The 127,041-nt window shown below is 45.4% G+C and overlaps 1 protein-coding gene across 1 annotated transcript; it reads right to left on the bottom strand.

Moving 5' to 3' along the window:
- Positions 1–36,936: 36,936 nt before the first annotated feature.
- LOC142663005 (uncharacterized) lies at positions 36,937–113,272 on the bottom strand. The gene is given in 24 exon segments (XM_075841299.1): positions 36,937–37,258; positions 37,260–38,178; positions 40,570–40,684; positions 40,925–41,022; positions 42,446–42,569; positions 50,584–50,739; positions 50,856–50,950; positions 57,248–57,369; positions 58,350–58,443; positions 58,703–58,785; positions 62,252–62,268; positions 63,225–63,314; positions 65,467–65,541; positions 66,494–66,719; positions 69,548–69,609; positions 70,962–71,117; positions 82,896–82,947; positions 83,196–84,630; positions 94,216–94,330; positions 94,597–94,694; positions 97,057–97,180; positions 111,237–111,392; positions 111,465–111,568; positions 113,223–113,272. Coding segments are annotated over 23 exon segments (4,812 nt in total). The 5' UTR covers positions 111,543–111,568; positions 113,223–113,272.
- Positions 113,273–127,041: the final 13,769 nt, after the last annotated feature.

The raw sequence follows: 127,041 nt of genomic DNA on the forward strand, positions 1-127,041 counted from the left end.
GTGAGCTCGTCTCTCCTAGTGTGTCGCGAGCGGGGGGGCTTAGACATGATGACGTGGATTTGTACGAGGACAGGTTGGAGATTTTTTTTTGCGGCTGTCAAAAAATGATCAAGTGGGCAGGGGTAAACGCATAGTATTGTTTGCTATCCCGACGGTGGCGGTTTGCCCGGTGCGTTGTATGGGAAAGTTCAGGCATTATAGCGGCGCGTCGGATGTCCCTTTGCTACGCCATGAGGATGGTACTTTTCTTTCCAGATTCCAGTTTGGCGCAGTTTTTAAAAAATGTTTGGCGGCGGCAGGGGTTAGGCCAGACGGCTATGCGTCACATTCCTTCTGCATTGGTGCGGCAACTGAGGCGTCTCGCTGGGGTTTGGATGAGGCAGGAGTCTGACGCATAGGGAGATGGGAATCTAATAGGTTTAGGTCATATGTTCGGCCTCATTTGTTGTAATTAATGTCTTGTCAAAATTATATTTGATGTGGTGGCGGTGGGTTATGATGAGTTGTTTAAATGGAGTGTGTGCTTATGGACGTGCGTGTATGTTTCTTTTCATTTCAGATCCCCTCCCGTGCCTAATTTGGATACTGGGGCACTCGTTCGTTCATTGCGGTGCTCTGAGGGCGGATGTTCACCCTGACGGCCGTCAACTTAGAATCCCACGTGTCGACGGATTCCGAGGTTTGTTATGGAGTGGGGTCTTGTCCGAGTTCCAATGGTATTCCCAGTTAGACCGGGTTCCTGAGATCCTGGCCTTACATGTTGGCGGGAATGATCTGGGCGTCCGCCCTTTCCCGCGAACTGGTTCTGGATATTCGGCATGATTTGCTTTGTTTGTGGGTGTTCCACCCAGGCCTGGTCGTGGTTTGAATGGACATTGTTCCCAGGAAGCATTGGCGTTTGGCGCGGTCTGTTGACCGGATTAACAAGGCTTGTATCAAGGTCAACCGGGCGGTTTCTGCTTTTGTAGCCGGGAATGGGGGTGTTTGCGTTCGCCACAGGGATTTGGAGTCTGGTACGGTTAGTTATTGGAGGGGTGACGGGGTGCACCTCAACAAGGTTGGTATGGATCTGTGGAGTCTGGCACTTGTATGCATGGCATGTTAGTATTGGGAGGTGTTCTGAGTTTGGTTGTCTCTTGTTTCCCTCATGGTATGTTGTCATCTGTACCCGACTGCTATTTCTCTTGATATATGATCCGCTTTATTCTTATTGTACTTACTATTGTAATACCATGTATCGTTATGTAATAATAAAGATGTATATTTTTTACTATCCATGGTAGTTATCTTCATATTCTATTGGGATGTCATGTCCCCTGCACTTTTGCGCCTTGTAGGTTGTTTCTGAGTCATATTGGGGATTCTCCTTTTTGCTTTACCCTGTTTTGAGGTTCGTTGTAGGTTTACTATCACTGTCCATATATGGAAAGTGATGTCAGTTGCTTCCCCAGAGTTCCGGAGCAGAGCCTAAACTAGTGCTCCTCTCTGGGACACCGGCTGTGGGGTTGCCCCTGACATCACATTCCGGTCAAGGAGGATCCCCTGACGTCACTGTGTATGAACAGTGACATTAGGGGCTCCTCCAGCAGAGGAATCTCTGGCCAAAGCGTCGGCAACGCTCTGGCTGGGGATTCCACTCCTAGAGGGAGCCCCAATGGAGCTGTCTACTGGGGGTGTGTGTGGGATTATCTACAGAGTGCACAGTGGCAGCATCTACAGAGGGCCCTGTGGCATTATCTACAGAGGGCACTGTGACAGCATCTACAGAGGGCCCTGTGGCATTATCTACAGCGGGCACTGTGGCATTATCTACAGAGGGCACTGTGGCATTATCTACAGAGGGCACTGGCATTATCTACAGAGGGCGCTGTGGCATTATCTACAGAGGGCGCTGTGGCATTATCTACAGAGGGCACTGTGGCATTATCTACAGAGGGCACTGTGGCATTATCTACAGAGGGCGCTGTGGCAGTATCTACAGAGGGCGCTGTGGCAGTATCTACAGAGGGCGCTGTGACATTATCTACAGAGGGCGCTGTGGCATTATCTACAGAGGGCGCTGTGGCATTATCTACAGAGAGCGCTGTAGCATTATCTACAGAGGGCGCTGTGGCATTATCTACAGAGGGCGCAGTGGCAGTATCTATAGAGGGCTCTGTGGCACGACCTAAAAAGGGGCTGCCTAATTTTGACATTTGTGTGTCTGCCAAACGCTGCCAACTGAGCTACCGGACTGCATTTAGCGACACTTAAACTGTAAAACTGGAATGTTGAAATAAGCACGTGGAGAATTCTCGCAAATTTCCCGTAAATTTAAACCTAGCGGTATTATTATAGTAATGTAGTATTATTATTATAGTAATATAGTGAATATGTAAAGGATCTGCCAGACACAGCTTCTGTGTCGACGCCGGTTAATCAGTCTGCATCTGTGCCTAGGTCTGATAGAGTGACTCGATCTGCTACCACTCAGGCTGGTAGGCTGAGGAGTGGGAGAACCTATCACAGCCTGGCCAGACGGTTCTAGCTCCCGCCCTCGGTCTATTTATACCTTCATTTGCTGCTTGTCTTTGCCTGTGATTCTCTATTGTTTCCTGGCTCTGCTGTTCCTGCTATTACTATTGACCTCTGCTTCATATCGACCCTGGCTTCACTGACTACGCTCGTTCTCTGCATTTGGTACCTCGTACACTCCTGGTTTGATTCGGCTCGTTCACTACTCTTGTTGCTACGGTGTTGCCGTGAGCAACTGCCCCATTTCCCCTTAGCTTCTGTGTACCCTTGTCTGTTTGTCTGTCGTACACATATTGAGCGTAGGGACGATCGCCCAGTTGTACACCGTCGCCTAGGACGGGCCATGCAAGTAGGCAGGGACTGAGTGGCGGGTAGATTAGGGCTCACCTGTCTGTCTCCCTACCCCGACATTACATAATCAGAGGCCAATATACCTTTTCTACCCGGGTTCCTACACAGCTATGGACCCCCTTGAGACCCTGGCTCAGCAAATGCAGGGTCTCTCCCTACAGGTCCAAGCCTTGGCCCAGAGGTGCGACCAGCGTGGTGCTAACCAGGTTGTGCCCTCCACCTCACCTCTTGAACCCTACCTCAATTTGCCTGATCGGTTCTCAGGGAACCGGAAGACTTTTTTTCTCCTTTCGGGAGAGTTGTAGGCTCTATTTCCGTCTAAGGCCCCACGCCTCAGGTTCTGAGAGCCAGTGAGTGGGTATAATTATGTCCTGGCTCCAGGACGGCCCCCAAGAATGGGCCTGCACCTTGGCTCCTGACGCCCCTGAACCTTCCTCTGTTGACTTTTTTTTTTTCTGCTCTCAGGCTCCTCTATGACGAGACTGACAAGACTGCCTTTGCCGAGAGTCAGCTGGTGACCTTACGTCAGGGTAAGAGACCTGTTGAGGAGTACTGTTCTGACTTTAGGAAGTGGTGTGTAGCTTCTCGGTGGAATGACCCTGCCTTGAGGTGCCAGTTTAGATTGGGTCTGTCGAACGCCCTGAAAGACCTATTAGTTAGCTATCCCTCTTCTGACTCTCTAGATCAGGTTATGGCTTTAGCAGTACTTCTTGACCAACGTCTCAGGGAACGACGACTTGAACGTTTTTGTGCCTTCTCCTCTGGCTCCCCCATGATGGCTCCTGAGGTTCTGTTGCTTCGTTCTTCCACGGAAAACTTGGATGAACCAATGCAACTCGGGGCCTCCGCGTCTCCCCAACAACGTAGAGTGCTCCACAGGAAGAATGGTCTCTGCTTCTACTGTGGGGATGACAATCATCAAGTGAACAACTGTCCTAGGCGTAAGAATAAGCAGCTGGAAAACTTCCATGCCTAAGTGACCATCGGGGAGGTCGCTTGGGCGCACATGTATTTCCCGTAAATATGAAACCTAATAAGATCTTGCTTCCCTTTCAGGTCACCTACCCTTTTAAGGGTAGGTCTGCCACCGGCAGTGCCTTTGTGGATTCAAACTAATGGCCAAGCTGAGAGGACTAATCTGTCCCTAGAACAATATTTAAGGTGTTTTATTTCTGACTGTCAATATGATTGGGTCTCTTTCATTCCCCTCGCCGAATTTTCCCTTAATAACCGGGTCAGTAACTCGTCAGGGGTCTCCCCTTGGAGAGGATACGGGCCTGAGGAGAGGACTTGGGTACCCGCCCGGGATGTTCACGCTGGGGTATTGCTCAGGAGGTTCCATCTTCGGTTCCCCAATAAGCCAGGTCCACCTAGGAAGGGTCCAGTGGCCCCTCATAAAAGGGGGGTACTGTAAAGGATCTGCCAGACACAGCTTCTGTGTCGAGGCCCGTGGTTAATCAGTCTGCATCTGTGCCTAGGTCTGATAGTGACTCGATCTGCTACCACTCAGGCTGGTAGGCTGAGGAGTGGGAGAACCTATCACAGCCTGGCCAGACGGTTCTAGCTCCCGCCCTCGGTCTATTTATACCTTCATTTGCTGCTTGTCTTTGCCTGTGATTCTCTCTTGTTTCCTGGCTCTGCTGTTCCTGCTATTACTATTGACCTCTGCTTGATATCGACCCTGGCTTTACTGACTACGCTCCTGCTCTGCGATTGGTACCTCGTACACTCCTGGTTTGACTCGGCTCGTTCACTACTCTTGTTGCTACGGTGTTGCCGTGAGCAACTGCCCCATTTCCCTTAGCTTCTGTGTACCCTTGTCTGTTTGTCTGTCATGCACATATTGAGCATAGGGACCGTCGCCCAGTTGTACGCCGTCGCCTAGGAAGGGCCGTGCAAGTAGGCAGGGACTGAGTGGCGGGTAGATTAGGGCTCACCTCTCTGTCTCCCTACCCCTACATTACAGAATAGTAGTTCAAATAACTAATTAATTAACATTAATTTTGTAATGTATCAAATTTTAAAGTAATGCGGCCCGTCAACTTCACATTTTTTCTATATGTGGCCCACTTACCCAGCCAAGTTTGAGACCCCTGGTATACAGTATAGAGATGTGTGTGTGTGTGTGTGTGTTTGTGTAGTGTAGAGCAGTGCATGTAGTACATAGTGTAGAGATGTGTGTGTGTGTATAGTATATGGTGTAGAGATGTATGTGTGTAAATAGTGTAGATATGTATGTGTGTATATAGTGTAGAGATGTGTGTGTGTGTGTATATAGTATACAGTTCAGAGCTCTGTGTATATAGTATACGGTGCAGAACTGTGTGTGTGTATATAGCATACAGTGCAGAGCTGTGTGCGTGTGTGTGTGTATATAGTATACAGTGCAGAGCTGTGTGTGTGTGTGTGTGTGTATATAGTATACAGTGCAGATCTGTGTGTGTGTGTGTGTGTGTGTGTGTGTGTGTGTGTGTGTGTAATTCATAGCAAACTGTATTCACACAGCCCCCTGTAGATTGCTCCACACACGGCCCCCCTGTAGATAACGACACACACAGCCCCTTGTAGAAATCTCCACACACAGTCCCCCTGTAGATAGCTCCACACACAGCCCCATGTAGATAGCTCCACTGTAGATAGCTCCACACACAGCCCCCTGTAGATAGCTCCACACACAGCCCCCTGTAGATTGCTCCACACACAGCCCCCTGTAGATTGCTCCACACACAGCCCCCTGTAGATAGCTTCACACACAGCCCGCCTGTAGATAGCGCCACTGTAGATAGCTCCACACACAGCCCCCCTATAAATAGCTCCACATACAGCCCCCCTGTAGATAGCTCCACACACAGCCCCCTGTAGATAGCTCCACACACAACCCCCCTGTAAATTGCTCCACACACAGCCCCCTGTAGATTGCTCCACACACAGCCCCCTGTAGATTGCTCCACACACAGCCCCCTGTAGATTGCGCAACACACAGCCCCCTGTAGCTAGTGCAACACACAGCCCCTGTAGATTGCTCCACACACAGCCCCCCTGTAGATAACGACACATACAGCCCCTTGTAGAAATCTCCACACACAGTCCCCCTGTAGATAGCTCCACACACAGCCCCCTGTAGATAGCTCCACTGTAGATAGCTCCACACACAGCCCCCTGTAGATAGCTCCACACACAGCCCCCTGTAGATATCTTCACACACAGCCCGCCTGTAGATAACTCCACTGTAGATAGCTCCACACACAGCCCCCCTGTAGATAGCTCCACACACAACCCCCCTGTAAATTGCTCCACACACAGCCCCCTGTAGATTGCGCAACACACAGCCCCCTGTAGATTGCGCAACACACAGCCCCCTGTAGATTGCGCAACACACAGCCCCCTGTAGATTGCGCAACACACAGCCCCCTGTAGATTGCGCAACACAGCCCCCTGTAGATAGCGCAACACACAGCCCCCTGTAGATAGCGCAACACACAGCCCCCTGTAGCTAGTGCAACACACAGCCCCATGTATCTAGTGCAACACACAGCCCCCTGTAGATAGCGCCACACACAGTCCCCCTGTAGATAGCTCCACACACAGCCCCCTGTAGATAGCGCAACACACAGCCCCCTGTAGATAGCGCAACACACAGCCCGCCTGTAGATAGCTCCACTGTAGATAGCTCCACACACAGCTCCCCTGTAGATAGCTCCACACACAGCCCCCTATAAATAGCTCCACACACAGCCCCCCTGTAGATAGCTCCACACAAAGCCCCCCTGTAGATAGCTCCACACACAACCCCCCCTGTAAATTGCTCCACACACAGCCCCCTGTAGATTGCTCCACACACAGCCCCCTGTAGATTGCTCCACACACAGCCCCCTGTAGATTGCGCAACATACAGCCCCCTGTAGCTAGTGCAACACACAGCCCCCTGTAGATTGCTCCACACACAGCCCCCCTGTAGATAACAACACATACAGCCCCTTGTAGAAATCTCCACACACAGTCCCCCTGTAGATAGCTCCACACACACAGCCCCCTGTAGATAGCTCCACTGTAGATAGCTCCACACACAGCCCCCTGTAGATATCTTCACACACAGCCCACCTGTAGATAGCTCCACTGTAGATAGCTCCACACACAGCCCCCCTGTAGATAGCTCCACACACAACCCCCCCTGTAAATTGCTCCACACACAGCCCCCTGTAGATTGCTCCACACACAACCCCCTGTAGATTGCGCAACACACAGCCCCCTGTAGCTAGTACAACACACAGCCCCCTGTAGATTGCTCCACACACAGCCCCCCTGTAGATAACGACACATACAGCCCCTTGTAGAAATCTCCACACAGTCCTCCTGTAGATAGCTCCACACACAGCCCCCTGTAGATAGCTCCACTTTAGATAGCTCCACACACAGCCCCCTGTAGATAGCTCCACACACAGCCCCCTGTAGATAGCGCAACACACAGCCCCCTGTAGATAGCTCCACACACAGCCCCCTGTAGATTGCTCCACACACAGCCCCCCTGTAGATAACAACACATACAGCCCCTTGTAGAAATCTCCACACACAGTCCCCCTGTAGATAGCTCCACACACACAGCCCCCTGTAGATAGTTCCACTGTAGATAGCTCCGCACACAGCCCCCTGTAGATATCTTCACACACAGCCCACCTGTAGATAGCTCCACTGTAGATAGCTCCACACACAGCCCCCCTGTAGATAGCTCCACACACAACCCCCCCTGTAAATTGCTCCACACACAGCCCCCTGTAGATTGCTCCACACACAACCCCCTGTAGATTACGCAACACACAGCCCCCTGTAGCTAGTACAACACACAGCCCCCTGTAGATTGCTCCACACACAGCCCCCCTGTAGATAACGACACATACAGCCCCTTGTAGAAATCTCCACACAGTCCTCCTGTAGATAGCTCCACACACAGCCCCCTGTAGATAGCTCCACTGTAGATAGCTCCACACACAGCCCCCTGTAGATAGCGCAACACACAGCCCCCTATAGATAGCGCAACACACAGCCCCCTGTAGATAGCTCCACACACAGCCCCCTTGTAGATTGCTCCACACACAGCCCCCCTGTAGATTGCTCCACACACAGCCCTCCTGTAGATAGCTCCACACACAGCCCCCTGTAGATTGCTCCACACACAACCCCCCCTGTAAATTGCTCCACACACAGCCCCCTGTAGATTGCGCAACACACAGCACCCTGTAGATTGCACAACACACAGCCCCCTGTAGATTGCGCAACACACAGCGCCCTGTAGATAGCTCCACACACAACCCCCCCTGTAAATTGCTCCACACACAGCCCCCTGGAGATTGCTCCACACACAGCCCCCTGTAGATTGCTCCACACACAACCCCCTGTAGATTGCGCAACACACAGCCCCCTGTAGCTAGTACAACACACAGCCCCCTGTAGATTGCTCCACACACAGCCCCCCTGTAGATAACGACACATACAGCCCCTTGTAGAAATCTCCACACAGTCCTCCTGTAGATAGCTCCACACACAACCCCCTGTAGATAGCTCCACTGTAGATAGCTCCACACACAGCCCCCTGTAGATAGCTCCACACACAGCCCCCTGTAGATAGCGCAACACACAGCCCCCTGTAGATAGCTCCACACACAGCCCCCTGTAGATTGCTCCACACACAGCCCCCCTGTAGATAACAACACATACAGCCCCTTGTAGAAATCTCCACACACAGTCCCCCTGTAGATAGCTCCACACACACAGCCGCCTGTAGATAGCTACACTGAAGAACGCTCCACACACAGCCCCCTGTAGATATCTTCACACACAGCCCACCTGTAGATAGCTCCACTGTAGATAGCTCCACACACAGCCCCCCTGTAGATAGCTCCACACACAACCCCCCCTGTAAATTGCTCCACACACAGCCCCCTGTAGATTGCTCCACACACAACCCCCTGTAGATTGCGCAACACACAGCCCCCTGTAGCTAGTACAACACACAGCCCCCTGTAGATTGCTCCACACACAGCCCCCCTGTAGATAACGACACATACAGCCCCTTGTAGAAATCTCCACACAGTCCTCTTGTAGATAGCTCCACACACAGCCCCCTGTAGATAGCTCCACTGTAGATAGCTCCACACACAGCCCCCTGTAGATAGCTCCACATACAGCCCCCTGTAGATAGCTCCACACACAGCCCCCTGTAGATAGCTCCACACACAGCCCCCTGTAGATAGCTCCACACACAGCCCCCTGTAGATAGCGGAACACACAGCCCCCTGTAGATAGCTCCACACACAGCCCCCTGTAGATAGCGCAACACACAGCCCCCTATAGATAGCGCAACACACAGCCCCCTGTAGATAGCTCCACACACAGCCCCCTTGTAGATTGCTCCACACACAGCCCCCCTGTAGATTGCTCCACACACAGCCCTCCTGTAGATAGCTCCACACACAGCCCCACTGTAGATAGCTCCACACACAACCCCCCCTGTAAATTGCTCCACACACAGCCCCCTGTAGATTGCGCAACACACAGCACCCTGTAGATTGCGCAACACACAGCCCCCTGTAGATTGCGCAACACACAGCCCCCTGTAGATTGCGCAACACACAGCCCCCTGTAGATAGCGCAACACACAGCCCCCTGTAGATAGCGCAACCCTCAGCCCCCTGTAGCTAGTGCAACACACAGCCCCCTGTAGCTAGTGCAACACACAGCCCCCTGTAGATAGCGCCACACACAGCCCCCCTGTAGATAGCGCCACACACAGCCCCCCTGTAGATAGCTCCACACACAGCCCCCTGTAGATAGCGCAACACACAGCCCCCCTGTAGATAGCTTCACACACAGCCTGCCTGTAGATAGCTCCACTGTAGATAGCTCCACACACAGCCCCCCTGTAGATAGCTCCAAACACGGCCCCCCTATAAATAGCTCCACACACAGCCCCCCTGTAGATAGCTCCACACACAGCCCCCCTGTAGATAGCTCCACACACAACCCCCCCTGTAAATTGCTCCACACACAGCCCCCTGTAGATTGCTCCACACACAACCCCCTGTAGATTGCGCAGCACACAGCCCCCTGTAGCTAGTACAACACACAGCCCCCTGTAGATTGCGCAACACACAGCCCCCCTGTAGATAACGACACATACAGCCCCTTGTAGAAATCTCCACACAGTCCTCCTGTAGATAGCTCCACACACAGCCCCATGTAGATAGCTCCACTGTAGATAGCTCCACACACAGCCCCCTGTAGATAGCTCCACACACAACCCCCTGTAGATAGCGCAACACACAGCCCCCTGTAGATAGCTCCACACACAGCCCCCTGTAGATAGCGCAACACACAGCCCCCTGTAGATAGCTCCACACACAGCCCCCTGTAGATAGCGCAACACACAGCCCCCTATAGATAGCGCAACACACAGCCCCCTGTAGATAGCTCCACACACAGCCCCCTTGTAGATTGCTCCACACACAGCCCCCCTGTAGATTGCTCCACACACAGCCCTCCTGTAGATAGCTCCACACACAGCCCCCTGTAGATTGCTCCACACACAACCCCCCCTGTAAATTGCTCCACACACAGCCCCCTGTAGATTGCGCAACACACAGCACCCTGTAGATTGCGCAACACACAGCCCCCTGTAGATTGCGCAACACACAGCCCCCTGTAGATAGCGCAACACACAGCCCCCTGTAGCTAGAGCAACACACAGCCCCCTGTAGCTAGTGCAACACACAGCCCCCTGTAGATAGCACCACACACAGCCCCCCTGTAGATAGCTCCACACACAGCCCCCTGTAGATAGCGCAACACACAGCCCCCCTGTAGATAGCTTCACACACAGCCCGCCTGTAGATAGCTCCACTGTAGATAGCTCCACACACAGCCCCCCTGTAGATAGCTCCACACACGGCCCCCCTATAAATAGCTCCACACACAGCCCCCCTGTAGATAGCTCCACACACAGCCCCCCTGTAGATAGCTCCACACACAACCCCCCCTGTAAATTGCTCCACACTCAGCCCCCTGTAGATTGCTCCACACACAACCCCCTGTAGATTGCGCAACACACAGCCCCCTGTAGCTAGTACAACACACAGCCCCCTGTAGATTGCTCCACACACAGCCCCCCTGTAGATAACGACACATACAGCCCCTTGTAGAAATCTCCACACAGTCCTCTTGTAGATAGCTCCACACACAGCCCCCTGTAGATAGCTCCACTCTAGATAGCTCTACACACAGCCCCCTGTAGATAGCTCCACATACAGCCCCCTGTAGATAGCTCCACACACAGCCCCCTGTAGATAGCTCCACACACAGCCCCCTGTAGATAGCGCAGCACACAGCCCCCTGTAGATAGCTCCACACACAGCCCCCTGTAGATAGCGCAACACACAGCCCCCTGTAGATAGCGCAACACACAGCCCCCTGTAGATAGCTCCACACACAGCCTCCTTGTAGATTGCTCCACACACAGCCCCCCTGTAGATTGCTCCACACACAGCCCTCCTGTAGATAGCTCCACACACAGCCCCACTGTAGATAGCTCCACACACAACCCCCCCTGTAAATTGCTCCACACACAGCCCCCTGTAGATTGCGCAACACACAGCACCCTGTAGATTGCGCAACACACAGCCCCCTGTAGATTGTGCAACACACAGCCCCCTGTAGATTGCGCAACACACAGCCCCCTGTAGATAGCGCAACACACAGCCCCCTGTAGATAGCGCAACACACAGCCCCCTGTAGCTAGTGCAACACACAGCCCCCTGTAGCTAGTGCAACACACAGCCCCCTGTAGATAGCGCCACACACAGCCCCCCTGTAGATAGCGCCACACACAGCCCCCCTGTAGATAGCTCCACACACAGCCCCCTGTAGATAGCGCAACACACAGCCCCCCTGTAGATAGCTTCACACACAGCCTGCCTGTAGATAGCTCCACTGTAGATAGCTCCACACACAGCCCCCCTGTAGATAGCTCCACACACGGCCCCCCTATAAATAGCTCCACACACAGCCCCCCTGTAGATAGCTCCACACACAGCCCCCCTATAGATAGCTCCACACACAACCCCCCCTGTAAATTGCTCCACACACAGCCCCCTGTAGATTGCTCCACACACAACCCCCTGTAGATTGCGCAACACACAGCCCCCTGTAGCTAGTACAACACACAGCCCCCTGTAGATTGCGCAACACAAAGCCCCCCTGTAGATAACGACACATACAGCCCCTTGTAGAAATCTCCACACAGTCCCCCTGTAGATAGCTCCACACACAGCCCCCTGTAGATAGCTCCACTGTAGCTAGCTCCATACACAGCCCCCTGTAGATAGCTCCACATACAGCCCCCTGTAGATAGCGCAACACACAGCCCCCTGTAGATAGCTCCACACACAGCCCCCTGTAGATAGCTCCACACACAGCCCCCTTGTAGATTTCTCCACACACAGCCCCCCTGTAGATTGCTCCACACACAGCCCCCCTGTAGATTGCTCCACACACAGCCCCCCTGTAGATTGCTCCACACACAGCCCCCCTGTAGATTGCTCCACACACATCTACAGGGGGCTGTGTCTGGAGCTATCTACAGGGGGCTGTGTCTGGAGCAATGTACAGGGGTCTGTATCTGGCGCTATATACAGGGGGGTTGTGTGTGGCGCTATCTACAGGGGTGCTGTGTGTGGCGCTATCTACAGGGGACTGTGTCTGGTGCTATGTACAGGGGGGCTGAGTCTGGCGCTATGTACAGGGGTTCTGTGAGTGGCGCTATCTACAGGGGACTGTGTCTGGTGCTATGTACAGGGGGGCTGAGTCTGGCGCTATCTACAGGGGGGCTGTGTGTGGCACAATCCACAGGTTGGCTGTGTGTGGAGCTATATACAGGGGGCTGTGTTTGGAGCTATCTACAGGGGGGCTGTATCTGGAGCTATGCACAGGGGCGCTGTGTCTGGAGCTATCTACAGGGGGGCTGTATCTGGAGCTATCTACAGGGGGGCTCTGGTGGATGATTTTTCCATTGACCGGTAGCAGAGTTACACAACTGGAGAAAAAAAAATCCCCATCATGTAGCTCTGCTACCTGTCAATTGAAAAGTCATCCACCAAAGTGTCTCTCTCTAGACTTTCATTGTTCTCAGCCTTTTGGTTTGTCCTGCAGCTGCTGCCGTGATGAGCAAATGTTATACCCAAGATAGGAAAAGTAACATAAAGACGATATAACCGGATCCATAATATCTGTGATGTCCAGACAGTCCAGAGATCCACAGTGAGAATGTGCGCTTGTTATTTGCAGAAGGATCTGGCTGTGATTTGATGTGTTTATGCGGGATATTGGGCGTGGTTAGGGGCGTGGCTTAAAAATGTCCCTCTTTTCCGAATTCAAAAGTTGGGAGTTATGCCTGTACTATATACACCCACTAAAGATATACACTGTATAATACAAACTATATAGAGTACACACCTTTATTACATATCTATAGATACAGATATATTATATACTAACATTATATACAACCCTGTACTATATATACACACACACACACACACACACTATGTATTGTATACAGTGCATATCTAGACTATATATATAAACCTATGTTATAAATCTATAGATAGAGATATATAATATACGAACATTATACTAACTAGATTCCGGTGACCCATAGGACCTTTGGTCACGTCATGATCATGTGATCAGACACACGTGTGGGAGGGGTCAGGCTGTGGAGGAGGCGTGTCATGTAATATAGTTTGCTATGAATTACACACACAGATCTGCACTGTATACTATATATACACACACACACACAGCTCTGCACTGTATACTACACACACACGCACACACACACACACACACACAGTTGTGCACCGTATACTATATACACACACACAGCTCCACACACAGCCCCCCTGTAGATAGCTCCACACACAGCCCCCCTGTAGATAGCTCCAGACACAGCCCCCCTGTAGAAAGCTCCACACACAGCTATGAATTTCATATCAATTTTAGGTATTTTTTTCACCCGCACCTTTCCATAGAGTGCGTCCTGCGCTGCGTGCTGATCCGTGATGCACATCATTGATCAGCATATTTTCTGGCGCAGGTTTTTTTTTTTCTAATACACTATACAATTTAAAATATAATAGTAGTTAGGTGTAGCTAGTTGGTAGGGAGTTAGGGTAGCATACGCCAGCGTTAGAAACGTTCATTTAGTTTTAGATCTAGATAGATATATCTAGCAACTTTTCTCTGCAGTTTTAGTAGAAATTTACCATAGTTCAGTTAGACTACAGGTTTTTTTAGTAATAGATAGCGTCAGTTACTGACAGACGTTCAGTTATTTTTTTTTTACTGACGTTCGTCCAGTAAATTTTTAGAGCCTAGTTTTACTGTAGCAAGTTAGTTGGACTATAGGTGTTTTTTTTGGTAATAGATAGTGTCAGTGACTGACAGACGTTCAGTTGTTTTTTTCTAACTGACGATCATACAGTAAATTCAAATTTATTTATTTGTTTCCTTTTCGTCTCTTCTCTTTTTAAAAAAATAAATAAAAATTCTTATCTTTTAATTTCTGTTCACTATACACGTGTATAAATACTACAAACACACCCCCCTGTGTAAAAATAAAAGTTGATTACACGTGTAAAAACACCACACAACCCCCTGTAATAAATCAAAATGTCTCAATCGTCCAGAAGCATGTATTCAGTGGAGGAGGCATACGACATCATTGCCTCTGACACTGATTCGGCCAGCGAGGGAGACGAGGAATATGCCCCACTCCTTTTAGTTTCCTCCTCTTCCTCCTCCTCCAGTGATGAGGAACCCCCCAAAGGCGATGCAGGAGAGCAGCTGAGGCAACCCCAATGATTGATCCCATGTGGACTCCACTCCCCGAAAATTATGAGCCTCAAATTCCTGATTTTATAGGCAGCTCAGGAATTCAGTTTGAGACTGAAGGCCTCACAGAAATTGACTTTTTCAAGGTCTTTTTCTCTGACGAGTTTGTTAGTTTAATGGTGGCCCAGACGAATCTGTATGCCCAACAATTTTTAACCCAAAACCCCACTTCATCATTTGTTAGGTGGACCCCAGTAGATGCAGCGGAGATGATGACATTTTGGGGCCTTGTGCTGCATATGGGACTAGTGAGGAAGCCAGAGGTTAGGCAATACTGGAGTGCGGATATTTTGTACAATGCCCCAATTTACTGCATGGCCATGACCCGGACTCGCTTTGAAGCGATTTTAAAATTCTTGCATTATAATGATAATGCACAGTGCCTGCCCCAGGACGACCCCACATTTGACCGTCTATTTAAAATCAGGCCACTCATTGATCATTTCTGCACCAAATTTTCACAAGTGTACACCCCCGATAAATATATTTCCAAAGACGAGTCCCTTGTTCACTTTAAGGGGAGGCTTAAATTCCGCCAATACCTGCCCAATAAGAGGGCAAGGTGTGGCGAAACCGGGTCAGTGGGGGTCGGTTTACGCTAAGAGAATGTGGGCGATAGATTCAGGCGACACAGATTAACAGGGGACAAGCCACAGCGGCGCGTTTATTAACAGGGACAGACACACACAGAACCAATGCATCGCTGCTTCTCCCCCCTGGGCTGGATGGGACAGGCTACCTCACTATGGGGTCTCTCCACTGTACCTTTCATCCTTTGGGGTGTCTCCAGATCCTCCTTAGTTAGATGGGACTCCAGCACTTGTCCTCTATTACTGTCCCTAGGTCAGGTACCATCTCTGAGGTAGACAGCCCCTGCCTGCAGCTCACACTGCTATCTCATCCTCTCCTGGGCTGCAACTAACTGAGAACTCATCCAGCACCACTATATCCCTCACTCACCCCTCCCTCAGGAAACAGGCCCCCTCCTTTTTCTTATTTACATTAGACACGTTCCCCTCTCAGCCTGTAACTCATTCTCCTTCAGTGTAAGATTAACCCTAGAGGGGGAGGACAGTGAAGCAGCACTGAATACAATACAATACAAATCAACTGGTTATCAAACATAACGTAATGCAGTTTGAGGGGACATATCCCCATCTAGCACCGGGCGCCATCTAAGCTATGGCACCCGGATGGCGGGTGTGCGACGGTTTGCGGCAGGCTTAACCTGTATTTGGGTATAATGCCTGTAACCGTCACCCGTTCCGCCACAGACCTCCCCCAGCTTAGATCCAGAATCAGTCCTGCTGACCCTCTGTCGGGTCAGTGATGAGATCTGGGCCCGGTGCTGTCAGTCTCCGCCCATCAGTGTCCTGCTGCCGAGAGAGTCCATCAGCATTCCCGTGGTCCCGGCCCTTTTTATGAGAGATGGTAAAGTTATAGGATTGTAAGGCCAGGCTCCACCATAGTAAACGCCCATTGTCCCCGGCGGTTCGGTTCAACCAACTGAGAGGACTGTGGTCTGTGACTATTGTGAACTCCCTCCTATAAACGTAGGGCTGGAGCTTCTTTAGAGCCCACACGACAGCCAGGCACTCCTTCTCAATGGTTGCGTATGCCCTCACTCGGTCCAGCAACTTCCGGGAGAGGTACGCGACCGGGTGTTCGTGGCCCGCCTGGTCAGTACCGCTCCCAGCCCGACGTCTGAGGCATCGGTTTGGACTATGAACCGCCGGTGGAAGTCAGGGGCAGCCAGGACAGGGGAGGTGGAGAGGGCAGTCTTAATGCTCCCGAAGGCCGCCTCACAGTCAGGGGACCAGGGCATCAGTCGACTGAACCTTTTGGACGTCAAGTCGGTCAAGGGCTTGGCCAGGGTACTATACTGTGGGATGAATTTTCGGTAGTACCCTGTGACTCCCAGAAAGGCCCTAACCTGCTTCTGGTTGGCCGGCCGGGGCCAATGGAGAATGGCCTCCACCTTGGCCGGCTCGGGGCGGATCTGTCTGCTGCCCACTCGGTGCCCCAGGTAGGCGACTTCTGCCATCCCCATCTGGCACTTGTCGGGGCGAATGGTGAGGCCGGCGTACCGGATGCGCTCCAGGATCTGCGCCACGTGCCCCAAGTGTTCCTCCCAAGTCTCGCTAAAGATAGCGATATCGTCCAGGTAGGCCTGGGCAAACTCCTGACACCCCACGAGGATCCGGTCGACCACCCTCTGGAAGGTCGCGGGGGCGTTCTTCATCCCGAACGGCATGCACGTAAATTCAAACAGGCCGAACGGGGTGATGAACGCCGAGCGCTCTTGGGCTTCCTTGGTCAGAGGAATCTGCCAGTAGCCCTTGCTGAGATCCAGAGTGGACACGAAGCGTGCCCCTCCCAGCCTATCGAGCAGCTCATCAATCCGGGGCATCGGATAGGCATCCGTAACGGTTACCTCGTTCAGCCGCAGGTAGTCTACACAGAACCTCGTGGTTTTGTCCTTCTTGGGGACCAACACAACGCCGGCGGCCCAAGGACTGTGAGATGGTACAATGACCCCCATCTCCAGCATTTCTTCTACTTCTTTTCTCATCGCGGTCAGCACTGAGGGAGCCACTCGGAACGCGGGCTGCCTCAGGGGTCGGGCTCCTCCAGTGTCGACCTCGTGAGCGACTAGGGAGTTACGTCCAGGGGACGCGGTGAACAGGGCCTCCTGGGCTGCTAACACCTCCCCCATCTCCCTACTCTGCAAGCGCGATAGCTGGACTTCAAGCTGCACATCTGCCAGCCCTGTCTGGCGTCGGGCCTCTGCCAGTAGGTCAGGGATGCGGTCCACGTCAGGGTTATCCATGGGCGGGCAGCATATCGCGACCCCTCCTACCTCCCTTATCACATAGGCCTTGAGCCAGTTTATGTGGTAGTTCCGTACCCGCTTTTCTGCTTTGTCGTGGGCTACTAGGTAGTTCGTCATCCCCTGTCGCCCCACTACAGTGTACGGTCCAGCCCAATTGGCCTGCAACTTGTTGCCTCGTACTGGCGCGAGGACCAGTACCTTCTCCCCCACCCCCAGCTCACGGGGTCGGGCGCTACGGTTGTACTCGTCCCGTTGACGGCTTCGAGCTACTTCCAATAGCTGGTGGGCCAAATCCATCAGCCGTGCTAGGCGCTCCCGCATTTGGCTCACATAGTCTACTACCGGGATCTCCGGGCTTGCAAACTTCCCTTCCCAACCTTCCCGGACTAAGTCCAAGGGTCCCCGGACCCGCCTCGCGAACAGCAACTCGAATGGGGAGTGCCCGGTAGACTCCTGCGGCACTTCTCGATAGGCAAAGAGAAGCTGCTGCAAGGAGCGGTCCCAGTCTCTCCACTCCGAGTGGACGTATCAGAGTAGCAACTGCTTGAGGGTACTGTTGAACCTTTCACACAGTCCGTTCATTTGGGGGTGGTAGGCGGTGGTTCTTAGAGAACTCACCCCGTGCCGATTCCAGAAGTCCTGCATGAGTTCTCCCTGGAATTGAGATCCCTGGTCTGTGAGTACCTCACGCGGGAACCCCACCCGGCTGAAGATGTCCATGAGTCCCTGGGCGACGTTGCTTTGGCATCTATGGAGGACAGAGCCACTGCGTCCGGGTATCTGGTAGCGAAGTCTACCAGGGTTAGGATGTAACGCTTTCCCCCTCGGCTGGGGGGATTAATGGGGCCAACCAGATCTATGGCCACCCGCTGGAAGGGCTCTCGGATGAGGGGCAGCTGCTTGAGCGGCACTTTGCGCGGGGCCCCCGCCACCCGTTGGCAGACAGGGCACAAAGCTCGGTACCGCCGCACGTCCTCAGTCAGCCCTGGCCAAAAGAAAGCCTTCAAGAGCCGGGCCCTGGTGGACCTGGTCCCAGTGTGACCCGCCGCGGGTATATCGTGGGCCAGGGCTAACAGTCGTGCACGGTAGGCTTGGGGAACAAGCAGCTGTTTGGAGGCGGTCCAGGGCGATGCGTGCTTGGTCGGGGCTTCGACCCGGTACAACAGCCCGTTGTCCCACTGGAACCCTGCCTGGGCCCCTCCACTGGGTGGTCGATCGGCCAGGCTATGGGCAGAGGACAGGGAAGGATCCGTATGCTGGGCCTCCCTAAAAGCGACCCTATCCACCTCCCCAGGTCTGTCGGGGGGTTCGTCAGGTCGGTCAGTTGTGAGGCGTCAGGGGCTTGGGTACTTACCACCGGCGGTTTGGGGGGCGGGGCTTCCGGGAGAGGAGCCTCGGTGGTTACACGGGTCGGTGGTGGAGGCCGGTAAAAGTTCTCCCGGGCTTGGCTGCGGGTCACGGCCCCAGCGAACTGACATGTGAGACCGTTCCCAAGGTCGTTCCCCAATAAGACATTGGCGGGGAGATCCGGCATGAGCCCGACTTCGACCTCCCCTTTTCCGGGGCCCCAGTCCAGGTAGACTCTGGCGCGGGGAATGGACCGCTGCTGTCCGTCCGCCAGGGCAATCCGGGCTAATCACTGGGGAAGAACCTTAGACTGGGGAACCAGGTCCGCTCTTACCAGGGTGAAGGATGCCCCTGAGTCACGGAGTCCTTGGACGGTGCGGCGTCCCAGCATCACGGGCTGTTGGTGGCCCTGCATGTTGGCAGGGACCTGGTTCGTCACGAGGCTCGCAAGCTCTACGTGGTAGACCACCTCCTCCACCTCTGGTGCATCTAGGAGGTGGTCACACTCATCGGGGTCGCCCGCCTCCGGGCAAAAGGCGACCCGGGTTGGGGTTGGTCTGGGAAAGGGCACCGTTGATTGGGCCAGGGGGCAGTCCCCTCGGATGTGCCCCGGCTGGTGGCACCCATAACACCGGCGGGAGTCCGTAGGGCCGCGGACCCTTGGAGGGATCGGGGCGGCCGTAGGCTGCGGCTGGGGTCTCATCGAAGTTGGCCGGGGTGGTTCCGCTATTTTGGTAGGGGCTCTGAGCTCTCGGCGTTTGGTCCTGGCACGGAAGGCTTCTCCACTGGGGTCGGTGGGCCAAGAACTCGTCGGCCAGGGTGGCGGTATCTTCGGGGGTGCTGGGGTGGCGGTCCGCGACCCAGGCACGAACGGGGACCTCCATCCTCGAGAGGAGTTGCTCCAAAATGACGAGGTCCTCCAGGGCCTCCCGACTGAAGGCCTTCTTCCCCTCGACCCACCTGGAGCAGCTTAAGCGGAGCTGGGCTGCCAGTTCCACATGGGTACCCTGGCCGGCGAGTGTCAAATTACGGAACCGCTATCTTTAAGTCTCTGGGGTGATCGCATACCTCTTCAGCAGGGCGTCCCGGAGGCAACCGTAGTCCCATCCGTCCTCTGGACCTAGGCTCCGGTAGACTTCAAGGGCCCTCCCTTGCAGGCTGGGCCCCACATAGCGAGCTCATTCGGTGGTGGGGATGTCATGCACCTGTAGCTGTGTCTCCAGCATGGTTAGGTGCGCATCGATATCCGTGGACGAAGGATCCAACTTGGGGAGGTCGTTGTATCGTAGTTGGGGGTCTTCGGGGCCAGGCAGGGATTGGGGTTGTTGGTTCTGGGGGTGCCACTGCACGGGCCATGGCCCCAACGATGATCAGGCGCTCAGCCTCTGAGCTTTGAGGCCCCAGAGTGGTCAGCAGATCCCCCATCCGCAGGGCCTGGGTGTCCGAGATGGCGCTACGGCCGGTTCCCTGGCGACTGGCCGGTTCTTCGGGGCAGTAGTCAACGTCACCCTCGGCCATCTCTCCCATCTCGGCTGGGTTCGCCAGGTCCCAGGCTTGGAGCTTCTTAATCTGCCGATCCTTGATGTCGCAGGACGAGAAGGCAATACGCCGGAACCGGCACAGCTCTTGGAGTGTAATTCGGAGGTAGCTGCCATAGGGGACAACCTCTGCTCCGCCGGGAGGATCCATAGAGTCAGGCTCCATGACTGGGGATTTAGGTGCCTGTGGTCCCCCTGTACTGCAGCACGTGTGGCAGTCCGCCCTTGAGGTCTGGCCGCGAAGCGCCAGATGGTACCAGGGTACCTATCCCCTGCCGCTTCCCCTAGAACGGGCTGAATCTATCCCACCGCTGCCACCAAATGTGGCGAAACCGGGTCAGTGGGGGTCGGTTTACGCCAAGAGAATGTGGGCGATAGATTCAGGCAACACAGATTAACAGGGGACAAGCCACAGCGGCGCGTTTATTAACAGGGACAGACACACACAGAACCAATGCATCGCTGCTTCTCCCCCCTGGGCTGGATGGGACAGGCTACCTCACTATGGGGTCTCTCCACTGTACCTTTCATCCTTTGGGGTGTCTCCAGATCCTCCTTAGTTATATGGGACTCCAGCACTTGTCCTCTATTACTGTCCCTAGGTCAGGTACCATCTCTGAGGTAGACAGCCCCTGCCTGCAGCTCACACTGCTATCTCATCCTCTCCTGGGCTGCAACTAACTGAGAACTCATCCAGCACCACTATATCCCTCACTCACCCCTCCCTCAGGAAACAGGCCCCCTCCTTTTTTTAATTTACATTAGACACGTACCCGCTCTCAGCCTGTGACTCATTCTCCTTCAGTGTAAGATTAACCCTAGAGGGGGAGGACAGTGAAGCAGCACTGAATACAATACAATACAAATCAACTGGTTATCAAACATAACGTAATAATAATGCAGTTTGAGGGGATATATCCCCATCAAGCACCGGGCGCCATCTAAGCTATGGCACCCGGATGGCGGGAGTGCGATGGTTTGTGGCAGGCTTAACCTGTATTTGGTTACAATGCCTGTAACCGTCACCCGTTCCGCCACACAAGGTATGGAATTAAATTGTACAAACTGTGTGAGAGTACATCTGGGTATACACACAGGTTTAGGGTTTACGAAGGGAAGGACTCTATTATTGAACCCCAAGAATGTGAGTTAGTGGGAAAATAGTGTGGGATTTAATACACCTATTGCTGGACAAGGGTTATCACCTTTACGTGGATAACTTCTATACCAACATCCCACTATTCAAGTGCCTTTCTGCCAGAAGTACTGTAGCATGCGGTACTGTGAGGAAAAATCAGAGTGGCCTCCTTATAACACTGCTTAGCCAAAGCCTCAGAAGGGGTGAGAGCAGGGAACTATGCAGCGAGAACATGCTGTTCGTCAAATATAAGGACAAAAGGGATGTCCTTATATTGACCACAATTGATGGCAATGGCAGCACCCCTGTCCCTGAACGAGGTACCACCACAGTGACCCAGAAGCCAAATTGCATCCTGGGCTACAATAAGTACATGGGCGGGGTTGATCTCTCTGATTAAGTACTGAAGCCTTATAGTGCCATGCGTAAAACAAAGGTGTGGTACAAAAAGCTGGCCGTGCACATTATACAGATGACATTGTATAATGCTTACGTACTATCCCGATGTGCAGACCGGACAGGGACATTCCTTAACTTTCAAGAGGTGGTGATCAAGGCACTTCTATTTGGGAACCAGGCAGGGGAGGGCACAAGCACATCTGCTGTTAGCGATAGTCCACGTATTATACCAGGGCAACGTTTCCCCAATGAAGTGCCCGAAATGGCAAAGAAGCGAAGGACACAAAAAAGGTGCAGAGTGTGTTCCAAAAGGGGAATTACAAAAGACACTATTTACCACTGTGAAACCTGCCCCGTAAAACCAGGCCTGTGTATCAAGGATTGCTTCAAAGAGTACCATACATCCATAAATTAGTAATTTCATGCTTCATTAACCCCTTTGTTATGCCAAAAGCAACATTGCGTCCACACACATATCCAGCTAAATCCTAGTTCCAAAAGTCAAATGGCGCTTCTGAGCCCTGTCGTGTGTCCAAACAGCCGTTTATGACCACATGTGGGGTACTGTTTTACTCGGGAGAAATTGCTTTACAAATGTTGTGGAGCTTTTTCTCCGTTAGTCCTCGTGAAATTGAGAAACAATTAGCTAAACCTACATTTTCTTTGAAAAAATTTAGATTTTCATTTTCACGGCCTACTTCCAATAATTTCTGCAAAAAACCTGTGGCGTCAAAATGCTCACTATACCCCTAGATAATTTATCAAGGGGTGTAGTTTCCAAAATAGTGCCACTTGTGGGGGGTTTCAACTGTTTTGGCACCGCAAGAGCCCTGCAAACTTGACATGGTGACTAAAATATTTTCTAATAAAAAGGAGGCCCCAAAATCTACTAGGTGCTCCTTTGCTTCTGAGGCCTGTGCTTCAGTCCATAAGCACACCAGGGCCATATTTGGGATATTTCCTAAATCTGCAGAACCTGGGCAATAAATATTGTGTTGCATTTCTCTGGTAAAACCTTCTGTGTTACAAAAAAAAAATGGATTAAAAATGAATTTCTGCAAAAAAAAATGAAATTTGTAAATTTCACCTCTACTTTGCTTTAATTCCTGTGAAACGTCTAAAGGGTTGATAAACTTTCTAAATGCTGTTTTGAATACTTTGAGGGGTGTAGTTTTTAAAATGAGGTGTCTTGTGGGGGTTTGTATTGTGAAGGACCCTCAAAACCACTTCACAACTGAACTGGCCCCTGTAAAAATCGCCTTTTGAAATTTTCTTGAAAATGTGAGAAATTGCTGCTAAAGTTCTAAGCCTTGTAACGTCCTAGAAAAATAAAAGGATGTTCAAAAAATGATGCCAATCTAAAGTAGACATATGGGGGATGTTAATTAGCAACAATGTTGTGTGGTATAACTGACTGTCTTACAAGCAGATACATTAAAATTGAGAAAATGCTAATTTTTGCAATTTTTCGCTACATTTTGGTGTTTTTCACAATGAAATACTGAACATATGGAGCAAATTTTGCCAGTAACATAAAGTCCAATGTGTCACGAGAAAACAATCTCTGAATCGCTTGGATAGGTAAAAGCATTCCGACGTTATTACCACATAAAGTGAAACATGTCAGATTTGAAAAATGAGGCTCAGTCAGGAAGGTCAAAAGTGGCCAAACGGGAAGGGGGTTAAGGGAATTGAGCTCAGTATTGGACATGCCATTGTATCTCATCTTTTTAGAATCACTTGTAACAGGAACAGTGCCACAGGATTTGCAGACGGCTGATGTTGTACCAATATTTAAGAAGGGTAGGAAAGTGAAACCGAGTAACTACTGTCCAGTAAGTCTGACATCTGTGGTATGTAAAAATTTTTAAGGTATTCTAAGAGATGAACTGCAACAGTATATAGCAGAGAAAAGTCTAATAACTGATAACCAGCATGGATTCATGAAAAACATGTGCCTAAACAAACATGCTCGGCTTCTATGAGGAGGTAAGTACAAATCTGGATGTTGGTCATGCGACTGATTATATATATATATATATATATATATATATATATATATATATATATATATTTAGACTTTGCAAAATTATTTGATACTGTTCCACACATCAGCCTTGTTCTGAATCTACAGAGGCAGAGGGACTGGGGGACCATATATGCACGTGGGTAAAGAATTGGTTAAGGGACAGAAAGAGATGTTATAAATGGAACTTACTCAAAATGGGCTAAAGTCAGCAGCAGAGACCACAAGGATCGGTGTTAGGCCCAATTCTTTTTAATCTCTTTATTAATGACCTTGTGGATGGGATTGATAGCAAGGTGTCAGTTTTTGCTGATGATACAAAACTTTTTAGGATACTTAAAACTCAGGTTAACTATAAAATATTACAGAAAGAAAGACCTAGATAAGCTGCAGGAATTATGTATACAGGAACTCCTGTCCTAAGTATTTTCTTATACACTATTATCACTACACCTTCTGACTAAGGCCTTATTCACTAGGCTGTTTACGATCCGTGATATACGGAGTGTGTTTCGGACGTATTTTCCGGACTGGCCACAGTTCAGAGAGCCGGGCTTCTAGCATCATAGTTATTATGATAGATTTTAATTTACCTTCAACCCTATTCTGCCCATTTACTTGGAGACTAAAGGAGTCTCTCATTTCTGACCACTCTATTTCCTAGTGTTTATCTGCCGTTTTATCTGAATACTTCTCAAACAACCCACCTGAAGATACTAATCCAGTATCAATTGGGCTGCCCATGAAGCATAGTACGAGATGCATTGATAGCGGAGGCATCTAGACTCAAAAGGTGCAGACTGACTTGGAGTTCAAACTAACTAAATTGGAACTTGCGAACCAAAGTCATCCGTCTAAACATCTTTAACTCAGGCGATCAGAGATGTTAAATTAAAGCTCGATTCTATCCTCACTCATAGTACTGAACAAACTTTGAGATGGTGTCACGGCCACAGGGTATGTGGACCCACTAGGCCGTAGCGGGGAGGCAGCTGACCAGGTCACAGTCTATACGAAAGTCAATGGCAGACAGTAACGCTTGGGTACCTGAAATAGTCCGGACGGTGGCTGTGGCTTCAGCACGGATGGAGGCTGGTGCGGCAGGTGGCGCCAGACGTGGCGGGCAGTATCCGATGAAGCAGAAGACACTGGACGTGGCAGAAGACACTGGACGTGGCAAACGACACTGGACGTGGCAGAAGACACTGGACGTGGCAGAAGACACTGGACGTGGCAGAAGACACTGGACGTGGCAGATGACACTACTCCAACGCAGGTAGGCACAGGAACTAGAACAATACGGAATACAGGAACGGGTAACAGGGCACGGGTAACAGCTGGAATGGGAAACACCAAGGGATCATTTGCGAGACAGACTGGGATAGACTAACAATGCTCAGGCAAGGATCAGAAGGCCTGGGGCCTTCTTATAGACCAGGAAATCAGGGCAGTTGATGATGATGACAAAATAATTTGTGTGCGCGCTGTCCCTACGGGACACAGCAGGACGTAGCGGAAGTGAGCACTGGCGTCTCCTAGGAAGGAGACAGGGACCAGCGCTCACGGATCCATGGCTGCGGGCGTTGGGAGGTGAGTAAACCCGACGGTCCGCGGCCATGGACGTTGCAGATGGGTTCAAGATTCATTTTATAGATATACGAACAAGCCTGACAAAATGTTATAAGCCAAATGTTTAAATAACAAATTCCATCGGTCCCTTACTGCTAACCCTTCTCAGATTTATGATTTATTATGTCAATATTATCAAAAGCTATACTTAACCCCTCAAACGCTCTCTCCCTCCTCTATTGATTATTTTCTAGCTCAAATTCCTATTTCCACCCGGACCTTGGAAACAGTACAAATCTTAAACGCCAATAATACTGGGATAATACTCCAACGCAGGTAGGCACAGGAACTAGAACAATACGGAATACAGGAACGGGTAACAGGGCACGGGTAACAGCTGGAATGGGAAACACCAAGGGATCATTTGCGAGACAGACTGGGATAGACTAACAACGCTCAGGCAAGGATCAGCAGGCCTGGGGCCTTCTTATAGACCAGGAAATCAGGGCAGTTGATGATGATGACGAAATAATTTGTACGCGCGCTGGCCCTTTAAGGCCGTGCGCGAGCACGCGCCCGCACCCTACGGGACACAGCAGGATGGAGCGTAAGTGAGCGCTGGCGTCTCCTAGGAAGGAGACAGGGACCAGCGCTCACGGATCCATGGCTGCGGGCGTCGGGAGGTGAGTAAACCCGACGGCCCGCGGCCATGGACGTTACAGTATCCCTCCTCTTACGGCCCCTCTTCTTGGGACCAGAGCGGGAGAGGAACTTTTTAATGAGAGCAGGAGCAATGAGGTTCTCTTCTGGCTCCCAGGACCTCTCCTCAGGACCAAACCCTCTCCAGTCCACCAAATAGAAAGTCCTTCCTCCTACCCTCTTGCAGTCCAGGATCTCCTTTACCTCGAATACATCAGAAGGGCCGCTGGGAGCAACTGTGGAACTAGAAGTCTTGCTGTAGCGGTTCAGGACCACTGGTTTCAGGAGGGACACATGGAAGGAGTTAGGGATTCTGAGGGTAGGAGGCAGCCGCAGTTTATAGGAGACAGGGTTGATTTGTAGCAGAATCTCGAAAGGACCAAGGAACCTGGGAGCGAACTTGTATGAGGGTACCCTCAAGCGAATGTTCCGAGAGGACAACCAGACTTTAGTCCCCGGAAGATACTGAGGCGGCTCTCTTCTCTTAGAATCTGCCTTTCGCTTTATGCGATCTACCACCAGCAAAATAGAGGACCGGGTCTGTTGCCAGATTTGCAGGAAGTCCCCATATGCAGAGTCAGCAGCGGGTACCTGAGATGAAGTCGACACAGGTAGAGGGAATCTGGGATGTTGACTGTACACGATGTGAAACGTAGTGGAAGTGGTGGACTCACTTGTGTGGTTGTTATATGAAAACTCGGCCCATGGAAGAAGCTGTACCCAGTTATCGTGCTGTGAAGAGATGAAGTGGCGGAGATAATTTTACATGATCTGGTTGATCCTCTCAACTTGCCCATTGGATAGGGGGTGATAGGCAGAGGAAAAGTCCAAACTCACATCCAGGAGTTTACAGAGGGCTCTCCAGAACTTAGAGGTAAACTGAACCCCCTGGTCGGAGACAATGTGAAGAGGCAAGCCATGCAAGCGAAAGATGTGCTAAATGAAGAGACTCACCAGTCGGGGAGCAGAAGGTAGGCCGGTCAGCGGGATAAAATGTGCCATCTTAGAGAACCGGTCCACCACCACCCAGATGGTGTTGCATCCTGCTGAGAGAGGAAGGTCTGTGACGAAGTCCATTGCGATGTGCTGCCAGGGGGCACTGGGTACAGGTAGAGGCTGAAGCAGGCCGGCAGGCTTGGAGTGAGTCACTTTGTTAGAGGCACACACCGTGCAAGAAGAGACAAAGTCCAGAACATCTTTAGGTAGCGTGGGCCACCAAAAGTGACGAGCAATCGGGTCTTGGGTTTTACGGACACCAGCGTGCCCAGCTAATTTAGAACTGTGTCCCCAGCGGAGAATTCTTTTTCTGTCAGCCAACCGAACAAAAGTTCTCCCCGGAGGGATATTTCTAAGCTGCAGAGGATTGGCTGTGACAACGCAGGATGGGTCTATGATAGTCTGAAGGGACTCCACCGTGTCTTCCATCTCAAATGATCTGGACAGGGCATCGGCCCTCACATTCTTGTCAGCGGGACGGTAGTGGAGCAGAAATTGAAAACGGGTGAAGAACAGCGACCACCTGGCTTGACGAGGATTCAGTCTTTGAGCGGACTGAAGGTAGATGAGGTTCTTGTGGTTGGTGAAGATCAGGATGGGGTGAGCTGCGCCTTCTAGAAGATGTCTCCACTCCTCCAGGGCCAATTTGATAGCCAGTAGCTCCCAATCTCCAATGGAATAATTGCGCTCAGCAGAAGAAAACAGTCTTGAGTAGTATCCACATACTACTGCCTTTCCTTTGGAGCTACTCTGGAACAGAAGTGCACCTGCACCAACAGAGGAAGCGTCCACTTCTAGTGAGAACTGCCGAGATACGTCAGGGTGATGGAGGATTGAAGCTGAAGTGAAGGCTTCCTTGAGGTTAATAAATGCAGACTCTGCCTCTGGAGTCCACGCCTTGGCGTTCACACCTTTCTTGGTAAGGGTAGAGATGTGAGCCGTCAGAGAAGAAAAGTTCGGAATAAACTGCCGGTAGAAATTGGCGAATCCCAGGAACCGTTGTATGGCCCTTAGGCCTTGAGGACGTGGCCATTCCAGGATGGACTTTAGTTTCTCATTGTCCATCTTAAGGCCTTGATCCGAGATGACGTAGCCCAGGAAGGGCAAAGACCTCTTTTCAAAGGTGCACTTTTCCAATTTGGCATACAAGTGATTCTCTCTTAGTCGCAGAAGAACTTGACGAACATGCCTCCGATGGGTCATCAGATCTGGGGAGAAAATTAGAATATCATCGAGATAAACGACAACGCGCATCTAGAGGAGATCTCGGAAGATATCATTAACGAACTCCTGAAATACTGCGGGAGCATTACACAGTCCGAAGGGCATCACTAGGTATTCGTAGTGCCCATCGCGGGTGTTAAATGCCGTCTTCCATTCGTCACCCCGTGCGAATCCGGATTAGATTATAGGCCCCCCCGCAGATCTAGCTTAGAAAATTTTTTGCCTCCTCGTTTGCGATCGAAGAGCTCAGAAATAAGTGGCAATGGGTATTTGTTCTTGACCGTGATCTGATTGAGACCACGGTAGTCAATGCAGGGTCGAAGAGATCCATCTCTTTTTTTAACGAAGAAGAATCCTGCCCCGGCCGGGGAGGAAGATTTTTGAATAAAACCCCTTTCCAAGTTCTCCTTGATATAGGCTGACATCGATAAAGTCTCTGGCAAGGAGAGAGGATATACTCGTCCACAGGGAAGAGAAGCATTGGGAAGCAGTTCAATGGGACAGTCATAATTCCGATGTGGAGGCAACGTCTCAGCCTCTCGTTTGCAAAAGACATCCGCAAAACTGGCATATTGAGATGGTAGGCCGGAAAGTGACTGAGGCAGAGGGGGCACAACAGGACGGACTTGTGACAGGCAATGGCTATGGCATCTGGAACCCCATTGAAGAACCTCTCCAGAATTCCAGTCAAGTGTTGGGGCGTGTAGACGGAACCATGGCAGGCCCAGTAGGATAGGATTGATAGCCTTAGGTAGTACCAGGAAGGTGATCTGTTCTGAGTGAAGGGCTCTGACCCTCGTGTCAACGGCTCTGTGATGAGCATGATCGGATCAGGCAATGGTAGACCATTCACAGAGGCAACTGCCAGGGGTCTCTCCAGACGGACTGTGGGTAGTCGAAACCGATCCACTAGATCCTGCTGGATAAAATTAGCAGCCGCTCCAGAGTCAAGATAGGCGGAGGAAGGATGTGATGTCTCTCCGGTGACGATGGCCACAGGAATCGATAATCTGGAAGAGGTTTTAACGTTTGGAGACGTTCCATCTAAAGTTGCCTCTCCAATCAACCCTAGGTACTGGAGTTTCCCGGTTTCTGTGGGCATTGGCGCACAAAATGACCCTTGAGGCCACAATACATACAAAGTCCAGAGGAGTGTCTGCGCTGCTTCTCCTGTTCAGATAACCGGACTCTGTCTACCTGCATGGGTTCTTCAGGTAGCGCACTAGGAGTGGACAATAGAGGTCTCTGGACAGAGGGTGCTGGTCTGTGGACCCGGCTCTCCTGACGAACCTCTGGAGAGCGCTCCCGGATTCTCATATCAACCCAGGTGGCTAACAGGATGAGGGCATCCAAGGTAGAAGGAAGGTCACGGGCTGCCAGTTCGTCCTTGATGTGAGAGGACAGTCCCTGCCAGAAGGTCGCCACCAGTGCCTCATTGTTCCATGCCAGCTCGGCTGCTTGGGTGCAGAAGGAGATAGCATACTGTGGAGCCTTCTTGCTTGAGGGTCAACAGAGTAGCTGCGGCAGAGGATGTTCGACCCGGCTCCTCGAACACGACACGAAAGGACTGCAGGAACAAGGCTAGGTCCGCGGATACAGGTCCTTGTTGCTCCAAGATTGGGTTCGCCCATGAGAGGGCCTTGCCAGCGAGGAGGGAGATAATGAATGCCACTTTGGCCTCCTCGGAGGGGAAGAGATGAGGCCGTAGCCTAAAATGCACCGTGCATTGATTGAGAAATCCTCTACATGCTCTGGGGTCACCGTCGTAGCGAGGAGGAAGAGGCAGAGGAACTGTGGATCCGGAACAAACAGGAGGAGCAACGGGCAGTGGCACAGCAACAGCTTCAGGAGGAAGAACCGGAGGTGGAACAGCGAGTAGATCCAGGCGGACCAGGATAGAATTCACCGCCTCAAGGAGTTGATCCTGATGTGTGCGTAGGTCCTGCATCTCTGTCTGAATCTTCTGTACTGCGGTCTTGGGCTGGCCAGCGGGTTCCATGGCCTGAGCGTACTGTCACGGACACAGGGTATGTGGACCTACTAGGCCGCTCCGCCGTAGCGGGGAGGCAGCTGACCAGGTCACAGTCTATACGAAAGTCAATGGCAGACAGTAACGCTTGGGTACCTGAAATTGTCCGGACGGTGGCTGTGGCTTCAGCACGGATGGAGGCTGGTGCGGCAGGTTGCGCCAGACGTGGCGGGCAGTATCCTTGAAGCAGAAGACACTGGACGTGGCAAACGACACTGGACGTGGCAGACGACACTAGATGTGGCAGATGACACTACTCCAACGCAGGTAGGCACAGGAACTAGAACAATACGGAATACAGGAACGGGTAACAGGGCACGGGTAACAGCTGGAACGGGAAACACTAAGGGACCATTTGCGAGACAGACTGGGATAGACTAACAATGCTCAGGCAAGGATCAGAAGGCCTGGGGCCTTCTTATAGACCAGGAAATCAGGGCAGTTGATGATGATGACAAAATAATTTGTGTGCGCGCTGTCCCTACGGGACACAGCAGGACGTAGCGGAAGTGAGCACTGGCGTCTCCTAGGAAGGAGACAGGGACCAGCGCTCACGGATCCATGGCTGCGGGCGTTGGGAGGTGAGTAAACCCGACGGTCCGCGGCCATGGACGTTGCAGATGGGTTCAAGATTCATTTTATAGATATACGAACAAGCCTGACAAAATGTTATAAGCCAAATGTTTAAATAACAAATTCCATCGGTCCCTTACTGCTAACCCTTCTCAGATTTATGATTTATTATGTCAATATTATCAAAAGCTATACTTAACCCCTCAAACGCTCTCTCCCTCCTCTATTGATTATTTTCTAGCTCAAATTCCTATTTCCACCCGGACCTTGGAAACAGTACAAATCTTAAACGCCAATAATACTTTAGAGGAGAAAAAGGAGGCTATCAAAACATTTAAAAAAAACGGTAAATCCCCTGATCCTAGTGGGCTTTCGGCCATATAAAATACTTCTACATTTACAGGCCTTCTGTAATTACGCTCTCCAAGTTCACCCACTCCCTCCTAACCTACTTTCTGCTATGCTATCCCTACACCCAATAAGGATCAAACTTTTTTTTTTTTTTTACAATAGATTTTTATTGGGTTTAATATTATATAGTAACATAGTAAGGAACAGGTATAAAACATTGAAGGTCAACAGGACCAAGAATTGCTCCACAAAGAATGCCATATTGACAATAAAATACAATAATCGAGTAATAGTCGTCAGAGGATGTGGGATACAAAATGCGTATGGTAAATGTCACAACTGGTGACACATGAAAACTATTAAAATACAGAATGCATGGCTCATACTTAAAGAATACAGCCTTCCTATATTGCAGAGCTAAGTAAATAAGCAACAAAGTGAGGAAGAAAGGAAAAAGAGGGAAGGGGAAGAGATGGAGAAAACCTAAATGGATTTCCCTTTTAGTTGTCTAGATATAGAGGTACGAGACTACTCACGTAGCCGTAGGTAGAGATAATAATTTCTGGGCATCCATGAGGCAAACGTGATCAGCAGAATATTAAGTGGAGCCAGTGGAACCCCATCTTCTCTACTGTGGCTGCATGTTTCCTCCCGAAGGTGGTCAGGTGTTCTATTCTCATGATTTCACAGATTCCAGCAAACCAGTGGGAGGGGGTTGGTGGAGTTGTAGAATTCAAAAGAGATGGTGTAAAGGATCTGCCAGGCACAGCTTCGGGGTTAACGCCCATAGATAATCAGTCTGCACCTGCTTCTGTGTCTGTGAGACTGACTCAGTCTTCCACCACTTAGGGTGGCAGGCTTAGGAGTGGGAGAACCTATCACAGCCTGGCCAGACGGAGCTAGCTCCCGCCCTCTGTCTATTTATACCTGCCTTTCCTGTTCCTCCTTTGCTTGTGATTCTTTTCGTTTGGTTTCCTGGCCCTGCTGCAGCGTCTTGTACTATTGTCCTTGCTTCATATTGACCCCGGCTTGCTGACTACTCTTCTGCTCTGCGTTTGGTACCGCGTACACTCCTGGTTTGACTCGGCTTGTTTACTTCTCTTGTTGCTCACGGTGTTGCCGTGGGCAACTGCCCCTTCTCCCCCTAGCTCTGTGTACGCTTGTCTGTTTGTCTGTCGTGCACTTATTGAGGGTAGGGACTGTCGCCCAGTTGTACCCCGTCGCCTAGGGCGGGTCGTTGCAAGTAGGCAGGGACTGAGTGGCTGGTAGATTAGGGCTCACTTGTCTGTTTCCCTATCCCTGTCATTACAGATGGTATGCAAGCTTTTACCGCATTCAAGAGATGGTCTGGAAAGTTATGGGGGATACCAATCCTCTGTGGTGGGAAGCCAACTATAGATCATGGAAAGTGATCGTTGGATCGGGCCCCCGAGCTGTACACAGTCTTTCGAATGGTGGAAGAGCGCGGTCATTTTGAATCGAAAATGGTAGGGAGGACAGAAAATTAGTAAGTTGGGATAGATGCAGAGGAGTCTAAGGTCTGGCAGGTTAGCCAGCAAGGATCCTGAAGACCAATGTAAGTCCTTCAGGAAGTGTTTAATTAAAATCTTTCTCCTCCATTCTCAGAAACGTACAAAAACTCTAAGGCTGGGTTCACACTGAGTTTTTTGACGCGGAAACCGCCCCTCAAAACTCGCCAGAAACCGACCGAAAATGCCTCCGATTGATTTCAATGAAGGAACATGCCCCGGAAAGAAGGGACATGCCCTATCTTCGGGCATTTACACCTCTAACCTCCCATTGACATCAATGGGAGGCAGAGAAAGTTTATTTTGCTGCGTTTTATGCTCACGGTGCTCAATGGCCGCGAAAAATGGCGTGCAGGCAGAGGCAAATCTGCTTCAAACTTCCAAACTGAATTTTGAGGCAGATTTTCCGCCTGCAAAAAACTCTGTGTGAACCCAGCCTAACTATTATCGTTTAATATCCCTTGTTCATATTAATAATAAAATTCTTTCTTTTTTCTTTAATTCCAGTAACATTATGACTTGTTGCGTTTATCCCAGGTCGTCAGGCCCCTGACAATGTTAGGAAATTATTATTATAGATTGAACAAACACTACAAACACCCCAATTTCCCTTCTAACTTTGGATATTGAAAAGGCCTTTGACACTCTTTACTGGCACTTCCTTAACCAAGTATTGGAAATTATAGATATGAGAGGAACTTTTCCCCATGCAGTTCATGCTTTATATAGCAATCCAACTCCCAATTCGAAACTCCTTACTACACACCCAACGGTCGGTCAGGGTCTGACTCTTGGGACCCCCACCAATCAGATGTTTTGAAGGGGACGCAGCCCCTCGTACGAGCGCTGCATCTCATTCAAAAAAGCTGATCGGCGGGGTCCCGGGAGTCGGACCGCGACCAATCAGATATTGATGGCCTATCCGGAGAATAGGCCATTAATTTTTGGGGGCTAGACAACCCCTTTAGGGCTGGTTAAGGAAGTAGAGCAAGGTGAGTAGTGTTATGGTAAAAAAAAAAATATGCAAAAGAGTTGGTCTCTCACATCTATCCACCTCAAGGGTGGAAGGACAGTATACCTGTTAAATACTCTCGTTGGGAAGCATTGCCCGGTATATTTAGGTGCTAGTACTGCTAAAAGCCATGAAACAGGGTCACGCCAGGAATGGATCTGATGTGGCACTGTTCTGTTAATCGCCCCTATAGCTCTCCAATGCAGGCCATGGCTGGGGGATTCATAGAGGAAGTAGTCATGAGTGCACTGAAGGTTGTGATGGTATGTCTGGAGCTCTGTGGTGGGCCTGTGTGGGACAGCATGTTTCCGGACAGTAAGAGGATAAAGGGTTCGGGAATTTCTGCCGACACGGGTAGAATGTGACATGGTGGCTTCAGCTGTGCAGGGAGCTAGGTTCCATTTTGGATATACAAAAAAAATGGGACATAGAATGTAATTAAAACCACAGAAAAGGCCATACTCACAGATTAGATGGTGGGTAGAATACCCGTTCCAAACAGGACGCAACCAGGTCAGAGAATGCTGTTGATGGGAAGTGCCCAGGTGTGTTTAAATAATGATAGCCACTCCCACTAACCTTGAGGGGAGTGGTGTGTTGGGCATGGAAGTAAATGTGTAATAATAATAAATAAATAATAAAGTACTGTGTATAGTGCACATGTGAGGTATAGGGGACATGACTAAGTGTAGTGTGTAGAAATCAGGGCTGTGAGTGAAACAAAAACGTGAGTGTAGTGTGTAAAACATGGAGGCATAGTGTTTGGATAGTGAGGCACAGCATATATCGCCGAATAGCAGCCTATTTATAACACCCATATTGTAAGAGAGCGGGCTGCCCTGCATGCAGTGCCAAACATCCGCACACCAGGCTATCCCAGCATCATAAGACCCGGGCGCGTCCTGAAAAAAAGTATGTACAATGTAAGTAACCATGAGAAAACATGGGGTATTAGTTGTTGTTTTGGCCAAAAAAACGCAAGCTCGCAATCCACGTCACGGATCCCCACACTTGCGAGTCCCTACCTAGAACTTTTCGTTCCAAAATCTAAGATATACAAAAAAAATGGGACATAGAATGTAATTAAAACCACAGAAAAGGCCATACTCACAGATTAGATGGTGGGTAGAATACCCGTTCCAAACAGGACGCAACCAGGTCAGAGAATGCTGTTGATGGGAAGTGCCCAGGTGTGTTTAAATAATGATAGCCACTCCCACTAACCTTGAGGGGAGTGGTGTGTTGGGCATGGAAGTAAATGTGTAATAATAATAAATAAATAATAAAGTACTGTGTATAGTGCACATGTGAGGTATAGGGGACATGACTAAGTGTAGTGTGTAGAAATCAGGGCTGTGAGTGAAACAAAAACGTGAGTGTAGTGTGTAAAACATGGGGGCATAGTGTTTGGATAGTGAGGCACAGCATATATCGCCGAATAGCAGCCTATTTATAACGCCCATATTGTAAGAGAGCGGGCTGCCCTGCATGCAGTGCCAAACATCCGCACACCAGGCTATCCCAGCATCATAAGACCCGGGCGCGTCCTGAAAAAAAGTATGTACAATGTAAGTAACCATGAGAAAACATGGGGTATTAGTTGTTGTTTTGGCCAAAAAAACGCAAGCTCGCAATCCACGTCACGGATCCCCACACTTGCGAGTCCCTACCTAGAACTTTTCGTTCCAAAATCTAAGATATACAAAAAAAATGGGACATAGAATGTAATTAAAACCACAGAAAAGGCCATACTCACAGATTAGATGGTGGGTAGAATACCCGTTCCAAACAGGACGCAACCAGGTCAGAGAATGCTGTTGATGGGAAGTGCCCAGGTGTGTTTAAATAATGATAGCCACTCCCACTAACCTTGAGGGGAGTGGTGTGTTGGGCATGGAAGTAAATGTGTAATAATAATAAATAAATAATAAAGTACTGTGTATAGTGCACATGTGAGGTATAGGGGACATGACTAAGTGTAGTGTGTAGAAATCAGGGCTGTGAGTGAAACAAAAACGTGAGTGTAGTGTGTAAAACATGGAGGCATAGTGTTTGGATAGTGAGGCACAGCATATATCGCCGAATAGCAGCCTATTTATAACGCCCATATTGTAAGAGAGCGGGCTGCCCTGCATGCAGTGCCAAACATCCGCACACCAGGCTATCCCAGCATCATAAGACCCGGGCGCGTCCTGAAAAAAAGTATGTACAATGTAAGTAACCATGAGAAAACATGGGGTATTAGTTGTTGTTTTGGCCAAAAAAACGCAAGCTCGCAATCCACGTCACGGATCCCCACACTTGCGAGTCCCTACCTAGAACTTTTCGTTCCAAAATCTAAGATATACAAAAAAAATGGGACATAGAATGTAATTAAAACCACAGAAAAGGCCATACTCACAGATTAGATGGTGGGTAGAATACCCGTTCCAAACAGGACGCAACCAGGTCAGAGAATGCTGTTGATGGGAAGTGCCCAGGTGTGTTTAAATAATGATAGCCACTCCCACTAACCTTGAGGGGAGTGGTGTGTTGGGCATGGAAGTAAATGTGTAATAATAATAAATAAATAATAAAGTACTGTGTATAGTGCACATGTGAGGTATAGGGGACATGACTAAGTGTAGTGTGTAGAAATCAGGGCTGTGAGTGAAACAAAAACGTGAGTGTAGTGTGTAAAACATGGTTTTAATTAGGTTCCATTTTGGAGCTCAGTTGGGCAATGTCCAATTCGGCGGGGGATATAACACAGACGCTGGGGTAAAACTAGTCTCTAAACTATTTTGCAAAATATGCTGTCATGATCAAAAACAAAATAAATAAAATATAATTTTAATGTTTTTTAATTTAACTGATTTCCATGCAGCACTACATCTGAGGTAAAACATTTACTACAGTCTGAAAATCAAGATGGCTTCGCTTCTTATGGTGAGCAAGAGCAGATCGATGGTTATAACATTTCCCACATTCTGAACATGAATATGGTTTCTCCCCTGTATGTATTATCTGATGTTTAACGACATCGGACTTCTGTCTAAAACATTTCCCACAATCTGGACATGAAAATGGCTTCTCCCCTGTGTGAATTCTCTGATGTTTAACAACATCTGACTTCTGTCTAAACCATTTTCCACATTCCGAGCATGAATACGGCTTCTCGCCTGTATGAGTTCTCTGATGTATAACAAGAACATGAATACGGTTTCTCCCCCGTGTGACATTTCTGATGTGCAACAAGCCTTGATTTTTGTATAAAACACTTCCCACATTCTGAACATAAAAATGGCTTCTCCCTTGTATGGATTACCTGATGTTTAAGAACAATGGACTTCTGGCTAAAACATTTCCCACAGTCTTGACATGAATATGGCTTTTCCCCTGTGTGAGTTCTCAGATGCTCAATAAGACTTGATTTCCTTGTAAAACATTTACCGCACTCAGAACATGAATATGGCTTCTCCCCTGAGTGAATTCTCAGATGTGTCACAAGGGCTGATTTCTGAGTAAAAAATGTCTTACATTCCAAACAAGAATATGGCTTTTCCCCTGTGTGGCATTTTTGATGAGTAAGAAAACTTGACTTCTGTATAAAACGCTTCCCACAATCTGGACATGGAAATGGTTTCTCCCCTGTGTGAGTTCTTTGATGTACAATGAGTTCAGATTTCTGTTGAAAACCTCTCTCACATTCTGGACATGAAAATGGCTTCTCCCCTCTGTGCTTTCTTTTTTGATGTACAATGAGATCTGATTTTTGACGAAAACTTTTCCCACATTCTGAACATGAATATGGCCTCTCATCTGTGTGAATTCTTTCGTGCATAGACAGAATAGATTTATTTTTTAAATGTTTCCCACATTCAGAACATGGAAATATTTTACCCCCTGTATCGCCTGCACTTTGTTTAACAATCTGGGATTGGCCAGATGAAGGTTCCTTGTGATAGGTGGGGTCAGTAGATAGATCTCTGCTGTGAATGACTGAGTTTATATTTGTAGTAATAAGTGTGGTGGAATGTTCGCCATGATTATCTATTGTGATATTGTGATAATTTATTTCACAATCTAGAGATGCAAAGAGATTTCCAGCAAAGAATTTGGTGGCATCATCTGTTGGAAAAAAAATATTTTTGATCTTTTGCAAAACACAATAAAGTAGATATTTTTAAAACAATCAAATGAACCTTTCATACAATAACGAAAACATGATTTAAAACAAAATGTTCAACCCATGAAGAAAAAAAAAGTTAGACATAAACCTTTTCCCTGCCCATGAAGTATGTAATACATAATGACTCTAAATGATTACCACGTATAGAATATAAGGGCTAGAGCTTTGGTTATGGTTTAATTTTAATTTCCAGAAGTTCAACTTAGCTTTTGGGGAGCAGCATTAGTTTTAAGTCGAGGAATAGGATGAAAAGTTCTAATTCTTGCCTTTTTGACTCTGTAGAAGAGCTGCAAGAAGGATCACAGTCTGTGACAGTGACGGTCATGGCTCCCCGTGTACATTTAAAAACTATAGCCCTCAAAGTAATGAAAACAGCATTTAGAAAGTTAACAGAAAAACACAACTCAATATTTATTGCCCAGATTCTGCTGCTTTTAGAAATATGCCATATGTAGCCCAAGCGTGCTACTGAAACACAAGCCTCAAAAAGAAGGGACCACCTTATTATTAGTAAGTTTACTAGGTATAGGTTTTCAGAGGCCTTGAGGGGCAAAAACACAAAAACTCCACCCAAAAAAAACCATTTTGGAAACTACTCCCTGAGGGGTACTTTTTGTACCATACAGTCATGCTTCTCCCACAACAGCTCAATAGGGTTGAGATCTGGTTAACTTCTTCTTTCCTTAATATAAGTCTTATAAAATTTGGAGCGGTTCTTTGGGTCTTTGTTCTGTTTTAGGCTGAAATGGTCTCCAATCAAGCTCCACTCAGCACTTTTTTTTATTTTCATGGTGTTCTCGCTCAGTGAGGCTCCATGCACACGACCATAAAAAATCTCCGTAATTGCAGACCGTAAGATGGTTCACCATTACGAACCCGCCTGGTTCTATTGGCCTTGGATACTTTTCCGTATCGCTACGGATAGGTGTCCGTGCCGTAGAACCGTTTCGGGAATTAAAGAGCATGTCCTACTTTTCATTTTTTATGGGCCGTGCTCCCATACTTTGCGATTAGGGGCAAGGCAGGGTGCATGACGCCTGAGTATGCATGGTCTACCACTTTGTGGATGAGCTGTAATATCACTTACAGTTGACTGGGCTACTAACTGGCTTGTGGCACAGATGCCATTCTATGACAGCGCCATATAGTGACCAGCCCATTTTGGGCATTAATAACAGAGCAAATGTTCAAGTTTTTTGCGGTATTTCAAAAGCCATAACTTGTATTTTTTTAATGGCAACATTTTGGGGTTCATATAATTTATTCTAAACTTATATTAAAAAAATTGGGGGGGGTAATAAAAAAAAACAACTCTTAAATGTCGCCATTCATTTTTGCGTCTTAAATTTACGCCGTTTACCATGTGGTATAAATAACAATAACTTTATTCTTTACGGGTTGATGCGATTACGGCGCTACCAAACTTATATAGTTTTTTTATGTTTTTCTAATTTCACACAATAAAAACTATTTCTGTAAACATTTTTCCGCCGACGTAGCTGAATAAGGGCTTATATTTTACCGGATGTCTTGTAGTTTTTATTTGTACCATTTTGGGGTAGATGCAAATTTTTGATGAACAGAAAACAGCAATTCTGCATTTTATTATTTTTTTACAGCGTTCACTGTGCGGGGTTACATAGCCTAATAATTTTATAGTTCAGCAGTTCGGATGCAGCGATACCAATTATTTGTAGCTATTTTGACTTGTTGTTTTTCATAATAAAGCATTTTGTAAGGGGAAAAAGTGGGTTTTCCATTTTTCTTTTCTTGGGATTTCTCATTTATTTATTTTTATTAAACAATTTTTTACTTATTTTTGGTCCCACTATGGGACTTTACTATGCAATCATTTGATCGGTTTTATAATACATTGCAATACTTCTGTAGCGCAGTGTATCAGTGTAAAACTGACAGGCATTCTATTAGGCCCTCTGCTGCCATAAAAAACAGCAACACCCCGCGATCAAGCCGCAGGTGTGCCGATGGGGTGACAGAAGGTGCCCCCTCCCTCTGAAACCATTCAGATGCTGTGGTCGCTATTGAAAAATCCCCCCTGTTAGTGCAGGAGACTGGCTCTCTTTAGACCGCACTACAAATGCTCTAGTCGGCATGGGACACTCATGCGGTTCTTATGTCACAGCGGCGTGAAAAGGCAGCACTGTGGCATAAGTACCCTTATTGTATGTACTGCAGCAGATACGATTATATATGTGCTTTGACTGTAAATCTTGCCTGTATAATGGTTTTATTTTCTGTATACCAGTAATTTGATGGTATCTTGGGTAGAATACATGCCTCTTTTTGAGAATTTAACAGTTATCACTCACCAGTGCGAATATCTGTCATAATTTCTTCCTCCTTACACAACTGGGTTACAGCCTCATATGTCTCTTCTTCTACTTCTGTTATAGCTTCAGATTTTATATCAGTCAGATGTGTAACCTAATACACCACATATGGAACAAAAGATGTAAAGTTAAGAAAACAGTTGGAAAAGTTCAAAAAGAAACCAAAAATTTGTCACCGCCGACTATCAGTATAACAAAATAATCAATAGCAGCATAAACTTATTTAAACCAGACAATTGGATAATAAAATCCTAAATAGAAAAATAAAATAACGTTAAAATTAATGACCGGAGATAGAACACTATCACATACAACATTTGGTATTTCCATCTACCTGATGATCCTGTGGGACATTCTGATTTTCCTCTGGATCATTCTTGGTGTACAGAGGACTGGGACATCTCCCTGGAGTTTCTTCCTTACTTGATTCATCTGTAGAAGACACACACATAGGAACTGAAAACAATGACCTACATTTATTATTCAGTTAATGACTGATTTTGTAGTGGGTTAAAAAAATCACATCTTAAATTGTGGAACATTTGGTGCCAAAATTTGTCTTCTGATTCCAAAGAAATCCAGCAAGAAAAGTGTGCGTGGTCAAACTGTAAATATACTTTTTACATAGGTTAAAAAAGGCACAAATTTGTGTCGGAAATGTACAGTATGGCTGCTCAAATTAGGCGTAATCATTTTTTTAAAAGAAAATTGCTGGTGCCCCGTTTAATTAATTGGGCATAATTCTCACCAACTACACTCTCTAATTTTAGTGTCGCAAAATACGCTATTATTCATAAATGTGGCCCATTGTCTATATGTGATCATCAGGTCATGGCATTTCTTGGTGATCCTCCAAACTACTTTTGTTCACACAGTACACTTTTTTCAGCCAAAAGCAAGGCTGACTTCAAAAGTATAAGGGTCAGTTCACAATTCGCTCCACATTGATTTCAATGGGAGGCAGAGGAGTTTTTTTTTTCAAGGTGGCGTTTGGCCACTTGCAGGGAAAAGAAGCGGCATGTTCTTTCTCGCCGCAGTATCCGCCTCGGACCTCTCATTGTACTATATGCCAGTACATTATTCTGTGTACTGATTGTTCACAGCAGTTGTATGCCCTAACAACATGAAATACGGTCAGACAGGCCTGGGGTCCTTGAATGAACCCTGCGCTGCCTGTCCATATACGGTATGTCCCTAGATCACATCACAGAGATCCCCCTTCTTTTTCCATTTGAATGCCGCGGTCAGATTTGACTGCAGCATTCCAGGGGATAATGGTGGATTTCAGAGGTTTCTCTGATCTCTACAGTTTGAGCGAGGCTGCCTTGCTGTAGCCGTGCGATCAGCATGATGTGATGCGGCCGGTGCCGCACTAATGAGCAGCAGGGACTGAAGACAGGTGAAATACAAAGCGCCCCATGTTCTCTATCATTTTATCTGTCTTCGGGGCCGGCCGCATCACATCATGCTGGTCACCAAATTCATGTATTACAATACTAAGCTGTGGGCCACTTTTGGAAGCCTGGGAGAAAAAAATGAAAATGAAAAAACAAAAAATGGCTGCAACTGTAAACGGTTGAACAATTCTTCTGGGTATAGGGAGATGCTTTGTTATAGGCAACTTGTACTACAGGGGTGGGGAATGTCTGGCCCGTGGGCTGTATAAGGCCCTCGGGATCATTTGGTCCGGCCCGACCTCACTCAGACCGCGCTGCCACCTTGTCATTCGCTACTTGGCTCCATCTCACTACACTTGGATATCTCACTACAGCTGCAAATTTGGAAAAAGCAGGTATTTGTAGTAATTTAACTAGAGATAGAAATACCCCTTTAATGACAGAGGTTTTCTGCTTACCTGGTGATACAAGAGTCAGGTGGTTCTCCATGAGGACGTCATCATACTGATCCTTGTGTCCTTCTATATACTCCCACTCCTCCATGGAGAAATAGACAGAGACATCCTGACACCTTATAGGAACCTGATACACATATCGATACAAACGCAGAAGGGAAAAGAGTCAAGCATGGAATTTTTTTTTAACCATTCGGGCTTCCGTAGTGTAAATAGCGCAGACCTGGTTATGAGGACGGCTCATAATTTTGTGGTTTCTTCCACACGACTATTTTATTAATAGCAATATAACATTGGTCTCAGAGCAAACAAAAACTATTCAACAAGAGGTCACCACTCTAGACTGCAAGATATTTCATATACAACTCCTTTGATCATTTTACCATCATTCAATTGGCCCACGGATCTGGCTGTACCTCAAATGACAAGATCAGATATTACACAGTCTCATAAGAAAATGTTAGAATGTCTATTTTCACAGAGCTGACCGCTCCCAGCACAGCGTCTTTTTGGGGACTCTCTCCATCTCTTCCAATATTCAGACACAGTGACCTCATTTTCACCGGTGCTCCTAGTGTATTTAGCTATGGTTCCCTGAAATGGTCAAACCTCCTCATAAGTCACAGGTGATTCAGCCTAAAGCTTCCAGGAATGCTACCTCAAAGGAACCATGAAAGAAAAAGAAAGATTGTGTGAATTCAGATAAAAAGGTTTATTATCCCGTTTTTTTTTTTTTATAAATACAGGACAGGTACGAATATAAAGCATATTATAGATCACAGATTACCAATTGGTTTTGCCATTACGACTTCATCAAATGGTGATTTTCATTTAATTAAAAAGGCTAGTTCCGCTTCTATCAATAGGTTAACACAATGCCACACATTTAATGCCTTACAAAACTAAATTTAAAAAACAGTATTGGAACGGCTGCCGCATGCCGAATTATCCACCTAACTTTCCAGGGTATAAAGGCATTCAGCAATCAGGTTCCTCCTAGCCTGTGTTATATTTTATTTGGATTTCCTGTGGCTGACTTTTACTTGCACCTTCGGCTATCCTTGCCTGCCACCTGCCCTGATCTCTTGCTTGTGACCCGTGATAAACCTCTGCCGCCTGCAGCGAAATCCAGGTCCCTGTATAGGGGTTAAAGGGTGAATACCTGGGTACCCTTAGACTCTGCTCCCCGATTTAGCCCCACATCAAATCCCTTTGTGAGACAGTAGGTTCACACCATCTTCTGCAGACCACGTGACAGTCTCATTATCTGCAGACCCCCATGACCATTTTCTCAAGCCATGGACCCCACTTACGTAACCGTGCCTGAAGTTTCTGACCTGTCCTAAGAATAATCTAGGCACAAGTCCACCAGGGTCAGATGAATCATATATTGTAGAATGTTTCTTCACGTTGAAATGCTTTGTTCACTCCAGCTGCAACTGTGGCACAACCACCACCACCTCGAGTTCGTGCCTCCAGTCCTGGATTGAATTTACCGTCTCCATCTCACAATGAATTGATTTCTGAATTATGCACAATCCATTTTGAGGTAATGACACATTAGTTTGCATCTGAATGGGCCAAGGTAGCCGAAATCTTGCCGCTACTCACTGGTCTGGGCATCACCTTTATGGCATAGGGACGATCCCATCATGTTTGACATCCAAGTGTTCCTTACGACTTTTAAAAGGATGTTTGAAGAACCTGTTCCGGAATCATCTGCAGCTTCATCACTACTCAAACTCCTCCAAGACACCTCTACAGTAGTACAATATTCCATCCAGTTCTGCACCCTAGCCATCGTTACAGTGGAACAATAAAGCTCTTGTTGCTATGTATTGGGAAGATCTGGCAGGCCACACTAAAGATGAACTGCCAGGTCGGGGTCTTCCCACTACATTGGACGATTTTATTTCCTTGGCTAATTGCATAGACATTTGCTTTCATGAACGGCAACGAGAAACGAACCGTGACCGTTGGCTACCCCAGCTGACACCTACTTTTCGAAAACTCCTCACATCTCCACCTCTACTCGTCTGGACAAACCGATGCAGGTGGAAATAATTCAATTCTCCGATGAGGTAAGTCTAAGAAGATGCACCAATAACGGCCCTAAAGTGCCTCCTATTGATTTCAATGGGAGGCGGGAGCGGTTTTCTCCCGCGAGAGGTAAAACCGCCTCGCGGGAGAAAGAAGGGACATGCCCTATGTTCGGGCATTTACGCCTCTGACTTCAATGGGAGGCGGAGAAAGCGTATTTCGCGGCGTTTTATGCCCACGGCGTTCAATGGCCGCTGGCAGAAAACGCTGCGAAAATCGGCGTGCAGGGAGAGGAAAATCTGCCTCAAACTTACAAATGGAAGTCCATGTGAACATAGCCTTATTGTGGTGGCAAAGCACACTTTTCTAATGACTGCCCAGTGAGACTGGGAAACTCCAATGCCATGGGCAATTGGGAGAGGCTACCCTAGGCAGTGAATCTGCCTCTCCAAAAATTATTGTACCCATCAATTTGCCCACGCTGGAGTTTGCTTCACAGTCTAAGCCTACCTGGATTCTGGTTCTACAGGTAACCTTCTCTGTCAATCCCTAGTTACTTGCTATCGGATCCCAGCGCTCCAGCTGAATAAGCCCCTTTCTATTGCGTCAGTGGATGTAAAAATGTTGCCGTTTATCAGATTAGAAACCATTTCTTAGATTACCAAGGCCATCTCCATGCAAATAGGAGCACTCCATCAGGAACTGATTTTCTTCTATGTGCTGAAAAACTCCCAAGATTTTCACCAAGCTAGATTTACAACGTGCTTACATTTCCCAGATGCATTTTGTCTGCGGCTCCGACTGAAGTTCTCAATATTCCTTGAGGAAAGACTTTTGTTCCTTTAAGTCAAAAGACAAATCCTCCATTGGGGTCATTCCTCCAAGCTCACTGGACACCCTGCTATTTGGAAAACACTACATCTAGTATATTGTCATTTCTCGTGACCTTACCTGTCCCAGGACAACAAAGACTATGTCGCAGCATGCTCCATTTGTGCGCAAATGAAAGATTCACACCAAAACGCATGCTGGATTGCTACATTCTTTGCCGGTACCTGACTCTTCCTGGACTCACATCTCTATGGATTTTATTACGGACTCAGTTACTCTGTTAACTATGACCCAGATCACAATACAGCCAGTTTCTTGAAAATGGCACAATTTATTCTGTGACTGGCCTTCCTTCTGTTAATCGTCTAGCTACTCTCTTCATCAAACAAATTTTTCGCCTGCACGGACTCCCTAAGCATATATTATCCAACAGTGGAGTGCAATTCACTTCAAGATTCTGGAGAAATTTATCAGGAATTTTGTGTCCCCTCGTCAAGACATCTGGACTAATCTCCTTCCTGTGGAATCCACATAGTCCTCACCTTTCTTGTTGGTTTATGGACAACACACAATAATTCCTCTACCAGTCTCAAAACTCTCTGAAGTTCCAGCAGCCAGTCTCTCTCATGCCCAAATTTTACACAACTGGCAGGAGGTCGAGGAGTGTATTAGTAAAGCAGTATCCTGCTTCCCGAAAAATGCAGACAAGAAGCGCAGAATTCCTCCACAATTTCACCCTGGAGACAAGGACTGGCTAATATCCAAGCACAGCCATTTGAGAACCCCCTGTTTTATGTTTGTTCCTTGCTTCTTTGGGTCCTTATGTTGTTTTGAAATGGATTAATCCTGTCTCCTACAAACATCATCTCCCCCAATCTTTAAAGTTCCCAAATTCTATTCATGTGTCTATGCTCAATTCACAAGTTCTGTATAATTTCTCATTCTCGGGCCACTTCTTGTCCAGACACTGAATACAAGGTGGGGGAATAAGCAAGGGGGTACTGAACTGGCCCCTGCCGTATACTTCCTTCTCCCCGATGTCATCTAGCTCCTGTTCGGCGCGGCGTCCCCCTTTCATTGCGGTCTAGTTGCGGCCTCCATCGTCGCCGCTCTACTCCTGCATCTTGGGAACTTTCTAGTGCGCGTGGGCGCTAAAGCTTCACCTCTAAAGGGAGAGTGTGTGCAAAATTATCGACCCAGCTTTCCAGGGTATTGAGCTTTGAGGTATTCACTCAATACCTGAGCACTTAGTTCCTCTTAGTTGGCTAGTGATATCCTACATGATATTTTATTTGTATTTCCTGTGATTGACCTTTGACTATCCTTGCCTGTCGACTGCCCTCACCACTTGCTTGTGACCCATAATGAACCTCTGCCACCTGCCTTGACCTTTGGCTCTACCAACGGTGAGAGCCCATCTATTGCCTGCCCTGACTTATGCTATACCTGACCTCACATTACATCTGCTGATTTTGTACTACGCCTGACAACATCGTCCATTTCCAAGTTACACTACTCTGAATATAGCGACTTGGGGTTCCCCAACAACGAAGGAAGTCCAGATCCCTGTATAGGGGTTAAAGGATTAATAGTTTGTGAACGCACTATGTGACAACACTCCTTTTTTATGATTTTAATAAGTCCATTAATGCAGGTTTTTAGTTTCTGACCTGTACAACCAACGTGCTGCATTCGCATTGTAGCAAGTACACTAATTTGATACTATTACAATTAATTCATTCTTTCATCGGATATTTGTATCTCCCATGAGAAATAAAATTTAAACCAGATCATTTTTCTAGATCTTACAATCCTTAAACATTTTTTATACTTTCCGTACGAAGACATATTTTAAGCAAAGTAAAATAAATATCTATAAAGATAACTATAGCAGCTATTATAACCTATGGATTAAAAATTTTACTCTTGAAAGCTCGACGGACTAAATGATTTGAAAAACCTAGTAGAGAATGTATTTTAAGAAGTAAAGCAAATTGATCAGAGGTTGCTGATTGCCGAGAAATAACATTTTCAAGGGATGGATTAATGGTAAGGAAAAGTTTGAAAAAAAACAAGCAGTGTACTTGCTACAAAGTGAATGTAGGTTGCAGTACGTTGTTCGTACAGGTCGTGAACCTAAGACTCACATTAAAGATTTTAAATTGTTTTATCCGGAGACAGGTTTTATACTGTATTTTACAGTATTTTCTATTAGTTTTGTAAGGTATTGAATATGTGTCATATTGTAAGTGTTAGGCCCCATGCACACGAACGTGCTTTTACGGCCGCAACTCCCCCGAAAATCCCCGAGAGAATTGCGGCCCCATTCATTTCTATGGGCCCATGCACACGACCGTGGTTTCCACGGTCTGTGCATGGCCCAGGAGCCTGGACCGCAGAAAGAACAGACATGTCTTATTATGGCCGTGTTCTGTGGTCCAAGCTTATAGGAAATAATGGACGCGACCATGTGCATGGCCCGCGATTTGCGGGCGTCTTGCGGGTGACACTCCGCGGCCGGCCAACCCGAAAATCACGGCCGTGCACATGGTTACGGTCGTGTGCATGAGGTCTTTACACTTGGATAGAGGTGGGGCTTCTAGCCTTTTTAATTAAAACAAATGTCACAGACAGATGACCTTTGAATAAGCACTAATGGTGAAAACCGGTTGGTCATCTGTGATATATGATATGCTTTTTCATTAGTGCCGGTCTTGTAAGTATTATAAAAAAGCGGGAGAAAACTCCTTTTTATCTCAGTCCACGAATCCTTAATTTTTTTTCCATGGACCCTTTGGGGCAGCGTTATGTGAAGCTTAAGGCCCTCTCACATGAGTTTTTAAGAAGTATTTTGACGCAGAAACCACGTAGGAAAACGCGCCAAAAAAAGGCTGAAAAGGACTCCCATTGATGTCAATGGGAGGCGGACGCTTTTTTTACCGTAATTTGAGGCAGAATTTTCTGCCTGCAAAAAACTCTGTGTGAACTCAGCCTGAGGCTGAATCACCTGGAGTGGTTGCGACTTTTGAGGAGGTTAGACCATTACAGGCATCTGTAGCTACATACAGTGAGGAGGACACCTTGTCAGAATATTGGAGGCGCAAGGGAAGAAAACAAGGGTGTCCACAAAAAGACACTGTATGAAAGTGGCCTGAGTCTGTGCTGTCAGGAGAACAAGGACTAGAAAAAGACTAAGGCTTTGTTCACATCTGCGTCGTTTAGGGGCCTTCGTTGCAGATCTGGCAGGGATTACCGGAGACAATACCACAGCATGCTGCGCTATTGTGTGCCGTAAAATCACGGACACCCCGACGGAAAGCCAAACGAAACCAATTAAAATCAATGGGTTCAATCGGCAACCGGCGGTGCAAAGGAACCGTTGGTTCCTTTATTCCCTTGGTCTGCTCTGACGGAGCAGAACAACAGAATATAACAACGCAGGTGTGAACCCGGCCTAAATCATATAAAAAGGTGGTCAGTGAAGTGACAGATTCTAAGCTTTTCTTGGCGGTGGACGGGGGTCAGCATGGGCACTCTGACATGTCTGTGGCTACAAAGCCCCAAATGATGAAAAGCTGTGATGCGATGTGTGTTCTCCCCCTTTTCTCAGCATTTTTAGCTACAATAGTTCTTCTGTGGGATCGAACCAGACTTCTAGTCTTTAATCCCCACGTGCATTAAAGAGCTTTTGGCGCCCATGACACTTTTGTTGGTTCACTCATTTTCCTACCTTGGATTACTTTTGGTAGGTACTAACCGCTGCATGCCAGGAACACCCCACAAGACCGGCCATTTGGAATATGCTCTGAGCCAGTCACCTAGCTATTGGCCCTTGTCAGAGTCGCTCATGTCCGTTCATTTTTCCAGCTTCCAACACATCACCTTCTGAGCTGTTGTGTGGGTTTGTCGGAGGACGCAGAGGATGCTGGGAATCACCAAACCCTGAAGATCAGACCCGACTCTTTCGGAGAGTTGGTTATTTGCATATTGAAACCAGGTCACGTAAGGAACTTTTATATAAAAAATTCTAATGACATTTACTAAAACATTTTTTTTTCTATTAAAGGGGCTAATATTTTTTTTAAAATAAAACAAGTACCCTATTAGTGATGATCGTTACTCTTAAGACTATGTCAAGTGTTAGATATGAATTACTGTGATGACTGATTAGGACTGTTGAAATATCCCAATCGAAAGATACATTTATTTGCATACATTCCTAGACTATTGTATGTATTTTTGGCATAAGGTCCAACTGCTTGATTCTTTACATCACTTTTGGCTTCTCTGTCTCCACACACAAGGTTATAGTCATCATCCACACACAAGGTTATAGTCATCATCCACACACAAGGTTATAGTCGTCATCCACACACAAGGTTATAGTCGTCATCCAAACACAAGGTCATAATCGTCATCCACACACAAGGTTATAGTCGTCATCCACACACAAGGTTATAGTCGTTACCCACACACAAGGTTACAGTCATCATCCACACACAATGTTATAGTCGTCATCCACACACAATGTTATAGTCGTCATCCACACACAAGGTTATAGTCGTCATCCACACACAAGGTTATAGTCGTCATCCACACACAAGGTTATAGTCGTCATCCACACACAAGGTTATAGTCATCATCCACACACAAGGTTATAGTCATCATCATCCACACACAAGGTTATAGTCATCATCATCCACACACAAGGTTATAGTCGTCATCCACACACAAGGTTATAGTCATCATCCACACACAATGTTATAGTCATCATCCACACACAAGGTTATAGTCATCATCCACACACAAGGTTATAATCATCATCCACACATAAGGTTATAGTCATCATCCACACACAAGGTTATAGTCATCATCCACACACAAGGTTACAGTCATCATCCACACACAAGGTTATAGTCATCATCATTCACACACAAGGTTATAGTCATCATCATCCACACACAAGGTTAAGTCATTATCCACACACAAGGTTATAGTCGTCATCCACACACAAGGTTACAGTCGTCATCCACACACAAAGTTATAGTCATCATCCAAAAACAAGGTTATAGTCATCATCCACACACAAGGTTGTAGTCATCATCCACACACAAGGTTATTGTCATCATCCACACACAAGGTTATAGTCGTCATCATCCACACACAAGGTTATAGTCATCATCCACACACAAGGTTATGGTCATCATCCACACACAAGGTTATAGTCATCATCCACACCCCTCCCTCCCGGTATTCCCAGCAGTCCTCACCTCTCCAGTCAGCAGCTCAGTGATCTTGTTGGTCAGGTCCAGGATCTCCTGATCTCTCTCATGTATTAGTGATTGAGGTGGAGACATCGTGATAGGAACCTGGTTCCTGCTCCGTCCTTCACCCTCTTCAGTTCTCTTCTTCACTACTATGTAATCCTGTACATGGAGAGACATTGATGTCACTTTATACATTCCCGTCACCTCTCCCGTCATGTGCTTGATGTATTAAGATACAAGTCATGACATGGGATATAATTCCCAGAATCCCTCACCTCTCCAGTCAGCAAGTAGATGATCTCTAGGCTGAGGTTTAATATTCTCTCAGTCATCCTATTTCTGTTCTTGTCCATTCTTAAGGAACAAGAAGGGAAACAAAGAGCAAGTCAAATAACCCTTGTAAGAACATCCTATATAAAGTATACTGTACCACTAACTGGAACTTATAAAGGAATACTCAAACTGGAATATACCAGATATAAATCACAAGCTGACAAGTGACTTTTTGATAACGCTCCTCATATATGACATCCTCTACAGTGCACAGATAAAAAATACAATGTATTAACACCTCTGCCATATAGTCAAAACCGTGTCATACACGGCTAATTTGGGAGTCACCATACTGATGTGTTTACCCAGACATGCCCGGATAAAATCGATTTACGTCAGGCAGTTCTACAGATATTGACTAAACCTGAAAAAGTAGCAAATTTAGTCTGAGAATGTATGGCACCTGTCAAAGGCATTCGTTTTAATGTATACGTCATGAGCTTTTCATAACGTATCCATTTAACAGATGCCATTATAGCCTATGGGTGACATATGCAGCCGTCACAGCCTCTGTTTAATATGTTAGTAATATATATAATAATTGTTATTGATGTAGGACTACCATTATATTCAACCTTGTACTTTACATACCATATATACACACCTATATTACATATCTATAGATACAGATATAAAAATACTAACATTATACCTAAGCCCTTACTAATTATACACATTGTATATAATACACACACTATAAACATGTGCACCTATATTACATATCTATAGATACAGATATATAAAATACTATCATCATATACAACCTGTACTATATATACACACGCACTATAGACATACATTGTATATAATGCACACCTATATTACATATCTATAAATACAGATATATAATCTACTATTATATAACCCTATACTATATACACACAATAAATATACACTGTATATAATACACACTATATATACACCTACATTACATATCTATAGATACTATATGATAATTATATACAACCTTGTACTATATACACACTACAGACATACACTGTATATAATACACACATATATTACATATCTATAGATAAACATATGATAAACATTTTGCACAACCCTGTACTATATACACACACCATAGATATACACTGTATATAATACACACATCATAAACTTGTGCACCTATATTACATATCTATAGATACAGATATATAATATACCATCATATAACCCTGTACTATGTATACACACTATAGATATACACTGTATAATACACACTATATACACACACCGATATTACATGTCTATAGATATACACTATACATAATACACACAACATTATATTACATGCCTATAGATACAGATATATAATATATACGAATAGTAAATATAACCCTGTACTACACACACACACACACACACATATACACTATAGATATACACTGTATATAAATATACACACACCTATGTTATATGCCATAATATAATATACTAACATAATATGCAACCCTGTACTATATATAAACAGTATATACACTGTACATAATACACACTATATATATATATATATATATATATACACACACCTATATTACATGTCTATATACTATATGATTAAATAACATTGTATACAGCCCTGTAGTATAGATACTATAGATATACACAGTATATAATATGCACTATATAAAGATTATAAAGAAATTATTATATACAACTGTTACAATGAATAAAAGTCACACTTAATCCCAATAGACTAAAGGACCTTTGGTGATGTCATGACCATGTGATCAGTCACATGTGTGGGTGGAGTCAGGCTCCATATATAGGTTTCTGTTGTATCACAATTCTAGTGTGCTAAAGACCCTGGACCCTCAGCCACTAGGATTATCCCGGTTCTATATGCGAATGCTAGAGTCTAGTGGGCTAAAGGCTGCTCATTGTATATACAAGTAACATTCTTTTTGGAAAGTGTATGAATTCAGTTACAGAGCTCAAAAAAAAGACCCCGGTCCATCAAGTTCAACCTTTCTCAATCTATTACACGTCATTCATTTCTAGATTAGTTATAACCCTCAATGCCATTCGTCTGTAAATAATCATCTCACCTTTTGTTAAACGCTGACATAGTATACTCCATTACTACCTCTTGGGGTCGGACATTCCATAGTTTGACTACTCTAACTGTAAATAATCCTTTCCTATATTGATGTCTGAAACTTCTTTCCTACACATGCAATGAATATCCCCTGGTCCTTTGTAGAGTCCTTGTAAAGAACAGCTTATGTGGTGGTTCTCTGTACTGACCACACATATACTTATACATATTAATAATATCCCCTCTAAGACGTGTTTTTTACAAGCTGAACAAGCCCAATTTTTCTAGCCTTTCATTATAAGCGACACCTCCCATCCCATTTATTAATCTCGTCGCCTGCCTTTCAACCCTCTCCTGTTCTCCTACATATGTCCTTTTTTGGAGCCCAAAACTGAATTCCATATTCAAGATGTGGACTTACAAGGAATTTATAGAGGAGGTGATATTACATTTATAGAGGAGGTGATATTACATTATAGAGGGGGTGATATTACATTATAGAGGAGGTGATATTACATTATAGAGGAGGTGATATTACATTATAGAGGAGGTGATATTACAAAAGACAAGAAGTGGGGAGGAATCCTCCAGCTCACCTGACACTAGGAGCGTGTCGTAGATAGCGCCCGGATCCTCGTGTCGGCACACGATGGAGAAATACGAAAGAAAAGCAAGTTGGGTCCAGCGCTGTGGTTGATATAAAATGGAAACAGGTTCCAAGTTTAATAGTCCTGATTAAAAGAAATCCAAGTGTTTGGAGTCCTGGTGTGAAAAAGTGGGGGGATAGTATCCTCAGAGCCATATAAAATGGAAACAGGTTCCAAGTTTAATAGTCCTGATTAAAAGAAATCCAAGTGTTTGGAGTCCTGGTGTGAAAAAGTGGGGGGATAGTATCCTCAGAGCCTACGCGTTTCGGACGGCTTCGGCGTCCTTAGACTTGGCTGTAATAGATTTTGAATTGAGCGCGCTGTCAAATATATATACACTAGATCCGGTGGGACAGCTGGGTCTTAATTGCGTTCCAAGGTTTGTTGGACCTATGGAGCGCAAACCGGAAGGAGTAATGGCTGCATCGGGGTGAAGTTGTTAACCTTGGTATCAGGTATGTATTCAAACAGTTGGAAATTGATCCCGGATATCATCATGTGTATAATAGATTGTTACTTGATGTTTAACTTATTGGATAGCAAAAGGGACTTATGCTACAATGGAGTACCTGTAATTGTATCAGTTGCTAAGTAACCGTTTGCGTTTCATGTCTCGTAATAGTGTGAGACGCACACCTGTGATTGGAGGATCAGAGTCACATGTTCAGCGCCTGGAGAGGATCGTTCGTGGACTCTACATTTGGGGTAAGTTAGTACTAAACTATCTAGAATTATTGTGTAAACTTTTCAGAATATTCATGTAGAGATTGAGAGTATGTGACTGCGTATGTTATAAAACTGATTGGCATATAAAAATTGTAAATGTGTGATTACATGTGTTGTAGAACTAGTTGTCATACACCGGGAATATATGTCAAATTAGCATTAGTGTTGCCTAGTATGTTTGAATAAGTTGGAGTACTTATAGTTATATCCATTACTAGGTAGCTGTTTGCGTTTCAAGTCTTATTGCCGTGTGAGACGCCCGTCAGCAACCAGAGGATCGGAGTCCCGTGCTCGGCATCTCGAGTGGATTGCCCACAAGCTCCGCGCTTAAGGTAAGTTGGTACGAACCTATCTTGTATTGTTGTATTTAATAAACTATTAGTGTAGAGATTATAAATATGAACTGGGTATGTTGTAAGACTGGTTGTGATTCACCGGGAATATGAGCCAGAGTGGTGTAAGTTTTGATTAGACATATAGAACGTTGATTGGGTATGTAAAAATTAATAATCACCACTCATGAGGGATAAGTACTCTGTTGACACTGGTATTAGGGTAATTGACAAGGCGCTCAGTATGGGACGAGGATAGGAGGATCGGTTAGGGGAAGTGCAAAGACAACAACTAAAACACAATGTGAGTGGTAAAACGAGGGCTGGGTGTGGGGGATGATGTACATGACAAAAAGCATATGTTATGCATGTACAAGCGGGGAGTACATGGGTTGGTGAGGAAAAGCTGTGTGTAAGGCACTATAAATAACTAATCACGAGTCATGGGAAGAAAGCTCATGATGTAGAGGATGTAACAACATATGGTTGTTCTATTAATATTGGAACATCAGCTCTTTTCTTAAATTAAGGCCGTCTGGAAATCTTGTTTTTAATCTATAAATCCAATAGGCCTCCCTTAAATGGGTTTTGTGTTTAATATCACCTCCTCTTTTGGAAGGGTGAATCTTCTCTATGGCATAACAACGTAGTCAAAAAACGAGGAAGGAGGGGCGGCAGGAAGCACAAGCCGAATAAATCAAGATCAAAATCGCCGCCTCCGCCCCCGAAAATTCCAATATTATTAGAATCAAATGTCACTAACTTATCCTCTACCGTATTGACTACAGAGCAAAACGAGGTATTATCACTGGGCCTCAACTTTGCCCCTAAAAATAACTTTAACCTCTTCAATACAATCTTAGACATAAATAAATTTGTTCGTAATCTGACAGTCAAGAAACATTTCCTCACCACGGAAACAATCACTACGGATACTGATATCGCGACATCCTCCTCTATTACAACTGAAGACAACGAAAGATCTCTTATGGACCAACCTTCCATCTTATCCAATTTTTCCTTCCAGGAACTTACAACTATGGCATGCTTAGACCATTTATGTACTGAAACCCCCAACCAAACATTAACGACAGCCCCCAACTTTGTGACATCCAACCCAAAGTTCTATCCCATCAGCTCACGAATGGATTCAATGGACCGGTTTCAAACCGTTATCGAGAAAGAACTACAAAATCTTGCAGATGGCCTTAAACATCAACGCCAAAAATCGAATATGTCGACTCGCCTCAAAAAAGCAGTTCAATCACTGCACGACAACAAAGAGATAACCATAAAAATGTCAGATAAAGGAGGCAGTGTTACAGTGATGAACAAACAAGATTACAAACAATACATCGTAGAGATGTTATCTGATGAAACTACTTATAAAAAACTGGACAAGAACCCCATGGACAGCATAAAAAACAAGATGAAAAAACTACTTAAGGATGGCCAACAAGGAGGTTTCATCAGCCAGAAACAAATGGACTTTATCTATATTGAACAACCCATCACTCCTATCATTCATGCGCTTCCGAAGACGCACAAACAAATCTATCCTCCTCCGATGAGACCTATTGTCTCTGGCATTGGATCAATTCTGGAGAGACTGTCTGAATGGCTCGACACACTATTACAACCACTAGCACAAAAAGCACCTGGATTCCTAAGTGACACAAAAAACGTCCTAAATTCACTATACAACAAACGTTGGGAAAAGACCTATACATGGCTCACATGTGATGTTGTATCACTGTATACATCAATCCCCCACCACATAGCCTATGCCGCCCTTGAATACCATCTGTCTAAACATAGCATCTACGAAAAAAAAATCCAAATATACATTTTAGAAGTACTCATGTTTTTAATGACCAACAACTACTTCCAATTTGATGCAAAATATTACCTCCAACTCAAGGGCGTCTCCATGGGAGCCAAATTCTCTCCATCAATAGCGAACTTAGTGATGTCATGGTGGGAACAATCTCATATTTATTCCACTGATAACCTGTATGGCCACTGTATTGAATGGTACGGTAGATACATCGACGATATTTTGCTTATTTGGAAAGGGGACATCAACATCATCCCTCTCTTTGTAGAAGCCCTGAACCATAACCAATGTAATCTTAAATTTACATACAACTATAATACTTCCAACATTGTATTCCTAGATCTGGAATTAAATGGCAAAGAAGGCCAAATTATATCAACTCAAACCCATCGGAGACCTACATCTTCAAATAGTATTCTTCATGCCAAAAGTAACCATTCACCACAAACCATCAAGGCCATACCAGTAGGTGAGATGCACCGTGCAAAACGAAATTGCACCTCCCAAAGTCTGTTTGAATTAGAACAGAAACAAATTAAAACTAGACTCAAAACAAGAGGGTACCCCCAATGGTCACTCAGCCGAGCAAGTGACATCATGACCAAAAAATCCAGAACCCAGCTACTGGGGTATCATACCACCAACACCAAGAATAGTCCAATGAATCAATCTGCCGGCAATCAGCCCACATTGATTCTACAACAGAGTAACCAGTTTACCCAAATTAAGAACTTAGTCACTAATTACTTACCCATCCTTATGGAAGACGACAGTATGCGATCCATTCTGGCTGGAGGATGTAGAATAGTGGCAAGAAAGGCTCCTTCCCTAGGCAATATCTTGTCCCCGTCGTTCTTCACATCAAATGAAAACCTAAAAACAACATGGTTGGAAACCAAGGGTTTTTACAAGTGTGGCCAGCACCCTTGCAAGGTCTGCTCTTATGCTCATCCAACTAAAACCTTCAGTAATTCCACACAATCAGACACATTCAGCATCCAAAATTACATCAACTGCAATACTGAATCTGTTATCTATATAATTGAGTGTACAGAATGTCAGTTGAAATACGTAGGCTGCACCAACCGAAAATTTAAAACGAGAATTTTGGAACACCTCAGTTATGTAAGAAATGTCAATATTCTTAACATTTCGAATGTGTCAAAACACTTTATACTCCATCATAACAGAACTATAAAAACCCTACGTTGTTATGCCATAGAGAAGATTCACCCTTCAAAAAGAGGAGGTGATATTAAACACAAAACCCGTTTAAGGGAGGCCTATTGGATTTATAGATTAAAAACAAGATTTCCAGACGGCCTTAATTTAAGAAAAGAGCTGATGTTCCAATATTAATAGAACAACCATATGTTGTTACATCCTCTACATCATGAGCTTTCTTCCCATGACTCGTGATTAGTCATTTATAGTGCCTTACACACAGCTTTTCCTCACCAACCCATGTACTCCCCGCTTGTACATGCATAACATATGCTTTTTGTCATGTACATCATCCCCCACACCCAGCCCTCGTTTTACCACTCACATTGTGTTTTAGTTGTTGTCTTTGCACTTCCCCTAACCGATCCTCCTATCCTCGTCCCATACTGAGCGCCTTGTCAATTACCCTAATACCAGTGTCAACAGAGTACTTATCCCTCATGAGTGGTGATTATTAATTTTTACATACCCAATCAACGTTCTATATGTCTAATCAAAACTTACACCACTCTGGCTCATATTCATGGTGAATCACAACCAGTCTTACAACATACCCAGTTCATATTTATAATCTCTACACTAATAGTTTATTAAATACAACAATACAAGATAGGTTCGTACCAACTTACCTTAAGCGCGGAGCTTGTGGGCAATCCACTCGAGATGCCGAGCACGGGACTCCGATCCTCTGGTTGCTGACGTGCGTCTCACATGGCAATAAGACTTGAAACGCAAACAGCTACCTAGTAATGGATATAACTATAAGTACTCCAACTTATTCAAACATACTAGGCAACACTAATGCTAATTTGACATATATTCCCGGTGTATGACAACTAGTTCTACAACACATGTAATCACACATTTACAATTTTTATATGCCAATCAGTTTTATAACATACGCAGTCACATACTCTCAATCTCTACATGAATATTCTGAAAAGTTTACACAATAATTCTAGATAGTTTAGTACTAACTTACCCCAAATGTAGAGTCCACGAACGATCCTCTCCAGGCGCTGAACATGTGACTCTGATCCTCCAATCACAGGTGTGCGTCTCACACTATTACGAGACATGAAACGCAAACGGTTACTTAGCAACTGATACAATTACAGGTACTCCATTGTAGCATAAGTCCCTTTTGCTATCCAATAAGATAACATCAAGTAACAATCTATTATACACATGATGATATCCGGGATCAATTTCCAACTGTTTGAATACATACCTGATACCAAGGTTAACAACTTCACCCCAATGCAGCCATTACTCCTTCCGGTTTGCGCTCCATAGGTCCGACAAACCTTGGAACGCAATTAAGACCCAGCTGTCCCACCGGATCTAGTGTATATATATTTGACAGCGCGCTCAATTCAAAATCTATTACAGCCAAGTCTAAGGACGCCGAAGCCGTCCGAAACGCGTAGGCTCTGAGGATACTATCCCCCCACTTTTTCACACCAGGACTCCAAACACTTGGATTTCTTTTAATCAGGACTATTAAACTTGGAACCTATTTCCATTTTATATGGCTCTGAGGATACTATCCCCCCACTTTTTCACACCAGGACTCCAAACACTTGGATTTCTTTTAATCAGGACTATTAAACTTGGAACCTGTTTCCATTTTATATCAACCACAGCACTGGACCCAACTTGCTTTTCTTTCGAGGTGATATTACATTATAGAGGGGGTGATATTACATTATAGAGGAGGTGATATTACATTATAGAGGAGGTGATATTACATTATAGAGGAGGTGATATTACATTATAGAGGAGGCGATATTACATTATAGAGGAGGCGATATTACATTATAGAGGAGGCGATATTACATTATAGAGGGGGTGATATTACATTATAGAGGGGGTGATATTACATTATAGAGGAGGTGATATTACATTATAGAGGGGGTGATATTACATTATAGAGGAGGTGATATTACATTATAGAGGGGGTGATATTACATTATAGAGGGGGTGATATTACATTATAGAGGGGTGATATTACATTATAGAGGAGGTGATATTACATTATAGAGGAGGTGATATTACATTATAGAGGGTAATAATACATTTATAGAGGAGGTGATATTACATTATAGAGGAGGCGATATTACATTATAGAGGAGGTGATATTACATTATAGAGGAGGTGATATTACATTATAGAGGAGGCGATATTACATTATAGAGGAGGTGATATTACATTATAGAGGAGGTGATATTATATTACAGAGGGGTGGTATTACATTATAGAGTAGGTGATATTACATTATAGAGGAGGTGATATTACATTATAGAGGAGGTGATATTACATTATAGAGGAGGTGATATTACATTATAGAGGGGGTGATATTACATTATAGAGGAGTGATATTACATTATAGAGGAGGTGATATTACATTATAGAGGGGGTGATATTACATTATAGAGGAGGTGATATTACATTATAGAGGAGGTGATATTACATTATAGAGGGGGTGATATTACATTATAGAGGAGGTGATATTACATTATAGAGGGGGCGATATTATAGAGGGGGTGATATTACACTATAGAGGAGGTGATATTACATTATAGAGGAGGTGATATTACATTATAGAGGAGGCGATATTACATTATAGAGGAGGTGATATTACATTTATAGAGGAGGTGATATTACATTTATAGAGGGGGTGATATTACATTATAGAGGAGGTGATATTACATTATAGAGGAGGTGATATTACATTATAGAGGGGTGATATTACATTATAGAGGAGGTGATATTACATTATAGAGGAGGTGATATTACATTATAGAGGAGGCGATATTACATTATAGAGAGGTGATATTACATTATAGAGGAGGTGATATTACATTATAGAGGAGGTGATATTACATTATAGAGGGGTGATATTACATTATAGAGGGGGTGATATTACATTATAGAGGAGGTGATATTACATTATAGAGGGGGTGATATTACATTATAGAGGAGGCGATATTACATTATAGAGGGGGTGATATTACATTATAGAGGGGGTGATATTACATTATAGAGGAGGTGATATTACATTATAGAGGGGGTGATATTACATTATAGAGGAGGTGATATTACATTATAGAGGGGGTGATATTACATTATAGAGGAGGTGATATTACATTATAGAGGGGGTGATATTACATTATAGAGGGGGTGATATTACATTTATAGAGGAGGTGATGTTACATTTATAGAGGAGGGGATGTTACATTATAGAGGGGGCGATATTACATTATAGAGGGGGCGATGTTACATTTATAGAGGAGGTGATGTTACATTATAGATGAGGTGATGTTACATTATAGATGAGGTGATGTTACATGTATGGAGGAGGTGACGTTACATTTATAGAGGGGTGACATTACATTTATAGAGGAGGTGACATTACATTATAGAGGAGGTGATATTACATTATAGAGGGGGTGATATTGCATTTATCGAGGTGGTGATATTACATGACTCAAATAAGTCGAGTCATGTACCCCTATATGCCCCTTATTTTAATGGCCACAGCAGCCGTTTATTATCTTAAATAACAATGAATTTTAAATAACAAAATAACATAACTTTTGAATTCCCACAGAGGAATTCATCCAAACATAAATAACACCCTGTGACCCTATCAGGGTCATAACAAACCAAAAAGAATGACAGGGGCAAGTCCTTGAAGCCACCAATATTTTATTTACAGATCATCTGCCCACCAATACCTTACCCCCAGCCGTAACCCGGCTCAGGGGCACCAATTACCTTTAGCAGATGACCTCCACCATATATCTCACAGCCTTCAAAAGGGGTAACACCCTAAGAAGCCGATTTCCAACTAATTGGGGGGTGCATTTCACCCACCTCTTTTTTCGACCTACTTCAAGGAACCCCCCCCCCCCCCCCCCGCCAAAGCGAAATAGGCCTTGACTTTCTCAAGGCTGTGAGCTCCTCCACACGCCCACCGCTCATTGAATACCATCCATTAGAGCCAGACTCCACATATCCTTTCCCACTTCATTCAGGACGACTCCGTCCTCCCTCCAATAGCTCCCTGTCCCAGTCTCCAAGTCCCAATGCCGCACAGCCACCCCTTCACTCCGTGCAACAAAACCTGATATAGCCCTGTTGGCCTTAATGCGAGCCTTGTTGACCCTAGCCACGGAGCGAGCCAACCGCCAACTCTTCCTCGGGACCATTTCCGACCACGCAAATCACCAGCTTGGGATGGGATGACCACAAGCACAGCAGGTCATGTTTTACATCTCTCACCAATTCCCGAAAAGGGCGTAAGCCCAAATAATTTCCCCCAAATATTGAGTACCAGCACCTCCGGTACCCTGTCCAAAAGTACATAGCTGTTAAACTCCAGCAAAACCCTGCTCCAGGTCATGCCACGGAAACCCATCCATCGCAATATCGCTGTGTCCTGCGGAATCCAGGGCTGTCTACCGTCTGGCCGTACATCCGCTCGTATGGCACCCCAGTACACATACGAATGCCCCATAATCCATACCAAGCAAGGGTTAGGGCCTGCAAGACAAAAGAAAACATACATGCACACCACTCAAACACGCTATCAACTACACATCACAGGCGGAAACGCACACATCCAGATCATTGATGCATAAATACACAGATCACAGCATATGCGGGCGAAAATATGAGCAGAAACGCGCTGATTCCCAGCGCCCTATACGGTGCACCCCTGCTTTGTCTAAACCCCACCTCACCGCTTCCGTCGCCACCCTGATCAGAAATAAATGAGACGAGTATTGTTATGCCCGCACATGACACGCCACCAGGCATTTCCTAAACACCGAAACAAACTGAAAACGAGACCAAAAAGTACTGTCCAAATGCCTAGGTAACGGCGAATCCGAGCGACCTGCGCCTGCTAAAAACTCCTTGAGGCAGAAAACTGGACATACCGCATTCCCCGGCAATGCGAACAGCACTAACCGTCTCCCCCTACCCATTTGAATGACGGAGAACTATCTCCACCCTATCTTCATACAAATCCACATCATCCTGCCTCAAACACCCTGGTTTAGCCGAACTAGGCGACACCAATTGCCCCACCCAAAAAGCTCCAAAAAAGCCAGCGAGAAGGACTATCGAAACAGCTTGCTTTCATATGGCGATCTACACACCTGCCACACCACCTCACCCATCTTACACAGCAGTTGGAATGACACTGGACGCTGCTGATCCCTCACAAGCACACCCTTTCACAGTCCCCGCAATGCCTGGCTCACCAAGAAATGCTTCGTGACGTCCACTAACCCCCGGAGCTTAAAACCGAAAGCAATGGCCGCCACAAAGCGATTGACCTTGGCAACCGTGCAACCAGCAGAAAAAGCATCCCCCAACCAAAACAACGCAAGTATCGGGATCATGAGATACCACATCCACTCTTCCCATTGATGCTATCCGGCCGAATACGCCGCCCACGTCAAGTTGGCAAGGCGATCGTTCGATCAAGGCACCTGCAGCCTGGACACCAGCTTCCAAAGATGACTGGGATAGTCCACCCCAGTCAATTCCGCATCCAGCACCAGCTGACGAAACCGATGCCACTGTGAGCAAGAAAGCACCTTAGCGATACAATTGTCCACCCCCGGGACATGCATCGCCACCACCCACGCATTCAATTGCAGACAGGTGAGCACCAACTGCCGTAACAAGCGAACTATCGGAGGAGACGACGCCGACACGTTGTTTATCGCCATTACCACCCCCAGATTGTCGCAATGGAAGCAAACTTTCTTGTCCCGGAACCTGTCCCCCCAAATGGTAACTGCTACCACTATGGGAAATAGTTCGAGCAGGGCCAAGTTGCACGTAAAACCCTTCTCCACCCAAGTAGCCAGCCATGTACCCTCACACCATTGACCTTTACAAAATGCGCCGAAACCCACTGCACCCAATGCATCAGTGAACAACTCCAGATGAAAATTATCCATAGCCCGAAACATCCATAAAGAGCGACCATTATATCTAGCAAGGAAATTAAGCCACACTCGCAAGTCCTCCCTGTGATCAGCGACTAAATAAATAAAATGATGTGGCTCCCTAACCCCCGCCATTGCAGCTGCCAGCTGACGGCAAAACACCCTACCAATAGGCATGATGCGGCAAGCAAAATGTAACTTCTTCAGCAGCGACTGCTACTCTCGTAGCTTCATTTTCTTAAGATGACAAGCTCTGTCAACTTTAGAACGCAAAGCAACCAGCTTATTATCTGGCAATCTACACTCCATCGCCACCAAGTCAATGGAAACACCCAAAAAACAAATTGACGTCGCAGGGCCCTCAGTCTTTTCAGGCGCCAAAGGGATACCAAACTCCCGTGACACCCATGTAACCGTCTCCAGCAAGTTCGCGCATACTCCAGAACCCGCCGGACCGACGCACAAAAAATCGTTGAGATAGTGAATAAAAGAATCCACCCCAGCGACAATTCTAACCACCCACTCCAAAAATGAACTAAAAACCTCGAAATACGCACACAACAGAGAACAGCCCATAGGTAGGCAACGATCAACAAAATACCAGTAACACCCCAATAGCCGCTGGCTGTCCGCATGCATCGGCAGTAAACAAAAAGCAGCCTCGATGTCAGTCTTTGCCATCAAAGCCCCTTTTCCGTAACCGTGCACCAGTGCTACTGCAGCGTCAAACGACGTATAGACGATGGAACACAATTCCGGATCTATACCATCATTAACCAACGCCCCTTTAGGAAACGACAAATGGTATATAAGAAGGAACTTGTTCGGTTCCCGTTTTGGAACCACACCCAGGGGTTAAACTACCAAACTCGGCACCGTCATGAAAGGGCCCGCCATTCTACCCAGCACAACTTCCATCTGAAGTTTTTCCGACACCACCACTGCATGCTGATAGGCAGACCGAAGGTTGCGCTGCGTAAAAGGGACCACGTGAGGCGAAGGCGGAACAATAAAATCCGAACCAAAACCCGAACTAATCAGCAGAGCTCCTTCCCTATCGGGGTATCTACTTAGAAAGGGGGCCATCTTTGTGAGCCTCACTGGCGTCACCCCCATGACCAGAGCAACCACTGGTTCCCTCTGTTGCTGCCCTTTTTTAAAGCATTTGGAAGCCCCGTGCGACTGACCATTACAGTGCGAACAGACATGTTTAAACTTGCAAGTGACTCCAAATTTACATTGCCCCTCATTAAACTGCCAACACGTTCCAAGCTTGGAGCCCGAGGCATTACCTGCCTGACTGGAATTTTCCTCCCCGTTCCCGCTCCCGGGAAAGAACTGACCCTGTTTAAACAGTGCCGTCACCTTTAACCACAAGGCTATATCCTTATGGTTGTACCATATGTTTGGCCGCACCGCTTTCCGCTGCCGAAATTGTTCGTCATGCCGGAGCCACGCCTGATCCAAATAACAAAAGAGAGCCGAGCAATTGTTCGGCGCCTATTCCCCAATAACACTCACTAATATAGCGAAAGCCTGCAACCAATTAACTAATGTTTTTGGGATCAAACGATATCTCCTTTTTTCCTCCTCGTCTTTCTTAGTTTCATCACGCTTAACCTTATCCAAATTAAACTTTTCCAAAGGCAGAAGGGAAAATATTTCAATGTACTCATCCTTCAAAATACGCTCCTTAACTTCCTGTTTCAAATGGACCCCTAACAGGCCCTCATAAACACACATAAAACTCTCCCCGCGCACGATCATCCTAACGCACCCGGTCTACCTCCTTCGGCTTCTCCGTCTGCACCGAAACCGCCACGGCATCTGCCGCCCCCCGTGTGTCACTACTCTGGAATTAAGAACCGTGGGGTTAATGTGAGAACCCGCCCAAACCGCAACTGGTGACGCGACCGCCTGCCCTGGGGATGGGGACCCCCCCAATCGCCCCACTAACTCTTTTAAGCAACCCACTAAATCCGCCAGATTATCCCGACCCCGTGTGCTTGCGACGCAGGTATCCCGGACCCCCCCGGCGACCACCCCCATGCGACTAAATCTAAACCGACACCCGACATCAATAAAGCAGGAAAATGTAAAGTAGGCGTCCAGTCACCAGGCTGCCCAGGGGCTGTGATCCCGTCAGCCGGACCCGCATGTCCACGCGTAGAGGCCCAGAGCTCTCCATCATCCAATGCTCCGTTCCTGCTGTGGCGTTGTCCACATTGGCAATGGGTGCACGAGGAATTCCAGCTCCTGGATGGGACTTGTGAAAAGGACATTGCATCATCCGGGCGGCTCTCCTCGCTCCTCTGCTGGTCTGAAGCATCAGCCACCTGCTGCTCTTTGCCTGGCACCCACACCGCTGACCGCATTCTGTCTTCCACCGACCCCATCACTGCTCGACATCTCCACCTCTAGGCCAACCGGCCCTCTGGCTGGAACCTCGCTATGCAGGGCCGCCGACAAACTTTCGCCCTGGCTGGAAGAAGGAGGGGGTGTGGCCAGAAGTGAAGGCCGCATCCTCGTGGTCATAGCCGCCGGGTGCCGCCGCGTTCTGGGATTCCTCCCAGGACCGGACTGTGGTGCAGCAGTCGTCCGACCTGCAGCCCGGCCTGAAGGGTCCACAGAGGGGCTCCGCATGCAGCGCCGTGCCCGTGGGATCAGTTCCGGACTCAGCCGGACAGGAGGACGCGAGCGCCTCGTGGTGCGCGTCGCACCGGAAGTGCCGGCCGCATCCGGCGTCACCGGGGAGACAGGCTCTTTCCGTCTGACACCTGCCCCCGAGAGCGCCGTGCTCTTACCTCCGGCAATTCCTGCAGAGATGGAGCCGACGCTGCGGGGGATCGCTCCAGGCCTGCGCCCTGAACCTCCGATGACTCCTGGCTATGAGAGGAAGCCGGGCCCACAATCGGCGCCTTTATCTGCGCACTGAGCCATCCAGGCTCCCTGGACGCAGCAGCGGTCAGCAGCTGCTGCAGAAGATCCTCATCAGACGCCATGGATGAAGAGGAGAGGAAGGACATGTTCCTGGTTCAGCATACTGGAGAAGAGAGGGAGAGAAAGCACGAGAAGGTACATCCCCCTACACACCCCACCCCTTACCCTACTAGTCCGCCTACCGACCCTATCCTGAACTCCCATAGGCCAACCAACTTGTTACCCCTCCCATCTATTTTAGCCATGGAGGCCTCCCCTTATTCTTTTTTTTGTCTGCAGTACGGCCTCTTCTTTTATAGAGGAGGTGATATTACATTATAGAGGAGGTGATATTACATTATAGAGGGGGTGATATTACATTATAGAGGAGGTGATATTACATTATAGAGGAGGTGATATTACATTTATGGAGAAGGTGATATTACATTATAGAGGAGGTGATATTACATTTATAGAGGAGGTGATATTACATTTATAGAGGAGGTGATATTACATTTATAGAGGCAATATTATAGAGGAGGTTATATTACATTATAGAGGATGTGATATTACATTATAGAGGGGTAATATTACATTACATTATAGAGGGGGCGATATTACATTTATAGAGGAGGCGATATTATAGAGGAGGCGATATTATGGAGGAGGTGATATTACATTTATAGAGAAGGTGAAAAATAAGCCCTCATACCACTTAATCGACGGAAAAATAAAAAAGTTATGGCTCTCAGAATTTGGCAACACAAAATACATTTTATTTTTTACACTTAGGTTTTTACTTGTAAAAGTAGTAAAATATAGAAAAAACTATATATATTTGGTATCACCGTAATCATATTGACCCACAGAATACAGGACAAAAACCAATGGAGGAATCAATGTTTTTTACATTTTCTACCCCACAAATAATTTTTTACCCGTTTCCTAGTACATTATATGGCACAATAATGGTGCTACTAAAAACTACAACTCATCCTGCAAAAATCAAGCCCTCATAGGACTATATCGACTGAAAAATAAAAAAGTTATGGCTTTTGGAAGGTGGGGAGGAAAAAAATTAAAATCTGAAAAATGACTGTGGCGGAAAGGGGTTAAAGGGTTTGTCCACTTTGTATGGTTTCTTCTTCTATGAAGAAATAAATTAAATATAGTTTTAGATTTATACTTGTATTAGACATTTTGCTCACATAAATTTCGGTATAGTAGCCTTTGTCTATGTCACGGTAGAATGCAGTGGCGTAACTACCGCCGTAGAAGCCGTAGCGGCTGCTACGGGGCCCTCGGCAAGAGGGGGCCTGTGTCGCCCGCCGCCACGGGCCCCCACCATGGCCGGAGGCTCCCCTAGCAGCCGCTTTGTCTGCTACAGCGCGACGCCACTGAACACTACGGCAGAGAAGGGAGGTATCTCCCCGCTCTGCCATTAAGCAAAAGACATGTATCCCCTATCCACAGGATAGGGGATACATGTGTGATCGCTGGCATTGATAGGGAGAACGGGGGACTGAAAGTCCCCTGAAGTTCTCCATCACAAACCTCGGACTTCCGGGGTCTGTGTCGGCAGCTCCGTAGAAATGAATGGAGCGCCGGTCGCGCTTGTGCGCATGCGTGACCAGCGCTCCTTTCATTTTTATTGAGCTGCGCAGACTCCGGAAGTCCGAGGTTTGTGATGGAGAACTTCAGGGGACTTTCGGTCCCCCGTTCTCCCTATCGCTGCCAGCGATCACACATGTATCCCCTATCCTGTGGATAGGGGATACATGTCTTTTGTAGGACACACTATAGGTCGGCTTTTACAGGGGGTTACCAACAGAGGGGGCTGTATAGCGTTACCTACAGTGGGGGCTGTATAGCGTTACCTACAGGGGAGCTGTATAGCGTTACCTACAGTGGGGGCTGTATAGCGTTACCTACAGGGGGGGCTGTATAACGTTACCTACAGGGGGGGCTGTATAGCGTTACCTACAGGGGGGGCTGTATAGCGCCATACAGCCCCCTCTGTAGAGAACGCCATACAGCCCCCACTGTAGAGAACGCCATACAGAACCCCCCCTGTAGAGAACGCCATACAGCCCCCTCTGTAGATATCTACAAAGGGGGCTGTATGGCGTAATCTACAGGGGGTCTGTATGGCGCTATCTACAGGGGGGGCTGTATGGCGCTATCTACAGGGGGGCTGTATGGCGTTATCTACAGGGGGGGCTGTATGGCGTTATCTACAAGGGGGGGTTGTGTGACACCCAGGGGAGGGGGGGCCCCAGTCAAAAGTTTGCTATGGGGCCCAGTCTTTCCTAGTTACGCCCCTGGTAGAATGGTATAGCCCATAGATTAGTCCTGTGTAATGCATCCATAAACAAACTGAATAGGACTAAACATGGCGTCAGTCACGTGACCCCTAGCATTCAGTTAGCAACAGCGCTACATGACATACATGTGTTGGGGCAGCATACTAAATACTCCCACTCCTCCACGGAGAAATAGACAGTCACATCCTGACACCTTATAGGAAGCTGATACATACAATGATATAAACTCTGCGGGGAAAAAGGGTCAACCATGTAATTTTCGAACCATCCGGGCTTCCGTAGGGACTAAGATTCAATTAAATGTAACTGGCTTGTTTTTTTTGTTCTTGTGCCTGTTTTTTTTTTTTTTTATCTTTTTATTTTTTAATATATACTGCAAATACAATAAACAAAGAAAGGAAGCTGAATTATTCTTTTCCGAAAAGAAAGTTAGAGATGGCACAGTTTTAAGGATAGGCATATGAACATTATAGAAAGGGGAGTTCCTAGCCTGGGACCCCATCTATCAGATAGAGGAGAGTTTAGCAAGTATGTCGGGAGCTTTTGTAGGGTCAAAGCATTATGTGAACTAGGCCTAAGTTACATGGCTCATTCTCTGGGTGTTAAATGTATGACCTAACAAGACTTCCCCATCGGATCGCCAAGGAAGGCAAGTTTTTAGACAAAGGGTCGTATTCCTAAAACAATCCATTTAGGGAGTTAAAACTAACATTCACATCTTTGTTCAATGATTTATGGTGCCTTTCCTTATTTTTTACATTATTCTCTACTATATCCTGCTGTGTTACATTGCTTTTACTCAACATATTGTAAAAAATCTGATCTATAGCTTGTCTTTCCTACATAAACCTCTGTTACATCCATCCTTGTACTTTAATAATAAAAAAAGCAAAAAATTATAAATATAAAACTATAAAATAAAGCAGAAACATGCGGTCAGATTCCCTTTTACTGCCTCTACATACAAGGTTATAGTCGTCATCCACACACAAGGTTATAGTCATCATCCACACGCAAGGTTACAGTCGTCATCCACACGCAAGGTTACAGTCGTCATCCACATGCAAGGTTACAGTCGTCATCCACACGCAAGGTTACAGTCGTCATCCACACGCAAGGTTACAGTCGTCATCCACACGCAAGGTTACAGTCGCCATCCACACGCAAGGTTATAGTCGTCATCCACACGCAAGGTTATAGACGTCATCCACACGCAAGGTTATAGTCGTCATCCACACGCAAGGTTATAGTCGTCATCCACACGCAAGGTTATAGTCGTCATCCACACACAAGGTTATAGTCGTCATCCACACACAAGGTTCTAGTCGTCATCCACACACAAGGTTGTTGTAAAGGATCTGCCAGGCACAGCTTCTGTGTCAACGCCCATAGGTAATCTTCCACCACTCAGGATGGCAGGCTTAGGAGTGGGAGAGCCTATCACAGCCTGGCCAAACGGAGCTAGCTCCCGCCCTCTGTCTATTTATACCTGCCTTTCCTGTTCCTCCTTGCTTGTGATTCTTCTCGTTTGGTTTCCTGACCCTGCTGCAGCTTCTTGAACTATTTCTCCCTGCTACATACTGAACCTGGCTTACTGACTACTCTCCTGCTCTGCGTTTGGTACCTCGTACACTCCTGGTTTGACTCGGCTTGTTCACTACTCTCCTGCTCTGCGTTTGGTACCTCGTACACTCCTGGTTTGACTCGGCTCGTTCACCACTCTTGTTGCTCACGGTGTTGCCGTGGGCAACTGCCCCATTTCCCTTAGCTTCTGTGTACCCTTGTCTGTTTGTCTGTCGTGCACTTATTGAGCGTAGGGACCGTCACCCAGTTGTACCCCGTCGCCTAGGGCGGGTCGTTGCAAGTAGGCAGAGTGGTGGGTAGATTAGGGCTCACTTGTCTGTTCCCTACCCCCGTCATTGCAGTTATAGTCGTCATCCACACACAAGGTTATAGTCATCATCATCCACACACAAGGTTATAGTCATCATCCACACCCCTCCCTCCCGGTATTCCCAGCAGTCCTCACCTCTCCAGTCAGCAGCTCAGTGATCTTGTTGGTCAGGTCGAGGATCTCCTGATCTCTCTTCTGTATTAGTGATTGAGGTGGAGACATCGTGATAGGAACCTGGTTCCTGCTCCGTCCTTCACCCTCTTCAGTTCTCTTCTTCACTACTATGTAATCCTGTACATGGAGAGACATTGATGTCACTTTATACATTCCCGTCACGTGCTTGATGTATTAAGATACAAGTCATGACATGGGATATAATTCCCAGAATCCCTCACCTCTCCAGTCAGCAAGTAGATGATCTCTAGGGTGAGGTTTAATATTCTCTCTGATTAAAGAGAACCTATTGGTTCTGAGAAAAACACAAAAACTGACATCAGATTAAATTTGTACATTCCTCTGGATCAACACGGCAGGATTAGAGGTTGGACTAGATGGACTGTGTCTTTTTGAACCATATCAACTATGTAAATTCTGAATTGTTTCATCCCATGTGACCGTCGCTGGTCCCAGTTCCAACTGCATCTACATCCTTAGGATTCAGATACAGTTGAATTGAATGCTGGAGCATAAGTGACGGCTCCTTGCCCCAGCATTCACTCTGCCGTGAGCGGCTCGGCGCAGGCAGACGCGATGTTGTGACGTCATCGCGCCTGTCTGTGCCGAGTCACTCATAGCACAGACCGGAGTATAAGGATCTCCCCCACCCGTCGTGGGTATGGGGATAGGTAAGTAATTATGTTATTTTTATTCGGCACATATGGGGGCATTATACTGGGTATGGGAGGGGGGCTGATATGGTGGCAGCTATGGGAGCATTTTACTGTATGGGGCAGCTAAGGGAGGACTTCTACTGTATAGGAGGCAGCTATGGGGAGCATTATACTGTGTGGGGGCAGCTATGGGGAGCATTATACTATGCGGCATTATACTGTGTGGGGGAAGCTTTGGGGAGCATAATAATGTGTGGGGGCATATATGGGGAGCATTATACTATGGGGGCATTATACTGTGAGGGGGGCAGTTTTGGGGAGCATTATACCATGAGGGCATTATACTGTGCGGGGAACTATGGGTGCATCTATGGGGACTGTTGGTCAAGGCGGCTGGGCATAGGCGCGGGCAGGCGTCTGGTGGTGTTGGGGAGGGATAGCGGGGCCCAAGCTGAATTCTTGCACCAGTGCCCATGAGCCTCTAGCTACGCCCCAGCTATTTGTTGTGGATTTTACCTCCCATTGAATTCAATGCGGAAAACCCGCAACAAATAAGCAGCGTTTACACAAATACAATGGACATGCTGCGACATAAAATTCTGCACCGCAGGTCAATTTCTCAGCGTTTCTTCAGCTCAGTATTTACGCAGTGTGTGGATGAGATTTGTTTTATCTCATCCACTTTGCTGCTACTGTATTATGCTGCGGATTTTCCGCAGGACAATACAGGTATTATAATACAGGTATACGCCGTATTTACGCAATGTGTGAACTGACTCTAACAAGCACTCCATCGTTCCCGCCCCGCCGGTCCCTTGAGACATTTTTTGCATCAAACTGGTCCTTGGTGCAAAAAAGGTTGAGGACCACTGCTCTAGAGCATCTGAATGGTAAAATGGAGCCTGGTGCGCAGATCTGGTCCGGATTAGTGGTGAGGGCATAAATTTGCCGGTTTCTCAGTTTTGTTGAACTGCTGGCCCATAAAATACAATGAAAGAATCAATTCTCCTTTTAACGCCTTCCTGACATCCGCGGAGGTCGGGTGGAGGAGTATGGAGCAGGTTCACGAGCGGGATATTGCAGTATATAGTGGAAGTGATCCCACGATTGCTGGATCAAGTCCAAAAGGGGGACTAATAAAAAAGTTAAAACACAGCTAAATAAAGTTTTTTTAATATAAAAACATTACAAGTTCAAAAACAAAAACCTGTTCCCATTTCCCCCCCAAAAGCAACTTAAAATAAAATGTTAACATAACTGGTATTGTCGTGTTTGTAAAAGTCAAAACTATCACAATATAACGTTATTTATACATATAGATAGATACAGATATACAGAATACTCCTATATACAACCCTGTACTAATATATATATATATATATATATATATGTATATATACACACACACACACACACACACACACACACGGAGGAGGGAGGCCAATGCAGAAAGTAAAGGGTTATTCAGGTTAGAGAGGGGTCAGACTATGTTAGTGGGGGGAGAAACAGACGGTGGGGAGAGGACTAGACAACAGGATAAGGATATCCTTTCGTTACAAAACAGCAGTGAAAATAATAATGCACAAATAATGTCAAATAATCACATTTCTGATATTGAAAGTGAAACATTTAAAGCGTAACTAAACGTTCAATCAACTTTTTCTTTTCTAGCAGCATGTGTTTTAAATGGCCACTCTGACACTTTTCTACTACATTTTATTTCTTGTATTTCTCCTGTTGCTAGCAGAAAATCGTACACTGTTTGAATGTATAAGTGTATGAATGCCTATGAGTACGGGTGGGTGGTGCCCCATCCTGACGTCAGGGAGGTCTCTCTGCCTCTATACACTACCTGCAGCAGCAGAGCGCATGGAGGAGACTGTGATGAGCTCTGCTGCTGTACGGACTATAGTGTGTGTGAAGAGGCGCTTCAGTAGCAGAAGCGCAGGTCTGGCGCACCCTCCCTGTCCCCTCTTCCCCCCTGTCCACTGTACTGTAACCGGCAGGGAGGAGAATGACAGCTCTATTACTGTCCGGTGTATGGTATGTGTGAGAGGCTCTTCAGTAGCAGAAGCGCCTCTCACACACACTATAGTCCGGACAGTAGCAGAGCTCATCACAGTCTACTCTATGTGCTCTGCTGCTGCAGTTTATAGTACAGTGGACAGGGGGAAGAGGGGACAGGGAGGGGAGGGCCAGACCTGCGCTTCTGCTACTAAAGCGCCTCTCACACACACCATAGACCGGACAGTAGTAGAGCTGTCATTCTCCTCCCTGCGCTCTGCTACTGCCGGTTACAGTACAGTGGACAGGGGGAAGAGGGGACAGGGAGGGGGCGCCAGACCTGCACCCAGTGTTGTAGCTATAGGGGTCGCAGCGGTCGCACTGGCGACCGGGCCCCCCTCGCCACACTAACGCTGACTGGGCTGTACTAATGAGGAGGAGGAGCTAGGATAATCACACTGCCGCACTCCGCGCCGCTGTGTCAGGCTGCAGTGATGGACTTGCATGTGCAGTGTCCCAGTACAGTCTCCCAGCTGCTGTATATAAGTTGTCGTGGGGCTGAGGAGTTCTCTCTATGCAATCCCTGTTTATTTGCTGGGTACCATGAGTTCCAAGTGTGAAACAATATGCATTTCCTTTTATCTGCTGCAAATTTCATGTATACCTAAATCTGATGTCGTGCAAGGGTTAGTATATTCTCACTTTGTACGGGAGCAAAATACATGGTCACATGCTTCTACTTGAAGCCAATCAGCTAGCTCTGTGGGTGGAGTTAGAAGTTCCAGATGGCAGAACCAGCAGAAACCAGTTTAGAGTAGGAGAGACATGTGCTCGCGGAGTCATGAGGTGAAGCAGACATGCTGTCTGTTGATTCAGCCAACTTTAGCTTAGGCTGGAGTAGGCCACATATGTCCAGTTCCCTATCCAGAAGCAAGATTCTAAGCCTTGCGCTACCAGTGATCTCACCAGTATCCGGTTGTCAGGCCCTTCATCCGTTTTCCAGCTTTGGAGCATCCGCGGTATTCCACGGTGCCGTGAAGTAATAAGATGAATTCAAAGCTGTCCCAGTCCGCACCAAGAGGGCACCTTTTGCTAAAGGTCTATCTGCCAGAGATGATAACGCTGTACAAGGGATTCTCTGCAACGCGTTACGCCTTTAATGGTTCCGCCAGCGTGCGCACTTTCTGCCTATCAAGTTGAGATCCGTTTTGCTGTACGTTCCACAAGAGGGTATCATGCCAGCGCCAAACCATGAGTAAAAGCCTCTCAAGAAACCATCCACAGTGAGCCAAGCTGTGAAGGCCCTACCCTTAGTAGATTCCACAATATTGGACTGTGTCCATCGCCCATAGCAACCGAGAGTTATCCTCATCATCCTCATTATCCCAGCCACTATTCAAGCTAGAGATAATTATACCATCTCAGGGAATTTTGATCAAGTATTTTACACCTCTTTGTCAGTAAAGTTTACCATCTTGTTAACCCGTTACAACCGAGTTGGTGTCTCCTTACTGCAGACTTGCACCTTGACAAAAGCTGTGTGGGTTCAGAGGTAGAGACGAAGGGGTCGGCCACGCCACCCGTGACATCAATCTGATATCTGCAGGACCACAAGTCCCAGCCAGCCCTGCTGCCACTCATACACCATCTGGTCTCCCTCTGCATACCGCACATGCACTGCGGTTTTACTTCCCCGTCATTAGGATGAATTTTCTGTGCGCACTTGTCTCTGTGCCTGGATGATTCTCCCCCTTCCCTCCTTCAGAGAGTCTCAGGACACTGTAATCTGAGCTGCTAATTAGCATCAGATAAGACTAGCACTGCTAGTCCATCCCCCTTCTTCTGGAGTGTGCAGAGATATTTCCATCTCTGTATATAATGTGTTGTGCTGTGCATAGCCCAGTGCTCTCTCACAGTATTGTAGTTATCACCTCAGAGATCACTGCTCATGAAAGATACAGAAAAATCGTAACATCACACACAGTAAGACACGCCCATAGAAACGCCCCCTAGACAAGCCCCTAGCAACTGCCAGAACCAGGAATTGTGAGAAAATAGATGTGGACAGTTTCACAAGAAAAAAAGCTGCAGAAAAGGTACTTTGAAGTAAAAAAAAAAAATTGCTAGGAGTAATGTATTCACATAGAGGGACATAATAGCAGTTTAAACAAAAAAAATTGTGCAAAAGTTTAGCTGCGCTTTAAAGGCAAGTTAATGTTCACAAATGGCAGAAGTCTAGCAATCAAAATGGGGGAGCTGGAAGCCTTGGTACTGGAAGAAAATATATAGGTGGTGTCGCTGAAACATGGCCGTACTCTTCACATGATTGGGCTTTAAATCTAGAGGGTTTTACACTGTTTCGGAAAGACAGGGCGAATAGGAAAGGTGGTGGTGTATGTCTGTATGTGAGAAGTGATATGAAGGCGGTGGTGTATGTCTGTATGTGAGAAGTGATATGAAGGTGGTGGTGTATGTCTGCATGTGAGAAGCAGGGGCGTAGCTAAAGGTTCATGGGCCCCGATGCAAAAATTCTTACTGGGCCCCCCCCCCCCCCGCAAACTTCTCATGGCCGACGGTCCGCAGCTTTCAGCTGCATTGCTGTGTCTCCTAAGTGACCCAACAATGCAGCACTAGCAGCCGGGGGCGTCACTAAGGCTGGGTTCACACACCCTATTTACGGACGTAATTCGGGCGTTTTAGCATTGAATTACGTCCGAAAATGCGGCTCAAAAGCGTTGGCAAACATCTGCCCATTCATTTGAATGGGTCTTACGATGTTATGTGCCGACGGTCATTTTTTTTTACGCGCCGCTGTCAAAAGGCGGCGCGTAAAATGACGCCCGCGTCAAAGAAGTGCCTGTCACTTCTTCAGACGTAATTGGAGCCGTTTTCCATGGACTCCATAGAAAAACAGCTCCAATTACGTCCGTAATGGACGCAGCGAAAGACGCCATCCCATGCCATTACGGCTGAAATTACGGTGCTGTTTTCTCCTGAAAACAGCACCGTAATTTCAGCCGTAACAGACGCTGCCGTGTGAACATACCCTCAGGGCTTAAAATGTCAGGGAAATAGCCCCAATTACATATGTGTCCGCCCAAAAAAAAGTGTGTATATGAGACAGCATATCTATAGCACTACGACCCTATAAACTATGGATAGGATTAGATACAGTGGCTCAGCAGACAGTATCACACATGATAGGATTAGATACAGTGGCTCAGAAGGCAGTATCACACATGATTGGATTAGATACAGTGGATGAGCAGACAATATCACACATGATCAGATTAGATACAGTGGCCCAGCAGACAGTATCACACATGATTGGATTAGATACAGTGGCTCAGCAGACAGTATCACACATGATAGGATTAGATACAGTGGCTCAGCAGACAGTATCACACATGATTGGATTAGATATAGGGCCCAGCAGACAGTATCACACATGATTGGATTAGATACAGGGCCCAGCTCGCTGACATTGCGGCTCCAGCGCTGGACCCAGGATAGGTAAGAATAATAATTTTGCTTCTTTATGTGTTACTGATTATTTTTGTGTGTTTGTGTTTTTTTTACAGGTTCGGTTGTTGGACTTCGGATTCGAGGACTTCAATGACGGCGTTTTTTTTATTCTCAATAAAATGGTTAATGAGGGTTGTTTTTTTATTTCAATAAAATATTTTTTCTATGTATCTTTTTAAACTTTATTATCACCGCCTTAGTAATGGCCGCTGGCTGATTGACAACCTCCATTACTAAGGCGGGGCTTAATGTTAGCCGGTGCAGAGGCTACACTAACCCCCATTATTACCCCGGTACCCACCGCCACCAGGAGTACTGGGAAGAGCCGGGTACGAACCAGTACCCGACCATCTGTAGTGACGGGCAGGCACCGGGGTGGCCGCAGGCTGGTAGTATTAGGCTGGGGAAGGCCAAAAACAGTGGCCCTTCCCACCCTTGTAATGCTGCCTGCTGCTGCTGTGTTGTATCTGGCTGGTTATGAAAATTGGGGGGGATCCCACATCGTTCTTTCCAATAATTTGTTTTTTTTAATTGACGTGGGGTTCCCCCCATTTTTCATAACCAGCCAGATACAATAAAGCAGCAGCAGCCTAGCATCACCAGGGTAGGAAGGGCCACTGTTTTTGGCCTTTCCCCTCCTGATAATACCAGCCTACGGCCACCCCAGTGGCCGACCATCACTACAGATGGTCAGGTACTGGATCGTACCCGGCTCTTCCCAGCACCCCTGGTGGCGGTGGGTACCGGGGTAATAAAGGGGGTTAGTGTTAGCCTCTGCATCGGCTAACATTAAGCCCCGCCTTAGTAATGGATGCTGTCAATCAGCCGGCGGCCATTACTAAGGCGGTAGTAATATAGTTAAAAAAAAAACACAAAGACATAGAAAAAATATTTTATTGAAATAAAAAAAAAACACACAACCCTCATTAACCATTTTATTAATAAAAAAAAAAGCTGTCATCGAAGTAGTCCTGGAATCCAACGTAGTCCAACGACTGAACCTGTAAGAAAACACACAAAAAATGATTAGTAACACGTGTGTTAGGCTTAGATACAGGGCCCATGTGTGATACTGTCTGTGGGACCCTGTATCTAAGCCTACCACAACGTAGGCTTAGATACAGGGTAAAGCAGACAGTAATCTTATACAGTATAAGATTACTGTGTGCTGGGGCCCTGTATCTAAACCTACAGTGTGGTAGGCTTCGATACAGGGCCCAGCAGACAGGATCACGCATGGGCCATGTATCTAAGCCTACCATGTGATTGGCTTAGATACAGGGCCCAGCAGACAGGATCACGCATGGGCCATGTATCTAAGCCTACCATGTGATTGGCTTAGATACAGGGCCCAGCAGACAGGATCACGCATGGGCCATGTATCTAAGCCTACCATGTGATTGGCTTAGATACAGGGCCCAGCAGACAGGATCACACAATCTGTGATCCTGTCTCATGGGCCCCCTAAGCCTGCTACATCGTAGGCTTAGGGGTTGTACAGTCCCTAAATATTGATGGCCTATCCTCAGGATAGGCCATCAATAGCTGATGTGTCTCTCGGGACCCGCAAATCAGCTGTTTTGAAGGGGCCGCAGCACTCGTACGAGAGCTGCTTCCCCTTCATTTCACTACTCGCCCACACTGTGAATCGCCGACACGGATTCACAGTGTGACCGGAATGAAGTGACAGGAATGAAGGGGAGCAGCTCTCGTACGATTGCTGCGGCCCCTTCAAAACAGCTGATTGGCGGGTCCCGGGAGTCGGACCCCGCCATTCAGGGCTAACCTTACCTTCCTCTTCGGCCGCGGCGGGAGTTCTGTCGTCTCAATGCTGTGCGCGGCGCATAGGCTTGTGACATCATGCGCTGCGCACAGCGCTTGACGTCAGGACCTCCGCTGCAATCCGGAACCAGGAAGGTAAGTAAAGTTTGTTACTATAGTAACAGTGGCCCGCGGCCCGAGTTACTATAGTAACATTTTATTGATGTGGTGCGGGGGGCCGTGGGCCCCCCTGGCTTCGGGGCTAGGTCGCAATTGCGACCGCTGCGACCCCTATAGCTACGCCAGTGGTGAGAAGTGATATGAGGGTGGTGGTGTATGTCTGTATGTGAGAAGTGATATGAAGGTGGTGGTGTATGTCTGTATGTGAGAAGCGATATGAAGGCGAGTGTGAATGAGCGACATGGCTTACATCTTCTGTAAAAAGGGCAATATGTGAGAAAAAAAAGGGCATTTGAAAAATACAAATCTGAGGGTACAGCTGTAGCCTTTGTAAAATATAAAGAGCTTAATAAAATCTGTAAAAATGTAATAAAATCAGCAAAAATACAAAATGAAAAGCAGGTGGCCAAGAATAGTAAAACAAATCCCAAAAAATTCTTCAAGTACATAAATGCAAAAAAGTCAAGGTCTGAACATGTAGGACCCCTAGATAGTGGTAATGGGGAGTTGGTCACAGGGGATCAAGAGGAGGCAGAGTTACTAAATGGGTTCTTCAGCTCTGTATATACAACAGAAGAAAGAGCAGCTGATGTAGCCACTGCCAGTGCTGTTAATATATCAGTTGATATACTGAATTGGATGAATGTAGAGATGGTGCAAGCTAAATTGAAAAAAATAAACGTACACAAGGCCCTGGGACCAGATGGGTTACACCCTAGAGTTCTTAAGGAGCTTAGTTCATTTATTTCTGTCCCCCTCTTCATAATATTTAGAGATTCTCTAGTGACTGGTATAGTGCCAAGGGACTGGCGCAGGGCAAATATGGTGAATATTTTCAAAAAGGGCTCTAGGTCTTCCCCGGGTAATTATAGACCAGTAAGCTTAACATACATTTTCCCCACAATGGTTGAGGAGCTTTTGAGGAACTATATACAGAATTATGTGACAATAAATAGTAAAACCAGGATGGCTGTCACAAAGGACAGAAGCTGTCAAACCAACCTGATTTGTTTTTATGAAGAGGTGAGTAGAAGCCTAGACAGAGGGGCCGCTGTGGATATAGTGTTTTTGGACTTTGCAAAGGCATTTGACACTGTCCCTCATAGATATCTAATGGGTAAATTAAGGACTATAGGTTTAGAAAGTATAGTTTGTAATTGGATTGAGAATTGGCTCAAGGACCGTATCCAGAGATTTGTGGTCAATGATTCCTACTCTGAATGGTCACCGGTTATAAGTGGTGTACACCAGGGTTCAGTGCTGGGACCACTATTATTCAACTTATTTATTAATGATATAGAGAATGGGATTAATAGCACTATTTCTATTTTTGCAGATGACACCAAGCTATGTAACATAGTTCAGACTATAGAAGATTTGGACACAATGTTTGGGCATCCACTTGGCAAATGAGGTTTAATATAGATAAATGTAAAGTTATGCACCTGGGTACCAAGAACCTGTATGCATCATATGTCCTAGGGGGGCTACACTGGGGGAGTCACTTGTGGAGAAGGATCTGGGTGTAATAATCTGCAGCATCATATGTCCTAGGGGGAGCTACACTGGGTGAGTCACTTGTTGAGAAGGATCTGGGTGTACTTGTAAATCATAAACTAAATAACAGCACAATGTCAATCAGTTGCTTCAAAGGCCAGCAAGATATTGTCGTGTATTAACAGAGGCCTGGACTCACGGGACAGGGATGTAATATTACCACTTTACAAAGCATTAGTGAGGCCTCATCTAGAATATGCAGTTCAGTTCTGGGCTCCAGTTCATAGAAAGGATGAAAAATACAAAGAAGAGCAACGAAGCTAATTAGGGGCATGGAGAATCTAAGTTATGAGGAAAGATTAAAATAATTAAATCTATTTAGCCTTGAAAGAAGACGACTAAGGGGGGACATGATTAACTTATATAAATATATGAATGGCACATACAAAAAATATGGTGAAATACTGTTCCATGTAAGACCCCCTCAAAAAACAAGGGGGTGCTCCCTCCGTCTGGAGAAAGAAAGGTTCAACCTGCAGAGGCGACAAGTCTTCTTTACTGTAAGAACTGTGAATTTATGGAATAGTCACCGCAGGAGCCGTCACAGTAGGGACAGGAGATGCTGCAAAAAAGGCAAAGATCATTTCCTAGAACAAAAAAATATTCGCTCCTATGTGTAGAAAGGTTCCCCTTCCCTTTTCCCATCCCTTGGTTGAAGTTGATGGACATGTGTCTTTTTTCAACCGTACTAACTATGTAACACTATATGCTAACATTACACATAACCCTGTACTATATATACAACTATAGATATAACCTGTATATAATACACACATATATATATATATATATATATATACACACCTATCTTACATGTCTATAGATACATATATGTAATATACGAACATTATATACAACCCTGTACTATATACACCCACTATAGATACACACTGTATAATACAAACTATATACACACCTATATTACATATCTATAGATACAGATATATTATATACTAACATTATATACAACCCTGTACTATATCTATACACACACACACACTATAAATATGCACTGTATACAATACAAACTATATATAAACCTATATTACATGTCTATAGATACACAGATATATAATATACTAATATTATACTAACTAGATCCCAGTGACCCATATGACCTTTGGTGAGGTCATGATCATGTGATCAGCCACACGTGTGGGAGGGGTCAGGCTGTGGAGGAGGCATGTCATCTAATATAGTTTGCTATGAATTACACTTACTCAGCTCTGCACCGTATACTATACACACACACAGCTCTGCACTGTATGCTTTATACACACAGCTCTGCACCATATACTATAAAAACGCACACACACAGCTCTGCACAGTATGCTCTATGCGCTTTGTACACTCTGCTCTGCACCACGCGCTTTGTACACTCTGCTCTGCACCGCGCGCTTTGTACACTCTGCTCTAACACTGCACGCTTTGTACCCTCTGCTCTGCACCGCACGCTTTGTACCCTCTGCTCTGCACCGCGCGCTTTTTACACTCTGCTCTGCACCGCGTGCTTTGTACACTCTGCTCTGCACCGCGCGCTTTGTACACTCTGCTCTGCACCGCGCGCTTTGTACACTCTGCTCTGCACCGCGCGCTTTGTACACTCTGCTCTGCACCGCGCGCTTTGTACACTCTGCTCTGCACCGCGCGCTTTGTACACACTGCTCTGCACCGCGCGCTTTGTACACACTGCTCTGCACCGCGCGCTTTGTACACTCTGCTCTGCACCGTGCGCTTTGTACACACACAGCTCTGCACCGTACGCTTTGTGCACACACAGCTCTGCACTGTATGCTTTATGCACACCCTGCTCTGCATTGCATGCTTTGTACACATTCAGCTTTGCACTGCATGCTTTGTACACATTCAGCTCTGCACTGCATGCTTTGTACATTCAGCTCTGCACTGCATGCTTCGTACACACATAGCTCTGCACTGTATGGTTTATACACACTCCGCTCTGCACTGTATGCTTTATGGTCTATACACACTCGGCTCTACACTTTATGCTTTACTGAAGGGAGATACCTAGTGGCAGTAATTTCACACAGAATTTGCATGGATATAACACCTGAATTTTAACAATAAGTAAATTACAAAGTTGATATATATCAGGTATACCGTTAGATCTGCATAAGTTGTTGGAATGTTAGTGTCCATTTAACGGAGGACCGTTCCTGAGCAGATTAGAATCTCCCACAATACACGTTACTGGATTATCTCCAAAGACCAGTCCGTTCCTTAACAATGCCTCCATGGAATATCTGTGCAGTTATGCACATTTACATAAGAGCTGTATAAGGCCTGTGTTAGATACTAAACATTTCAAACAACCAGAGGTGTCAGTTGAGTAGCACTTATTCTTAAACCATTCGGAGAATAATATAATCCATGATTTATCATAAAACTGTGGTACCCCATGTGCAAATTGTAATAAAACACACAAATTTCATAAAAACACAAAAAAAAATTATTACATTTTTCAAACCAATTAACTTCCCTGGAGCACTACATCTGAGGCAAAACATTTCCTACAGCCTCAATATTAAAATGGCTTTGCTTCTTATGCCGTGCAAGAGCTGATCGATGGTTATAACATTTCTCACATTCCGAACATGAAAATGGCTTTTCCCCTGTATGGATTACCTGATGATTAACAACATCGGATTTCTGGCTAAAACATTTCCCACAGTCTGGACATGAATATTGTTTCTCCCCTGTGTGGGTTCTCAAATGCTTAATGACACTAGATTTCCTTGTGAAACATTTCCCACATTCTGAACATGAAAATGGCTTCTCTCCTGTATGGATTACCTGATGGTTTAACTTCTTATGCCGAGCAAGAGCTGATCTATGGTTATAACTTTTCCCACATTCTGAACACGAAAATGGCTTCTCCCCTGTGTGGATTATCTGATGATTAACAACATCAGACTTCTGGCTAAAGCATTTCCCACAGACTGGACATGAAAATGGTTTCTCCCCTGTGTGAGTTTTCAAATGTTCGATGACAGTAGATTTCCTTGTGAAACATTTCCCACATTCTGAACATGAATATGGCTTTTCCCCTGTATGAATTACCTGATGATTAACAACATCTGATTTCTGGCTAAAACATTTCCCACATTCTGGACATGAATATGGCTTCTCCCCTGTGTGAGTTCTCAGATGATCCATAACACTTGATTTCCTTGTGAAGCATTTCCCACACTCCGAACATGAAAACGGCTTTAACCCTGTGTGAATTTTCTGGTGCTTAAATAGATCTTGTTTCCGGGTAAAACATTTGCCACATTCCAGACATGAAAATGGCTTCTCCCCTGTGTGAATTTTGTGATGTGTAACAAGGACTGATTTCTGTATAAAATGCTTCCCACATTCTGAACATGAATATGGTTTCTCCCTTGTGTGAGTTCTTTGATGTACAATGAGATCAGACTTCTGTTGAAAACATTTCCTACATTCTGGACATGAAAATGGCTTTTCCCCTGTGTGAATTCTGTGATGTCGTACAAGATCGGACTTCTGACTAAACCATTTCCCACATTCTGAACATAAAAATGGCTTCTCTCCTGTATGCCTTCTGTGATGTACAATCAAATCTGATTTCTGGCGAAAACATCTCCCACATTCTGAACATGAATATGGCCTCTCATCTCTGTGAATTCTTTCATGCATAGAAAGAATAGATTTCCTTTTAAAATGCTTCCCACATTCAGAACATGGAAATATTTTACCCCCTGTATCTCTTATACTCTGTTTTACAAACTTTGATTGACAAGATGAAGGTTCCTTGTGATTAGTGGGATCAGTCGATAGATCTCTGCTGTGAAGGAGAAACAGTATATTTGTAGTAAGAAGTGTCGTGGAAGGTTCTTCACGATTGTTTTTTACGTCATAACTTGGAGATAAAAGGAGATGTCCTGCAATGTTTGTGGTGCAATTATCTGTTAAAAAGAGAAACCGGTTTTATCTCATCTTTTGCAACATGCATTTCAAAACGTTCCTACATGAAGCTTCCCATACAACAACTAAAACATGATTCCAAATAAAAAAAATTGGGCTGCAAAGAGAAGTTTTCTATTTCAATTATCAAAGCAGAGTCTCAATAAAACAGTGTATGGCAAACAACACTCACTTACCAACATTAACACTTTCACTGCCAATAATGTATGTAATATTTCATGACTGACTACCGCAGCTATAATTTATTATGGTATAATTTTAAAACTAAGAATCTTATTATTTGGGAAGCAGAATTAATTTCAAGTCAGTGAGTAGGATGAAAAAAGGTGTGTTAACATTTTTGTCCATATAGTGTATGTGCATGTAGACATACACAGATTTTGCATATATGAACTCTGTGCATCTTGAAATTTTGGGAATTTAAGACTCTGCTTGAGTCGGACTTATAGCCACAAATGTGAATTTGTATGCATTTTGTTATTTAAAAAAGTTACACTTTGATGCAAAATTGCATGATGGAACCCACGGGCGTAAACGGCTGTGTAGCATTTTCACAATGTATCATGGGTCTATGTTTATGGTAATGCTCCAGGCTAAAAAAAAAGAAATCATCATCTAGGTGCCTTTGGATCCTAAACTGAAAATTGAATAGCCAAATACATATCTCAGTCGCCAAATATAAATACATCGAAAAACCAAAATATGGTGGAAGACTACCATTGAAAAATTATGCGAGTAAAAACTTTACTCCGAGGGGTTTAAGAATACAACTCTTCACGTCATACGGGGTAGATGATGAAACATTTAGCACCACGTGGGAGGAGGTAAGCTTCAAATTCCTGATGCAATTGATTATAAATGAGAATTTTAAATCTATGGAGATGTTGGATAGCTGACTTTGAAGTCTAGTTGGGTCGTCTCCTAGTCCCTACGGCTATGGAGATATGGAATACAGAATTGGAGGAGTTCCAGATATGGGAGAAGCAGATTAAAATGGTCAAGTAAAAAAAAATATCAGAGATGCGATGGACATGCAAATGGATCATGTTTACATGTGAAAAAAGGGCAAGCAAAGACCTAGAAGCAGAACACCATCGGTGTTTTCATATACATCAACTGGAGGGGAGTAGCGCTCACGGTTATATAGCACAACACGATATTGGAAAAGGAAATTTAACTCAAACAGAAGGCCCCAATCCAAACACAGAAAAGAGAATAGTATCCTGGAAGCTAAGACAGGCCCAAATAGAGGTTTTAAGCCTCCGTCTTTATTTTGCTCCTTCTGACAGTTTTGAACAATTTACAGCCATAAATGATCTGCATTTATTTACACGAAAACGTATTTTTAAACGAATTTACCATCAAGACACAGTACCAAGCATCTTTACACCACGAGAAGAACAGGAGGCCTGAAGAACACTTCAGGAATTGGAGGAATAAAACACACAAACCTAAAAAGTTAAGTTCCTTACCAGTATATTACCCAAATCCAAAAATGGCCCTGATTTTTCCCTCTTCCCTAATATAGAATTGTTCGTTAAACTTGTGAGGAATTTAAATGCATCCCAAGAACTATTAGACAGGACAATTAGGGTAGCAATTAGGGAGCAGGGCCAGATGCACGACGTTGTCATGAAATACTCTGACTAGGGTGGCTTGTCGTCGTCTGGCCCAAAGCCATGTATGAATAAGAGGCGTTTAGACAACCTACTACAAAAACTTACTTTCAATCCCCTCAGTAAATATCAGATTGAACTTAAAAATATTTTATTGGAGGCTGTTTCCAGGGGTACTATCAATAAATAACAATATGATGGATTAATTCTGGATAATCCCATGGTAGCATGTTTTTACATGTCACATGAGAAGTCGAATCCTTATACACCTCAATTCTCCATACGGATGCCTTGGAGGTAACAAGATATTTCTTATCCATTTCTCAAGTAGATTGTGATATAGGTGAACTTGCATTGCAACTTATCGAAATCTTATTATTGCACAATTTTTTCCTGTTCATAGAGTCAGTGTACCTACAGCTCCGGGGCACAGCTATGAGGGCGGCTTGTGTGCCTTCATATACTAACCTGGGGCTGTGGGAGCGCAAGATATTCCTTATCTACCCTATCCCCGTCATAGAGAGACTGCATCTGTGGGGGCGGTATATTCATGACATCTTTAATTGGCAGGGGACGTCCCATGAATTGGATACATTCATGAATACATTGAACAACAACAATATGAATGTTAAACTGACCTTCAAGGCAGGGAGAAAGAAAATTGAATTCTTGCATGTTTCATGTGGATGAAGAGGGGCAAATACCGACGTCTTGCGAGAATCAACATCGATTAATGCAGACTTCTCGCACCCATCAAGTCTTATTAACAGCATACCTGTAGGACTATTCTTGATAATTGTCACGATGCGGGGTGTGGACCCACTGGGCCGTACCGCATAGCGGGATGGCAGCTGGCCAAACAGGTAAGTATAGAGTTCAATTAGTTCAGCGAGGGTACCTGAGGCAATTGTAGGCAGCAGCGAGGCAGGCACGTCCAGGACCAGGCGGCGGGAAGTAGTCAGGTGAGGTGTAGCAGATCAAGCGTAGGCTGTAGCATAGCACAGCACAGCAATAGCACTAGGTAGCACGGAAACGGGGTAGGGGAGCAAGGTACACTGTGAAACTGGAAGACCATAAGCACGACAAACAATGGGTAATGAACAACACTCTGGCAAGGAGACAGAGCCCCTTTTTATAGCCCAGGGCATCCTGGACTAAATTGCAAAGTTCCTGCAAAAATGCACGCACTGGCCCTTTAAGGTCATAAGTCAATGCAAGGTCGTAACGATCCATCTTTCTTTTTAACAAAGAAGAACCCCACTCCGGCCGGGTATGAGGATTTACGAATGAAACCCCTCTCCAGGTTCTCAATGTAGGCCGACATGGACTGGGTCTCTGGCAGGGAGAGCAGGTACACTCTACCACGAGGAGGAGACAATTCCGGAACCAGGTCGATCGGTCAGTCATATGCCCGGTGTGGCGGCAAGGTCTCGGCCTCCTTTTTATTGAAGACATCGCCGAACATGGAGAAACAGGGAGGCAAACCTGTCAAAGACTGAAGAGGAGTAGGCTGTGGCGACTGTATATGACCCAGACAGTGGTCAAGACACTTTGTGCCCCACTGGAGAACCTCTCCAGAGTTCCAATCCAGGACGGGGGCGTGCAGACGAAGCCAAGGCAAATCCAGCAGCACGGGGTTGACGGCCTTGGACAGGACGAACAGGGAGATGAGTTCAGCATGAAGGGCTCCCACTTGGAGTCTCAAAGGCTTGGTTACGGACACAACTGGGTCCGGCAATGGCAGTCCATCCACCTAGGCGACGATCAGCGGCCTTTCAAGCGGGATAGTAGGAAACTGTAGGAGATCCACAAGATCCTGGCAGACTAAGTTGGCTGCAGAGCCGGAGTCCAGATATTCGGAGACCTGATGGGACCTCTCGCCAGCAAAGATGGTTACGGGAATGAATAGTTTGGAAGAGAATTCTTGATTCAATGTGTTGACGCCCAGGGTTGTCTCTCCAACCAAACCTAGGTGCTGGGGTTTTTTGGCTTGTGAGGACACAGACGCACGACATGGCCAGCGAGGCCACAATATAAGCAAAGTCCAGAGGTGTGCCTGCGCGGTTTCTCCTGGACCGATAATTTTAGTCGGTCTACCTGCATCAGGACCCCGGGCAAAGCAATAGAAGCAGGCAAGAGGGGTTGCTGAAAGTTGGGCGCCAGTCTAGGGCGCCGACGCTCCTGACGAACCTCGTGAGATCTTTCCCTCAGCCTTATGTCTACCCGAGTGGCAAGCAGAATCAAGTCGTCCAAGGCAGATCTCGAGCAGCCAGTTCATCCTTGATCTCGGACGACAGGCCATGCCAATAGGATGCCACGAAGGCCTCATTGTTCCAGGATAGCACTCCTGCCAGAGTCCGGAACTGGATCGTATACTCGCCCACGGAGGTGTCCTCTTGGCGAAGGTTGAATATGGCAGTGGCTGCCGATGAGACTCACCCAGGCTCCTCAAAAACAGTTCGGAATATTCGCACGAACTCCTGGAAGTCTCGGGTCTTGGATCCCTGACGTTCCCAGATAGGATTAGCCCATGCCAGGGCCTTGCCAGTCAGGAGGGAGATGATGAATGCGATCTTGGCTCCATCTGACGGAAATGCTCGAGAGTGCAGGGTAAAATGAATGTGGCATTGGTTCAGAAACCCCCGACAAGCACTGGCGTCTCCATCGAACAGAGCGGGCAATGGCAGCAAGAACCGAGGATCCGTACAGGAACTGCCAGGAGGGTCGGCTTGAAGAACTTGCATAGAAGAAGAGAAGCAACTGCTGCGCCATAGTGTCCACTTTCACGAGGAGCTGATCCTGCCTAGCTCGGAGATCCAGCAGATCCACCTGCATGGCTTTGGAGGGTGCCAAGCCCTTGAATTGACCATCGGAGTCCATGGCCAGAGCGTACTGTCACGATGCGGGGTGTGGACTCACTGGGCCGTACCGCGTAGCGGGATGGCAGCTGGCCAAACAGGTACAGAGTTCAATTAGTTCAGCGAGGGTACCGGAGGCAATCGTAGGCAGTAGCGAGGCAGACAAGTCCAGGACCAGGCAGTGGGAAGTAGTCAGGTGAGGCGTAGCAGATCAAGCATAGGCTGTAGCACAGCACGGCAAATAGCACAGCACGGCAATAGCACTAGGTAGCACGGAAACGGGATACGGGAGCAAGGTACACTGGAAGACACTGGGAGACCATAAGCACGACAAACAATGGGTAACGAACAACGCTCTGGCAAAGAGCAAGGAGACAGAGACCCTTTTTATAGCCCAGGGCATCCTGGGCTAAATTGCAGTTTCTGCAAAAATGTGCGCACTGGCCCTTTAAGGACACTCTGACTCCGGAAGTGAGTGGCGGCACCTGACAGGAGGATGATGCTGCAATGAGGTAAGCTGTCCATGGCCACGGCCGTCGAGGTTAACGACCGAACGACGGACCGTGGCCATAGACGTTACAATAATCTTCTGGATCTTTTCCAATGAAGGAAAGGAATTAAGGAAATATTGAGAACCAGAGAAGGGAGTAATCCTCCAAAAGGCATAATCTGTTAGTTGCCAAAAGAATCTCCAAACAGAGATGGGATATTGCAAGATTCATATATCCCTTCAATTCCAGACGTCATGAAATGAGGGAAGCAATATTAGGACATATTATGCACAGATGACTGTTAAACCAATACCTACCGAGGGTACCATCCTTATCGTAACAGAGATCAAAATAAATCTACTAGTGCAGAGTTATTATCCGGGAAAGATTACCGGTAAGATATTCGGCACAAAAGGGGGATGCAAACCCTGTGGGAGGTGTGTGGTGTGCCAAAATGTTGAGACTACTGTCCATGTGACAAAGTGTACGTTGGCCTTACGTCACAAGAACTTCAATGTCTTGTCAGGGAGAACGATCTCGACATGCAGGCAGCTGAAACTGAAGTGGGCTTATCAAAGTTAAAGACCCTTTCCAGACACTTGAAGGCGCACATGACTGCAATAGCAGACAATTGATGGTAAGAGGGATTGACCGTGTTCTGATCAATGGGAGGGGGGGGGGGGCAACTTAAAACGTATTCTTACTCAGAAAGAAGCAACATGGATCTAAACCCTGGATACCGTTTCCCAGAAATTGCTGAATAAAAAGCTGAGTTTTGCCTCTTTTCTCTAAACTCCCTAATAAGGTAGCTATTGCTCCATATTATGATTTCCAATACCAATGATCATTAACTAAGATCTTCCTTTTTTGCTCTTTTTAATTACCATTACCAATAGTATGTATGAGATATTTATTATTTCTCTTACTTTCTTTTTTACATGATACAGGGATCTAAGAGGTGCCATAGATGTTTCGGAAATACAGGCAATTGGAAGAAGCTCGACATCAAAACGAAGTAACGATTATAGACACTATATGTTCGCACATGTCTGATTGGATAGGTTATGATATAATTTGACTCCATCAGGTCTAAAGTACTTTTTTCCAGGGGCTAAATCTATCACTGGGGATGTGTGTGACGCATTTCAACCTAATACTCAAATATCTACTTTCTATAGTAACGATTAATGGTAATATTACGACCAGCGGCTTTGGGCCATCTCTAAGGGCGTTATCTAAGTAGCCTCCCCGGTCTTTACCATTTAACCCCTCTACAGGGATCTGGTATTCACTGTTGGAAGACTACCAGGTCGCTACCTCTTGAGGTGGTCCCAGTAGAGTAGCTGCTGGCCAAGCGGACCAGGTTCATGCACTGCCAGATGGTTCCTTGATGGATGGAAGCTTCAGGCTTGTCACAGACAAAGGCAGACTTGCAGCACACAGATAGACCCAGGCTGATAGCAGGTAGCTGGGCAGAGACAGGTAGCGGCTAGCTGGACCCAGGCAGGTAGCGGCTAGCTGGACCCAGGCAGGTAGCGGCTAGCTGGACCCAGGCAGGTAGCGGCTAGCTGGACCCAGGCAGGTAGCGGCTAGCTGGACCCAGACAGGTAGCTGGACACTGGATGATAACAAATAGTTGGATAAAGGCTGGTAGCGGATAATTGGATACAGGGTAGACACATTGCGGCCATGAGCAGAGGAACACAGCAGATGCCAGCTGCCTGGAAGAGGGGCAGGACGAAGCCACCGGAGTAGGTACGAAACTTGGCAGTGGGGACTTCCAACAGGAGGAGGACCCGTCGCCACATTGGATTCAATGAAAAACGGCTCCAATTACATCCCAAGAAGTGTCCTGCACTTCTTTAACAAGGCTGTTATTTTACGCGCCGTCTTTTGACAGCGACGCGTAAAATTACAGGTCGTCGGCACAGTATATCGGCAAACCCACTGAAATGAATGGGCAAATATTTGCTGACGTATTCGAGGCTTGTTTTCAGACGTATTTCGAGGCGTAAAACGCCTCCAAAACGTCTGAGAATAGGTCGTGTGAACCCAGCCTGAGTGTATGAACGGCATAACAAGGTACTCATAATTGCCATCATGAGTATTAAACACCATCTCCACTCGTCGCCTTCCCGGATGTGGATTATGTTGTATGCTCCGTGCAGATTCAGTTTGGTGAAGATCTTGACTCCACAGATCCTGTCAAAGAGTTCAGCAATCAATGGTAGAGGCTATTTGTTTTTTACTGTTACCTTGTTGAGTCCATGATCACCTATGCATGGACTTAGATATCCATCCTTCTGGACGAAGAAGAACCCGGCTCCGACCAGCGAAGAACACTTCCTAATAAATCCCCTTTCCAGGTTTTCTCTGATGTACTCTGACATTGCTTGAGTCTCTGGCAGGGACAATGGATAGACACGACCCAAAGGAGGAGCTGACCCTGGCAGCATATCAACAGAACAGTCATAGGGTCGATGTGGCAGCAACGTCTCTGCCTCCTTTTTGCTGAAGATGTCTGCATAGGCCGTGTAGCGAGGAGGCAGACCAGACAGGTTCTGTGGCAGAGGCAGGTTCGACCGGTGTCAGGTACTTGGTACGGCAGCTTGACCCCCACTGAAGAACTTGGCCGGAGTTCTAATCAAGCACAAGGCGTGTTGCCGTAGCCAGGATAAGCCCAGAAACAAGGAGTTAATGGAGACCGGCAACACATAGAAGGAGATCTGCTCCGAGTGAAGTACCCCCACCTGCAGAGTCAGAAGCTGTGTGATAAACAGAATGGGGTCAGGAAGGCACTGGCCACTTATGGAATCCACTGCCAAGGCTTTCTTCAGACTAACACCCGGCCGGCAAGGACTAGTCACTAGGTCCATGGACGGTGGCAAAAGTGTTACCAAAGAAAAACTTCACGGGCATAGTCAACTTTGGAGAGAGGCTCTATCCACCTAGGGTCGTCCCATCTACCAACCCTAAAAGCTTGAGTTTCCCAACTATATGGGGCAGTTGCGAACAAAGTAACCTTTTTAACCGCAATATATACATTTTCTTTACGACTATGCTGGCCTTCTTCATTCATGGGTTTGTCTTCAGAGAGCCATGGGACGAAGCAAGTCTGGGGAACCTTCTTTCATCTGCATTTATGAGAGGGCTCCTGGGTACATTCTATGAATTGTATGTCAATTTTCATGGCCAGCGAGATGAGTGCATTCAGGAAGGAAGGCAGATCACGGACTGTCAGCTTGTCTTTTATTCTAAAACTCCTCTACAGTTACTTGGCACACTAATAGAAGCCTTTCCCTTCCATCATTTCTGTCTTCCCTACCCCCTCTTAGTGGGGTGCCACATTTTATCCTAAAAGCCAGCACTCCGGATTCTACAGATAAGGAAGATACTCAACAACATAGTGATGGTGAGGAGTTCTTTGAGGACAGTTAGCTTTTGCAGTGTGTTGCGGCTGTGGTGCAAGCGGTGGCCGAGACGTATAGCTGTGATAGTGGGGTTGGTGATAGCCGTGGTGGGAGTGGTAATTATGGAGGTGAATATTGTCAGGTAGGGCAAGGGCTAATGCATAAGTATAGTATATGGAACAGATATATGGACACACATCCCCCCTGAGGAAGCACCTTGTCAGCGAAACGCGCGTTGAGGCTTATGTGCTGGAGCGAGCACTGACCATTACTACTTTTGCATTTATGGGTAAGCTGTTGCTATCTGTTCCATATACTATACTTATGCATTAGCACTTTACTAGAACCTTTGGCTTCCCTTTGCTCTCACAACTAACTATTGGTTCTCTATATTTTTCAATGGTTCATTAATTTCTAAACAGGGGAGCCTTTGTTACATGAATGTGTATATGATCAGATAGTTTGTAACACAGATACCTTATTACTTTGTACTACAAGTGTCAGCAATCGCTACTATATTTATACTAGGGTCTTGTCCTTTCATCTATTTTTAAACCTTGTTTGTTATATATGTTAATAAAATTCTATTTTTTATATATAATATTGGCTACAAGCTCTTGTTTCTTCTTTGTGGTTGTTATATACTATGGAGCTATCTATGTGGTAATTTATGGGGGGGGGACGCTTCTGATTTGAACTGTGCCTAGCCCGCAGTACTAATGCTATTAGAGTGCACTTATTTGATTAATCTTATAAGCCTTCTGATGCCCCAAAAAAAAGGAAAGGATTTAAAAAAATGGATGCCAACATAAAGAAGACATATGGTAAATGTAATTAGTAACTATTTTGTGTCGTATAAGAATCTATACATTTTGGTGTTTTTAACAAATAAAGACAGAAAGTATCAACTAAAATTCTCCACTAACAAAGTACAATAGAAAAAAGAAAGGATTTAACAAAAATAATATCTAGGAATCGCTTGGATAACTAATAGCATTCTACATTTTTTACCACATAAAGTGATACGTCAAATTTGAAAAATCGGGCTCTGTCTCAAAGGCCAAAAGTGGCTGCGGTGGTACGTGGTTAAAGGAGGAACTAAAATCATCAACAGTAGAGCTTAAAGGCAACAAAGCAGATATGTGAAAGTTATTTTGAACTTTTTTTAAGCATTTAACAGTTATAACTCACCGGTGCGGATCTCTGTAGGAATTGCCTCCTCCTTACACAGTTTGGTTACACCCATAGACGTTGCTTCTTCTACTTCTCTTATGTCTTCAGCTTTTAGATCAGTCATTTTTGTAACCTAATTCACCACGTATGGAACAAATGATGTAAAATTAAGAAGAAAGTTGGAAAAGTTCAAAAAGAAACCAAAAATTTGTCTCCGCCAACAATCATGACAACAAAATATTTGATGGCAGCAGTGTATACTTATACAAAATAGATAAACTCCTAATTTCAGTTTATCACCTCCCTAAATATTTTAAAACAATATAAAATACAATAATGTTGAAATTCATGACCTGAGATCGAACGCTATCATATACAGCATTTGGTAATTCCATATACCTTATGATCCTGTGGGACATTCCGATTCTCCTCTGGATCATTCTTGGAGTATAGAGGACTGGGACATCTCTCCGGAGTTTCCGCCTTACTAAATTCATCTGTAGAAGACACACAACTAGTGACTGAAGACAATGGCCTACATTTATTATTCAGTTAAAACAAGAGATTAGCAGAAGATGCAAAGGTAAATAGTCACATCTAAAATTGCGCCAAAATTGGCAACATGTCATATCAATTCGACAAAGAAAACAGGTGAAAAAGTGGACAAGTTCAAGCTGTAAATGTACTTTTAGCCTCATTTATCAAAGACAAAATGTTAAAAAAGGCGCAATCAAAGTCCCAAAATGTATGGTTGCTCTAGCATTCGTACAAAGAAAATCAATCCGACAAATCCAAACATCAGCTAATGGACATTTCTTGGTGATCCCCGGAACTACTCTGCCTAGATCACTGTCACGAAGGGTCTGTGGACCCGACCAGGCTCCTCAGACACCATACGAAAAGTCCGGAGGAAGGCTTGGAAGTCACGGGTCTCTGGTCCTGGTCTCTCCCAGATAGGGTTCGCCCATGCAAGAGCTTTGCCAGTGAGGAGAGAGATGATGAAAGCGACCCTTGCGCCATCAGACAAAAATGTCCTAGAATACAGGCTGAAGTGGATCTGGCACGGATTCAGAAATCCACGACAGGTACTTGCGTCTCCATCATAGCTGTCAGGAAGTGTCAAAGAAACACGCGGTTCAACACTGCCAAGAGGTGTAGTCTGCGGATCAACACTGCCAGGAGGTGTAGTAGGAGGAACTGCAGCTTGTGCCTCCTGCCGACGTGCAAGAATGTTCAACGCCTGAAGGAGTTGGGCCTGTCGATTCCGGAGGTCTAGAATATCCGCCCGCATCTCTTGAGACGTCGTCATGGTCTTGAAATGACCAGCGGGTTCCATGGCCTGAGCGTACTGTCACGAAGGGTCTGTGGACCCACAGGGCCGTACCGCCTTTGTGGTATGGCAGCTGGCCAACAGAGCACATGTCAATCTCTATAGTACGTATAGGTACCTGTGGCAGCTAGGATAGTAGCAAGGCAGGCTCAGCTGGGACTAGGCAGCAGGTAGACGTCAGGTGAGGTGAAGCAGGTCAGGCATGGTATACAGCACGGCACGACTTTGGCTCAGCACAGTACTCGACCAGGATAGTATGGAATGCAGGGAACAGGAACACACTAGGAGACCAACAACAACGCTCAGGCATCAAAGCAGGGGGCTGGACCCTTCTTATAGTTCAGGGTACTCACGGCCTGATGTTCATGAAAGTCCGGTGTGCGCGCTGCCCCTTTAAGAGCGGGCACGACCGTGCGCGCGCACCCTACGGGATCCAGCTGAGGTGAGTGGAAGCGAGAGCTGGCGTCTCCTGAGGAGGAGGGTGGGGCCAGCGCTTGCCGACTCGTGGCTGCAGCTGTCAGGGGGAGATTGCAGCTGACACCCCGCAGCCACGGACATGACAATCACACTGTGCAGTTTAATGGTAATTTTGGTGTGGATGCCACATCTAAACCAATGGTGTAATTTATTAACATTTCTACACCAGAAAAATTGCGACTTTTGGGCTTTTCCGCCACCTTCGCTAACTTTGTGGAAACGCACATGGCCTTGGGGAAAGGGGGCCCGACAGATTTATTAAAATTTCTGGGGTAAATTAAGGAGGAAATCTACACCCTTACCTTACCCCCTCCCCGATTGGACTAACCACTTGCCCCCACATTAAACATTGAAAAAAATAAAATTATACTCACCTTACTGTTCCTCTTCTCCCCTACGGCTCACTCATCACTCCAGCGCTGTTGTTACAGCGTAATGACTCCAGGCAGCACCGGGAAGTTGTAACCGATGCAGCACTGATGACGTTGAAGTCATGCATCGCGTATAAGTCCCTGACACTGCTCAGCGTCAGGACCTTATACGAGCGGCACTGGAGTGATGTAGGAGCCGGAGAAAAGTAGAGAAGTGGAGATGTGAGAATGTCGTTTTTTGATTTTATGTCCGATGATGGGGAGAATGTATGGAGCATGGCGCATGATCCCGGCCGAAACATGCAAAACATTTATTAGAAGGCTTAATAAGTGTGTCACAGTTTACTCTAAAATTTCTTACTTTTAAGAATGGCGTATGAAATGCCAGTCTTAATAAATGCCCCCTAAGTATTTTATGCTTTAGGTTATATTCACATGTGCTGTTTTGGTCGTGGTTATACCATAGATTTTGATACATTCTTGTTTTTTTTGTTTTTTATTAAAAAAGACTACAATAATTGATTTTATAGCAATTTTTCCAAAATCAGCATAAAAATTCATATTACAATATTACAGCAAAGAAACGCAACAAAAAAGACACATGTGAATACAACCTAACAAAACAAATTGCACTTTGTGAACAAAACTTTGCAGTTAAGAACAGGGAAGGCCTCCGCTTACCTGGTGATGTGAGTGGCTGGTGATTCTCCATGATGATGTCATCATACTGATCCTTGTGTCCTTCTATATACTCCCACTCCTCCATGGAGAAATAGACAGTGACATCCTGGCACCTTATAGGAACCTGACACACACACAATCGGTAGAAACTCAATGCGGTAAAAGGGTCAACCGTGGAATTTTTGAACCATCTGTAGTGTAAAAAGCACATTCCTGGTGTGGAAGAAGCCACTAAAATTACGGGCTATTTTATTATACCTCGTATATACTACTAATCTACAAACTTACTGATAATACAATTAACTTTAGCACTGCAGCTTCAGGGTTTTAATTATAGACAGAAAAATGTGTACCGGGACGCAACTTGCCTCAGACTGTGCTCTTCCCTAAGTGCAGATTTTCACCACCCCACACTAGATATCTTATAGTTTTTCTATAACTTCAAATTAGATTAACTCCTCTTTTTTAACTAAGTAAACTAGTTTCCCTTTTCACAGTTTTCCGCTCTGAAGGCTCTAATTCTGAGTTTTTTCTGAGCTAGTTGGTGCAGCCTAGCTGCTATCATGTCTTTGATAGACATAGGAGAGCGGGATTCTCCTCTTCTCAATATGTGCTGTGTATATAAGACATGATAGCAGCTAGGCTCCACCAACTAGCTCAGAAAAAACTCAGAATTAGAGCCTGTACATAAGCAACAGCAGCATGGAGGACATTATACACCAAAAATGGTCAGTGTAGCTGAGTATTCAGCACTGGGATGACATAGAAATCTTACCAGCAACCTGTGTCTCCTCACTGCTCCCTTCTTCCCTCTCAATAGACTTCTATGGGCAGTTTGTCTGTCTCTCTCTCCCCCTGCACCCCCTATCCCCTCTTATTAAATGTCTCCAATGTTCAATATGGATTGTGGTTTCTTCAATATTTTTGATCCGTATAAAATAGGAGGAAAACAATACTTATGCAAGGTTTTTAGGTTTATTTACATGCAGTAATATTGCAATAAATATACAGGAAAAGATATATAGAAAAATATACAGTAAAATATAGAATGGTTTGCAATTACAGGAGAAAGGTAAATAGTCTTGCCTATGCAGTTGTCTTTCTTTATCTCTGTGTCCTCAGTGTCGTATAGAAGGTACTTGACCCCTCCCCCGGACCTGAGTGTGTTTATCGGCCCCAGGGTGTGTCTTGGCCTATGTGTCCACGTGCTTTGGGCCTAGGTTTTTATAGCATTGAGGTCCATAGAGATTCTTTGAAACCATTTTTATCCCCAATGTACTAATATGGTATGAGAGATCTGACAAGGACATGAGATGATCACATGATCTTTCGATCTTTCCTACACGTCACACAACTGTTTCTCAAATAGCTCTATTACCATATAACATTTTACTAGCCTGTGAAGAATTGACATCTGACACAAGTGGTTCCATTATGTATGGTCTATAATCATAAATTTTTTAACCCATGATGCATGGATCTAAAATTATTATTTAATACCTCTCCTTAGACGTCTCTGGGCAACATCTGTGTGTTTCTCTCCCTGCTCTCTCTTCCTGCTCCCCTTCCCTCTCTAGAAACTTCTATGGGCAGCGTGGCTGTGTGTGCGCCTTTCTCTCCCTGCTCCTTCCTCCTGCTCTCCCCTACCCTCTCTATAGACCTCTATGGGCAGCATGTCTGTGTCTTTCTTTCACTGCTTCCTCCTTTCATGCGAACGCTTGCTCTCGATCATTGCCCTGTGTTTAAAGGACAGCCATGGAACGATGAACAAGCAAACACTCATTTATTGGTTGATCGCATCTTTTATGCAACCCAAAGAATGGTCACTAGTTGGCAGTACATCTCCCTGTGTAATCCATCCAGTATTTCCCACATGAAATTCCTTTCTACGCAGTCAAATGCTTTTGATGCATCTAGCGATATAATTGTTCCCTGAAACTTGCAAATTACTTTTAAAAAAAATCCAAACATTGTCTTGAGTTGACTGCCCAGGAATAAATCCGCTGATCCGTTGATCCGGAAGAATCATGTCTTTCAATCTTTTTTCATAGCTTTGGCCAATATTTTTGCCAGAGATTGGATATCAAAATTTAATAGCGATATTGAGCTAAAGGGTTCTAACCTTTCTTCAGAATAATAAAGTCTTCTGACATACTAGATGGCAATGAATCATTAAAGGGACAAATCGATTGGAAAGGGGTATTTTTTTTTAAACACAATATTCATGGAAAAATATTTTGTCTTTTTTTTGGCTGTTTTTTTATTATTTTGGCAAATATTCAGGCTCTAATTGAGTCACCATTCCTAACTCCTCCCTGGTCAGAGTGTAAAGGGATTCCCTACCAACAGTTAACATAGAAAAAAAGTTAAAGGCTATGGAATCCTTTGGTGCCAATTTTCTTTTATTTTAATGTATGTATATGTTGATCATAAGCACTTTTCTAATACACATTTATTAAGAACTTTGCTTTGTTTCAGCGCTGCAGTTTCTATGTATCCACGTAACAAAGGCTGAAGAACGCAGCTGTAATCAGTATTGGAGTTAGATTGTGTGTCAGAGGCACACAGGAGCCGCTGACAGCCAAGCCGTCAGTCTAGCTCACTGACGGATTCAGCTTACAGCGTCGTACTGCAGCTTCTATGTAAACAGAATACATAGAAGCTCTAGGGCTGAAACGAATCAACGTTTTTAATACACTTACAGTATATTAGAAAAGTGTTCATAATCAACATACATCAACTACATACATTACAATAAGAAAATTGTCACCAAAAGGTTTACATATGGTATGATCTAGCTGGAGCTAAGGCAGTTTAAAATGAAAGCTGAATATACTTGCAGCTCTCACTTCGAGCCCTGCTTCGAACGGCTATAAATGAGGCTGGATTGAAGCTAGAGCGGTGATCCTGGGCTTGTTTGAAAGCTAAGATTCTAAGCTCTAGCTAGCCTGAGTTATATGCAGCCCCCGATCTTAACCTGCTCCATTTTCTGCTCTCATTTCAGCCTGGGTGAAGGAGGAGAGAAGGATTTGCAGACAGTGCAGGGAGAGGAGGAGAATCTGTGCTTCTCCTCCTGTCCCTGTAAGACTGTAGATGACCCCAGGGGGAGGGGTTACATTAACTATTGTTCATGTTATCAACCCCCTTATCAATCAGAGTGCATGCTTGCTCTCTAATCAGCACATTTGGGTGTTTATTTTTTTCCAGAAATGAGTGAGAAGATAAGAAGCAGCTCATCTAATAACCCCTTTGTGCCCTTTATCAACTTCATGACTCGGGCGTTTACCAGCTGTTTAGTTGAAGTGTCAAATAAGTTTTTGCAACACACACAAACATCAATAAAGTTTGCACATTTTACACTGTCCATTTCCTTTCTGTACACAATCTTTAGCGCAAAATCCACTGACCGTGTTTTTAGCCATACTGGTTACACGCTACATTCAAAGCAATAACAATTATCCCTAGAGGAAAATTTCTAATATATTTCCGATGAATGGAAAAGATTTTTGGCAAAAATTTTCATGCACTGTTGGTCGGTATAAACGATCATTTTAAACTAGTTCCACTAAAAAAATTACTATTATTTAATGCGTGCTCCTCTAAAATCTGGCACATCTCACTTTAGTGGAGCAGAAATCTAAGGGGTAGTGTATTAATCTATGCCATAAAACCTGCAATAGGCATAGGGGTAAATTGTGCCCTTTTTAGAATTTTACGCCCCTCTAGACACTTTTGGAAAAGGGGAGTGGTTTAACAAAAGGGGAGGGACCAAAACAGCCTGTCAATGATTCCTCAATTTTTTGGAGGGGTTTAGTTTTTACAGCATTCACCATGTGGTTAAAACAGCATGTTAACTTTATTCTGTCGGTCAATACGAGTACGGCGATACAAATTTTTTTTTTTTTTTATATTTTGCTACTTTTTCAAGGAAAAAAAATGGATTATTAAAAATAAAATATGTTTTTATCGCCATATTCTGAGAGCCATAACTTTTTTTTCCCATCCATTAAGCAATATATGTGTAATGGCAGGAAGGAGGTGAAGGGAAAGTGAGCCCTAATCTACCCACCGCCCTGTCCCTGCCTACTTGCAACGACCCGCCCTAGGCGACGAGGTACAACTGGGCGGCGGTCCCTACGCTGGCTAAGTGCACAGGAAGACAAACAGGGAACACGCAAGGGAAGGGGCAGTAGCCACGGAACGCCACGAGGAAACGGGGCGGCGAACGAACAGTCAGGACCAGGACGAAGTGAGTACGCCAGGGCAAGCAAGCAGGTCAAGCAGAACTGCAGCAAGGCAGAAGCACGGCAGAAGCAGGCTGGAGCAAGCAGCAGTGGGGCCAGGAATCCAAAAGAATTACAAGCACTGAGGGAGAGCACAGGGCAGGTAATAAAGGGCAGGGGGCGGAGCTAACTCCGAGAGACCAGGCCGCGATAGGCTCTCCCACTCCTGAGCCTGCCACCCTGGTTGGTGGGAGATGGTGTCAGTCGAGCAGGTCTGGCCTCAGGTGTGGATTGATTAATCCCAGGAGTATAGCTAGATGAAGTACCTGGCAGATCCCTAACAGTACTCCCCCTTTTATGAGGGGCCACCGGACCCTTACTAAGGGGACCCGGTTTAGTGGGGAAGAGGAGGTGGAACCTCCTGATCAATACCCCAGCGTGAACATCACGGGCAGGTACCCAAGTCCTCTCCTCCGGCCCGTATCCTCTCCAATGGACCAGGTACTGGAGGGAGCCCTGGACCATCCTACTGTCCATAATCTTGGCCACCTCGAATTCCACCCCCTCAGGGGTGAGAACGGGAACAGGAGGTATCCTCGAGGGGGACCAGGACGGGGAGCAGCGTTTAAGGAGGGAGGCATGGAAGACGTCATGTATGCGAAAGGATGGGGGGAGCTCCAGACGGAAGGATACAGGGTTGAGGACTTCAATGATCTTATAAGGTCCAATAAATCGGGGAGCAAACTTCCTGGACGGGACCTTAAGGCGCAAGTTCCTGGACGACAACCAGACCAAATCCCCGACGACAAACCGGGGGTTAGCAGAACGTCTACTATCCGCCTGAATCTTTTGTGCGCTCTGGGACGCCTCTAGGTTCTTCTGAACCTGGGCCCAGACAGTGCACAGTTCCCAATGAACCTCCTCTACCTCAGGATTATTGGAACAACCAGGGGAGACGGAGGAGAACCTTGGGTTAAACCCGAAATTACAGAAAAACGGGGAGACCCCTGACGAGTTACTGACCCGGTTATTCAGGGAAAATTCAGCAAGGGGAAGGAATGAGACCCAATCGAATTGACAGTCAGAGATGAAACACCTTAAATATTGTTCCAGGGATTGGTTGGTCCTTTCCGTTTGGCCATTAGTTTCGGGATGGAAGGCGGAGGAGAAGGACAGATCAATCTCCAACTTTTTACAAAAAGCTCTCCAAAATAAGGAAACAAATTGTACCCCTCTGTCAGAAACGATATTGACTGGGGCCCCATGGAGACGCAGGATGTGTTTCACAAACAAAGAAGCTAACGTCTTGGCGTTAGGTAGCTTCTTAAGGGGCACAAAGTGGCACATCTTGCTGAAGCGGTCGACTACCACCCACACCACCGACTTGCCCTGAGATGGAGGCAAATCGGTGATAAAATCCATGGAGATATGGGTCCAAGGTCTCTGGGGAATGGGCAAGGAACGTAGTAGGCCCGCAGGTCGGGACCTAGGGGTTTTGGACCTAGCGCAAACCTCACAAGCGGCGACGTAAGCCCTAACATCTTTAGGCAACCCAGGCCACCAATAGTTTCTGGTAATGAGGTGTTTGGTGCCCAAGATGCCAGGATGACCAGATAGAGCGGAGTCATGGTTTTCCCTGAGTACCCTCAGCCGGTATTGCAGGGGAACAAACAGTTTGTCCCCAGGGACGTTCCCGGGAGCTGCACCCTGATCAGCCGCGATATCAGAAGCTAAATCAGAATCCGTGGCAGAGACGATTATACCAGGGGGTAAAATACAAGCGGGATCCTTCTCGGAAGGAGGATTGGCCGTGAAACTACGTGACAGAGCGTCAGCCTTAATATTCTTGGACCCAGCCCTATAGGTAACCAAGAAATTAAATCTGGTAAAGAATAGTGCCCACCGAGCTTGTCTAGGATTAAGCCTCCGGGCCGATTCTAGGAAAACCGGATTCTTGTGATCCGTAAGGACCGTTACCTGGTGTCTGGCCCCCTCCAGGAAGTGCCGCCACTCCTCAAAAGCCCATTTAATGGCTAGAAGTTCGCGGTTACCAATATCATAGTTACTCTCCGTGGGCGAAAACTTCCTAGAGAAGTAAGCACAGGGGCGGAGATGGGTGAGGGAGCTGGTACCCTGGGACAAGACGGCCCCCACTCCCACCTCGGAAGCGTCAACCTCCACAATAAATGGCTCCTCTTGGTTCGGCTGAATCAGCACGGGGGCCGAGATAAAGCACTTCTTGAGAGTCTCAAAGGCCTGGACGGCCTCAGGGGGCCAATGGAGGACATCGGCACCCTTGCGGGTAAGGTCCGTAAGGGGCTTAGCGACGACCGAGAAGTTGGCAATAAATCTCCTGTAATAGTTGGCGAACCCTAAAAAACACTGTAACGCCTTAAGGGAGGCAGGTTGGACCCATTCCGCCACAGCTTGAACCTTGGCAGGGTCCATGCGGAATTCATGAGGAGTGAGGATTTGCCCTAAAAATGGTATCTCCTGTACCCCAAAGACACATTTTTCAGTCTTAGCAAACAGATTATTCTCCCGAAGGACCTGGAGCACCTTCCTGACATGCTCCACGTGGGAGGACCAGTCCTTGGAAAACACCAGTATGTCATCAAGGTACACAACAAGAAAATTACCCAGGTACTCTCTCAGGATTTCATTAATAAAATTCTGGAAGACAGCAGGGGCATTACACAACCCAAAGGGCATGACCAGGTATTCGAAATGACCCTCGGGTGTGTTGAACGCAGTTTTCCACTCATCCCCCTCTTTGATGCGGATAAGGTTATATGCCCCCCGTAGATCGAACTTAGAAAACCATTGGGCTCCCTGAACCTGATTAAAAAGATCCGGAATCAAAGGAAGTGGGTACTGGTTCCTTACGGTGACCTTATTCAGGTTACGATAATCAATGCACGGCCTAAGACCACCATCCTTCTTCCCCACGAAGAAGAAGCCAGCACCTACAGGAGAAGTCGAGGGGCGAATGAAACCCTTGGCCAGGCATTCTTGGATATACACCCTCATCGCTTCACGTTCAGGACATGAAAGATTAAATATCCTACCCTTAGGAAGCTTGGCACCAGGCACCAAATCGATAGCGCAATCGTAATCTCTATGGGGGGGGCAACACCTCGGAGGCCTCCTTAGAAAACACATCGGCGAAGTCCTGAACAAACTCAGGAAGCGTGTTTACCTCCTCCCGGGGAGAAATAGAGTTAACAGAAAGACATGACATAAGACATTCATTACCCCATTTGGTGAGATCCCCAGTATTCCAATCAAATGTGGGATTATGCAACTGCAACCAGGGAAGACCTAATACCAGATCAGACGATAATCCCTGCATCACCAGTACAGAGCACTGCTCCAAATGCATGGAGCCAACCAGGAGTTCAAAAACAGGAGTATGCTGAGTAAAATAACCATTAGCAAGGGGGGTTGAGTCGATTCCTACTACAGGGATGGGATAAGGTAAATCAATACAAGGTATCTTTAGAGACATAGCAAAATCCACAGACATGATATTAGCAGATGAGCCAGAATCCACGAAAGCACTGCCCGTGGCAGACCGGCCAGCAAACGAGACCTGAAAGGGAAGCAAAATTTTATTGCGTTTCACATTAACGGGAAATACCTGTGCGCCCAAGTGACCTCCCCGATGATCACTTAGGCGCGGAAGTTTTCCGGCTTCTTATTCTTGCGCCTGTGACAGGTGTTCAGTAGATGCTTGTCGTCCCCACAGTAGAAGCAGAGACCATTCATTCTGCGAAACTCTCTACGTTGTCGAGGGGACATGGAGGCCCCGAGTTGCATAGGTACCTCCGAGTCCTCCGTGGAGGGGCGAGGAGACGGGACCTCGGGGGGAATCGCAGAAAAGTCAGAGGGGAGCACACTGAAGCGTTCTAGCTGACGTTCCCTGAGACGTCGGTCAAGTCGTACTGCTAGGGCCATAACCTGGTCAAGGGAGTCAGGCGAGGGGTAGCTAACCAGCAGATCCTTCAGGGCGTCAGATAATCCTAACCTAAACTGGCACCTTAGGGCCGGATCGTTCCACTGAGAAGCTACGCACCACTTCCTAAAATCAGAACAGTATTCCTCAACCGGTCTCCTACCCTGACGTAAGGTCACCAGCTGACTCTCGGCTAAAGCAGTCCTGTCAGTCTCGTCTCGAGGGCAGAGAAAAAACGATCAACAGAGGAAAGTTCAGGGGCGTCAGGAGCCAAGGAGAAGGCCCACTCTTGGGGCCCTTCCTGGAGTCGGGATATGATGATACCCACCCGCTGGTTCTCGGAACCTGAGGAGTGGGGCTTTAGGCGGAAATACAGTCTGCAACTCTCCCGGAAGGAGAGAAACGTCTTACGGTCCCCTGAAAACCGGTCAGGTAACTTGAGGTCGGGTTCTAGAGGTGAGGTGAGGGGCCTGGACCTGAAGGGAGAGGCCCTGCATCTGCTGGGTCAGGGTCTCAAGGGGGTCCATGATAGCGTCAGCGTAGGAGAAATGGTAGACTAGGTAAGGGCTTGTAATTATGTAATGGCAGGAAGGAGGTGAAGGGAAAGTGAGCCCTAATCTACCCACCGCCCTGTCCCTGCCTACTTGCAACGACCCGCCCTAGGCGACGAGGTACAACTGGGCGGCGGTCCCTACGCTGGCTAAGTGCACAGGAAGACAAACAGGGAACACGCAAGGGAAGGGGCAGTAGCCACGGAACGCCACGAGGAAACGGGGCGGCGAACGAACAGTCAGGACCAGGACGAAGTGAGTACACCCGAGCAGGCACGGAGACAGAAGCAAGCCAGGGCAAGCAAGCAGGTCAAGCAGAACTGCAGCAAGGCAGAAGCACGGCAGAAGCAGGCTGGAGCAAGCAGCAGTGGGGCCAGGAATCCAAAAGAATTACAAGCACTGAGGGAGAGCACAGGGCAGGTAATAAAGGGCAGGGGGCGGAGCTAACTCCGAGAGACCAGGCCGCGATAGGCTCTCCCACTCCTGAGCCTGCCACCCTGGTTGGTGGGAGATGGTGTCAGTCGAGCAGGTCTGGCCTCAGGTGTGGATTGATTAATCCCAGGAGTATAGCTAGATGAAGTACCTGGCAGATCCCTAACAATATGGGCTTATTTTTTTGAGCGGGGGTTGTAGTTTCTATTGGTACCATATTGGGGTATACGAGACATTTGAATTACATTTTATTCCATTTTTTTGAAGTATTGAAGTAAAAATTTTTTATGGCCTTTACCGTGCGGGTTAAATAATATTAATTTGTAATAGTTCAGACTTCTACGGATACGGCGATACCAGTTATGTCATTTTTTTAAATTTTACATTGCACTTGGGGAAAGACGGGAAAAGGTTTTTTTAAAACTTTTAATGTTTTTATTATTTTATATTTATTTAACTTTTTTTACTAGCCCCCCCTAGGGGACCTGAACCAGTGATCATTGGATCGCTTGCATGATATAGTACAATACTAATGTATAAATGTATATCGTTATACGGACAGTCTCCTATGACGCCCTGCTGGAGGGAGTATGAAGATGGCAGACCTGACAGCCTTCATTAGGCTCCCAGCATTCCATGCCACCCATCGGCACCCTGCAATCGCGTTGTTGGGGGGGGGGGGCAGTGGCACGTCAGAGGGGGCGGCCCCCGTTTCTAATGGCTTAGATGTTGCGGTTGCTATTGACGATGGCATCTAAGGGATTAAACGAGCGGGATCCCACTCGTTACACTGAAGTGTCAGCTGTTACACACAGCCAACACGCTCGTTCTATAGAGAGGGCTTAGCCAGTGAGCCCCCTACATACTTCCCCACCCGACCTCCGCCATAGTGATATGTACGTTAAAAAACAAAACCTTATCTATAGGTTCTCTCTCCTACATCCACTACTGTTATATCTATGCTTGTACATTTATCATAAAAAAAAACCTGAAAAAAACGATAATATCAGTGGCGTAACTACCACAGTAGCAGCTGCTACGGGGCCCGGGGCATGGGGGGGCCCGTGTCGCCCTGACAGTCAGGCACATTACATTATGTGCCACTGCCAGGCCTGGAGGCACGGGCCCCCTCATGCCTAGTAGTAGCATCACGAGTGGGGCCGGTGACAGCCGCGGGGGGGGGGGGGTCCGGGGGCCCGGTGATGTTCACTGCACACTGTGCACTCCACGGATAGTCCTCCCACACACAGTGGAAGAGGACGTGGTAGGAGGAGCGCTCAGGCAGGGGAGAGGACAGGGGGCGGAGCTAAACGACCGACGCGAGACTTCTGGCGGAGGACAGTACAGTCAGGAGCCAAGGACTGCCGGAGTAAAGTCAGGACTGCAGGAGTAAAGTCAGGACTGCCGGAGTACTAGCATCCCATAGGACGGGCGGAGGACGTGCAGACTGCAGAGGGCAGGTACATGATGTACATCAAATAAAAAAGTTCATGGGACAAGGGAAAAGTTTTTAGGTAGAAAAATCTGCCTCATAATTCCTTCCGGAATTTTGAGGCATATTTTGAACACTTCCCGCGTTTTTGTTGCGGTTTTTTGTGACGTTTTTCGGCCGTGGGCAGAAAAACGCAGCAAAAAATGCATTTTCTGCCTGCCATTGTTGTCAATGGGAAGTCGGAGACAGAAACGCCTGAAGAAAGGGCATTAGGCTATGTTTACACAGAGTATTTTGACGAGTTTTTTGACGCGGAAACCGCGTCGCAAAACTCGTCAAAAACGGACAGAAAATGCCTCCCATTGACTTCAATGGGAGGCAGAGAAAGCGTATTTCGCAGTGTTTTATGCCCGCGGCGGTCAATGGCCGCGGGCCAAAAAAGCCGCAAGAATCGGTGTGCAGGCAGAGGAAAATCTGCCTCAAACTTCCAAACGGAATTTTGAGGCAGATATTCCTCCTGCAAAAAACTCTGTGTGAACATAGCCTAACGCTTCTTTTTCACGCAGGCGTTTTTTATGGTTTTCAATGGGAGGCACTTTCTGACGTTTTCTGCCACTGTTTTCGCGTAAAAAAACTCAGTGTGAACTCCCCCTAACACAGTGGAGTAACTATCGCTATAGCAGCCGTAGCTGCTGCTACGGGGCCCGCGGCATGAGGGGACCCGTGTCGCCCGCCACCATGGCCGGAGGCTCCGCTAGCTGCCGCTATGGCTGCTACAGCGGGACGCCACTGAACACTACGGCAGAGCAGGGAGGTATCTCCCCACTCTACCATTAAACATAAGACATGTATCTCCTATCCACAGGATATCCACAGGACATGTTTTTCCTATCCACAGGATATTCACAGGACATGTATCCCCTCTCCACAGGACATGTATCCCCTCTCCACAGGATATCCACAGGATAGGAGACACATGTGTGATCGCTGGCATTGATAGGGAGAACGGGGGACTGAAAGTCCCCTGAAGTTCTCCATCACAAACCTTTGACTTCCGGGGTCTGTGTCGGCAGCTCCGTAGAAATGAATGGAGCGCCGGTCCCGCTTGTGCGCATGCGTGACCAGCGCTCCTTTCATTTTTCTTGAGCTGCGCAGGCGCCGGAAGTCAGAGGTTAGTCATGGAGAACTTCAGGGGACTTTCAGTCCCCCGTTCTCCCTATCAATGCCAGCGATCACACATGTATCCCCTGTCCTGTGGAGATCTTGTGGATAGGGGATACATGTCTTTTGTCTTTTCACACTGTAGGTTGCATTTTTTTGGGGGGTTGGGGCTGTATGGCGTTCCCTACAGGGGCGGCTGTATAGCGTTCCCTACAGGGGGCTGTATGGCGGTCCCTACAGGGGGGGCTGTATGGCGTTCCCTACGGGGGGCTGTATGGCGTTCCCTACAGACCCCCCCTGTAGGGAACGCCATACAGACCCCCTGTAGATAACGCCATACAGACCCCCCTGTAGGGAAAGCCATACAGACCCCCCCTGTAGATAACGCCATACAGTCCCCCCCTGTAGATAACGCCATACAGTCCCCCCTGTAGATAACGCCATACAGTCCCCCCTGTAGATAACGCCATACAGACCCCCCTGTAGGGAACACCATACAGACCCCCCTGTAGGGAACACCATACAGACGCCCCCTGTAGATAACGCCATACAGCCCCCTGTAGATAACGCCATACAGCCCCCTGTAGATAACGCCATACAGCCCCCTGTAGATAACGCCATACAGCCCCCTGTAGATAACGCCATACAGCCCCCTGTAGATAACGCCATACAGCCCCCTGTAGATAACGCCATACAGCCCCCTGTAGATAACGCCATACAGCCCCCTGTAGATAACGCCATACAGCCCCCTGTAGATAACGCCATACAGTCCCCCTGTAGATAACGCCATACAGTCCCCCCTGTAGATAACGCCATACAGTCCCCCCTGTAGATAACGCCATACAGTCCCCCCTGTAGATAACGCCATACAGTCCCCCTGTAGATAACGCCATACAGCCCCCCTGTAGATAACGGCATACAGCCCCCCTGTAGATAACGCCATACAGTCCCCCCTGTAGATAACGCCATACAGTCCCCCCTGTAGATAGCGCCATACAGTCCCCCCTGTAGATAGCGCCATACAGTCCCCCCTGTAGATAGCGCCATACAGTCCCCCCTGTAGATAGCGCCATACAGTCCCCCCTGTAGATAGCGCCATACAGTCCCCCCTGTAGATAGCGCCATACAGCCCCCTCTGTAGATAGCGCCATACAGTCCCCCCTGTAGATAGCGCCTTACAGTCCCCCCTGTAGATAACGCCATACATCCCCCTTTGTAGATAGCGCCATACAGCCCCCTCTGTAGATATCTACAGAGGGGGCTGTATGGCGTTATCTACAGGGGGGACTGTATGGCGCTATCTACAGAGGGGGCTGTATGGCGCTATCTACAGAGGGGGCTTATGGCGTTATCTACAGGGGGGGCTGTAAAAAAGGCACTATCTACTAGGGGGGGGGTTGTTTTGACACCCAGGGGAGGGGGGGCCCCAGTCAAAAGTTTGCTATGGGGCCCAGCCTTTCCTAGTTACGCCCCTGTATAATATATAAATATAACATAAAACTATGACCAATATCCTGAATGGTCACCCATGGTCTTAGATCTCAAAAGCAAAAATGTTAGATATTCTTTACAGTGATGACCGGCACAGGACATTTTTAGGCTTCCTTGGCATATACATTTCAGCATAACTGCCTCCACACACAAGGTTATAGTCGTCATCCTCCACACACAAGGTTATAGTCGTCATCATCCACACACAAGGTTATAGTCATCATCATCCACACACAAGGTTATAGTCATCATCATCCACACACAAGGTTATAGTCGTCATCCACACACAAGGTTATAGTCATCATCATCCACACACAAGGTTATAGTCATCATCATCCACACACAAGGTTATAGTCATCATCATCCACACACAAGGTTATAGTCATCATCATCCACACGCAAGGTTATAGTCATCATCATCCACACGCAAGGTTACAGTCGTCATCCACACACAAGGTTACAGTCGTCATCCACACACAAGGTTACAGTCGTCATCCACACACAAGGTTACAGTCGTCATCCACACACAAGGTTACAGTCGTCATCCACACACAAGGTTACAGTCGTCATCCACACACAAGGTTACAGTCGTCATCCACACACAAGGTTACAGTCGTCATTCACACACAAGGTTATAGTCATCATCCACACACAAGGTTATAGTCATCATCCACACACAAGGTTATAGTCATCATCCACACACAAGGTTATAGTCATCATCCACACACAAGGTTATAGTCGTCATCCACACACAAGGTTATAGTCCTCATCCACACACAAGGTTATAGTCGTCATCCACACACAAGGTTGTAGTCATTATCCACACACAAGGTTATAGTCATCATCCACACACACGGTTATAGTCATCATCCACACACACAAGGTTATAGTCATCATCCCCACACCTCCCTCCCGGTATTCCCAGCAGTTCTCACCTCTCCAGTCAGCAGCTCAGTGATCTTGTTGGTCAGGTCCAGGATCTCCTGATCTCTCTTATGTATTAGTGATTGAGGTGGAGACATCGTGATAGGAACCTGGTTCCTGCTCTGTCCTTCACCCTCTTCAGTTCTCTTCTTCACTACTATGTAATCCTGTACATGGAGAGACATTGATGTCACTTTATACATTCCCGTTACCTCTCCCGTCTTCCCAGAATCCCTCACCTCTCCAGTCAGCAGGTAGATGATCTCTAGGGTGAGGTTTAATATTCTCTCAGTCATCCCATTTCTGTTCTTGTCCATCCTTAGTGGGTCAGTCAGGAGAAGACCTGGTTTACCAGAAGAAGAGGGAGTTAGAAAACGTCATACAGGATATTATTTTGTATTTACCTATTTAGTGATAGAGATATCTACATACATATATATCCTTACATACATACATACATAGCCTTAGTGTTAGGACTTGCAACACTAGGGTCCTGGGTTTAAATCCGACCTAGGACAATGCTTGCGTGGGTTTCCTCCCACACTCCAAAAGCTTACCTTGCAGTTCCTGGGAGCCCCATATGAATGGAGCTCCATTCATTTCTACGTGGCTGCCGAAGATAGAGCTCGGCAGCCCATTATAAATGAATGGAGTGGTGGCCCGGCAGTCAGACTCCCACCGATTTAGATTTTTATCACCTATCCCATGAATATGTGAGAAAATGTGAGAAATTGCTGCTAAACTTAGAAGCCTTGTAACATCGTAGAGAATTAAAAGGAAGTCCAAAAAAACGATGCCAACATAAAGTAGACATATGCAAAATGTTAATTAGTAACTATTTTGTGTGGTTTAACTATCTGTCTTACAAGAAGATACATTAAAATATAGAAAAATGCTAATTCTCTCAAAATCTTGGTGTTTTTCACAAACACTGAATGTATCAACCACATTTTACCTCATTCATAAAGTAAAATGTGTCACAAGAAAACAATCTCGGAATTGCTTAGATAGGTGAAAGAATTCCAAAGTGATTACCCCAAAGTAACACGTCAAATTTGAAAAATGAGGCTGTGTCAGGAAGGGGTTACATTTTTCTCTCATCAAAGTATCCACCCTTAGCAGAAAAATCACAGCAGTGCAAACGCTGGGCATTCGGTCGGTCAATTTGTCTCTCGTTTCAGCTCCGATTGCAGTCCACTTAATTTGGAGCAACTCCCAAAAGTGATTTTTGCCTTGTAAGGGTATGTTCACACGGGCATGTCCGTTACGGCTGAAATTACGGAGCTGTTTTCAGGAGAAAACAGCACCTGAATTTCTGACGTAATGGCATGTACAGGCGTTTTTCGCTGTGTCCATTATGGACGTAATTGGAGCTGTTTTTCTATGGAGTCAATGGAAAACGGCTCCAATTACGTCCCAAGAAGTGACATGCACTTCTTCGACGCGGGCGACTTTTTTACGCACCGTCTTTTGACAGCGGCGCGTAAAAAAAATGACCGTCGGCACAGAACATCGTAAAACCCATTCAAATGAATGGGCAGATGTTTGCCGACTCTTTCAAGAACTATTTTCGGCCATAATTCCAGGCGTAAAACGCCTGAATTATGTCCGTAAATAGTGCGTGTGAACCCAGCCTAATTTGCACATCTCAAACACACCTGTCAAGATGATCCCAAAGGAGTCCAATTTGATTGCACTCGAGATTTCGGGGTGGCCAAACCGCGTTCTTCAGCACCTGTTGTCTGAACATACTTTTTGGCAAAGACAGGATATATGTTTTGGGTTGTTATCTTGCTGTAGTGTTAAACCACAACCAACTAGACAGTTGCCAGAAAGGATTACATGGTGCACCAGGATGTTGTGGTCGCACTTGGAATCCATGATTCCTTCGATTATTATTAAGTCACCAACACCACCTCCGAAACATCTTCAGACCATACTAGAAATTTCTCCATGCTTGACCGTGGGCTGAATGCCAGCAGAAAGCGTGCGCTCACCTGTCACATGGCGAACAAACTTTCGCTTCTTCGACCCGAACACCTCAAACTTCGAATAGTCTGTGAAAAGTTCCTTCTTCTACTGACTAGTGGTCCAGCTCCTGTGCTTTGTAGCCCACAATAACTTCTTCTTTCTATTAACGTGTCTAAGCAACTGTTTACGGGCTCCAACACATCCCTTCAGGCCTGTGTCTATAGGGTGACGTTTGACAGTCGTGATTGACACGCTTTTTTTCCTGGTTTCCGTCAGAGCAGCATGGATCTGACGGGGTGCCTTTAATCTGTCTTGTTTGAAACACACTCTGATAAATTTTTCAGCCTGTTTTGTGGTCACTCGAGTTTGGCTATTCGTAGACGATCACGTACACTTTTCGGCGTATCTCCGCATGCCACCAAAAGAAACATTCTACAGTCGACCAAGTTCCCGCAGACAATGCCCTGCATTTCTCAAATAGACTACGGCAAATTGCTTCCCGATTAATAACTCCGTCCTGGGAGCCATTTACCTTTTTTTACAAGTTTACACAGTATCACAACACAAGGCAAAAACCAGAGTCCTTTCACTGTGTACAGGGGCGATTTAGAAAACGGTGTAAAAGAGAAACGGTCTTTGTTGCCCATAGAAACCAATCACAGCACAGCTTTAATTTCATATTCTGCTCTAGAAAAAAATGAAAGCTGTGCTGTGATTGGTTGCTATGGGCAACAAAGACTTTCTCTTTTATACCGGTTTTATAACCCAATTTCTCCAAAAACTAGTTTTTATGGTTATTTATATAAATAATGTACAAATACGACGCATGCTGGTGCTGAAAGGGTTTAAAACAGTAGAGATTCATTTCTGCGCAAACCACACGGATCATGTTCATCCTTTACAGAAAAATCTATGAATCGGGCGGTGTACTGAAATGAATGAGCAGTAGTGTATTATACTATAAACACTGTGTATATATATCTATACACACACACACACTGTACTAACATTATATACAACACACTGATTATATACACATATATATATATATACACACACGTCTATATATTACATATATATATATTTACAAATATATTAATATATATAGTTCTAGATCTTTTATATGTACACAATAGATATATACAGTAATACACACTATATACGTTACAAGAACATAATTGCAATGCATACAAGTCACACTAATACTTACCACTAACTTATCTACAGATACCAGAACTCAGTGGGATAAAGGACCTTTGATGAAGTCATGATCATGTGATCATTAATATGTGTGGGAGGAGTCAGGCTCCAGGAAACGCATGGTCATGACATCATCAAACGTCCTGCTGCCTGATCTACACATCTAAACATTTTATACTATATATATATACACACACACACACATCTCTACACTATATACTATATACACAAACATCTCTATACTGTATACTATATACACACATCTCTACACTGTATACTATACACACACACACACACACACACACACACACACTATATACACTATATACTATATACACACACACGCACACACACATCTCTACACTATATACACACATCTCTACACTGTATGCTATTGCTATACACTCACACCTCTACACTGTATAATATATACACACACACACACACACACACACACATCTCTACACTATATACACACACATCTCTACACTGTATGCTATACACACACATCTCTACACTGTATACTATATACACAAACATCTCTACACTGTATACTACACACACACATCTCTACACTATATACACACACACACACACACACACACACACACACATTGATATACTATATACACACACACACATCTCTACACTGTATACTATATATACACACACATCTCTACACTATATACTATATACACACACACACACATCTCTACACTGTATACTATATATACACACACACACATATCTCTACACTATATACACACACACACACATCGATATACTATATACACACACGCACACATCTCTACACTGTATACTATATATACACACACATCTCTACACTGTATACTATACACACACACACACATCTCTACACTGTATACTATATACACACATCTCTACACTGTATACTATATAACACACACTTCTCTACACTATATACTATATACACACACATCAATACACTATATACACATCTCTACAGTGTATACTATATACATACATCTCTACACTATATACTATACACACACATCTCTACACTGTATACTATATAAACACATCTCTACACTATACACACACACACACACACACACACACACACATCTCTACACTGTATACTATATACACATCTCTACACTGTATACTATACACACACATATCTCTACACTATACACACACATCTCTACACTGTATACTATATACACACACACACACACACACATCTCTACACACACACACACACACACACACACACACATCTCTACACTGTATACTATATCAGATCAATGAGAGAATAGACATGGACCGCACATCCACTGTATACTATGATCAATTGCGGCTAGGCAAAATTATTAAATATGAACGAGAGGTTCTTTGTAACATTTTGATCAAATTGTATGCAAGCCCACTTGTCACTTCATGGTGACCTCTTAAAAGTGAGTCCCTACTCTATCGGTTGCACCACCGCGTGGCGGTCACCGCCACTGCAGCGCCGCTCCTGCAGAGGGAGCAACCCAGAGGCCCAAAAGCACCCATGCCATCAGGCCAAGCCAAGCCTCCTTGGTTCTGGGCCACGTCCCCCCACAAGTGCAGCACCACAGCAACAGACACCACCCCACAGCAGAACAACAAGTGAACTGATACTGTATACTATATACACACTCATCTCTACACTGTATATACACATCTCTATACTATACACACACATCTCTACACTGTATACTATATACACACATCTCTATACTATATACACACACACACATCTCTACACTATAGACACATCTCTACACTATATACTATACACACACACACACACACATCTCTACACTATATACTATATATACACAACTATATACAGACATCTCTACACTATATACACACACATCTCTACACTATATACAATATACACACATCTCTACACTTTATACTATATACACACACACATCTCTACACTGTATACTATACACACACATCTCTACACTTTATACTATATACACATATCTCTACACTTTATACTATATACACACACATCTCTACACTGTATACTATACACACACACACACATCTCTACACTGTATACTATATACACACATCTCTACACTGTATACTATATACACACACATCTCTACACTGTATACTATACACACACATCTCTACACTGTATACTATACACACACAAATCTCTACACTATATACACACACATCTCTACACTGTATACAATATACACACACATCTCTACACTGTATACTATATACACACACATCTCTACACTGTATACTATACACACACATCTATATACTATACACACACATCTCTACACTATATACACACACACACACACACATCTCTACACTATACACACACATCTCCACACTATATACACACACATATCTCTACACTGTATACACACATCTCTACACTGTATACACACACATATCTCTACACTGTATACACACATCTCTACACTGTATACACACATCTCTACACTACATACACGCACATATCCACACTGTATACTATATACACACATCTCTAAACTATATACACACACATCTCTACACTATATACACACACACATCTCTACACTATATACACACACATCTCTACACTATATACACACACATCTAAACACTATATACACGCACACATCTCTACACTATATACACACACTTCTCTCCACTATATACTATATACACACACATCTCTACACCGTATACTATATACACACCTCTCTACACTGTATACTATATACACACATCTCTACACTGTATACTATATACACACACATCTCTACACTGTATACTATACACACATCTCTACACTGTATACTATATACACACGTCTCTACACTATATACACACATCTCTACACTGTATACTATATACACACCCACCTCTACACTCTATACTATATACACACACATCTCTACACGGTATACACACACACACATCTCTACACTGTATGCTATATATACACATCTCTACACTATATACTATATACACACATCTCTATACTTTATACTATATACACACACACATCTACAGTGAAGGAAATAAGTATTTGATCCCTTGCTGATTTTGTAAGCTTGCCCACTGTCAAAGACATGAACAGTATAGAATTTTTAGGCCAGGTTAATTTTACCAGTGAGAGATAGATTATATAAAAAAAGAAAATCACATTGTCAAAATTATATATATTTATTTGCATTGTGCACAGAGAAATAAGTATTTGATCCCTTTGGCAAACAAGACTTAATACTTGGTGGCAAAACCCTTGTTGGCAAGCACAGCAGTCAGACATTTTTTGTAGTTGATGATGAGGTTTGCACACATGTTAGAATGAATTTTGGCCCACTCCTCTTTGCGGATCATCTGTAAATCATTAAGATTTCGAGGCTTTCACTTGGCAACTCGGATCTTCAGCTCCCTCCATAAGTTTTCGATGGGATTAAGGTCTGGAGACTGGATAGGCCACTCCATGACCTTAATGTGCTTCTTTTTGAGCCAGTCCTTTGTTGCCTTGGCTGCATGTTTCGGGTCATTGTCGTGCTGGAAGACCCAGCCACGAGCCATTTTTAATGTCCTGGTGGAGGGAAGGAGGTTGTCACTCAGGATTTGACGGTACATGGCTCCATCCATTCTTCCATTGATGCGGTGAAGTAGTCCTGTGCCCTTAGCAGAGAAACACCCCCAAAACATAATGTTTCCACCTCCATGCTTGACAGTGGGGACGGTGTTCTTTGGGTCATAGGCAGCATTTCTCTTCCTCCAAACATGGCGAGATGAGTTAAAGCTAAAGAGCTCAATTTTAGTCTCATCTGACCACAGCACCTTCTCCCAATCACTCTCAGAATCATCCAGATGTTCATTTGCAAACTTCAGACGGGCCTGTACATGTGCCTTCTTGAGCAGGGGGACCTTGCGGGCACTGCAGGATTTTAATCCATTACGGCGTAATGTGTTACCAATGGTTTTCTTGGTGACTGTGGTCCCAGCTGCTTTGAGATCATTAACAAGTTCCCCCCGTGTAGTTTTCGGCTGAGCTTTCACCTTCCTCAGGATCAAGGATACCCCACAAGTTGAGATTTTCCATGGAGCCCCAGATCGATGTCGATTGACAGTCATTTTGTATGTCTTACATTTTCTTACTATTGCACCAACAGTTGTCTCCTTCTCACCCAGCGTCTTACTTATGGTTTTGTAGCCCATTCCAGCCTTGTGCAGGTCTATGATCTTGTCCCTGACATCCTTAGAAAGCTCTTTGGTCTTGCCCATGTTGTAGAGGTTAGAGTCATACTGATTAATTGAGTCTGTGGACAGGAGTCTTTTATACAGGTGACCATATAAGAGCTGTCTATAATGCAGGCACCAAGTTGATTTGGAGCGTGTAACTGGTCTGGAGGAGGCTGAACTCTTAGGGTATGTTCACACGATGAGAGGCATTCACGTGTGAAAAGACAGACTGTTAACAGCTGCCTCGTTTCACACGTAAATGCTCCTCGCATTTTGCGAGCCGTCAGAGACGCTCGTAAATCTTGAGCTGTGCTTCATTGAGTTCAATGAAGAACAGCTCAAATTACGTGGCAAAGAAGTGCCCTGCACTTCTTTGCCGAGGCAGTCCATTTACGCGTCGTCGTTTGACAGCTGTCAAACGACGACGCGTAAATTACAGGTCGTCTGCACAATACGTCGGCAAACCCATTCAAATGAATGGGCAGATGTTTGCCGACGTATTGTAGCCCTATTTTCAGGCGTAAAACGAGGCATAATACGCCTTGTTTACGCCTGAAAATAGGTAGTGTGATCCCAGCCTAAATGGTTGGTAGGGGATCAAATACTTATTTCTCTGTGCACAATGCAAATAAATATATAGCATTTTGACAATGTGATTTTCTTTTTTTTTTTTATATAATCTATCTCTCACTGGTAAAATTACTGTTCATGTCTTTGACAGTGGGCAAACTTACAAAATCAGCAAGGGATGAAATACTTATTTCCTTCACTGTATATACTATACACACATCTCTACACTATATACTATATTTACACACACATCTCTACACTATATACACACACATCTCTACACTATACACACACACACACACACACACACACCTCTACACTGTATACACACATCTCTACACTGTATACACACATATCTACACTGTATACACACACACACATCTCCACACTATATACACACACACATCTCTACACTGTATACTATATACACACATCTCTACACTATATATACACACACATCTCTACACTATATACACACACATCTATACACTATATACACACACACTTCTCTACACTATATACTATATACACACACATCTCTACACTGTATACTATATACACACACCTCTCTACACTATATACCATATACACACACCTCTCTACACTGTATACTATATACACACATCTCTACACTGTATACTATACACACACATCTATATACTATAAACACATCTCCACACTATATACTATATATACACACATCTCTACACTATATACACACACATCTCTACACTGTATACTATATACACACATCTCTACACTGTATACTATATACACACATCTCTACACTGTATACTATATACACACACATCTCTACACTGTATACTATATACACACACACATCTCTACACTGTATACTATACACACACATCTCTACACTGTATACTATACACACATATCTATATACTATACACACATCTCTACACTATATACTATATATATATACACACATCTCTACACTATATACAAACACATCTCTACACTATATACACACATCTCCACACACACACACACACACACACACACACACACACATCTCTAAACTGTATACACAAATCCCTACACTGTATTATACACACATCTCTACACTGTATACTATATACACACATCTCTACACTGTATACTATATACACACATCTCTACACTGTATACTATACACACATCTTTATACTATACACACACACATCTCTACACTGTATACTATATACACACACATCTCTACACTGTATACTATACACACATCTCTACACTATATACTATATATACACACATCTCTACACTATATACACACACACACATCTCTACACTATACACACACACATATCTCTACACTATATACACACACACACACACACACACACACACATCTCTACACTATATACACACACACACATCACTACACTATATACACACACATCTCTACACTATATACACACATCTCCACACTATATACACACACACACACACACACACACATCTCTACACTGCATACTATATACACACACACACAACTCTACACTATACACACAAATCTACACTATACACACACACACACACACACACACACACGTCTCCACACTATAAATACACACACACACACACGTACACACATCTTTAGGCCTCATTTACACGAGCGTGTGCGTTTTGCGCGCGCAAAAAACGCTGCGTTTTGCGCGCGCAAAAGGCACTTGGCAGCTCCGTGTGTCATCCGTGTATGATGCGCGGCTGCGTGATTTTCGCGCAGCCGCCATCATAGAGATGAGGCTAGTCGACGTCCGTCACTGTCCAAGGTGCTGAAAGAGCTAACTGATCGGCAGTAACTCTTTCAGCACCCTCGACAGTGAATGCCGAACACAATATACACCAACCTGTGAATAAAAAAAGACTTTCATACTTACCAAGAACTTCCTGCTTCCCCCAGTCCGGGCTCCCGGCCGTTGCCTTGGTGACGCGTCCCTCTCTTGTCATCCGGCCCCACCTCCCAGGATGACGCCGCAGTCCATGAGACCGCTGCAGCCTGTGATTGGCTGCAGCCTGTGCTTGGCCTGTGATTGGCTGCAGCTGTCACTTGGACTTAACTGTCATCCCGGGAGGTCGGACCGGAGTTATCGGTAAGTCAGAACGTCTTTTTTTTTTTACAGGTTCATGGATTTTCGGAGCGGAAGTCACTGTCCATGGTGCTGAACCAGTTTAACGCTTTCAGCACCGTGGACAGTGACTGTCTCCTGACGTCGCGTACCCGAACATTTTTTACCGGTTTCGGTCAAAACGAGTTTGGCCGAACCCGGTGAAGTTCGGTGCGCTCATCTCGAATTTGACACTCCGTTTGGATGTTTGTAAACAGAAAAGCACGTGGTGCTTTTCTGTTTACATTCAGGAGTTTGACAGCTCTTGCGCGAATCACGCAGTTCGCACGGAAGTGCTTCCGTGCGGCATGCGTGGTTTTCACGCACCCATTGACTTCAATGGGTGCGTGAGTGCGCGAAAAACGCACGATTATAGAAATATGTCGTGAGTTTTTTTCTGCGCACACGCGCTGAGCGCAATTCACGCATCGTCTAAACTGCCCCATTGACTAATATAGGTGCGTACGACATGCGTGCAAAGCACGCGCGTCGCACGCGCGTATATTACGTTCGTGTAAATGAGGCCTTACAATGTATACTATATACACACATCTCTACACTATATACACACACACACATCTCTACACTATATACACACATCTCTACACTGTATACGTTATACACACACATCTCTACACTATATACACACACACAAACACATCTCTACACAATATACACACACACATCTCTACACTATATACACACACACACATCTCTATACTATATACACACACATCTCTACACTGTATACGTTATACACACACATCTCTACACTATATACACACACACATCTCTACACTATATACACACACACATCTCTACACTATATACACATACACACACACACATCTCTATACTATATACACACTTCTCTACACTATATACTATATACACACATTTCTCTACACTATATACTATATACACACACATCTATACACTGTATACTATACACACATCTCTACATTGTATACTATATACACACACGTCTCTACACTATATACACACATCTCTACACTGTATACTATAAACACACACACCTCTACACTGTATACTATATACACACACATCTCTACACTGTATACTAAATACACACATCTCTAGACAGTATACTATATACACACACACACATCTCTACACTGTATATCATATACACACATCTCTACACTGTATACTATACACACACATCTATATATTATACACACACATCTCTACACTATATACTATATATACACATCTCTACACTAAATACACACTATACACACACACACACACACACACACACACACACACACCTACACTGTATACACACATCTCTATACTGTATACACACATATCTACACTGTATACCCACACACATCTCCATACTATATACACACACACACACACACACACACACACACACATCTCTACACTGTATACTATATACACACATCTCTACACTATATACACACACATCTCTACACTATATACACACACATCTCTACACTGTATACACACAGATCTCTACACTGTATACTATACACACACATCTATACACACACACACATCTCTACATTATACACTATATACACACACATCTCTACACTATATACACACACATCTATACACTATATACACACACACACTTCTCTACACTATATACTATATGTTTCAGCTCCGTCCACTGGACCCCCGGACGAAGGCATCAGCCGAAACGCGCGTCGGGACTGGCGTCTCCCCCATGTTGGTCATATGAATCCGGGTACGTAATACTACACTCCTTTTCCTGTGTCTGGCTATATTTGTTTGGTACTAGGATCTAGATCATCTATTCTTCACCTGTATTTGCCTTATTATACTACTGTGTGCTACCAATCATACTTACGGTTTACATGTTTCAGCACCAGTGTATGGTGTATCTTATATGTGAATTACTCCATTCATGGTTATTTTTACCACATCTCTATTTACACTGTTCATAACTCCTACATACCAGGCAATGGTGGTTCCAACTTAAAATTTAAAACTTGCTTCCTATACCATTCATTTATGTGTTGTTACATATAGCCACATGCATTTAAGACAGTTTTTTCAACAACAGTATTTGATCCCGGATTCTTGCTATTGATTTTTTACATTATGTTCTACCATTAATATATATACACCACATGGGCTGACGCCAACTTTACACTGTATGACTCATGTTTTAATTGTCTTGTTTTTGTGTTTCCGCTAATAAAGAAGTTTTTCTATCATATATTATCTTGAGCGTACTTGACCTCTTTTCTCTATAGGTTTCTTAGTAATGCTATGGTCAGAGTACCAGGTCATATTGGGTTATATGTGTGTTCTCCTCATTCCATAGTTATAGCTATTTGTGTTACGTCGATGCTTATAGACACATAAAGACATATATTTTTGGAGTTCACACTAAAACTGCTCGTGTACATGTTGGTTATCTATATACTATATACACACACATCTCTACACTGTATACTATATACACACCTCTCTACACTGTATACTATATACACACATCTCTACACTGTATACTATACACACACACATCTATACACTGTATACTATATACACACCTCTCCACACTGTATACTATATACACACATCTCTACACTATATACACACACTTCTCTACACTATATACTATACACACACACACATCTCTACACTGTATACTATATACACACCTCTCTACACTGTATACTATATACACACATCTCTACACTGTATACTATATACACACACACACATCTCTACACTGTATCCTATATACACACACATCTCTACACTGTATACTATACACACATCTTTATACTATACACACACACACACACACATCTCTACACTGTATACTATATACACACACATCTCTACACTGTATACTATACACACATCTTTATACTATACACACACACATCTCTACACTGTATACTATACACACACATCTCTACACTGTATACTATATACACACACATCTCTACACTGTATACTATACACACACATCTATATACTATACACACATCTCTACACTATATACTAATCGAAAAAATGAGCAGCAACTCCAGAGATCAAGTGAAAAAAATGGGTACTTTATTGCCCGTGCGACGTTTCAGCTCCGTCCACTGGATCCCCGGACGAAGGCATCAGCCGAAACGCGCGTCGGGACTGGCGTCTCCCCCATGTTGCCTACATGAATCCGGGTACGTAATACTACTTTCTTTCCATGCATCTGGCTATCTGCTGGTAATAGGACTCAGATCTTCGACTTTTCACCTGTATTTGCTTTAGATATACTACATTGTGCTACCAATCACACTTACGACTTACACTATACAACACTTGTTAAACTGTGTATCTTATATGTGAATGATTTCATCCATGTGTATTGGCCACATATATTTGTTTATAAACTCTACACAACAGGCAAATAGTGTTTTCAACCTGAGGATCTGCACCACCTGTACCGCCTATTTATGATGTGTTAGATATAGCCATATGCATTTAAGACTGTCTAATATACAACAGTATTGATCCCGGGCCTTGTTACTCATTTGTGATATCATGTGTTACCATTAATATTTATATACAACATGGGCTGACGCCAACTTACATTGTATGACTCATTTTTTAATTGTCCTGTTTCCTGCATTTGTTAATAAAGAAGTTTTTCTATTGTAATATCTTGAGTGTACTTGACCTCTTTTCACTGTATACTATATATACACACACACACATCTCTACACTGTATACTATATTTATTCACAAACATCTCTACACTGTATACTATATACACACACACGTCTCTACACTATATACTATACACACACCTCTACAATGTATACTATATACACACACACACCTATACACTATATACTATATACACACACATCTCTACACTGTATACTATATACACACATCTCTACACTGTATATTATACACACACATCTATAACTGTATACTATACACACACATCTCTACACTGTATACTATATACACACATCTCTACACTGTATACTATATACACACACATCTCTACACTATATACACACACACATCTCTACACTATATACACACACATCTTTACACTATATACACACACATCTCTACACTATATACACACACTTCTCTACACTATATACACACACATCTCTACACTATATACACACACACATCTCTACACTATATACTATATACACACACATCTCTACACTGTTTACTATATACACACACACACACATTTCTACTGTATACTATATACACACATATTTCTACACTGTATACTATACACACATCTCTACACTATATACACACACACATCTCTACACTATATACACACATCTCTATACTATATACACATCTCTACACTGTATACTATATTTATTCACAAACATCTCTACACTGTATACTATATAAACACACACACACACACACACATCTCTACACTGTATACTATTTACACACATCTCTACACTGTATTCTATATACAAACACATCTCTACACTGTATACTATATACACACACTCACATCTCTACACTATATACTATACACACACATCTCTACACAGTATACTATATACACACATCTCTACACTGTATACTATATTCACACACATCTCTACACTATATGCACACACACCTCTACACTATATACACACACATATCTACACTATATACACACACACATCTATAACTGTATACTACACACACACACACACACACACACACACATCTCTACACTGTATACTACATACACACACATCTCTACACTATACACACACACACATCTCTACACTGTATACTATAGACATCTCTACACTGTATACTATACACACACACATGTCTACACTATATACATACATCTTTACACTGTATACTATATACACACACATCTCTACACCTTATACTATACACACACCTCTCTACACTATATACACACACATCTCTACACTGTATACTATACACTTCTCTACACTGTATACTATACACACACACACATGTCTACACTATATACATACATCTTTACACTGTATACTATATACACACACATCTCTACACCTTATACTATACACACACCTCTCTACACTATATACACACACATCTCTACACTGTATACTATAGACATCTTTACACTGTATACTATACACATGTCTACACTATATACATACATCTTTACACTGTATACTATATACACACACATCTCTACACCTTATACTATACACAGACCTCTCTACACTATACACACACACACACACATCTCTACACTATATACTATAGACATCTCTACACTGTATACTATACACATCTCTACACTGTATACTATACACTTCTCTACACTGTATACTATACACACGCATGTCAACACTATATACATACATCTCTACACTGTATACTATATACACACACACATCTCTACACTGTATACTATATATAAACACACATCTCTACACTATATACACACACATCTCTACACTGTATACTATATATACACATCTCTACACTGTATACTATATACACACACACACACACATCTCTACACTGTATACTATATATACACACACATACACATCTCTACACTGTATACTATATACAAACATCTCTACACTGTATAGACATCTCTACAATATATATGCAAACACACATCCCTACACTATATACACACATCTCTACACTCACTGTATAATATATACACACATCTCTACACTATATACACACACAC

Source organism: Rhinoderma darwinii, chromosome 11, assembly GCF_050947455.1.
Source record: "Rhinoderma darwinii isolate aRhiDar2 chromosome 11, aRhiDar2.hap1, whole genome shotgun sequence".
Taxonomy (NCBI): Eukaryota; Metazoa; Chordata; class Amphibia; order Anura; family Rhinodermatidae; genus Rhinoderma; species Rhinoderma darwinii.